Below are 123,432 nucleotides of genomic sequence, written 5' to 3'. Positions count from 1 at the left end.
AGGGAGAGAAGGAAGTCAATTCCCACCATGGGCAGTTAGAGCTTGACCTCGCCCTCTTCCCTACCCCCAAATTCTAGGGAACTGGTGTAAAACATTCAAGGCCTTTAAACAGCTTGGCCAAGCATTCTTGTTGATGTAAGTTCCCCAGCACATCCTGCCTGTCCCAAGGGGAGCCAAGTTTGCGCCTGTTGCCAGGGAAAGACCTCAGGCAGAAAAGGTACTGCCGAGGGAAGCAGGGTGGGTGTGCACTGGACAGTGAGGCAAGGCGCTGCAGCCCAGCATCGACACTGTGGGAGAAAGGAGATCTAGGGGCTTGAGAGGGGGAGCCAGTTTCCCAGGGCACATGTGGAGTTTGGTTTTTAAAATGCTCCAGGATGGATAACCAGCAAGATGGCGATGGAGTCAGGAGTTCCCGGAGTCAGCTCCTGCTTCAGGGCACTTAGTAATCACCCAGAGCGCTCTGGAGCTAGCTGAAGCACCTGTTTGGGGGCTCCAGGAGACCAGAAGAGCATCCTGCCACATCCTTGAAGGAATGGAAGGAGAAGATTGCCCATCTATAGAGAAGATTAGTAAATAGAGGCTCCACGCCCTGGAGGCTGGTGCCCATCCTCCACTGGAGGCACAAGCCTCCTCAGGAGCTGTTCTGTGGCTGGAATTGAAAGCTTCACTTCCTAAAAACAGAGGAGGAAGAGACGGTTGGGCACCAGCTTTGGCTACTGATGAGTAAATTCAGTGGGCTAAAGTATATCCTGAGAACAGTTAAATTTGAGCCTGTCCAAGCCAGAAAGAGGCCGGGAGCCTCCATCTTAACTCCATGCCTGGCACGAGGGGAAGCGGGGCAGACTGAGGATCCCAGTCCTGGCGGCAACCGGCTTCTTCCAATCCAGGTCAGACTGCAGCTCTAGCCTAAGCCCCAGTGCCACCTCCAGCAGGGAGAAAGCTGTGGGGACCCACCCGCCAAGCCCCGGAGGCCGGTGGTCATTTTACTCTGGCAGCACAAGCTGCCCCAGGAGCTGTTCCGTGGTTGGAATTGGAAGCTCCATTTCCCAAAAACAGGGGAGGAGGAGACAGTTGGCTCCTGATTTCAGCTACTGGTTGGTAGACTCGGCTGCCTAAGATATAACCCTGGGAACAGCTGGGGTGTGAATCTGCCCAAGTGGTAAAGAGGCCAGTGGCCGCTATTTGACTCCACCCCCAGCCCGAGGGAAAGCCTGGACTGAAAATCACAGTGACGGGAAGAACCGGTTTCTTTCACCCAGAGCGGCCCACAGTCCTAGACTAGGCTTCAGCCCCACCTCCGGCAGGGAGGCTGTCCTCCCCAGGTAACTGCAGGTAACTGGCTGGCATAGACTGAAAATTGGAAGTCTGTCAGGGCAACTCCGGTCATCTTGGACCCTCACTGCATAGATTGCTGCCCATACCTGCAGTTCCATCCCTGCCGCAGACAGGGGAGAGAGGAGCATGAAGTTTCATTAGTCTCTCCGGGCAACTACAGTCTAGGCCTGCACAACTTGGATTATTCCACACAGCTGTGACTCTGTCCCTACCCCTGGCAAACGAGAAAGTTGGGAGAAGCTTCATTGGTCCCTGGCACAATGAAGGCAGCTTGAGCCTCCACAGCATATAAACCAATTACAACCATGGCTCCTATTGCACAACTAGCATGGGAGAAAGGACAGAAAGCCCTAAACTGAAGAGAAAAACTGCACCCTGAATAAATACTCTAGTAATCCAGATGCCAAGACACCAAAAAAAAGTTACAATCCACGCCCAAGAAACAGGAAGCTATGGCCGAGTTAAAGGAACAAGATAAGCATCCAGATGACATAAAGGAGCTGAGACAACTAATCATAGATGTTCAAACAAATCTCCTCAATTCATTCAATGAGATGGCTAAAGAGGTTAAGAATATTGAGAAGACACTGGAGGAGCACAAAGAAGAATTTGAAAGCATAACTAGAAAAACAGCAGATCTTATGGGTATGCAAGGTGCAATAAATGAAATTTTAAAAACATTGGAATCATATAATAGCAGATTTGAGTAGGCAGAAGGAAGGATTGGTGAGCTTGAAAAAATGGCCTCTGAAAGTGAACATACAAAAGAACAGATGAAGAAAAGAATGGAAAAAATTGAACAAGGTCTCAGGGAACTAAATGACAGCAAAAGGCATGCAAACATATGTGTCATGGGTGTCCCAGAAGGAGAAAAGAAGGAAAAAGGGACAGAAGGAATATTTGAAGAAATAATGGTAGAAAATTTCCCAAGCCCATTGAAGGACATAAATATCCATGTCCAAGAAGCACAACATACTCCCATCCAAAAAAATCCAAATAGACCAACTCCAAGACGTATATTCATAGAATGTCAAATGCCAAAGATGAAGAGAGAATTCTTTTTTTAAAAAAAAGATTTATTTATTTATTTTTCTCCTCTTCCCCCCCCCCAACCCCTGCCCCGGTTGTCTGTTATCTGTGTCTATTTGCTGTGTCTTCTTCTTTTTTAATTTAATTTAATTTAATTTTTTTAAAGATTTACCTATTTATTTAATTTCCCCCCCTCCCCTGGTTGTCTGTTCTCTGTGTCTATTTGCTGCGTCTTGTTTCTTTGTCCACTTCTGCTGTCGTCAGCAGCATGGGGGAAGTGTGGGCGGCGCCATTCCTGGGCAGACTGCACTTTCTTTTCGCGCTGGGCGGCTCTCCTTATGGGGTGCACTCCTTGCGCTTGGGGCTCCCCTACGTGGGAGACACCCCTGTGTGGCAGGGCACTTCTTGCGCGCATCAGCACTGCGCATGGGCCAGCTCCACACGGGTCAAGGAGACCCGGGGTTTGAACTGCAGACCTCCCATGTGGTAGACAGATGCCCTAACCACTGGGCCAAGTCTCCCATGTGGTAGATGGACACCCTAACCACTGGGCCAAGTCCGTTTCCCATGTGTCTTCTTCTTTGTCTGCTTCTGTTGTTGTCAGCGGCATGGGAATCTGTGTTTCTTTTTGTTACATCATCTTGTTGTGTCAGCTCTCCGTGTGGGTGGCACCATTCCTGGGCAGGCTGCACTTTCTTTCGAGCTGGGCGGCTCTCCTTATGGGGCACACTCCTTGCGCGTGGGGCTCCCCTACGTGGGGGACACCCCTGTGTGGCACGGCACTCCTTGCGTGCATCAGCACTGCTTGTGGGCCAGCTCCACATGGGTCAAGGAGGCCCGGGGTTTGAACCGTGGACCTCCCATGTGGTAGAAGGACACCCTATCCACTGAACCAAGCCTGCTTCCCTGGTCAAGTGATTTTTGACTAGCCTGTCAAACCCACACAGCTGTGGAAGAACAGTCCATTCAACAAATGGTGCTGAAAGAATTGGATATCCATAGCCCCTATCTCACACCTTATCTAAAAATTAACTCAAAATGGATCAAGAACCTAAAAATAAAAGCAAGAACCATAAAACTTCTAGAAGAAACTGTAGGAAAATATCTTCAAAACCTGGTGGTAGATGGTAGATTATTAAAGGAGAGAAGAGGAGGACTGAGATGGACTACTGGTATTTAATGTATGTAGAAGTTTTAATTAGCTTTACTGTAAAAGTGTGGAAGTGTATAGAGTGGATGGTAACATATAGTGAATAAGAGCTAGGTTATAAATGGCGATGTGACTGAAAATGGTGGTCTAGGCATGTAAAAGCCTTGACCAAATGTGAGAGAATAATCTAGGAACTGAACAGCACAGTAAACCAAGAAGTGGATGAGAACTGTGGTTGAAGGTACAGATGCAAGAGTATCCTTTGTGAGCTAGAGCAAATGTACATCACTAGTTTAGGGTGTTGGAAATGTGGAGAAGCATGGGGAAAATACAGCTGGAGTGACCTATGGACTATGGTTAGCAGTAATAACATAATATTCTTGCATTTATGTGAAAGATGTACTGTGTTGATAATGGGGCAGTATGGAAAATGTGAGCCAAATGTACGCTATGAACATGATAACAATCAGATGATATTACCTTATCTGTAGCAAATATTCCACCACAGTGTGGTATGTTGATGGAGGGGTGTTTTTGGGAATTCTGAACATGTACATGATTGTTTTATAAGTTTACAACTTCTGTCATAAAAAATATATTTAAAAAATAATAATAGGGTGGGTTTGGGGGAAAACACACCAAATGTAAGATAAGGACTATGATTAGTAGTATTTTGAAAATATTGTTTCATAATTTGTAACAAATGTCTCATGACAATGCAAGTTGCTGGTGGAGGGCTGATGTATGGGACCCCTGTATGATGTTATGCATGTTTGCTTTGTAAGTTCACAACTTTTACTATACTCTTAATTGTTTATGTATGTTCATGCATAAGTGATATAAAGATAATAATAATAGGGTTTGTTGGGGGGAAAATACTTTGGTTAGTAGTACTATTTTGACAATGCTCTTTAATCATTAGTTAAAAAGGTTTAACAACATGGTAGGGTGAGTTATGAGAGTCCTGTATGATGTTATGTATGTTTGTTTTATAAGTTCACAACTATTATTATACACTTTTGTTTATGTATGAGTGATATACTTCAATAAATTAATTTTTTAAAATGCTCCAGGACATGCAGACAGCTCTCTTGGGCTGATCCCTGACCCTGATGGGAGAAAAGCATCACTTGCTAGACTAGAACTGCTTATTGAAGCAAGGCAGTGGGTGGAAAATGCCAGTGAGAGAGGAATAGAAGGCTGAGAACTACACATAAAGACAAATGGCCAAGTTCATGATTTTGTCTAGACCTGGCTCTGCAGGAAGAGAAAGAGGAATTCATTTTTTTCCCTTGCCACAAATTGTTCTCAGAAGGGTCAGAGCGGCTGCAGAAGGGATGGAGAGGGGCTCAGCAATCCTTCAGAAAGTCACAGGTGCAGCACGATTGCCATGCGAGAAGCATTCAGGCCCAACGCTGTCCTAACTTTCCCAACCTCCCAGCAAAGCCGGTCAACCCTCTTCTGAAATCCGTCCCAGTTCCTGAAGGTGTGGGTTAGAGAAGACCCTCCTCAGGTCTCTTTTCCATAACTCATCTTTCCAGGAAGATTCAAGTGACAAGCACCCATGAACTTAATTAGGAGCTTTTTGGCGGACAAGATTGGTGATAGGAAAGTTAAGGAGGTTGCGGGGATGCCTACAGCTACACAGGGGATGTTCTAAAGGGCCAGGGCCACAGGGTAGGGAGGTCTGGTTTTGAAGGATGCCCAAAGGCAGAGCAAACCCCAACACATGGGGAGATGAATTCAATTAATGCAACTCTACTGGCTACATCAGGCCACCCGTTACCCAGCCTTCAGCAGTCACAGCTGATTCCTTCACAGGTCACTTTGGGGTCATCTTTCTTGGAACTTTGCTTGGGGAAAAGGCCCAAGTAACGAGATGTATCATATGCACGGCATCACCACGAAGGCCCCATTTATGGATGCTCTGGGCCTCAGCCTGGAAGAATTCTGAAATACTGGCTGGACTTGGGTGTTCTGGGAGGGGTTTGCCTTCATCACTTAAGCAGAAGGAAAAGGCTGCCAGCAGGTGGTGGCCCCAAATATTGGACAGGGTAATGACTTTGGAAGGCAGACTGCCTTTTCCAGCAGCAAGCTTAACTCCCTGCCCTGGGAAAGGCTGGGAGGTGCAGTGGTGGGGAGCCTGGGGGCTGGGGCCAGGCTACCTGGGCTTAAATCTCAATTATGGGGAAACGGACTTGGCCCAGTGGTTAGGGCATCCGTCTACCACATGGGAGGTCCGCAGTTCAAACCCTGGGCCTCCTTGACCCGTGTGGAGCTGGCCCATGAGCAGTGCTGATGTGCACAAGGAGTGCCCTGCCACGCAGGGGTGTCCCCGCGTAGGGGAGCCCCACGGGCAAGGAGTGTACCCCGTAAGGAGAGCCGCCCAGCGCGAAAGAAAGTGCAGCCTGCCCAGGAATGGCGCTGCCCACACTTCCCGTGCCGCTGATGACAGCAGAAGCGGACAAAGAAACAAGACACAGCAAATAGACACAGAGAACAGACAGCCGGGGGAGGGGGGGGGGGGATTAAATAAATAATAAATAAATCTTTTTTAAAAATCTCGATTATGCTGCTAAGGAACTATGTGATCCTGAGCAAGTAACCTCTATGTGCCTCAGTTTCCCCAACTATAAAATGGGGAGGTGATAAAACTTCTTCATAGAGTTGTTGTAAGGATTATAGAACTTAAAAACAAGTAAATTACTTGGAACTGTGCCTGGTACACCACGAAGTCTTTATAGATGGTAACTATTCTAATTACTCATTGCCCTCCCTGAGCCAGAAATGTTAGGCAAAGACAATTCACAGCTTATTCCATAAGCTCTGATGTTCTCTGGGTTAAAAAGAGAAATTGCACAAAGACCCGCCACTCCCAGCTCCCTCTCACCAAAAAACAAAGTGAGCAAACCAGAAAGGGGGTGCAAGTACAGCTCAAGGCGGGGAAGTGTGGGGAAGGAGCACAGGCTCAAGAGTCACTGTTCAGGTCCCAGTGCTGACATTTAATGGCTGCATGATTTAGGGCAGAGTGCTTATTTTTTCCAAGTCCAGTCTTCTCTTCCAGAAAATGGGGGTAAAAATAGTCCTGACCTCTTGCTGCTAGGATCTGCTAGCACCCTCTCTGCTGAGCGAGGATCACAAAAGGCATTCTGTTGAGGGGATGGAGAGGGAAGAATAGGTGTAACATGGGAGCATTTGGGGGACATTGGAATTGCCCTGCATCACATTACAATGACAGATACAGGCCATGATACATTTTGTCAAAACCTGTAAGATTGTACAGGGCAAAGTGTAGACTATAATGTACACTATAACCCATGGTTACTAGCAATGCTTCAATACGTGTTTGTCAATTGTAACATACGTACCACACTAATGAAAGATGTTATTAATGGGGGAAGTGTGAGAGGGGGAGGAGCTGGGGTTTAGGGATCTCCTATATTTTTGATGTAACATTTATGTAATCTAAAACTTTTTTTAAAAAGATTTATTTTTATTTATTTCTCCCCTCCCTGTTGTCTGCTCTCTTGTGTCCCTTTGCAGAGTGTTCTGTGTCTGCTTGCATTCTCAGCGACACTGGGAATCTGTGTCTCTTTTTTGTTGCATCATCTTGCTGCATCAGCTCTCCGTGTGTGCAGTGCCATTCCTGGGCGGACTGCGCTTTTTTCATGCGGGGCATCTCTCTTTGTGGGGCACACTCCTTGCGTGTGGAACACCCCACACGGGGGCATCCTCCATGGCATGGCACTCCTTCTGTGCATTAGCACTGTACATGGGCCAGCTCACCACACGGGCCAGGAGGCCCTGGGTTTGAAACCTGGACCTCCCATGTGGTAGGCGGGTGCCACATCCGCTTCCCTAAAACTTCTTTAAAATAAAAAAAATGAAAGGGGAGATACTAGTACTGATCCCACAGAGATAAAAATTATTACAATCCGCCCTCCCCCCCAAGGCATTCTGGACAAAGGGAACAGTATGAACTAAGGCACAGGAGCCTTGGAAGTCTGGGCAGGTCCAGCAGCATGGCCTGCGGTGCCTGGACTGTAGGATGCAGGGGAGGGGGGCTTAGAGAGGAGAGGGCCAGGATTTCCTGCTGATTAAGGTGACTCAGTAGGACTCTGGCGGTTGTCCCCTTTTCTGCCTTAGAATGAGAGGCTTCTTTCTCTGGGGCAGAGAGGAAGTAAAGAGGCAAACCCCAGGGGAGCAGCAGCCCTAAAAGCTGGACTTCTTGTCAGACATCTCAAGCCTCATGGATCTGAGAAGTCCATGATGCTTCTGTCCAGGATGACATCATGAAGGCTTGAAGCAGAGGTCTGAAGCAGGATGGAGGGCTGACCTCCACTCAGGAATTCAAATAACCGACGTGTGACACTTACACAGCCCCCAGTCTCTGACGCAGCTTAGACTGCCCGGAAACAACCTCCTCCCTGGAGAGTGCCGCTAATGGTGCAACCCAGGCAGACGGGGACAAGGGAGACAGACATGCTGACACACACCCATAAGTTGCATGAACACATCAGGGCCCAACCCACTCCCCGGGAGCCACTTTGAGAGGGTTTCAAGTGCCTGAGGTGTTCAGAGACGTTTTAGAGCATGGACAGCCTTTCAAGAAAGCCCCTCCCTCCCCACTGGACCAGCACTCCCACCCACACTTAAAACACCTCTTGGGACCATCAAGAAAGCACAGGATTTTGTTTTATTAGGAAGGGATGGATTTTTTTTTTTTTTTAATGCATGGACACAAATCAGTTTCCAAAGAAAAAGCTAGAATGTTGGCTTTATTTCACTTTGTGCTCAAAGGTTAGAAGTCACCATTGTATATAAAACAGCCACATAAAATAATAAATAAAAACATAAATAATGAATAGGAGCCACTTCCAAGGGGATCACAGGATTGTGCGATCCCCTGGGGAATCTAATGCGGCAGCAGGCACTTCTCTTAGTTCTTCCTCAGCACTGCGGTGGGGAGAGAGAGGGGATTAGAGCCTCGGCGTGAAGGAGAGTTAGGGCCTGAGCTTTCCCTCCCCATGTTTGGTCCCTGTCCCCAACCCCCTTCTCCACCCCTGGTCCTCAGCTGATCTTGAGACTTGAGGCCTTAGAACACTTCATCTCTCTGGGCCTGTTTCCTCGTCGTAACCTGGGGGTAATAGTTGCCCTGGTGTTCCTGCCCCCCGCCTGTGCAGCTATAGACAGTTCAGGGCAAACCAGGAGGAAGAGGGTCCCAGAGCCCTTCTGTTCCAGGGACAGGCAGGCAGCCAGCGAATGGACTCCATCCTAGGGCCATTCTGCTCTTTTCACGGGGGCGGTGGGACTGCCGAGAAGGTGGGTAGGGGCTCATGGACATGGCACTGGATGGTGCCTACAGAAAGGCACCTGTCAGTAAGGGGGAGTGATGCCCAGGTGTCCTTTTCTCAAAAAGTGTGGTCCCCAGAGACAACAAACTCAAAGAAGTGACTCGAATGGCGGAAGCCATTGCGATGGGGGTGGGTGTGCGGGGCAGGGACTCCCCATCGCAGCCCAGCGCGTTCAAGTAGCTGATCCGGTCCAGCTTCCGCCGGAAGCAGCTCGAGTCACGCATGGTTTTGGTACTTTGTAACCCCGCGGGGCCTGGAGGGTAGCATCCCGGGGCGGGAGGACGGCCGCAGGAGCTGTTGCCCGGGTTTTCCCGGCTTTTGCCGGGCTGCGGTCCTGCTGGTGGGGCTCCACGGCCACTTGCTTCGCCTGCAGCTCCGAGACCTTGTCCCGCAGACGGTCCAGCAGCTCCTGGGATGGGAGCATGAGGGGCAATCCTCAGGGACCCGACCCCTCGACCCACCCCCCCCCCTCGATGGCGCCCAAATGAACCCATCGCCTTGAATACGGGGTTCTGGCACCCAATATCGCTGCCTTGATTCCCTTATCACTGATTTCCACGGGAAGGTGGGGACTCCTTGGAATGGGAAGTTGGGACACGTTCATTACTGCTGCCCGCTCCTTCCAGGGCGGCCGCGTCTACAGTCCCCAGCGCTCACCTGTGTCCGGGGCAGTTCCGACGCCAGGCCGGGGCAGCCCAGCGGGTGGGAACGACCTGCGGGTAGCGACAGGGCAAGAGCAGAAGGAGCAGAGCGCCCAGGTCAGCGCCGCCTGCGCTCAGGTCCATCATGTCGCTGGGGGAGCGGCTGGGGACCGCTAGCCACGCTGTGTCTGCATTCGCGTCCCACCTCCTCGCTGCCGGCGGGCGCTTTCTGGCTTCTCAGGCAAACGCGACTTTTATGCACCCCTGCTCTCCGGGGTTATCTCTGGTTTATGGGTTGCATTCCGGCCCGGTGAGCTCAGGTTCGGGCAAGGCACCCCTCTACGTCTGTGACGAGTACTCCCTGGGGGTGGAGGTTGGGGAGAACAAGTCTCGTATAGAGAAGGGCCGGGCCCAGGGCGGGACCGCTCGAGCGACAGCAGCAGGTCCCTCGTCTCCCGCTTTCTCCTTTCCTGCAAAAATCCGAGGGCCTTAGCACGGCGCTTTCTCTTTCCCTCCCCACCCCCAACCATTCCTGGGAAGGGTAGGGAGAGCGCGCGGTGTCCGGAAGTCCGAAGCAAGGGCGGGGTGCACAGGGTGACTCAGAGCTGGAACACCCCACCGGCAGCAACGCGTCTGGCCTCCCCGCCCGAGTTCCGCGCCTCCGCCTGAACTCCGCTCTCCGCCTGGCTTTCTTGCACCCAGGTCGCGCTAGCCGCTGTCCTTGGTGCTGATCTTCCCGCGTGGCTTTACGCAGACAGGACACAAGAAAGCCTAGTTGTCCTCAACTGGCCGGAAAGACTTGCGTGGGGGCAGGGGCCAAGAGACCTCAGGGACCTTTCCCCGACCTCTTTCTCCTCTGGCCCCCGTGAGCCTTACAGCACTGGGATGCTGACCCTCCGCCATCACCTGATTAAATGCCTGGACATGACAAGGGACTTCTGGAATGCTGGTCCTGCCATCCCTTAAAGGGTAGAGCTGATTTGGCTGGAATTTTGAGAGGCAAGGCCCCAGAGATGAAGTCATCCAGGAATGTCCCCTATCACATCTCCTCCAGTTGCCAACACCTTCTCTCCCCCACCACACTGGACGTATGATGGGAAAAGAGGATGGCTGGAAATGTGGTTACGTACTTAATGGGACCTCCATTCGTCTGATCACCCACGACATAATTCCTCTTAGCAGATGGTCTCGATCTCCTGTCTGTGGTTAGCAATGGCCCTATGAAGAGACACAGCCTCTTAAATTCCCCTTAAAGTGAGCACGGCCCAGGTCAGCACCCCTTCCAGAGAACTTGTGTTTATCAGCAAGTGGGAAAGTTGGTTGTTCAGGAAAGGAGATGGGACCACTCCCACCCCCATGCTGCAACTCTTGCCTTAAAAATGGCAGTTGCCAGATAGTGAGAAAAATATGGTTATTGATTCTCTTTTCAGGTGAGGAAATTGAGTTCAGAGGAATTAGTCCACTTCCTTAAGGTCACTCAATTGACAAGTGGTAAAGCCTGGACTCCCACCCAGGCTGTCTGATTTCAGAACTGAAGGAAGCCCTTAGTCGCTGACAGGGTGGTTGCAAGGTGTTTCTACTAAAAGAAAAATTTGATTAATTCATTGTCATCTATGAAGGTACAAGGTCATGTAGAGCTGGTGGCTGAGAGTTTAAGGGGGAGGATGAAAAGGGTGCCCAAGATGAGCTTTTGGCCGATAAAGATAGGGGAGGGGTATGGACTGTGTAAAGATGGAGTCCCGTGAAGTTTCCAGGGACTGGGGAAGTATGTGTGAGGGTGTGCACATTGTGGGGTTCCAGTGGGTCCCCAACCCTGCCTCCCCCTCCCTCAGGGAAACTCAGTCCACAGTACTCAGCCCACATGCAACCTGGCCCTGCATGCCCCAGGACACAAGTTAAAATGTAACAAACCTCCTCACAATGAAGCAATGTACAGATGGTATGTAGACTGTAATTTTTTTCCAAGCTATACAATTTCTTCCCACAATAACATTACTAGACTCCATTTATGTGCTTCATGTGATCCCAGCAGAAACTTTGTTATGAAATGTCTTTGTTCTGAGACTCTATATAGTGCCCCTCACTTCCTTGCCTCTTTGCAGAGTGTGATCTTCATTCTCTGGACTGCCACCACCAGAGAGAATCTCTCCTGTTCCTAAGTCCCAATAAATCAGGAGTTCTTAACCTTTTTTGTTCCACGGACCCCTTTGCCAGTCAGGTGAAAAACACAGACCCCTTATTAACTCCACACTAGACTGTATTTTATTTAATAAATATGTCACATCTGCACCAACACGTCCCCACAAGAATAATGGTTTTTTAAACATTTCAATTCAAGCTCATGGATCCCTTGTTAAGAAGCCCTGCAAATAACAAAACTTATGTCTTGCACTGTACCAGTTGCATTCTTTGGTACAATGTGGCTGCCCTGACTGTGTTCTCCAGGAGCTGGGCTGGAACACACATACACACCACAGGAGGAATATACAAAGGTTAAATGGGAGTGGAGGGAGGCAAAAAGAATTCCAGCTAAGTGCAGAGCTGAGCAAAATGGACATAAAGGTGCTTGCCATCCTTGAAAGGACTGTAAGTTGGGATCTGATGTCTGTGAAAGCCCATGGCAGTATAGGAAGAGCCAAATTAATTAGGAAAATGTGTGAGAGTTTATCAGTGCCCCCACAGAGCTTGTGATCTTGCTGGGGAGACAGAGTGACCCTAGAGAAAACAGAGGCTCTACCTGCCCCAGGAGGCTGAGAAAGGCCCACCCTGGTAGAGAGGGTTCTGGGAAAAGATTTTGGGGAAGACATAGGACTGGATACATCCTCCAGGGTCTCTGGCCAGGGAAGGATGATCTACTATCAATCAACCCCTACGCTGGGTCAGCTCCACAAGCATTGATTTAGTTTGTTTGTTTTTAGGAGGTACTGGGGATTGAACCTAAGACCTCATACATGAGAAGCAGGCACTCAACCACTGAGCCACATCAGCTCCCCACACTAACATTGAGAGTCTACTATATGCCGTACACTTTATACTTCTATTAAATGGAGCTAAGCACGCCACCTGTAAAAGGATTAAATTAGATGGTAGGCTAAAGAACAGTCCCCCAAAGACTTATTCCCAGAACCTATGAATATGTTACCTCACAATGTAAAAGGGACTTCGTGGATATAAGCAAGTTACAGATTTTGAGAAGCGGGGATTAAATCAGATTGTCTGTTAGGAACCAATGTAATCACAAGGGTTACTATAAGAAGGAGTCAGGAGGATCAGGCTTGGAGAGAGAAAACGTAAGGACAGAAGCAGAGGTCAGAGAGGAGGAGATGCTGCACTGCTGACCTTGAAGAGGAGGAAGGGGCCATGAGCCAGGGAGTGCAGGAAGCCTCTAAAGCTAGAGACAGTCAGAGAAAAGATTCTCCCCAGAGCCTACAGAGGATTGCAGCCCTGCTGGCACCTTGATTCCAGCCCAGTGAAACTGATTTTGGACTTCCAAGAACGAGAATTGTAAGATAATACATCAAAAAAAAATTTTTTTTTACAGGGAAGTAGATGTGGCTCAAGTGATAAGACCTCTGCCTACCATACAGGGGGGACCCAGGTTCTATCCCTGGAGCCTCCTGGTGAAAAAGAAAAAGAGAAAGTGTGCCCACGTGGTGAACGGAGTGCCCACGTGATGAGCCCAGTGCCCGTGCGGTGAGCCGAGCACCCACATGGTGAGCTGATGCCTGTGTGAGTGCCTGCGTGGTGAGCCAGTGCCCACACGGCAAGCCAGTGCCCACATAGTGAGTCGAGTGCCCATGCCAGTGCCCGTGTGGCAAACCAGGAGTCTGCGCAGCAAGCTGAGTGCACGTGTGGTGAGCCAGTGCTCACACGAGTGAGTCATGCAATAAGATGATGACTCAACAAAAGAGAGACGAAGCAGACAGTCAAGGTGAAGCACAGCAGAGACCAGGAACTGAGGTGGTGCAGTTGACAGGGAACCTCATTCCACATCCCCAGGATGGAATCCCGCTGAATCCTAGAGGAGAAAGATGAGAAGAGAAGACAAAAAAAGAAGTAGATACAGAAGATCACACAGCAAATGGACACAGACAGCAAAAAACATCAGGGCAGGGGAGGGGAAGGGGAAAAGGAAGAGAGGAGAGAGGAGGGAAAAAAATTTTACAGAAAAATCATGCAAAAAATTTAGTTTCCATGTACTCTCTGCCCCTAGTTTTCCCTGTAATTAATATTTTGCATTGCAGTAGTGTAGTATCTTTGTTACAACTGATGTACCAATATTGCTATAATTATATTATTATAGTCCATCATTTACATGAAGTGTTCATCTTTGTGTTTACAGTTCAATGTTTTATTTTAATTTTATTGTGGTAACATATATACAGTATAAAATTTCCCATTTTAACCCTTTAGTGGTGTTACCCAATTTAGTGGTGTTAATTACTGTATTAGTCAGCTAAAGGGGTGCTGATGCAAAATACCAGAAATTGGTTGGTTTTTATAAAGGGTATTTATTCGAGGTAGGAGCTTACAGATACCAGGCCATAAAACATAAGTTACTTCCTCACCAAAGTCTATTTTCATGTGTTGGAGCAAGATGGTTGCTGAAGTCTGTGAGGGTTCAGGCTTTCTGGGTTCCTCTTGGCTCAGCACCTCTATTTTCTCCACAAGATCAGCTGTAGACTATGAGGCTCTCTGGGCTTTGCCTCTCTCCACATGGTCAGCTGTAGACTATCAGGTGAATGGCTCTGTCTCTCTCCCTGGGGCTCCAGCTTCAGCATCAAACTCCAACATCAAAACTCCAACATTAAAAGCCTCAGCTCTGTCTTTTGCCATGCCTATTATCTGTGAGTCCCCAACCCTTGTGGGTGGGGACTCAAGACCCTAATGACATGGCCCAATCAAAGCCCCAGTCATAACTCAACCACACTCAGGTACAGACCAGATTACAAACATAATCCACTATCTATTTTTGCTAAGCATAACCATATCAAACTGCTACAATTACATTCACAATATTTTCCTTGGCTGCTCAAGTAAATGCCAAGCATTGGGTTGGCTTAAAAAATGGTAATTTATTAGCTAACTGGTTTAAGACTAAAAGAAAGTCCAAATCAAGGCATCCTCAATACAATGCTTTCTTCCTGAAGACTGGCATTCTGGAGCTGGCTGTCAGCAGTGCTAGGTCCTTGGCTCCTCTGTCACATGGCAATGCACCTGGTGGTCTCTCCTGTCTCTCCTTTCTCTTCTGGGTTCTGTTGAATTCAGCTTCTGGCTGCTTGCTGTCACTCTCTCATCTGAATTTCATCCCACTTATAGAGGACTCCAGGAATAGCATAAGTCCCATCCTGATTGAGGCGGGCCACACATTAAATGAAGTAATTGCATCAAAATGTACTACTTACAAAGGGTTCACACCCACAGGAATGATTAAATTTAAGAACATGTTTTCCTGGGGTATGTACAGTTCCAAACAACCACATGCTACCATCACCACCATCCATTATCAAAACTTTTCCAGAAGCAGATGTAGCTCCGTGGTTGAGCTCCTACATATGAGGTCCTGGGTTCAATCACCAGTACCTCCTAAAAAAAATAAAATTCCATCACCCCAAACAGAAACTCTGTATCCATTAAGCATTAAATCCCCATTCCCTGCCCTCATGCAATTTAAGCCACTAAGTTTGTGGTAACTTATTATAGCAGCAACAGAAAACTCATACTCTATAAGAAAATGCCGAGCATGGTGCCTGGCACATAGCAACCCTCATAAAGGTGGTAGTGGTGGATCTAACCATGCCATACTCTAAGGGCTGGGTGCTGGGTGCTGACCACAGAGGGAAAAAAGAGCTCCTTAATTCATTCAACAAGTATTCATGGTCTGGGGCCCTGACTCCAGAGGAGACCTGCCTGGATTCAGCACCATCTCAGCCTCCTGCTGCCTGTGTGGGCACGTTGCTTCATCTCTGTCTCCTTGTTTTCTCGTGTCTACCTCATAGGGTGGTGAGGATGAAATGAGACAGTGCACGTAAGAAACCTCAGCTTCGTGCTATGATCTGGGGCTATATAACTGATGCGACAGTCCCTGTCTTTTAGGAGCATACGGTGCAGGAATGGTTTGACTGAAGATATGGTCCCGGAGCCTGGCACTGGCGGCAAGGGGCAGCCAGAAGTCCTCACACTTCTCTGCAGCTCCACCTCTTTCCCCCGTTCTCCAGCCTGGTCCTCGGCAGCCACAGGGGACGGCGTGAAAGCACTGTGTACCTAGGCAAAGGTGAAGAGGAGCAGGGGCACACTGGCCAGAAAGTCAGCTGACTCGCTGTGGGGCTTTGTGTGAGTCATTGCTCTGGGGCTCAGTTTCCCATTGTGGAGAAGGCAGGAATTCAACTAGGATCAGGCCGTGCATAAAAATCCTTATATGGTCAGCTAACCTTATTTCATGGTTGGCCTGCCTGCTAATCCCATCTTCTGTGACCCTTAGATTTTTTCCAGAAGCCATAAACTCTCTGCAAAGGGGCCTCGGATTCCTCACAGCTGCAGCGGGCTATGCAGGTGTGTGCGTGCATGCGTGCATACGTGCACGTGCATACACACAAGCATGTGCTGGGGTGCTCTGGAAACAAGCCTGGGTGGAAAGAGATGTGCGGAGGCCTTCTTTGCCCTTGAAATGAATCTCCATACTGGTACTTAGCAGAGGGAGGCCTGGGCTTGCCCGCCTGGAGGAGAAGGGCCGCTCACCCTTTCTACTCACATGCAGCCTGGCCAGCAATATCTCGAGTGTTTGAGAGAGAGCGGCTGCCTGTATATTGCAGGGTCCCCCGGCCCTTTCTACCTACTGTAACCTTATATGGAAAAAGGAACTCTAAAAGGGTCGCCAGCTCCAGAAAGGCAGTCCTCTTCTGTCCCCATCGCAGATGTCCTGGTGAAATCCTTAAGCTGCTGGACCCAGCCATTCCTGAAGTCAGTCTACTTTAGAATTTCCAGTCATGTGAACCAATAAACCACCCGTTCCTCCACCACCACCAACCCCCTGCAGTTTTTAATTAAGCCAATTTAAGTTAGATTTCTGTCACTTATACCTCAAAGAGTCCTAACTTAGTCCCCAAAAAGAAAATACCTGCCTTTTTCTTAAAACATTTCTTGAGAAAAAGACACCTCAGCCTCAGGGAACAGCCTGAAGTCTCAGAGCTCTTGCAAACAAAGGTCTAACCACTAATTTAATTCAATCCTGCTGGAAAGCCAGTTAACCCCCTGCTGTCAGACAGAAAGCAGAAAAGGTGTTCAGTAACTTTCAGAGAAAGGCTGTAGGCGCTGGAGCCCAGTTTTCTTCCAACCTCAAACAGCAGGTGGGAGAGAAGCAGGAGGGGGAAGGAGTTTAGCTCCGCAGTCCACAAACCACGGGTGCTGGGTCCTGGCCCAGGATGGAGAGACAAAGGTCCAAAGCCTGCCTTCGAGTCTTTCAGTCCACCTGGGTAGACTGACCACCAGCCCGGAAAAGGGGCCCCAAGGAAGCAGGCCAGGTGAGGGCCAGCCGGGGGGCCCCACCCCACCCCTTAGCCAGGCAGTCTGTGCAGCCTGTGGGTGAGGAAGGGGGTTCCTCTGCCCCCTGAAGCAGTTAACTGAGATCTTCCTGGTGCGGGAGTCCCGCCTCCTTCCTGCAGTAGGAGAGCCCAAGGCAGGGCAGCCAGCCCAGAGCCCCTGTTCCTTGACTCTGCCGCTCCGGGGGCTTCAAGCGCTCACCTCCCCAGCCTGGCTGGCTGCCCTGGAAGGCTTGAGCTCCGTTGGAAACAAAACCAGGGAAGGGAGTCCCGGGGAGCGATGATCTGTGGCCCCCACTAGCCAGGGAGGGTCTGACCCTGGGACTGGGACGGCGAGGCCCTTCCTGGTCAGACCCTGGCCCCCTGCTTAGGCTGGCACCAGCCGCCACTCACCTGGCTTTCAGCTCCCGCACCGGAGGAGCGCGCGGGCGCGGGGCACAGATGGGCGAGCTGGGGCTTACTAATTCTAACATGGTACTTCTTGTTTATCTGAAAGTCAAATTCAAGTGGACGACGTCCTGTACTTTTACTTGCAAACCTGGCAACGCTAGGTGGGGAGGGGAGGGAAGGGCTGCCCGCGCGCCTCTCCCTGGCGGAGGCGCCTCGGAGTCGGCAGGAACTTGCAGGTAGGATGGGGAGCCCTGGCCGGGGCGGTGTTTCCCACATTTCACCAGCCCCCCGCCCCCAGCCCGCGCTCAGGCACTCGCCGCCCACCTGGGCTGCGCCCGGCCCCCCGCCGCCGGCTTCCAAGGGCGCTGCGGCCCCGCGCCTGACGCCATCGCGGCCGCCCCCGGGCGACACAGCGCGGCCCTGGGCCCAGAGGGTCGTACCGGGGCGGCGCCGACCCCCAGCTCCCGCGGCTAATTGCAGGGCACAGCCGCAGCTGCAGCCGCGCTCCCGGCGCCTCTCCCCTCGGCGACGTCACCTCCACAGACGCCTCCCCGCGGCCCCCACTTCCCGCCAGCATTCCCCCCGAATCAGGGAAAAGAGCGCGCAACACTCGGTGTAGCCGTGTAGCCGTGCTCAGGGGAAGCCGCATCCTCCCGGGGCCTCAGTCTCCCCACCTGATCCTCGGAGGCGGGATTAAAGCTTGGGCCAGGTTTCCAGTGCCCACCCTCCCTTGGTGCTCCCAGCTGTGCCACCTTGGGCCACTCTCCCAAGCTCGCCCTGCCACTGTTTCCCCTTCTGTAAAATAGGAACTGTATGGTCTCTTGTTAGGATGAAAACTCAAGCGCACAGCTCTTGGTTCAGCCTTGTACTTCTGCTCTCTTCTGATCTCTTGCGCCCTATGTCCTGGACTGGCAGCCCCTGTCCTTGGAGGGTAGAGGGTGGCACTTGGTGCCTCCCTCCTGTACTTTGAGAAAGTCTATGCCCTCCTCCTCCGGAGAGCGACCACGTTGGGACTGGGCTTCTCCACCACCGTTTATCCACCTCCACCGTGGCGGCCGGCGGTCGGCTCTTGTCTCCTGGCTGGCTCTCTTGCCCGCGGCATCCTTTCCTATCACACAGACGATTTGTGTTTCCTTCTCAGGGCATCACACACAGGGGCGCATGTCTGTCCGCTCCTCGTTGGCGATGTTAATTTTCATCACCTGTTTCTTCCCTGGATTATTATACTGTTTTTCTTCTTGGAACTAATAAGCAATTTATGGGAAGGCATTTTAAGACAATGCAAATATCCTGCTTTTCGTCCTATCCCCCCTCTAGATTTAGCATCTATTAATGATTCCTGCATGAGCCAATTTAACAATAATAGTTGAAAAAATGATTTTTTATTTTCACTCCTTCCTTCCTCTTGGGGATTGAATTATGTCTCCCACAAAAGGTATGTCTTGGTCCCAAGTCCTGGCCCTGTGGGTGTACACCCATTTATAAATAGGACCTTTGAAGATATTAAATACAGTGTGCCCAGACTGGATGAGGGCAGGCCTTAATCCAGTATGGCTGAAATCCTTATAAGCAACAGAAATTGGACACAGAAAGAGAAACCATGGAGAGCGCCTAAAGCTGGAAGTCAATGGAACCCAGAAGAGAACAGAGACGACACTGCCATGTACATTGCCATGTGATGGAAAAGCTGAGGAACCACAAGACTGCCAGCCAGCCAGAGGGCAGGGCCCTCCCAGGTGCAAGCAGGGCTAGACTCTGAACTAGCAGCCCTTAGATTCCTGTTGTCAAGGCACCGCTTTGTATGGTATTTGCGTGAGCAGCTGGGAAACTAAAACACTTCCTTTCTTCCTTCTTTCCTTCTCTCCTTTCTTCACTCCTCCCCTCCTTCCCCACTTTCTTTTCCTGTTTCTTTTTTTCATCCCTCCTTCCCTCCTCTTGTTCCCTCTTTCTCTCCTTCCCTCATTCCCTCTTTCTCTCCTTCCCTCATTTGCTCTTTCTCTCCTTCCCTCCTGTTTTAATTTGCTGAAGGTTGCCAGAGCAGTACACCAGAAATGGGTTGGCTTTTATAATGGGAATTTATTAGGATAAAACCACATAGTTCTGAGGCTGTGAAAATGTCCAAATCAAGACATCACCAGAGGGAAGCGGACTTGGCCCAGTGGTTAGGGCGTCCGTCTACCGCATGGGAGGTCCACGGCTCATGAGGGCCCCCTTGACCCGTGTGGAGCTGGCCCATGCGCAGTGCTGATGCACACAAGGAGTGCCCCGCCATGCAGGGGTGTCCCCGCGTAGGGGAGTCCCACACACAAGGAGTGCGCCCCATAAGGAGAGCCGCCCAGCACGAAAGAAAGTGCAGCCTGCCCAGGAATGGTGCCACCCAGACGGAGAGCTGACACAACAAGATGACACAACAAAAGAAACACAGATTCCCATGCCGCTGACAACAGAAGCAGACAAAGAAGAAGATGCAACGAATAGACACAGAGAACAGACAACTGGGGTGGGGGGAGGAGAAGGGATAAATAAATCTTAAAAAAAAAAAAAAAAAGACATTACCAGAGGTGCTGTCTCACCACAGGTCAGCTACTGGTGATCCTGGACTCTTGCCCCGTGGCAAGGCACAATGGTGGCTGGTCTCTGCTGAGTCACTGTCTTCCCCTCCAGGCTCACTTTCTCCCCAACCTCACCTGTGGACAATCAGACACATGGCAGGGTGCAATGGTGGCTCTGCCAGTCGCTGGAGCTCAGCTGTGGGCGATGAGGCACAGGCCAGTCTCTCCCCTCTCCTCCACGACTCATCGCTTTCAGCCTCTCGGGGGCCTCTTTCCATGCCTCTGTGCCCTGCTGACTCCAGCCTCTGGGGCTTTCTCTGTCTCTGCTGCTTTTCTCTGTGTGGCTCTGCCTTCAGTCCTCTGTTTAGAAAGGACTCCTGCAGGAGGGCCAAGCCCCTCCTGGGTCACGCCTAACTGAGCAAAGGTCCCCCAACTGAATCCAGTCCAATCAAAGGGTCCCAAGAAGTGATCCTTGCTGGGATCCACAAAAAGCCCAAGCAGCCATAGCTCCTGTATTAGCCAGGGTTCTCTAGAGAAACAGAATCAACAAGAGAGATCTGTCAATACTATGCGATTCTATGAGTCTCTCACGCAGCAGTGGGGATGCACAAGTCTGGGTTCCGCAGGCAGATTACAACTAGGGACTGCAGTGAGAGATTCTTGACGAGTTCTGGGAGATGCTGGTTGTCCAAAGACGAGCTGGGAAATTCTCTCTCAATGCTGGAATCACTTCCCCTTTTAAGGCATTCAACTGATTGGGTTAAGCATCACTCATTGCTGATGGCAATTTCCCTGATTGATCTAATTATGACCAGCTATCTATGATTTACCACTTCAGTAAAGTTAATGGTGACTAAAGTCCAGAAATGCCCTTATAATACAGTTAGCCCAGTGCTTGCTTGACCAAACAACTGGGAACAATTACCTGGCCAAGCTGATACAATAGCCTAACCATCACATATCCTCCCTTCCTTCCTTCCTCCCTCCCTCCCTCCCTCCCTCCCTTCCTTCCTTCCTTCCCTTCCCTCTTTATCTATTATCAACAAGGATTTTCATATTTTATTCAATAGGTTATAATCAGTTTTGGTTCCTATTTATTTTAATGTTCAAATCCTGGACTTGGCCAGTTAGAGTCATGTTTCTTTTGACATGCATCCAACATTTTGAGGGGGCACTTCCTTACTTTCTGGCACAAGAAATTATTCCTGGCTCGTTCTTGTAATTACTCTGCCCCAGCCCTCAAATCAGCCATTTTCTCTTTTGGTGGGCAGTGGTATTTGAAACTAAGATCTGGGCACTGGATGTGCTTAATTCTACTAGAAATGGGATTGCTGAGTTGGAAGAGTACATCCGCATGTAGTTTTGCTAGGTATTGCCAAACTCCCTGTCATAAGGTTCACGCCATTTGGCATTCTCACCAGCAATGTATGAGAGTGATGTTTCTTAACCTTTTTTGTTCCACGGACCCCTTACTAAGTCCACACTATACTGTGTATTATTTGATAAATGTATCACACCTACACCAACATGTTAACACAAGAATGTTTTTTTGAATTTCTGTTCAAGCTCATGGACCCCTTGTTAAAAACCCCTACTCTACAGCCTCTCTACCAAAGTATATTGTCAAGTTTGGTTTTTTAAATTACTTTTTGCTAATCTGATGGATGTAAAATGATTTTGGTATGGCTTTAATTTGTATTTCTCTTATGAAGTAAATTGAACATCTTTTCACATGTTTAAGAGCCATTTCATGTATTATGCCTTTTGCCCATGTTTCCATAACATTTTTTCTCTTTTGTCCTCATTTTTATAGGTCTTTCTATATTAGGGTTATTAGCCACTTATCTCTAATATAAGTTGCAAATATTTTCTCCCAATTTGCCATTTGCATTTTGCCTTTGCTCATGATGATATTTTTGCCATTAAAAAGCATTTAAGGGATGCAGATATGCCTCAGTCAGTTGGGCACCCACCTACCACATAAGGATTCCTGGGTTCAGTTCCAGGTACCTCCTAAAGAAGACGAGCAAGACAGCGAGCTGATGTGACAGGGCGGCATGGAGAGCTGATGCAACAAGGAAACACAATGAAGAAACACAATGAGCAGTACAACAAGCAGGGAGCAGATGTGACCAAATGATTGGGCATCTCCCTCCCACATGAGAGGTTCCAGGTTCAGTTCCCACTGCCTCCAAAAACAAAAAAACAAAAAACTAGGAGCAGACACAGAAAGCACACAGTCAACAGATATGGAGAGTAGACAGCAAGCCCAAACAACTGGGTGGGGGGGGGGCAGAATAAACTTAAAAAAATAAATCTTCTGCACACTGATGTTCATAGCAGCATTATTCATGATTGCCAAAAGTTGGAAACAACCCAGGTGTCCATCAACAGATGAATGGATAAACAAACTGTGGTTTATTCACATGATGGAATATTATTCGGTGTAAGAAGAAATGAAGTTGTAAAGCATAATACATGGATGAACCTAGAGGACATTATGTTGAGTGAAGCAAGCTAGACACAAAAGGACAAATACTGTATGACTGTGTTATTATGAACCAAATATATTGTGTAACATATTGTATGGTTTTTAAAAAATGTATTTGTATCCAGTACATTTTTTTAAAAGTTATAGAATTTCCATATGACATGGCAATCTCACTTCTGTGCATATATTCAATGAATTGGAAGCAGGGATTCAAGCAGATACTTACACACTGATGTTCATGGCGAAATTATGCACAAATGCCAAAAGCTGGAAGAAACCCAAGTATCCATGAGCCAGTGAATGGAATAAACAAAACGTGGTACACACATACGAAGGAATAACATTTAGTCATAAAAAGGAATGAAATTCTGATACATGATACTATGTGGAGGAACTTGAAGACATTATGTAGAGTAAAATAAGTCAGACGCAAGAGGACAAATAGTGTATGACCTCACTGATAGGAAATAATTAGAATAAGCAAATTCATAGAGTCGGAATCTAGAATACTGGATACCAGGACTGGGGATGAGGGTAGGCAATGGGGAGGTCATCCTTACCTGGCATACAGTTTCTGTTTGGTGTGATGGAAAAGGTTTGGTATGATGGTGGTGACTGTAGCACAACTGTGAATGTAATACCACTGAATTATATACTTGAATTTAAAAGGTGAAATTCTAGGCTGTATATGTTATTAGAATAAAAAAAATTTCAAACCATAATCACAGCACAGTGAACCCTATTGTAAACCATGGACACTAGATAATAGTATAGCTACGGTAATTATGTTTCAAGCATTGTAACAAAGGGACCACACTAATACAAAGTGTTATTTATAGAGAAAACTGTGTGTGTAATGGGGTATATGGGTAGTTTTGTTTTAGGCATGCTCTTCTGTGAACATACAATTTCTCTAATTAAAAAATAATGGTCAAAGGAAAAAAAATCTTAAAAAAAAAAAAAGGATTTAAGATGCGTCTCGGGCCTGGAGCACACCTGCACTCAAATCTCAAGTGTGTACTCCTGCATTCTTTCATTTCTCAGTAAACTCTTTTTTTATAAAAAAGATTTGTTTATTTTACCTTATTTATTCCCCCCTCCCTTGTAGTTTGCGCTCACTGTCTGCTCTCTGCTCTCAGTCCTCTGCGGTGGCGCAGGCCTTCAGCTCTCCATGGTGGTGCAGGCCAGCTCGCCTTCACCAGGAGGCCTTGGGAATCAAACCCAGGGCCTCCCAAATGGTGGACGGGAACCCAATCATTTGAGCCACTCCACTTCCCTCAATAAACTCTTCACAGGGATAATCCAACACAGGACAGTCTCCTAGGGAGTGTGTGAATGCTCATTTTGCCATAGTGGGTTATATCATTGGATAGAGACCCAAATAATGAGAGTGAAGGTATACCCACATCCTGGGGAGGACTGATGCCATCAAATAGAGCAAATCGTATCCCTCGAGAGAAACGGTGGCTCCCAGTGCAATTGAGCATGTCAAGCCCTCAACACTGTTGCAAGTATCTCTGAACATGGCCCTTCAAGCAATGAAGATTGACTGTCACTGTGGGCCCTAAGGGGAGGGGGACAGAGGTATTGAATAGATGGAACTAATGTAACTGGGTGGGCAATAGAAGTGTTCCACAAGATTACGCAAGGATGGATATAAGGCATGTTAAATTACACCAAAAATATATAGGGGCTGATAAGCTAAAATGTAAATCATAATGTAAAACTTAAGATAACTAAAAATTTAGAAAATTGTATAGTCTAAAATATAAACCACAATGTAAACCCAAATGTTACCTGTTTGAAAGTTGTTGTCTCAATATCTGTACATCAGTTTCAGTAAATATAGTATGAATATGTAAAAAGATAATTGCTGTGGAAGGGAAAAGGGTTTTATGTTGGATATGTGGGAGTACTGTATATTGTATATATGAATTACTGTGATCTAAAACTTTTGTGAAGATAAGCTTAATAATTAGGGGAAAAAAAAGAAAAAGATAGGATGTAGACACTGAGGAAAAGACAGAAGTAGTTGCCTTGCCAATTTGCATACAGGGCAACACTTACTGCAGTGATGGAAGGCAAAATATCAAAAACAAGGCTTTTGCATTTTTAAATTTTTTGATACCCCAATTTATTTTTACCTTAATTTTTCTAAATTAGTATGTATTCTATATCTAACCTTTAAACTCATCACTATATTCCATTTTACTATTAATGGAAACTGGCAATATATTGGGCTTCACTTTTCAAGAAGTTTTGGATCACAGAGAGGTTCAACAATGGCAGGGGAGGAATACTGGCATGGGATGTTAGTGACAGGGGACACATGGTTGGCAGGAAGTTCTCCAGGGCATATATCCAGGGTACATAAAAATGTTTGGATATTTTCATAGTGGATACAATTAAAAACAACAACTGAGGGAGTGCTGAGTTCCTGGCCAGGGGAGCTCTATCACAGTCCCTAAAGGAACAGCAACAATCCCCCACATGCAACGGTAAAGACCAAAAAAGAAGGAAGGTCCAACAATGAGCCCTTGATACTAATGACTATGTTTGTGAGCCTGTGCACCTGAAATAAGAACAAGACCTAGAGCTGCAGGGTGCCTAAGAGTTACCTCCTGAGAGCTTCCATGTTGCTCAAATGTGGCCAGTCTCGAAGCCAAACTCAACATGTAAATGTGTTGCCTTCCCCGCAGCATGGGACATGCCTCCCTGGCGCTGAGGGATTACTACCAAGTACCAGCTGATGATGTAACTAGAAAATGACCTTGAATAAAAGGGTCAACTCGGACCAGCAGAATACCTCAATCTACATATAATACCAGGAGTTAAAAATGCTTTTTGACCTGAATGAAAGGGGGAAATGGAAAGGACAAATGAGTTTATATGGCTATGAGTCTCCAAAAAGAGCCGGGAGGTTATCAGAGGGGTTGCCCTTATGCACACCTGAGCAGAGTCCCAGAGACAGATAAAGTAGATACAACCCCAGGTAATGGTTCTTCTGAGGGCTACAGAGACCCACAGGTTCTATGGTCATGGCAGATGGAGTTCAGTGCCATCTCAGATAGCCCTACTTTGGAGTTTGTGTTTCTGTGTGGTGGAGCTGGACTTAGATGTGATCTTTGTCCACAAGTCTCTCCTGTTACTTTTACCAGAACTGTAGTTGTCACTGGGGTTTAATGTATACCCAGGGGACCTGAATCTCTGGACTGACCATGTGATAGCCAGGCCCTGAGCCTCAACAGACTTGCAACTCCTACACTCTGGTTTATTGGACTTACCCCACTCAGCTAACATGGAGGTGAAGCAGGTCAATCACCACACCAGGGAGCCAAGAGTGCCTACAACTGAAAGCAGGAGAATTGCATCCAGCATCCATGTGGAATCTAAGCCCCCTCTTGATAAAGATGTGGAGTGGACACAATCATTCCAAGGTCCACAGGATGGAGGAATAGAGTGTGGATTAGAGTAGACTTACTGATATTCTATTCATGAACTATTGTGATTACTAATCGAAGAAAATGTGGCATTGATGTGGAGAAAGTGGCCATGGTGCTGCTGGGGGTAGGGAGTGGGAGGAAGAGGGACTTCATATTTTTTTAATGTAACATTAAAAAAATAAAGACAAAAAATAAATAAATTAAAAAAAATAAAACTCTTTACTTGCTTGCCTACCCTAAAAAAGAAAAAAAAAATAGGCATTTCTCCAAAAAGACATACAAATGGCGAATAAACACATGAAAGCATGCCCAACATCATTAAGCCATTAGGGAAATGCAAATCAAAGTCACAGTGTGATACTACCTCACGCCCACTAGAATGGCTATTATTTTTAAAAAGCCAACAACATAAAATAACAGGTGTTAGAAAGGATGTGGAGAAATAGAATCCCTCCTACATTGTTGATGGGAATGTAAAATGGTGCAGTCACTGTGAAAAAGTTTGACGATTCTTCAGAAAGTGAAGTATGGAATTATGTATGACCTGCCAATCCCACCTCTAGGTATATACTTGAAAGAATCCAAATAATCAAACAGATATTTGCACACCAGTGTTAGTAAGGGCATTCTTTAAAATTGTCAAAAAAAATGAAAGCAAACAAAGTATACAAAAGACAAATGGATAAACAAAATATGGTATATACATACAGTGGAATATTATTCAGCCAAAAAAAAAAAGGAATGGTTTCCTCTTCCATGCTACAACATGGAGAACCTTGAAGACATCATGTTGAGTTAAATAAGCTAGACACAAAAGACAAATATTGTACAACCTCACTTACATGAAATAATTAGTATATGCAAATTCACAGAGTTAGAAATTAGAATACAGGTTATCAGGGGCGGGAGTGAGGGTGGGAATGGGGAGTTAACACTTAATTGGTATGGAGTTTCTGTTTAGAATGATGGAAAAGTTTTGTAATGGATGGTGGTGATAGTAGCAAAACATTGTAAATGTAATTAACCACATCATTGTATACTTGAAAGTGGTTAAAATGGGAAATTAAATGTTATATATCTTGCCACAATAAAAAATTTTTTTAAATCATAGTATTGTACAACACAAAGAGTGAACCCCTAGTGTAAGCTATGGACCAAATTTCATAATGTAATTATAATAATGTTTCATCAATTGCAACAAAGGTAACATACTAATGCAAAATACTACTATAGGGGAAACTGTGTTCTTTACTTTCTGCATGATTTCTCTGTAAACCTTCAACTGCTCTAATAAGGAAAAGAAAAAAATTTTTTAAGCATTTTAAAGCTTTAAAAGATTTTTATGCTATCTAATTTATTGATCTTTTTTCTATATTTTAAGACTAAACACTTAAGAAATCTGTAAAGTGAACAAATACAGTAGTTAGTGAAAACTACAAAATATTACTACCTCCTGGAATATCTTCAAAGTTGTATTATATTGCTGGTGTCTTATATTGTTTGCTATCACAAAGTATTTCTATATTACACATGCGGAAGGCGAGGCCAGGGAGGTTAACTTACCTGCTCTGGACCTCATTACCAATTAGTTCCAGAACCAAGACCAATTCAAAAGTCTGAGTTTTCAGCTTTTTACTCCACCCATGAAAAAATAACAATACATCACTTGATCTTTTCTCCCTTAATGAAAAAAATTCGCTTGTGTTCTGCCTGCATTATCAGTGATATTTTAATTAGCATAGGAATCACATGATGGTAAAGGGCAATATATCGTCTCTGTTTGATGCTTTAATCCAAGAGCAGACTGGGAAGAAGTTTATGTGTCCCTGAGAAGCCTGTTTTATTTTGGAACTGATTCATCTTCATTTCAGGGAAATTTTGAAGTTCATTAATACATTTAGAAATGAACCTAGAACACACATTTAAAGGTCAGTTGCCCTGAATTCTGTTCAGAGCACATTAGACGGCATGACCAACTCCTAATTCTTCCCCATTGGGATGAGGATTATCAAAGACAACTGAAGAAATAATTACAAACACAAGTCTATGTAGATAATAACCAGCAATGGAACTATAAAACCCTTCATTTACTATCCAATTACCATGTTTAGGGGTATACTTAGTGAGGCTTTATAGTCACTGTCCAGAAGGGAAACTTTGACTGAGAAGACCCTATTTTCTTTTAAAGATTTATTTTTTATTTATTTCTCTCCCCCACCTCCCCATTGTCTGCTCTCTGTGTCCATTCACTGTGTGTTCTTCTTTGTTTACTTCTAGCCTTATCAGCGGCACCAGGAATCTGTGTTTCTTTTTGTTGCGTCATTTTGTTGTGTCAGCTCTCCGTGTGTGCAGCGCCATTCCTGGGCAGGCTGCACTTTCTTTTGCGCTGGGCAGCTCTCCTTATGGGGCACAATCCTTGTGCGTGGGGCTCCCCTACGTGGGGACACCCCTGCGTGGCACGGCACTCCTTGCGCACATCAGCACTGCGCACGGGCCAGCTCTACACGGGTCAAGGAGGCCCCGGGTATGAACCACGGACCTCCCATGTGGTAGGTGGACGCCCTAACCACTGGGCCAAGTCCGCTTCCTCCTATTTTCTAATAACAGCTGTGTATGGATGTTATTCTTAAGAAAAAAGGTTTGTTCTAATTCCCATTTCTCCATTAAGTAGACTGGACCACACCTATGCAGTCAAAACACAGGAGCAAATAACCAAGGCTAGAAACAAAACTTGTGCTATACAAATGAAGACAGAGAGCAAGACAATGTTCTCTCATCACACCATTCTACACAGCACTGGTCCAGTCTACCCCTTGATCCCCATCCTTGCTTCCCCCCAACTGAACATTCCAATAGTTGTGCCCAGGTCATTTCTGAATTTAGCTTTCTGGGTCTTTTCATTTGCTGCATATGTACTCTACACTAAATGTGATTAAATGCACACACAAAAAAATCTCTCCAAGAAACCTCTGTAACAGAAAAGCAGATTCCTATGAACGATAAAAGGGATCAAGTCTAAGAGGCCACAGGGAAGTGGATGTGGCTCAAGCAGTTGGGCGCCTGCCTACCACATGGCAGGTCCCAGATTATGTTCCTGGTGCCTCCTAAAAAGAAGACAAGCAGACAACCAACAGACACAGAGAGCAGATAGTAAGTGCACGGCAATGGGGGAGGGGGGACAGAACAAATAAATGAAATAAATCTTAAAAAAAAAATGTTTAACAGGGCACAATAGAAGAAGTCTGTTGGAATGTTGATAGATGGCACAAGATATCTCTGACTTCAGCCCCTGTGCTGAACAGGAGTCATTGGCAAAACGCTCGGGTGTGGGGGTGGTAAATACGCAGTCGTGGGGGAAATTGAAGAATGGCCCTTTCTTTGCATTTAGCCACCCTCTCAATGTCGGGCAGAACTTTCACCTGTAGCCACTTTCCAGTTTGTACGCTTGTTTGTCCTCTCCTGTGTTTTACTGCTAACTACAGGAGTAGGAACTTTTTTCTCTCTTTTTCCATTTGGTTTTCTTAGTGTCTCTGTCCTCACTTTCCTCAAAATTGCTGGATGCCGAATCATCTGACTGAGAAGTGCCACTTTCTGACTCTAAGAACAAAGCAGATTTTTTGAGAGACTTTCCTAGATTTTTAAATTGGTCATGCTTGTGCGTGATTGGCTGTTACAGCTCTGGCTTCCTTTTTGCTTTTCTTCTGCTTATTGTGTGACTTTTTCTTCTGCATTTTTATGGGATTTCTTTGACTTCTTGTGTTTGTGGGTAGATGATTTTACCTGGAGAGATGTTTTTTCTTCCATTGATAATATCTTGCTGATCACTATTGGCTGTTCCGAATTCTTCAGTGGACAACACTTTGTAACCACTGTCACCCCATCTGTCTGGCATGTTAGATTCATAATCATATATAACTTCTTGTTCCAGGATTTAGCCTTAAGAAAATCGCCTTCCAGTGTCACAGAAATTTCATGCCTTTGGCCTCAATAATCTCTCTGACTTTCTTCATCAAAACCATCGCTATGCATCTGGCTTGAACTGCTGGGTAACAAATTCCTTTTGGTCCCCTGGTAAGTGTGTTCCACCTGTTTCTCCAGTTCTCTTATTTTTCACCTGTCTGAGTCCTCCTGAATCTTAGGGGAGCATCTTGTGCCAGATGACATTCCCCAAAGGAAGCCGGGACATTCTTCAGTCGTGCACTGCAGCGATGCATGGCGGGGTTTGGGCTCAATATTTTTTTTATCTGAGATTTTCAGTCATAGTTGGAAAGTCTTTCTTTGCATCCAGACTCTAGAGAAATAGTCTTTTATTTTCTATTGTCTTTTAGCAGTTATATAATTTCATTTTTTCCATCTCTGATCCACTGGGGTTTATTTTCCTTTAAAAAAAATTTTATTACAAAGTTGTGGGTTTACAGAACAATCATGCATAAAATATGGGGATCTCATACATGACCCCACTACCAACACCTTGCACTTGTATTGCTGTGGAACATTTGCTAAAATTGATGATAGCATTTTTTTTTTAGTTAGGTCAGTAAAAAGAATTTATTGGGAAATGGGGGGAAAGAACAGAACTTGCTAAGAAATGGGGGAGAAAGACGGAAATATACACCAAGATTTGGTGTGGGCTCCTTTGGGCAGAGAGAGTGAGCTCTGCCTTGTGTGGTTATCTTTAAACTGTTAATTATTCCTCCCCCTTGCCAATGGGGAGGGGAGGGGCCCCAGCTGTTATTGGTTACTCCACCAATGGTGGGAGCCAATGGTGGGGGCCAGTTTGGAAAATCCAGGGTCAAGGGGAGACCCTAGAAAGAGAAACTAGGACCTCAAGTTAAACTCAAGGTCTCAGCAAGGTCTTGCAGCCATGTTGTCTGTCGGCCATGCTGTCTGTCGGCCATGCTGTCTGTGGGCCGTGCTCGGGCTCATCTTCTCCTTGTTTCCCAGGCTAACCTGCCTCAACTCCCATCTCAGAGAGTTCGTGCCCTTATTCTTAAGAGGGTGCTGAGGGGTGCTGATCATTCTTCTGTAGTTACTTCCTGCTGGTTAGGGCAGTCGTCCCTGCCTCACAGGGTGTAAACCTCTGGCTAATCTATGGAGGTTGAGGAAAGACAGGTCCACTGTGGTTGGAACTGGCTGAAATCCCCGCATGACTAATATCTTGTTCTGGAAGAAATAAACTTAGCTAGAATTTTGAAGATAGATGGCCCCACTAGAAGGATAAAGAAGATGATGGTAAGTGGGCCCGGAGAAGGGGCCAGCCATGACGCACTGGACCACAAGAGTGAGAAAGGCCAGGTACCTCCAGGGGCTGCATCCTCCCAAAGTTGGTGGGCTTTATTTTGCAGGTTTTGAATGCTGTTTAGGACTATTTCAGAGTGATTTACATAGAGACAGCCGTTCCTCTTTTAACAGACATGTTCCTCCTTGTGCTGTCTTTAGTACGTTAAGTGCCCTGCGATTTTGTGGCACCACAGCACCAAGATAGTCCGTTTGCTGTCTCAGAGCTCCTAAGATACAGCTAGTTTCTTCTATTCTGTTAGGTAGTGCTACGGAGAGATTGTAACAGACAGTGGGGTTTGGTACAAATCGCCAGCCCCAGGTTTCCAACGTGGTGGTTATAGTTAAGACAGCTACAAGGGGGATGAGAAAGGCCTTGCCCTTTTAGTTATTGTACAGGAAGAAACTACAGGAAACGAAAACAGACAAGATTCCTTAAGGGGTGTCTGGCTTGCCTTCCCCCTAGCATAGGTGTCTGGTCTTGAGTTAGAGCAAACAGCTGGCTTTGACACAGACACCACTTAGCTTTGTCTCTCTTTTTTTTTTTAAAGATTTATTTTTATTTATTTCTCTCCCCTTCCCGCCCCTGGTTGTCTGCTCTCTGTGTCCATTCACTGTGTGTTCTTCTGTGACCGCTTCTACCCTTATCAGTGGCACCGGGAATCTGTGTTTCTTTTTGTTGCGTCATCTTGTGTCAGCTCTCCGTGTGTGCGGCGCCATTCCTCGGCAGGCTGCACTTTCTTTCGCGCTGGGCGGCTCTCCTTACGGGGCACACTCCTTGCACATGGGGCTTCCCTATGCGGGGGACACCCCTGTGTGGCAGGGCACTCCTTGCGCGCATCAGCACTGCGCATGGGCCAGCTGCACACGGGCCAAGGAGGCCCGGGGTTTGAACCGCGGACCTCCCATGTGGTAGACGGACGCCCTAACCACTGGGCCAAGTCTGCTTCCCTAGCTTTTTCTCTTGAGGAGGTATTTCAGGCTGGCAATACCTGCCATACAAGTGACTGGCACTTGTATGCCTCATCAGGTGCTTCTTCTGGTGAATTGGTATTTGGCAGCTGGCTTCACTCGGGTAAGTGCACCCAGCCAGAAGTTCCTTTAACTTTAACAGCTGTGAGCCTGGTCAGACCCACAAAGTATGGTTCTTTCCATTTTGGCTCTAATTGAGAGTGAGGCTTGTTCTCCTGCCAGGTTTTGATCACAACAGGTTTCCAGGACCTGGGTGAGGAAAGGTTACCCGTAGGCCATCTTAAAGGGGCTAAGCTGAAGTGGGTCCTAGCTGACAGGACCAGGCCCCATCCCTAGCCCCTGACCTGAATAACAGCCACGACTTGCAGAAGCTGCAGTGTGGAAGTGTGACCAGCCGTTTTCTCAGAAGGAGTCACATCCCGTGACAAAGAACAGCCCTATCCAGAGCCCACGTGTCCAGATACAGCTCATTTCCTCACAAGACTAGACAAAGAAGCCACATGGCCCCACCAACCACACCCGCACCCCTAGAATTCACTACTCCTAGGGGATGGCCCACCACCCCCTAGCCATCCCTCTAGGCCTCGGGTCTTACCCAAGCCCCAACCCACTCCCATGAAGTGTGTTCCCGTCTATCGCTGTGCTGTATAAATTCATGACCGCCTCTGCCAGGGGCCGGCTGAAGTTTCTATCGTCAGACCCCCTCCTTTGGGAGAGCTTCCCAATAAATCCTTGCCTGCAGTCACTGGTCTCCACATCCCAACTGTCTCACTCGACATCTAACACTAGCCGCCTCGTTGGCTGTTTCACGCCCGGTGGGAAAGTGCTTAGCCCGGGCAGGATGGCATGAGGGTCTGCCAGTCCTCCCCAGGGTACGGGCGGGATAGAATCTGGAGGAAGGTCAAGCAGGGAGACCTGGGTTAAGCATGTTCATTAACCACTTAGAAAATGAAGTTTAGCAGCACTTTTTACATGTTCAATATCCCTCTGCATATGAATCAGAATAAAAAAGATACCACCATAATCATTAGGCACATAGGTACAGTACTTAATACTAATCAATGCATAAGTTTCTCTTTGAGTTGCAATTAATAGATCTAAGCTCCCGGTCTGTAATGCCACACGTGTTCTCTCTCCATGGAGCAGGCCATAATGCCAACTGTGTTGAAGTTCCACTTACATTGCCTTGGTAATCACCGCTCCGCTTGGTATGCCCTTCACACAGCCAGCGCGCTGATCATAGAGAGAAGCCGTGTTTCACCGGCCTGGCGCATCGCGCCTTCGGCACTGTAAAACAGAGCCAATCTGGAGGCAGTATCTGTTGTACGTCTGGCCATATCGAGCCATCGTAGGCTGCTGTGGGTGTCCGAAACTGAAACATACTCTGCACCTACTTCGGGAGCATAACCAGAGATGTAGTAGATACTTTTATTATCTCAAGGGTCAGTGACCGACCTAGCCAATAACTCAAACGGAGAGGCAAAATGTAGCGTATTGAAGGCCTGGTTTGAATGTATAAGAGAGTTGGACAATACTGAAGTCTATCTCTTTTTGTTCATATACTTTCTAAACACTTCCAATGCAATGTACAACATATGAAATGAATTTACCTATTTTAGTACTTTTCTTTTTACTTCTATACCTTTACCATGGTGACATTAACTAACAGGTATTTTACTTTAACAGTACAGAAAAAACTACTTTCTCAATCATTTTATGAAAATTGAGGATCAATGGAATCAAGATTATTTTTCCTTAATATATTGAAATATATTACAATTGTTTAGTTTATTTTAATTATACTTTAGAAAAGACTTTTCCATAGCTTTTTTTTAATACTTAAAAAAATTTTTTTAAAGAAAAATGCTTTAGATCACATAAATGTTATATAAAAATTATAGGGGAGGGAAGTGGATGTGGCTCAACCAATTGGGCTCCTACCATATGGGAAGCGAACCCAGGGCCTCCTTGTGAAGGCAAGCTGGCCCATGCCCACAGAGAGTTAGCACAGCAAGATGACACAACAAAGGGAGACAAGCAGACACAGAAGAACTTGCAGTGAATGGACACAGAGCGCAGACAGCAAGCAAGCGGCAAGGAGGGGGAATAAATAAATAAAAATAAATCTTTAAAAAAATATGTACAGGATGTGGACTTGGCTCAATGGACAGAGTGTCCGCCTACCATATAGGAGGTCCAAGGTTCAAACCCAGGGCCTCCTGACCTGTGAGGTGAGTTAGCCCACACGCAGTGCTGAGGCATGCAAGGAGTGCCCTGCCACTTAGGGGTGTCCCCCATGTAGGGGAGCCCCACGCACAAAAGGAAGTCCAGCCTGACCAGGAGTGGTGCCACATACACAGAGAGCTGACACAACAAGTGATGCAATGAAAAGAGACACAGATTCCTGGTACTGCTGATAAGAATACAGGTGTACACAGAAGAGCACACAGAGAATGGACACAGAGAGCAGATAATGGGGGGGGGGGAGAGAGAAATAAATAAAAATTAAAAAAAATAAATATATATATAGGGGATTCCCATATACCTCACTCCCTACATTTCCCACACTTTCCCACATTAACGACATCCTTCATTCATGTGGTACATTTATTACAATTGATGAACATATATTGGAGCATTGCCACTAAGTGTGGATTATAGCTTACATTATAGTTTATACTCTGTCCCACACAATTTTGTAGGTTATGGCATAAATTAATTATAATTTAGAAAAGATTTTTTCATAGCTTTTAAGGACTTTTCCTTACTGAATTTTGGTTTTAAAAAAATTATTAACTACCCTTATTTTAAGACTGTTAAAAGGTTTAAATTGGAGAATTACAGGACAAATTGATTCTTTTTTTTTTTTTTTTTTAAGATTTATTTTTATTTATTTAATTCCCCTCCCCTCCGCCGGTTGTCTGTTTTCTGTGTCTTTTTGCTGTGTCTTATTTCTTGTTTCTTTGTCCGCTTCTGTTGTCATCAGCGGCACGGGAAGTGTGGGTGGCGCCATTCCTCGGCAGGCTGCTCCCTCCTTCGCGCTGGGCGGCTCTCCTTATGGGTGCACTCCTTGCGCGTGGGACTCCCCTACGACGGGGGACACCCTGCGTGGCGCGGCACTCCTTGCGCGCATCAGCACTGCGCATGGGCCAGCTCCACATGGGTCAAGGAGGCCCAGGGTTTGAACCGCGGACCTCCCATATGGTAGACGGACGCCCTAACCACTGGGCCAAAGTCCGTCTCCCCAAATTGATTCTTAATTCCCCAGCCTAGAATATAAAGTTTCAATCTGCCACACCTAGCCCCTTCCTCAGAGCTCTTGCAAAGAAAAGATCCTGGGGGCTGGGTAGGTCAAAGAGCTCTGGAAAACTCTTTTCCCCTTTCCCAATAGTTTCTATATCCAGATTTCTATATGACTTTTCCATTCTGTTTAGCCTAATTTGGGCTCCAGGAATATTCATCCACATATATAACTATATATATAATTTTTAACAGTTTGAATGGAGCTTTTTAAAGAATTTTCATTTGTTAATTTAGTATTACCATCCCTATATATGAAGATACACACTGAGCAAATAGGCAGACACAAATAGAGAGTTAGACACAAACACACAACTCACTGGTGTTACTTATAATTTGCATCTTTTATAAAATAAATTTAAATGCACAATAACATTTAAAAGTTTTCTTTGAAGGCTATTTCTAATCAATCTAATTTGCACTGTGACCATGCAGTTTTGCACAGGAATTTCGTTCTTTAATTATTTGCTTATAACCAAAGTGTCCCCAATGCTTTAAAATACAATTTTCTTTTGCTTCAGAACTTTGCTTATTTCCCATTTTGACTTTGGCAGACCTTGGATGAGCAAGTCAGTGAGTGTCCAGTAGACACTCACTGGGGTCATTGAAGCCTCAGGGAAACTGGTTTCTCTCATGAATTACTGTTTTTACGAAACCTAACATTCGAGGTGGGAGGCCCACCTACCCAGTCCTCGGAGATAACAGGACTCTGGCAGCCACTGGACTAGAAGAGTGGACGTTCAGCTCCGATGGTCAAGAATTCCACCAGGCAGCAATTTAGTCCACACTTGGAGTCATGAGAGAAAGTGCGATTATTGGCACTAGTGGAAGGATAGGAGATAGGAGTGTCTTAAGTTTGCTTTCCCCTGAGCCATAGGGGGCAGAAATTATCATGAAATAACCATAAGCAAAGGCAAGGGGTGAGGCTAGACCTGAAGTAATCATAAAGGCCAACTCAGTTTATAATTACCATCACAATGCTGAAATCTAAGGGCTAGGTGACGCTAGTTACAAAATAACCATAATCAAAGGTAAGTTTAGTTTATAATTACCATTGCTATAGCCAGCCTTTGCTGGACCTGAAGTAGCCATAAACAAAAAATAGTTTAAGATTACTATTACAATAGCTGAAGTCTAAACTACATCTACCCAGTTACAATAATTTGTCATTATCCTTCTGCTCTTTTATAATATAAAGGCATCTATATAATGATCTTAACTCTTTGTTTCTGGTCAGTTTCCACTTAAAAACAATTTGAGCACTTCTGTTCCTTAAACAACTAAAACAATTTTATTAGTAACAACTTTGCTAAATGTTTCTGTTTTTCCTGCAGTCGAATTAATTCCACTTGTGATTTCTTTATGCATCCAATTCAATTGCAAGATGATATTGACATTTAAAGAATCATTTTTTGGGGGGTTACCTCTCACCATTATCCAATTTTTAACAGGCAAACCCCAAATCTGATTTACAAGTTCCTAGGCACAAGCAGGCTAACGAAGTTAAAGCAAACACAGATTAGAACAGAGGAGAGAATTTTGCACACTTAGTTTAGCCTAGGGAAGACTTGACTTTAGAATCACCTGTATGCAAAGCTCCCAGCATCTGTCCATGGCAGAAATTTCATGCAGGACCTCCCCCCCCCCCCCCCCCCCAGCTTAGTTCCTCCGGGAAAATGCCTGTAGTGAGCTAGGCACAGAGCTAAGGGGTCTAAGGGAGCCCTGCCCCACAAGACTTGAATTGGGACTGCTCTGGGGGCTGTATCCCATTAGCTACTTCCATAAGCGGTAAAACCCTGCAAGCCTTTTTCGCTGGAAGGATTTGGGTGTTACAGGGAAATAGGCAGGAAGCTAGGACAGCCAGGAACCTTTTAACCATAATTGATGGCCCATGAGGAGGTTCCTTATTCTACAGGGGAGAGGTTTAGTAATTAGAGGCATTTCCTGACCCCTTTAAGGCAGGGCTTAGTCACCTTTTTTTGCTCCACTGACCCCTTGTAAGAACCCCTGAAGCCGGCTAGTAAGGTAGGGAATCAATAGATGGATCTGGAATCTGGCAAGAAGTCCACATGGACATCAGTAACCCCAAGAGGACTGCTGGAAGACCCCCCCCAAGATTCTGCCACTCAGAAGAAGACGTCCTCCGGAAGCCAGGAGAAGCCCGGATATTCCCCAGGGGCTTTATCATTGAGCCCTCATGGGAGATTGATGGGAGAAATAAACAATCAAAATGGTAAACGAACTCCTCCCCTGCCATTAGCGAAGGGGCGGGATTATCGACAGTTCAAAAAGGTGGGCACGAGGCCTCAGCTCCTCTCTCTCCTGCGCTCTCTTGCCCGTGGACCCCTGAGCTGCCCTCTGCGCACCACTCTCACTGTTTTTCCTCTGCCATGTGGTCACGTGAATAAAACTCGGGCATTTATAACTTATAATGGGGAATAGTAGTCTGTAAATCAGCCGCCTTATCACTTTCAACCCCTTCCTCTCTGCCTAGGACTAATATAGCCTGTGCATAAATTCAAAATTATCTAATTCAGTATCCACGTGTGCCTACTCTCTAGAAATCCAATTAAGTAATAGAGGCCCTATAGGCTTTGCCTGAATGTGTATTCAAGGTTGCATCCAGACAGAATGTGGGTGTTATGTTAATTCAAGCTCACCTAGAATGTGGGCGATATGTTAATTCAAGACCTATCTGGTACTCAGTCAGTTAACTAACAAAGGAAAATTGTGTTCTTTCATGAAAGCACCGTTTGACTCCCACCCTGTATAAAAAGAACTCAAACATCTTATTCCAGGCTCGGGTTTTGAACAGAAAGCTCCTGAGTCCAGCCAGCCGTAAATAAATCCCTTTCCTTCCCCAAATTATTCCTGAGTCCTGGCCTTTCTATACGCAAATAATTGAACCCCTCTCAACTTCTACACCAGGACCCTTGATCTATTATTTTCTCCCATTTCTCTTCCCTCCCTACCTGAATAAATTACTGGCCTAACTCACCCGACGTGCTCCCGAAATTCCTTTCTGCAGCACAGCCAAGAACCTAAACAAAATCCAGTAACGCCCCTGCCTTAAGAAGACACGACCACGTGGTCTCTGGCCCTCAGCGCCATCTGTCCTTTCCTCTCTTAACACAGGTTTAACCGGAATTCAGAGTCCCATACGGAGGCCACTCTTGGCGGTACTGCAGCCACGTGTATGGTAGGAAAAGATTCGCCTAGGCAGGTTGCCCCAATTTAAGAGCCACTCATTGTCCTAGGGGAGGATAAAGCCTGTTTGTCAGTTTGGGGGCATCCTGCCGCTACATCCGACAGAACAAATTGCTCGCCCAGCAGCATCCTAGAATCGGGAGCCCTGCTTTTTGTCCCACGTATCAGGGATTGGGAGCTTTGTCTCTGGGCGTCCCCAGAACCTTAGAGGTCTTGGGGGTGTCTGGGTCTGGTTCCCAGGCTGAATACCCAAGCTGGGCTTTCCCGCTAGGCCAGGGGCTGGCTAGGAACCTTTAAATGCTTTTGCCGGCTTTGCAGTGATCTTAGGAGCTGGCTGTGAGGGACCTCACCCCATAGCCGCTCCCAGGGGCCAGCTCCTCAGTTAAACCTGACACTAAAAGCCCATAAAAGATCTAGAGACTAATTGTCCTGTGACTTGCCCGGCAAACCATCCTCAGGGACCTCTCCAGGGTGGAGAAGGAGCAAGGCCTCAGGGCAGTGCTGAGGGGGGGCCTTATGCCTCGTCAACAAGCATTTTCTGTTTCTAATGCTTCTAAAGCATCTCACCAGTCCCTGGCAGGGGTCCACAAGCACCCCTGCTTATTTGCCTCCTGGCAATGACTCGCCAAATGAAGACGGGGAAGTGATGGATTCCTCTAGGTTCTTGGCTATGTTGCATATAAGAATTTAAGAACATGCTAGTTTAGTGAGGCCACTAAAAAGAATTTATTGGGAAATGGGAGGAAAGAACAGAACTGGCTGAGAAATGGGAGAGAAGGGTGGAAATACACACTGAGATTTGGTATGGGTTTCTCTAGGCAGAGAGAGCCAATAGCACTTTTAAAAATAATAATTTTACTATTTTTTTTAGAACAGCAGTAGCCAGCATTTATTGAGAGAGTCTATGTTATAAGTACTGTGTGAAACAATTTACATGGATTACCTCATTTAAAACATCCAATACACAGGCTTGTGAATATGTCCTATTTTTACATTTCTTTAATCAGAAAAGTTGTGGGTTTATAGAAACATCGTATAAAAAATACAGCTTTCCCATTTACCTCCCTCCCTAATGTTGGCACTTGGCATTAGTGTGACATCTTTATTACAACTGATGAAAGATCATTAAAATAATACTATTAACTATCATCCATAGTTTATATTAGGTGCATTTTTCCCATGTATCACCCTACTATTAATACCTTGTATTAGTGTTGTACATTTGTTATAATTCATGAAAGAACACTCTTAAAATTGTACTATTGTTTATAGTATAGTCCACTGTCTACAATAGGGTCCACTGTGTTATATAGTTCTGTTTTAACTTTTTTTTTTAAATCCCACAAACCCAGTGAACCCCACTCCTTGTAGTGGGCTTATCAGTAGGATTTCTGGTAGCGGGCACGGGCACCAGCGCCTCCGAACTTCTTGGATTCGCAGCAACGGGGGTCAGCCACCAGCAGGGTCAGGTTGTGCTGGGTGAGGGTGACTTTGATCTCCTTGGAAGCCTCATCCGCCTATTTCTGGTAATAGGCCACCAGAGCTCTGGAGATGGAATGGCGGATTGCATAAATCTGGCCACATGACCACCACTCTTCACACGGACACCGATGCCCGCCCCAGTGAACTGCTCTTCGCCCAGAAGCAGAAGGGATTCCAACAGAGTGTGGCTCAATCACTTCAGGTGCTGCCCATTACAGTGCGCCACGGCTGTAGCTTGGTCCCAAGACCTGCATGGTCCTCAGTGGTCCCTTGGATAGCATGGTGCCAGCATAGGCACAAGCTCCTCGCCACGCAGCTAACTTTTAATTAGCTAACTTTTAATTTTTATTCTAGTAACATATTGTATTAGTCAGCCAAAGGGGTGCTGATGCAAAATACCAGAAATTGGTTGGTTTTTATAAAGGGTATTTATTTGGGGTAGGAGCTTACAGATACCAGGTCATAAAGCTTAAGTTACTTCCCTCACCAAAGTCTGGAGCAAGATGGCTGCCGACGTCTGCGAGGGCTCAGGCTTCCTGGGTTCCTGCGTTCCTGGGGCTGGCTTTCCTCTGGGTTCAAGGTTCCTTTCTTCCTGAGGCTGGCTTCTCTTTCCTCTGGGGGCTTACTTCCCGGGGCTCCAGCTTGTCTTGAGCATCATACTCGAACATCAAAACTCCAACAACAGAAACCCCCGACTCTGTTCTTTGCCATGCCTTTTATCTGTGAGTCCCCACACACCAAGGAGTGGGTTCTCAATGCCCTAATCATAACTCAGTCATGCCCAGGTACAGATCAGATTACAAGCATAAGCCAGTGTCTATTTTTGGAATTCATAACCATATCAAACTACTACAGTGACCCAAACATGTGGTCTCTCCAGGACAATGTTCCATGTACACTTAAGAAGAATGCATATACTGCCATTTTGGGGTATAAAGTTCTGTTATATATCTGTTATGTTTAGTTACTTTATCATATTATTCAAGTACTCTGCTTTCTTATTGATCTTCTGTCTAGATATTCTATCTATTGATGAGAACAGTTTACTGAAGTCTCCAACTATTACTGTGGAAGTGTCTATTCCCTTTGGTTTTGTCAGTTTTTGCCTTATGTATTTTGAGGCACTGTGGTTAAGTGCATAAATATTTATATTTCTTCTTTATGGACTGCCCCTTTTATTAATATATAGTGTCTTCCTTTGTCTCTTATACTAGCTTTTGTCTTAAAATCTATTTTTCTAATATTAGTATAGCTACCCCAGTTCTTTTTTGGTTACTTATATGCATGGAATATTTTTTTCCAAACTTTCACTTTCAACCTATTTGTGTCTTTGGGTATAAGGTGAGTTGGATTATGCTTTTTAAAAAATCTGTTCTCCAATCTGTGATTACTTTCTCATTTCTGTTTCGGTATATTTTTAAAAATACTTTCTTTGTGATTACCCTGGGGTTTATATTATAAAACCTATACTTAAAACCTACTAATTTGAAAAGGTACCAACTTAGCTTCAATAGCATAAATATTCTCTGCTCCCAAATCCCTCTGTTTCCTCTCTTTATGTCGCTTTTATCTCACAGTACCAGTTTATATGTTGCATGTCCATTATCAGAAAATGTGCCTTTTTCTTATTCAATTGTATTCTGACTCTCATAGGAATTTAAAAGTAGAGTTGTATATTAAGAATATAGTACTATTGGGCTCTGCATTTACCCTTATCTTCATTTCTTCACACCTCTCCAAACCACTCTCTCCTGTCTTTTCCCTTCAACCTGCAGGACTCCCTGTAGTAATTCTTTTTTGTTTGTTTTGTTTTGTTTAGGTCCTGGGCCAGGGACTGAACCCAGGACCTCATGTGTGGGCAGCCAGCACTCAACCACTGAGCCACATTGGCTCCCCTGAGTTGGTTTTTTCATTCATTTGCTTGTGGTTTGTTTGTTTGTTTTTTAGAAGGCCCTGGGAACTGAACCTGAGACCTCCCATGTGGGAAGCAGGCGCTCAACTGCTTGAGCCACATCCACTCCTTCCTTTAGTAATTCTTTTAGGGCAAGTCTTTTGTTGATGAACATTCTCAGTTTTGGTTTATCCGTAAATATTTAAACCTTTCCTCATTTTTGAAGGACAATTTTGCTGGATAAAGAATTTTTTCTCTTTTAGTACCTTAAATATATCACACCACTACTTTGTTATCTCCATGGTTTCTGATGAGAATTGGCACTTAGTCTTATTGAGGAGTCCTTGTATGTGACAAATCTCTTTCTCTTGATGTTTTCAGAATTCTCTATCTTTGGCATTTGATATTCTGGTTAATATGTGTCTTGAAGTAGGTCTATTTAGATTTGTTGTGTTTGGAGATATATATTTATGTCTTTCAAAAGAGTTGGGAAATTTTTAGCCATTATTTCTTCACATATTCTTTCTGGCCCTTTTCCTTCTCTTCTCCTCTTGGGACACTCATGACCCCAGAGTTTGTATACTTCATACTGTCACTCAAATCTCTGAGACACAGCTCAGTTTTTTTCCTATTATTTTCTCTATTTCTTCTTCTGTCTGTATGATTTTGATTGTCCTGTCTTCTAGTTTGCTGATTATTTCTTCTGTCTGTTCAAATCTACTGTTGTATGCCTCTAGTATATATATATTTTAGGAGGTGCGAGGGATAGAACCCAGGACCTGTTATATGTGAGGCAGGCATTCAACCACTGAGCTATGCCAGCTCCTCTAGTGTATTTTTAATCTCTCTTATTGTGACTTTCATCCCCATAATTTCTGTTATGTTTATTTTTATGCTTCAAATTTGTCTTTATGCTCTCACACCCTTTTCTTTTTTTTTTTTTTTTTTTTTGAGGTACCAGGGACTGAGGATTGAAACTGAAACCTTGCATGTGGGAAGCTGGCACTCAACCACTGAGCCACATCAGCTTCCCTGAGTTGGTTTTATCATTTGGTTTGCTCATTGTTTGTTTTTGTTTTTAGGAGGCACCAGGGATTGAAACCGGGACCTCCCATGTGGAAGGCAGATGCTTAACTGCTTGAGCCACATCTGCTCCTATATTCTTAATATCCTTTATCTCTTTATGCATATTTTCCTTCATCTCCTTGAATTGATTTAGGAGATTTGTTTTAACTTCATGGATTTATTGCTCCAACTTATGTGTCTCCTCTGAAGTTTTAATTTGTTCCCTTGACTAAGTCATATCTTCCTGTTTCTTAGTATGGCTTGGTTTTTTTTGCTAATGTCTAGGCACCTGATTATCTTGATGAATTAACTCTGAGTGTCAGTTTTTCCCTCTTGTCTAGGGTTTTGTTGTTGATTGGCTTTGATTCAAGATTCTTTTTTGACACATTCAAAATTATTCTAGACCCTTAGAACAGCCTGTGTTTAACTGATCAGATTTTTTCAGCTCTTCTTCATCTGATTCTTATCCTGGATATGCAGTATAATTTTTTTAAGATTGTATCTTTGTGTAATTGCTTCATCTCCAGGAGAATTTTCCTTTCCTCTGTTTCTTCTCCAGGAATCAGAATCTTTTTTGTTTTTGTGCAGAATTTTTCTGCCTCACTCAGTGTCTTGTTTTCCTTACACTTTTCAGTTCTGGAAACTTTCTGTCTTATAGCAATTCAGCTCACCTCCCTTTTTCTCTCTTTCTGTGAGGTTTTTCTGCCTCTGGTTTCTTCCTTATTAGGGTATCTACCCTGGGGAACCATATAGGGTCAATCCAGAAAGGTGAGTCACTCCAGAAAAATCTGTTTTGCATTTAGGTGGTACAGCCAACAGAAATTGGGTTGAATGAGTGAACCACTTGCCAGCTGTTCTACCACACTCTTTCTTTCTTTCATTTTTCCTCCTGAGGTCCCTTTTATATGCAGAATTCTTAGGCAGCTTGTGTTCCACCTTGGGTGTCTGTGGACTTGGGTCTCTGTGCCTGGGTATGTGTGACATTCTAGCTCACTGCTTGAGTGGCTTTATCATACATGTCCACAGTGGAAGGACCAGGTCACTGCCCCTGAGCAGCTCCCAAGCTGTGTGGCACTGAGTGAGTGGGAGGGAAATGGACCTCCTGGTCCAGGATGGAAATGTCCTACCTGATATTTTTCTTTTGGTTCTATTTAGCATTTGTGGAGTCCTTCTACAGTTTCTACCATCCTTTAGAGTCTAAGCAAGTGGGATTTGTTCTTTTATTCATTGAATGTCTGGGGAGGTTTTTTAAGGGTTGTCTTATGTCACCATATTGATGGTGTCACTAGAGTATTTCTGTGTGTGTAATGTGAGGATTGGAACTAATTTTGTCTTTTACCAAATAGCAACCAGTTGTCCCATCACCATTTTTCAAAAAGCCCATTTCTATTTGTGGGATTGGGTCTTTCTATGGACTTTCTAGTATATTCCATTGATTTAACATTCTACTCATGCACTGGAATTACACTACTTTAACAATAGAAACTTCATTGTGTTTTAATGCCTGGAAGTGCTAATTCCCCTTCACAGCTCTTTATTTTTGGTATTTTCCTAGATATCCTTGTGTGTTTGTTTTTCTTATTAACTTTTGTATCAACTTGTCTCCCTCTAGAGAAAAAGCTTGTAGGCATCTCACAGTTCATAAATTAACTTAGGAAAAACCAATCTCTTGATGATATTGAGATGTCCTGACTAAGAACAAAAGATGTCTTTCCATTAGTTAAATATACTTTTGTGTTTTTATAGTTTTCATCACATAGATTATGAACATTTCTTGCTAAATTCATCCTTAAATATCCTATCTTTTTTGTTGCTATTGAAAATAAGAGTTTCTTCCATCATATCTTCTAACTTGTTATTTGTGAATATGAGATAGATGGAATAGAATTGAGAGTCCACAAATAAACCTGTACATCTAGGGTGAATTGATTTTCAACAAGGGTTTCATTCAGTGGGGTAAATAATCATATTTTCAACAAGTGGTGCTAGGACAACTGGATATCCACATGAAAAGAGTGAAATGATCTCACATTATATAAAAACATTAACCCAAAATTAATCAAAGGCCTAAATGTAAAAGCTTAAATTATAACACTCTTAGAAATAGACAAAGGTGTAAATCTTTGTCACCTTCGATAAGGCAAGATATGACACCTAAAGGACAAGTAACCAAAGACAAAAATAGATAAATTGGACTTTATCAAAGTTAAAAACTTTGATGTATCAACAGACACTACTAAGAAAGTGAAAAGACAATTCACAGAATGAGAAAAAGTATTTGCAAATTTTATATATCTGATAATGGTCAGAATAAAAAAACAACTCCTACAACTCAATGATAAGAAACATGAATAAGTCAATTTGAAAATGGGCAAAGGGCAGGAAGCGGACTTGGCCCAGTGGTTAGGGCGTCTGCCTACCACATGGGAGGTCTGCGGTTCAAACCCCGGGCCTCCTTGACACACGTGGAGCTGGCTCATGCGCAGTGTAGATGCGCGCAAGGAGTGCCGTGCCACGCAGGGGTGTCCCCTGTGTAGAAGAGCCCCACACGCAAGGAGTGCACCCCGTAAGGAGAGCCGCCCAGTGTGAAAGAAAGTGTAGCCTGCCCAGGAATGGTGCCACCCACAAGGAGAGCTGACACAGCAAGATGATGTAACAAACAGAAACACAGATTCCCGTGCTGCTGACAACAGAAGCAGACAAAGAAGAGCACACAGCGAATAGACACAGAGAACAGACAACTGGGGCAGGGCAGGGGGATGGGGAGAGAAATAAATAAATACATGACTCTTTAAAAAAAAATGGGCAAAGGGGGGAAGCAGACTTGACTTAACTGATAGAGTGTCCGTCTACCATATGGAGGGTCTGGAGTTCGACCCTGACCCGTGTGGTAAGCTGGCCCACACGCAGTGCCGCTGCCGCGTGCAAGTAGTGCCATGCCATTCAGGGGCATCCCTGTATAGGGGTCCCCCATGTGCAAGGAGCATGCCCCACAAGAAGAGCTGCCCCACGTGAAAAAAAAAGTGCAGCCCACCAAGGAGTGGCGCTGCACACACGGAGAGCTGACGCAGCAAGATGACGCAACAAAAATGAGACGCAGTTTCCCAGGGCTGCAGGATAATGCAAGCGGATGCAGAAGAATGCACAGTGAATGGACACAGCAGACAACAGGGAGGAAGGGGAGAGGAATAAATAAAATAAATCTTTTTTAAAAAATGGGCAAAGGATTTGATAAATATTTCTCCAAAGAAGATATAGAAATGGCCAATAAGCATATGAAAATATTCTCAAAATCATTAGGAAAATGCGAATCAAAATCATAATGAGATACCACTTCACACCTTCTAGTCTAGCTATAAAACTACAGCAACAGCAAAAACAGAAGATAACAGGTGTTAGCAAAGGTGTGGAGAATTTGGAGCGCTCATACATTGCTAATAGGAATGAAAAAGGTGCAGCCACATTGGAAAATGTTTTGAGAGTTCCTCAAAAGCTAAATGTAGAGTTGTTTGTCAATTCCATTCCTGGGTATATACCAAAGAGAAGTGAAAACAAATGTGCACACAAAAACTTGTACACAAATGTTCATAGCAGCATTATTCATCATAGCTAGAAAGTGGGGGAAAAAATGAAATATCTGTCCAATGATAAAGGGATAAATAAAATTGATGACACAACAATTGATGGAGGGACTGAAAATATTTTGTACTATTACCTATATTCATCATCCACAGCAGGTTTCACTGTTACACAGTCCCATGTACTTATTTCTCTCCCCTTGCCTACTCCCCCGGTTGTCTGCTCTCTGTGTCCATTCGCTGTGTGTTCTTCTGTGTCCGCTTTCATTTTTTGTCAATGGCACTGGGAATCTGTGTCTCTTTTTGTTGCGTCATCTTGCTGCATCAGCTGTCCGTGTGTGCAGTGCCACTCTGGGCAGGCTGTGCTTTTTTCACGTGGGACAGCTCTCCTCACGGGGCGCACTGCTTGCACGTGGGGCTCCCCTACATGGGGGACACCCTTGCGTGGCACAGCACTCCTTGCACTCATCAGCACTGCGTGTGGGCCAGCTCACTGCACAGGTCAGGAGGCCCTGGGTTTGAACCCTGGACTTCCCATGTGGTAGGCAGACACTCTTATCAGTTGAGCCAAATCTGCTTCCTTAACCACCTACTATTAACTTTATGAAAATTCTATAAAAAGTAAGCATCAGCTCCCCATTCTCTACCCTCATCTATCTCCTGGAAACCTGTATTCTAGATATTAACTCCATGAGTTTGCTTATTAAAATTAGTTTGTATTAGTTAGATTATACAATATTTGTCCTTTTGTGTCTGGCTTATTTCACTCAGCATAATATCCTCAAAGTTCATCCATATTGTCAGATGCATCAGGACTTCATTTCTTCTTACAGCAGAATAATATTCCATCATATGTATATACTGCATTTGTTTATCCATTCATAGTTTGATAGACACTTGGATTGTTTCCATCTTTTGGCAATTGTGAATAATGTCACTATGAACGTGGGTGTGCAAATGCCTGTTAACATCCCTGCTTTCAGTTCTTCTGAGTACATACCTAGAAACAGGATTGCCAGGTCATACGGTAATTCTATATTTAGCTACCTGAGGAACTGCCGAACTGTCTTCCCCAGTGGCTGTATCATTCTTCATTCCCACCAACAGTGAATAAGTGTTTCTATTTCTCCACATCCTCTACAACAATTGTAGTTTTCTGTTTTTAAATAGTGGCCGGTCTAGTGGTGTGAAATGATATCTCATTGTAGTTTTGATTTGCAAGTCCTTAATAGCTAGTGCTGATGAGCATCTTTTCATGTGCTTTTTAACCCTTTGTATTTCTTCTTTGGAAAAATGTCTATTCTTTTGCCCATTTCTTAATTGGGTTGTTTTTCCTTGTATTGTTGAGTTGTAAGATTTCTTTATATATTCCTGATATTAAACCCTTATCAGTTATACTTTTTCAAATGACAGGAAGCAATTTACCTCCCAAAGCTCATAGTTGTAAATTTTCCAGTAGAAAATATGAATAAAGCATTGTATTCTTATATATCTTTTTCTTCCCTCTAGAGCTGGGCTGTCCAATATCATAGCAACTAGACACATGTGACATTTTTTTTAAGATTTATTTATTCCCTCCTCCCCTGACCCCCCCCCCCCCCACCACCACCACTCCTCCTACCCTGCTGCTTTTGCTGTCTGTGTTATCTTCTCTTCTCATTTTCTCTCCTCTAGGATTCACCGCAATTCGATCCTGGAGACCTCTGATAAGAAGAGAGTTTCCTCGTCAATTGCACCACCTCAGTTCCTGGTTTCTGCCATGCTTCACCTTGACTTTCCCCTTGTCTCTCTTTTGTTGCATCGTATCTTACTGAGTATAGCAGTTTAATGTTATTGAGGAATTCCAAAAAGAAATATTGGATTATGCTTGTAATCTGATTTGTACCTGGGCATGATTGAGTTATAATTAGGGCACTGAGAGCCCACCCCTTGGTGGGTGGGGACTCACAGATAAAAGGCATGGTAAGGAACAGAGTTGAGGATTTCTGATGTTGGAGTTTTGATATTGGAGTTTGATGCTGAAGACACAGGAAGTAAGATTACAGAGGAAAGAGAAGCCAGCCCCAGGAAGAAAGGAACTTTGAACTCAGAGGAAAGCAAGCCCCAGGAACGTAGGAACCCAGGAAGCCTGAACCCTCGCAGACATCAGCAGCCATCTTGCTCCAAATAGACTTTGGTGAGGGAAGTAACTTACGCTTTTTGGCCTGGTACCTGTAAGCTCCTACCCCAAATAAATACCTTTATAAAAACCAACCAATTTCTGGTATTTTACGTCAGCACTCCTTTGGCTGACTAATACACTGCATGACTCACTTGTGTGGGGCACTGGCTCACAATGTGGGCACTTGTGCCGACACTCGTGTGGGCACTGGCTCACCATGCAGTCATTCGCGTGGGCACTGGCTTGCCATGCAGGCATGCTATCTCTTCTTCCTTTTCACCAGGAGGCCCCAGGGATCGAACCCAGATCCTCCCATATTCTAGGCAGAAGCTCTATCACTTGAGCCACATCCACTTCCCACATGTGGCTATGAAACACTGGAAATTAGACAAGCCTGAATTGAGATATAATGTCGATGTAAATTACAGACTGGAATTTGATGACTTGGTAGGAAAAAAGAATGTATAATAGTTCATTAGTATGCTTTTTATATTATTACATATTGAAATAACATTTGGCATATTTTGGGCTAAACGCATATATAGTAAAATGAATTTCATCTGTTTTTTCACTTTTTAAAAAATTCGGCTACAAGAAAAATTAAAATTAAATGTGTAGCTTACATCGGTGGTTTATGATATGTTGGACAGCCTTGCTCTAAAGACTAAACTGATGAAGAAGCCAATTGAATCAATGGAGCCAATAGCACAAAGTTTTAATAAAATGAGAATCTTGGGGGGAAAAAACCCTTATCAGATGTGAACTCCAAATATTTACTTTCCTGACAAAGTCTTTTGAAGCACAAAAGTATTCAAATTTGAGAAGGTCTATTTATCTATTTTTTCCTTTCATTGATCGTGTTTTGGATGTAAAGTCTAAGAAACCACCATCTACCACAGGATCTTGAAGATGCTTCCCTGCATTTTCTTCTGTGAGTTTAATGGTCCTAGCTCTTATATTTAGGTTGTTGGTCCATTTTGAGTTAGTTTGTGCATAAGGTGTGAGATAGGGGTCCCCTTTTATGATTTTGGATATGAATGTCCAATTCTCCCAGTACCATTTGTTGAAGAAACTGTTCTGTACCAGTTTAATGGACTTGGCAGCCTTGTCAAAAATCAACTGAGGAAAGCGGATATAGCTCAAGCAATTGGGTTCCCATTTACCATATGAGATGTCCAGGGTTTGATTCCCGGGGCCTCCAGGTAAAGGTGAGCTGAGTGCTGGCCCAAGTGGAGTGTTAGTGCAGCCAGATGATACAACAAAAAGAGATACAGAGGAAGACAATAAGAGATGCAGCAGACCAGGGAGCTGAGGCATCCCCGCCCCCCACCATCTGTTTTCTGTGTCCATTCACTGTATGTTCTTCTTTGTCCTGCTTGCCTTCTCATTAGGTGGCTCTGGGAACCCATCCTAGGACCTTCTGGAGGGGGAGAGAGGCAATTACTCTCTTGTGCCACCTCAACTCCCTGTTCTGCCACGTCTTCTTATTTTCTCTCCTGTGTTTCTTGTTGTGTCATCTTGCTGTGCCAGCTCTCCGCGTCGGCTGGCACTCCTGTGTGGGTGTGGCTTTCCCGCATGGGCCAGCACTCTGTGTGAGCCAGCTTGCCCTCACCAGTAGGCCCTGGGCTGTGAACCCTGGATCTCCTATATGGTAGATGGGAGCCCAATTGGTTAAGCCACATCCATTTCCCAGGTTTGAGTCTTTTGTGACTCCCAGAAAATTATGTTTTTAAGCTAAGCTATCCCTGTGTATGTAAAACTATTATATGTGGGGCCTTTGGATTAGATCACTTTTCATTTAGATTTTCTGGGTCTTTATATATATATATAGAATAATGTCATTTGCAAATAGGGAAAGTTTTACTTCTTCCTTTCCAATTGCGATGAATTTTATTTATTTTTCTTCCCTAACTCTTCTGGCTAGAATTTCCAGTACAATGTTGAATAGCAGTGGTGACAGTAGGTATCCTTGTCTTCTTCCAGATCCTGAAGGGAAAGATTCCTGTCTTTCGCCATTGAGTATGATGTTAGGTATAGGTTTTTTCATATATGCCCTTTATCATGTTGAGCAAATTTCCTTCTATTCCTATCTTTCAAAGTGTTTTTTTTTTTAATCAAAAACGGATCCTGTATTTTGTCAAATGCCTTTTTTGCATCAATCAAGAGGATCATGTGATTTTTCTTCTTCAATTTATTGATGTAATTAATGTGGTTTATTACCTTAATTGATTTTGTTGCATACCTAGGATAAAAACCACTTGACTGTGGTGTGTAATTCTTTTAGTGTGCTTTTGGATTTGGTTTGCAAGTATTTTGTTGAGGATTTTTGCATGTATATTCGTTAGAGAAATTGGTCTGTAATTTTCTTTCTTCATAGTGTCTTCACCTGGTTTTGGTAGGGTGATGTTGGGATCAGAGAATGAGTTTGGTAGCATTCCTTCCTGTTCAATTTTTTTGGAAGAGTTTGAGCAAGATTATCTTTGAATGATTGGTAGAATTCACCTGTGAAGCCATCTGGTCCTGGGCTTTTCATCTTTGGGAGGTTTTTGATGATTGTTTCAATATCTTTACTAATGATTGTTTTGTTGAAGCCTTCTGTTTCTTCTAGGGTCAGTGTAGGTTGTTCATGTGTTCCTAGGAATTTGCCCATTTTGTCTACATTGACTAATTTGTTGGCAAACAGCTGTTCATAGTATCCCTTTATAATCTCTCTTATTTCTGCAGGTCCACTCATAATGTTCCCCCTCTTATTTCCGATTTTATTTGCATCTTCTCTCTCTCTCTCTCTTTTTTGTTAGTCTAGCTAAGGGTTTGCCAATTTTATTGTTCTTTTCAAAGAACCAATTTTTGGTTTTGTTGATTCTCTTTATTTTATTTTTTTTCCAATTTCATTTATTTCTGCTCTAATCTTCATTATTTCTTTCCTTCTGCTTGCTATGGGATTAGTTTGCTGTTCTTTTTCTAGTTCCTCCATATCTCTGATTTTAATTCTTTCTTCCTTTATAATGTAGACATTTAGGGCTATCGAGTTCCCTCTCAGAGTGCCTTGCTGCATCCGATAAGTTTTGATACGTTGTATTCTCATTTTCCTTTGTCTCAAGATATTTACTGATTTCCCCTGCAATTTCTTCTTTGACCCACTGATTGTTTATAAGTGTGTTGCTTAACCTCCATATATTGTGAATTTTTCCATTTTCCGCCTGTTACTGATTTTGAGCTTCATTCCATTATGATCAGAGAAAGTGATTTGTATAATTTCAATGTTTTTATATTTATTGAGACTTGATTTGTGACCCAACATGTGGTCTCTCCTGAAGAATGCTCCCTATGCACTTAAGAAGACTGTATATCCTATTGTTTGGGGTGCAATGTTCTATATATGTCTGTTGGTCTAGTTCATTCATCATATTATTCAAGTTCTCTGTTTCCTTATTGATCCTTTGTCTAGATGTTCTATCTATTGATGAGGGTGATATACTGAAGTCTCCAGCTATTATTGTAGAGACATTTATTTCTCCCTTCAGTTTTGCCACTGTTTGCTTCATGTAAGTTGGGATACCCAGGTTAGGTGCATACATATCTATGATTGTTATTTCTTCTTGGGGAATTGCCCCTTTTATTAATATGTAATGCCCTTCTTTATCTCTTATAGCACTTTTTAATTTAAAATCTATTTTGTCCAGTTTTAGTATAGTTACCCCAACTCTTTTCTGGTTACTTGTATGGAATATCTTCTCCAATCTTTCACTTTCAGCCTATTTGTATCCCTGTGTCTAAGGTGAGTCTTTTGTAAACAACATGTAGGTAGCTCATATTTTTTTAACTATCCTGCCAGTCTGTTTCTTTTGACTGGGGAGTTTGATCCATTAACATTTAATGCTATTACTGTAAAAGTAGGGCTTACTTTAACCATTTTATCCTTTGGCTTTCATATGTCATGTCCTATTTTTTACTGTCTTTCTGCCCTTTTAGTTACCCATAATGATAATCTTCATTTCTATACTCTACTCCAAGCCCCTCTCTCCTGTCTTTTCCTTTTAGGCTACACAACTCCCTTTAATATTTATTGTAAGGCAGGTCTCTTTTAGTGAACTCAGTCAATTTCTTTTTATTTGTGGATCTTTTCAACTCACCCTTATTTTCAAAGGGCAGTTTTGCCAGATAAAGAATTTTGGCCAGCAGTTTTCTCTTTCAGTATCTTAAATATATCATACCACTGCCTTCTCACTAACATGATTTCTGATGAGAAATCTACACTTAGTCTCACTAAGTGTCCCTTGAGACAAATCTCTTTTCTCTTGCTGCTTTCAGAATTCTCTTTTTATTTTTGGCATTTGACAGTCTGATTAGTATGTGTCTCAGAGTAAATCTATTCAGAATCATTCTGTTTGGAGTACATTGTGCTTCTTTGACATGGATCTTTATGTCTCTCATAAGAGCTGGGAAATTTTCAGGCATTATATCCTCACCAACTATCTTTTGCTGTATAACAAACTGCCCCAAAGCCTAATGGCTCAAAATAACATTCATTTTATTGTATCTCATGATCCTAGGGGTTTATGAGGCTCAGCTGCATTTCTCTCACTTGGGGCCCTTCTTGGTTGTAGTCAGATAATGGCTGAAGCTGGAGTCACTGCCTGTTACCTCGGCTGGAATTGCTGGAACAAATGAAGACTGTATGATCCTCTCTCTCTCTCCATGCAACCTCCCCAAATTGCCAATTTGAGGTTCTTCACAGCTGGCTCCAAGGACCTCTTCTGGTTCTTTTCCATTACATGATCTCATTTCAAGAGCACTGGCCAGCTTTCCCCATAGCAAGTAGTCCAAAAAATCCAAGTGTGAGCTGCAAGTCCTCTTATAGGTAGGCCTAGAACTGACCCAGTATATGTATTTTTTTCAATCTTTACCAATTTATTTTATACAGTAGCAATGTAGAATATGGGAATTATCTTCCACTGCCACACATGCAAGTTTTGAATATTCCAAGCCAATGTGTACAGTTTGGAGGAGAAGGCTAAACAATAGCATCAATCATGCTACTGAACATAGGAATTATTCCAAAAGGTTAAAAATTAATAGCAATATGTCACCTTAATATTGTTCTCATCATTGAAGACTGAAAAAAAGCAACTTTAGAGGGGGAGGCAAGATGGCGGCTGAGTGAACTTCCCGGTTACTAGCTCCTGGGGGGAATCGGCTGGGAGGCGTCGGAGACTCTTTGGGACCGGCTGTTTCGGGATTTTTCCTGGTCTGGAGGTGTCTGGACATCGATTTGGAGGGAAGGTAACAGAGAGGATCCATCTGTGAAATATACACGGAGATCCCAGCTACGTGTGGAGGACTCCCTCCTTGGGTAGGCGGAGCCGAGGCAGCTAGCACCGCGGCGGGTGGCGGGCGGGAGAGCCGAGCCGCGCTGTGCCGCGGCGGCGGGCGGTGGGCGGGGAAGCCGAGTCCAGCCGAGCCCGGCTGAGCCGCAGCGGGCAGGGGGGCCGAGCCCAGCCACGCCGCGCCGGGCGGCGGGCGGGAAAGCCGAGCTCAGCCGAGCCCAGCCGAGCCGCGGCGGGCGGCGGGCGGGGGACCGGAGCCCAGCTGAGCCCAGCCGAGCCTGGCGGCAGGGTTTCTGTTCTTTGTTTTTGTTTTTGTTTTTATTTTTTATTTTTTGTTGTTGTTGTTGTTCTTGTTGTTCTTTTTTTTTTTTTTTTTCAATCCTCTCTTTCTTGTCCCCAATATTCTTCTTATACTATTTTACCTTAACAATACAATAGGTCCTACAGGAAATACCTCACATTTGCTGGGTTTCCTCACCCTCCACTGCCTCATTTCTCTGTGAATAGATTTAGCCTATCTACACTATCCCTTTTCCCCTACAACTTGATATCCTCCACCATCTGCTATCTCTCCTATATTCCATCTCCCTTTCTTTGATCCACAAAGTGTCTAACTCTTAATTTCTAATACCTTTGTTTAGTTTTCCATCTGGTATTCGTCCCTGAAACTATTACCTTTCTTTTCTCTTTCCCTCTCTCACGAAAACAATAGCCTCTTAGTACATACCACATTCCTCCCATATTCAGTCGTCTACCTCATTATAGGTACTTTCCTACTACTATAACTCTACACAATTTACATGATCTAACCTCCATCCTCCCAGAACTCATATTGTTGCTTTGTAAACATATATCACCAATACTACTTCACACTTTTTCCTTCCTTACACAATTGACTTTCCCCAGCACTAATACTTTCCTTTAAAGTGAGCTTAACTAGCAATAAGAAATTGGAATAAGAAGAACAAAGTGACAAAGAGAAGATATAACACTTACGCAAAAACAACAGCTAATTAATCTCCAAGACTAGACAAAGAAGCTAAGGAACTGATTAAACCCGTCAAGAAAAAATGTTGACAAGACAGCAACAAAAATCTACAAACCAAACCAGTAATCAGGAAAACATGGCTGAATCCAATCAACAAACTGAAAATCAGGAAGGGGGGCAGGACTTCGCACAAGCAATGAAAGATCTCAGAACATTTATCACCGACAAATTTGATGAAGTAATGAAAGAGGTTAACAGCGTGAAGACAACACTTGGAGGGGAAATTGCAGACATGCACAAAAAAATAACAGATATGATGGAAATGAACACCACAATTCAAGAAATCAAAAATACACTTGCAGCAAATATCAGCAGACTAGAAGAGGCAGAGCAGAGAATTAGTGATGTGGAAGACAGTGCATTGGAAATCAAACAGATAGTAGAAGTGGTCAATAAAAAGGTAGAAAAAATCCAGATAGGACTTAGGGACCTGAATGATAACGCAAAACGCTCAAACATACGTATTATAGGCATTCCAGAAGGAGAAGAGAAGGGAAAGGGGTCAGAAGGAGTGTTGCAGGAAATAATGAATGAAAACTTCCCAAATCTACTGAAAGAGACAGATGTACATATCCAAGAAGCACAACGCACTCCACTGGTCATAAACCCCAACAGACCCACCCCAAGACATATACTTGTCAAATTATCCAATGCTCAAGACAAAGAAAAAATTCTAAAAGCAGCAAGAGAAAAGAAAACCATCACATACAAGGGAAACTCCATAAGATTAAGTGCTGATTTCTCATCTGAAACGATGGAGGCAAGAAGGCAGTGGTATGATATAGTCAAGGTACTAAAGGAAAAAAATCTCCAACCAAGAATACTCTATCCAGCTAAACTAGCATTCAAAAATGATGGAGAGTTCAAAATATTCACAGATAAACAGAAACTGAAAGAGTATATCAACAAGAAACCTCCCCTTCAAGAAATTCTTAAGGGAATTCTGCAGGAAGAAAGGAAAAAACAGGACAGTCAGAGATGGAGGAGAGTGTAAAAGCAACAAGAAAGACAAAAATAGAAGGGGAAAATAAAATAATACAAACAAAATATAACAAACACAAATCCAACCAAAATATGGCTACCATAAATAACTCTCTAAACGTAATAACACTGAATGTCAACGGATTAAACTCACCTATCAAAAGATTCAGACTGGGACACTGGATAAGGAAATACGACCCATCTATATGCTGCCTACAAGAGACACATCTTAGACCCAGAGACTCATGGAGGTTGAAAGTGAATGGCTGGAAAACAATCATACAAGCAAACAACAACCAAAAAAAGGCAGGAGTAGCTATATTAATATCAGACAAAATAGACTTTAAATGCGAAACAATTGTGAGAGACAAAGAAGGATACTATATTTTAGTGAAAGGGACAATTTGTCAAGAAGATCGAACAATCATAAATATTTATGCTCCTAACAAGGGCGCCTCTAAATATGTGAGGCAAACGCTGGTAAAACTAAGTGAAAGAATAGATGCATCTACAATTATAGTGGGGGATTTTAATACACCACTATCAACTCTGGACAGAACATCTCAAAAGAGAATCACTAAAGAAACAAAACATTTGAACAGTATATTAGAAGAGGTGGATCTAATAGACATATATAGATCATTACACCCAAACACAGCAGGATATACATTTTTCTCAAGCGCACATGGAACATTCTCCAAGATTGACCATATGCTAGGCCACAAAGAAAGGCTTAATGAATTCAGAAAGATCGAAATCATACAAAACAATATCTCTGACCACAGTGGAGTCAAGCTGGAAATTTGCAAGGGACAGAGACCCAGACTTCACACGACAATTTGGAAATTAAACAGCACACTCTTAGAAAAACAGTGGGTCAAAGAGGAAATCTCAAAAGAAATCAATGACTACCTTGAAACAAATGATAATGATAACACAACATACCAAAATTTATGGGATGCAGCAAAAGCGGTACTGAGAGGGAAATTTATAGCCATAAATTCATATATCAAAAAAGAAGAAAGAGCAGAAATTGAAGAATTAACTGCACATTTGAAGGAATTAGAAAAACAACAACAAAGTAACCCAACAGGAAGAAGAAGGAAGGAAATAACAAAGATAAGAGCAGAACTAAATGAAATAGAAAATAAGAAAGCACTTGAAAAAATAAACAAGACCAAGAGCTGGTTTTTTGAGAAGATCAACAAAATTGACAAACCTTTAGCGAGACTAACAAAGAAAAAAAGAGAAAAGATGCAAATACACAAAATAAGAAATGAGAAAGGTGATATCACCACTGACCCCACAGAAATAAAGACTATCATAAGAGGATACTTTGAAAAACTATATTCCAACAAAAATGACAATTTAGAGGAAATGGACAAATTCCTAGAAATACATAAGCAGCCCATACTGACGAAAGAAGAAATTGATGATCTTAACAAACCAATCACAAGCAAAGAGATAGAATCAGTCATTAAAAATCTCCCAACTAAGAAGAGCCCAGGGCCAGACGGCTTCACAGGGGAATTCTACAAAACATTCCGGAAAGAACTAACACCAATCCTGTTGAAACTATTCCAAAAAATCGAAACAGAAGGAACACTGCCTAATTCCTTCTATGATGCCAACATTACCCTAGTACCAAAGCCAAACAAAGACACCACAAGAAAGGAAAATTACAGACCAATTTCTCTAATGAACCTAGACGCAAAAATACTTAACAAAATACTTGCTAATCGTATTCAACAACACATTAAACGAATTATACACCATGACCAAGTGGGATTTATCCCAGGTATGCAAGGATGGTTCAACATAAGAAAATCAATCAATGTAATACACCATATAAACAGATTGAGAGAAAAAAACCACATGATTATATCTATAGATGCAGAAAAGGCATTTGACAAAATACAGCACCCCTTCCTGATAAAAACACTCCAAAAGATCGGAATACAAGGAAACTTTTTGAACATGATAAAGAGTATATATGAAAAACCTAAAGCCAACATTGTTTACAATGGCGAAGTCCTGAAATCCTTCCCTCTAAAATCAGGAACAAGACAAGGATGCCCATTGTCTCCGCTCCTATTTAACATTGTCTTGGAAGTACTGGCTCGAGCACTGAGACAAGAACCAGATATAAAAGGCATTCAAATTGGAAGGGAAGAAGTCAAAATTTCATTATTTGCAGATGACATGATCCTATATATAGAAAACCCTGAGAGATCTTCAACAAAGCTCCTAGAACTCATAAATGAGTTTAGCAAAGTCGCAGGTTATAAGATCAATGCGCAAAAATCAGTAGCTTTTCTATACACCAATAATGAGCAAGATCAGGAGGAAATCAAGAAACAAATACCATTCACAATAGTAAATAAAAAAATCAAATACTTAGGAATAAATTTAACTAAAGAGGTAAAAAACTTATACATCGAGAACTATACAAGATTGTTCAAGGAAATCAAAGAAGACCTAAATAAATGGAAGAATATTCCCTGTTCATGGATAGGAAGACTGAATATTATTAAGATGTCTATCCTACCAAAACTGATCTACACATTCAATGCAATCCCAATAAAAATCAACACAGCCTTCTTTAAGGAACTAGAAAAACTAACTATGAAATTTATTTGGAATAAAAAGAGGCCCCGAATAGCCAAAGACATATTGAAAAAGAAAAATGAAATAGGAGGAATCACACTTCCTGACTTCAAAACATACTACAAAGCTACAGTAGTGAAAACAGCATGGTACTGGCATAAGGAGAGACACACAGACCAATGGAATCGAATTGAAAGTTCAGATATAGAACCTCATGTATATAGCCATATAATATTCGATAAAGCCACCAAACCCTCTCAACTGGGAGAGAATGGCCTATTCAACAAATGGTGCCTGGAGAACTGGATAGCCATATGTAGAAGAATGAAAGAGGATTACCATCTCACACCTTATACAAAGATCAACTCAAGATGGATCAAAGACCTAAATATAAGAGCCAAGACCATAAAGACCTTAGAAAGCAGTGTAGGGAAACATCTACAGGACCTTGTAATAGGAAATGGCTTCATGAATATCACACCAAAAGCACGAGCAGCAAAAGAACAAATAGATAAATGGGACTACCTCAAAATTAAAGCCTTCTGCACCTCAAAGGAGCTTGTCAAGAAAGTAAAAAGGGAACCCACACAATGGGAGAAAATATTTGGCAACCATATATCTGATAAGAGACTTATAACTTGCATATATAAAGAACTCATAGATCTCGAAAACAAAAAGATAAACAACCCATTTAAAAAATGGGAAAAAGATTTAAACAGACACTTCTCCAAAGAAGAAATACAAATGGCTAAAAAGCACATGAAAAAATGCTCCAAATCCCTAGCTATCAGGGAAATGCAAATCAAAACTACAATGAGATACCATCTTACTCCCATAAGATTGGCAGCCATGAAAAAAACAGTAGAATACAAATGCTGGAGAGGATGTGAAGAAAGGGGAACACTCATCCATTGCTGGTGGGAATGCAGAAGGATCCAACCATTCTGGAGGACAGTTTGGCAGTTTCTCAAAAAATTATCCATAGATTTGCCATATGACCCAGCAATACCACTGCTGGGTATATACCCATCAGATCTGAAAACAAGGACACAAACCGATATATGTACACCAATGTTCATAGCAGCATTGTTCACCATCGCCAAAAGTTGGAATCAATCCAAAAGTCCATCAACAGATGAGTGGATCAATAAAATGTGGTATATACACACAATGGAATACTACTCAGCTGTAAGAACCAATACACTACAATCGCACGTGATAACATGGATGAACCTTGAGAATGTTATGTTGAGTGAAGCAACCCAGGCATTGAAGGACAAATACTATATGACCTCAATGATATGAAATAAGTTAACTGCCTCAGAGAGCTAGAGTCTGGAAAAGTGGCTTACTGGAAATCGGGGGGTGGAGGAAGGATGTGAGTTAATGTCTGTAGGGGTGAAATCTGTGATGAGCTGGGGGTAAGTATGAGCACAAAGAAGGGACAAAATGGGGGCAAGGGGTTACCTTCGGGTGGGGTTTTCTGGGTTTGAGGGGGGCTGGGGATGGGAAGAAGGGTAATATGGTCCAAGAAATAGGTGGGAGGGAGGGGCAACATACAAACATGGGAGAGTGCCAGAAGTTCGTTGAGAACTAAATGTTGAGTAAAACGTATCAAAGTATAAGTAGGAGGGTTCCCTGGTTAGGACGCTCAGGGGGTATGGTCTGATGCGGGACGGACTCCGGAGGGAATAGCTGAAGGCTCATTTTGCCAAGGTGGGTTCTACCATTGGGTGGGGTGGACCCATATCCTGGGGAAGACTAATGCCGTCGAATAGAGAGAACTGTATCTCTCGTGAGAAAGGACGGCTCCCAGGGCATTAGATTGGCAGGCGTTGTGGGCCCTAAGGGGAGGGGAAAATGGACGTGCAATGGATGGAACAAAGGTAAATAAGGGGGCAAAAGAGGAGTTATGTGAGAGTACACGAGGATGAATATAAAACAGCTAATATTACACCAAAAACATATAGGGGACAACAGACTAATAATGAAAACCATAAGACAAAACATAGGATAACTAAAAAATTTAGAAAACTGTACAACCTAAAGTATGGACCACATAGTAAGCACAAATGTTACCTTGTTTGAAAACTATAGTTTCGGAATCTGTACATCAGTTTCAGGAAATATGATATGAATAAGTTAAAAAATTATTGCTGTGGAAGGGAAAAGGTTTTATGGTGGATCTGGGGAAATACTGTATATTGTATATATGAATTTTGGTGATCTAAGACTCTTCTGAAGCTGACATTATGTTGGGATTCACTTTACGGGAAGTTTTGGATCACAGAGTGGTTCAACAACAGCAGCGGAGGAATACTGATATGGGATGTTATTGACAGGATATATATGGTTGACAGGGAGTTATACAGGGCATATGCCCAGGGTATATGGTAATGTCTATATATACTCATAGTGGAAACAATTAAAAACAACAGCTGGGGGGGTACTGGGCTCCTGGCCGGGGGGTCACTGTTGTGGGCCCTGGGAGAGCAGCGGCAATCCTCCAGGTGCAACGGCAAGAACCAGGAAGGAAGGAGGGCCCAACAGTGGGCTCTTGATACTAATGGCTACACTTTTGAGCCTATGCACCTGCAATAAGAACGAGGCCTAGAGTAGCATTGTGCCTGGGGGTTTCCTCCTGACAGCCTTCATGTTACTCAAATGTGGCCACTCTCACAGCCAAACTCAGCGTGTAGATGTGATGCATTCCCCCCAGCGTGGGACACGACACCCGGGGATGAGCCTCCCTGGCACCAAGGGATCACTACCACATACCAGCTGAAGAAGCAACTAGAAAATGACCTTGAATTAAAGATTCAATGCGGAACAGCAGAATATACCTATCTGCATATAATAACATGACTTCGGGAAGCGGTTTGACCTAATGTAAGGGGGAAATGGAAAGGAGAAATGAGATTATAAGGCTGTGAGTCTCTAAAAAAGAGTCTGGAGGTTGTCAGAAGGAATACCCCTATGTACAACTGAACAGAGTCTAAGAGACAGATAAGGTAGATACAACCCCAGGTATTGGTTCTTTTGAGGGATAAAGAGACCCACGGGTTCTATGGTCATGGCAGAAGGGGTTCACTGCCATGACAGATGGCCCTTCTTTGGAGCTGGTGTTTCTGCGTGATGGAAATGGACTCAGAGGGGATCTCTTTTCACAAGACTTGCATGCTACTTTATTGGAATTGTAGTTGGTGCTGGGTTTAAGATATATGTAGGGGATTTGAATCTCTGGACTGATAATATGACACCCAGGCCCAGAGCCTCAACAGACTTCAGCTCCTACACTTTGACTTACTGGACTTACTCCACTCAGCTAACATGGAGTAGAAGAAGGTCAACCACCACAACATGGAGCCTAGAGTGTCTACAACTAGAATCGGGAAGAGTGCATCCAGTACCCATGTGGAATCTAAGCCCTCACTTGACATAGGTGTGCAATGGACACAACCAATCCAATGTCCACAGAGAAAATGTGGAATGGGTGTGGGAACGGTAGCCATGGAGGCTGCTGGGTGTGGGGAACGGGAGGAAGAGATGAGATGTGGAGGCGTTTTCGGGACGTGGAGTTGTCCTGGATAGTGCTTCACGGACAATTACGGGACACTGTAGATCCCCCCAGGGCCCACTGGATGGAACGTGAGAGAGTCTGGGCTATGATGTGGACCATTGACTATGGGGTGCAGTGATGCTCAGAGATGAACTTACCAGGTGCAATGGATGTATCACGATGATGGGAGAGAGTGTTGCTGTGGGGGGAGTGGGGGGCGGGGGCGGTGGGGTTGAATGGGACCTCATATATTTTTTTTAATGTAATTTAAAAAAATTTAAAAAATTAAAAAAAAAAATTGAACTCTTAAAAAAAAAAAAAAAAAAGCAACTTTATAAGTTTTAAAAAGGGGGCGTTAGGGAAGCAGCTGTGGCTCAATCAGATGAGCTCCCATCTACCATACGGGAGGCCCTCAGTTCACGTTCCAGGGTCTCCTTGTGAAGGCAGGCTCACCTGCACACTGCGGAGAGCCACCTGGCCTGGCCCACAGACACCACAGAGATCTGACTCAGCAAAAGTGACACAACAAAAGAAGGCATACAAGCAAGAACACTGAAGAGCTGGCAGCGAATGAACTCAGAGAGCAGACAGCAAGCAAGCCACAAGCAGCGAGGAGAAAATAAATAAACAAAGACACAGAAGAACGTACAGTGAAATGGACACAGAGAGCAGACAGTACACAAAAAATGTCTCAGGGGGGGATAAAAAAAGGGGGGGGAGCTTTGGGTAGGTGGGAGAAACCAAGAGGCTGCTACAACATTGCCATTCAGTCAAACTATCATATTTCAATATTTGCATATTTGATAGCAGCATTATTTTTAATGAGCCATGTGCAACTACATGTAAAAACACATTAATGAAAAAAATACCATGGCAGTTATCAACCAAGATCCAAAGAAAGAAAACCAGCAAAAAAAAATCCTAGGATGAACACACTGTAAATAGATGAACATGTATGGGTGAATGAATCAGTATCTATATTCATGAACTGTTCCATTCCGTCCCAATAAAAGTATCAATTAAATTGTCAACTGCATTTTTGGCAGATTTGAGGTTTTTTAGTTCTTGTTATACTGCATGCTTGGAACAAAGAGGATTATAATAATCCTTCTATACAATGAATTTTAAGTAGACAGTTGGAAAAATTAATTTACTACTTGTAAACACATGCAAAAAAATACAAGATATTTTTATCTTTAAACAATGAGTACTTCCAGAAGCACAATATCTTTGATATAGACCCTTGGTCTCTATCCTGGTCCCATAATTGCTCTCTCTCTCTTTATCCTATAACTTGTTTATCATATTCATCATATTCTATTGATTAAAACAGTCACATGCCAACCTAGTTATAAGGGGGTGGAGGAATAGATTTCGTGTCTTGATAGGAGAACTGCTTATATCTAAAATGATACCTTGGAGACCATCCTGATGGTCTCGATCTTGGAGATGAAATATCACATCTGTGATGGCTAGGCTAATGTGCTGTCAACTTGGCCAGGTAATTGTGCCCAGTTGTTTGGTCAAGCAAGCACTGGGCTAATTGTAATAGAAGAACGTTTATGGACTTAGTTACCTGTGAGTTCATTGCATAGATGGCTGATTACATCTACAATCAACCAAGGAGATTGCTGTTAGCAAGGAGTAATGTTTTATCCAATCATTTGAATGTCTTAAAAGAGGAAGTGATTTCAGCATTCAGAGAGAATTTTCCAGCTTGACTTCAGAGAGCCAACATCTCCTGGGAACTCATCAAGGACCTTCATCAGAGCCCCTGGTTTGCAGTCGGCCTGCAGAATTTGGACTCATGCATCCCCATGGTCATGTAAGAGAATTTTATAAAATCTCATACTATCTCCAAATATCTCCTGACTAATACAGCTTGGTAACAGTAGTGATTCTTGAGAAACAGAATCTTAAGCATGGGGTTTCTGAAGTGGTTCAGGGAGTTTTGCAATTGGCTGTCTACTCTAATTGGACTCAAGGGTACTAATGACTCCCTTTCCGGTAATCATGAGGCCACTAACAGTCCATGGCATGAGTTGGAAATGGAGATATGCAAAATATCACCACTGGATTCCCCTACTTCCATGCTTATAAGAGGCAAGGACCTGGGTAAGAGTGTTTTAAACACCTTAGAAGCATGTTGTGGAGAAAAAGTTACAATAATGCTGGCTAGATCCTCCTAAATACTCTGGATACAGTTACAAAAGAAAGGGATGAGCTAAAGTCTTCAAATTAGCGACTTAAATGCCATATGAATGATGTAAAAGTTTCTCTGTGCTTTGAAAGAAAATCTAGTTTCATGCAGCCACAGACTTGTGATCTCTGAAAACCAGACTCAGAGACTTATTGTACAAGTAGCAGAATTACAAAGGAAACTAAAATCTCAGCCTCACAGGATATCTGCTGTTAAAGTGAAGGCATTGGTTGGAAAGGAGTAGAACGCTGAGGATTAGGATGGAGGCATATGGGATGATGATGATATCGGTGGGGACACTGGAATCCTGAATTCTCCTGAGACTTTGCCAGATACACCTGTGATGATCTGCCCTGTGGAGACCACACAATGTCAAGCTTGTATCACCCAGCCTGACCCAGGGAGTCTGACCTCCTTCCAGCCCTGAGGCAGGTACCAACAAAACTAAAGACTACACAGCCCAAACTCCACCATGCCCTAAGGAATCTGCCTTCTAACCCCTGCCTAAAGAGATTAATCCTGTCTCACTAGATGAAAATGCAAAGGAAAGCCTTGGGGTCAGTAGCTGGCAAGGCATTCCTAATCCTGCTCCTTACCCACCCCCACCACCCCTCTTCTCTTCAAGAGCTATTACTAGACTAAAATCACAACAAGCCCACAAAGGCCAAGTACAAAGTGTGACCCATGAGGAAGTACGCTATACTCTAAAAGAACTGCATGAGTTTTCCAACTTATATAGACAGATATCAGGGGAGTATGTGTGGGAATGGATACTAAGGGTATGGAATAATGGTGGCAGGAATATAAAGTTGGATCAGGCTGAATTTATTGATATGGGCCCACTAAGCAGAAATTATGGATTCAATGCTTTGGCCCTAAAGGTTAGAAAAGGCTCTAACAGTTTGCTTGGGTAGCTGACTGAAACACGGACCAAAAGATGGCCTAGAGGTCTGAGGTTGAGATGCCTGATTTACCTTGGTATACAGTAGAAGAGGGAATTCAAAGCCTTAGAGAGATTGGAATGCTAGAATGGATTTACCATTTAAGACCTGTCCACCCACCCCCTATGTCCAGAGGACACACCTTTAACCAGAACTGTGAGGAATTAATTTGTAAGACAAACCCCCTCTTCCATGAAGAGCTCCGTGATTGCTCTTCTCTGTAATCCAAATACTACTGTAAGAACTGCTGTAATGGAACTATAATCCTTAAACATTATGGGGATGATCAGACTTTGGGCCTGTAAAAGTCAAAGATCAGCAGTTAATCACCAAATACAGGGAGGTGACTTGGCCGGGTGGATGGGGCGTCCGCCTACCACATGGGAGGTTCGCGGTTCAGGCCCCAGACCTCCTTGACCTGCGTGGGGCTGGCCAATGCGCAGTGCTGATGCATGCAGGGGGTGCCGTGCCACGTGGGGGGCCCCACGCGCAGGGAGTGCACCCGTGGGGAGAGCCGCCCAGCGCGAGGAAGGGTGCAGCCTGCCCAGGAGTGGCACCGCAAGCACGGAGAGTTGGCGTGGCGGGATGACGCAGCAGAGGGAAACACAGATTCCCGAGCCGCTGACAACAACAGAAGTGGACAAAAGGAGGAGCGCGCAGCAGATGGACGCGGAGAGCGAACGGCTGGGGAGGTGAGGGGGGAGAGAAATAAATAAAATAAATCATTTTTTTAAAAATCACCAAATACAAGGGGGGTGTGGCTACCACAATGACAGGCAGGCTCAAAGCAGCAAGCAAGAGTCTGAGTAGCAATAGGGCTACGGCATTGGCTAATAGATCATGGGGTACCTAGAAGTGGAATGGATGGGCAGTCTACTAAATTCCTACTTGACCTGTAGAAGCAGAAGAGCTCTAGGTCGAGTGAACAAAACCGTAACTTGAGACCCAGGCACAGAGAATCACGGCCCCTTAATCAATTCCTAGACTTGAGACAGTTGACAGACCCAGGGCCGCTTGAATGGGCAGAAGGCCAGGTCCCCTTGGGGAAGGGTCCTGTTAAACTGCCAAAAATTTATGCTGTTAATCGTCCTCCCAACTTTCCCCGAGGAGACCTAAGGCCTTTCACCAGAGTAACTACGCACTGGGGAAAAGACATTTGGGTGATTATTAGACACTGGCTCAGAAGTGACATTAATTCTGTTAGATGTCGGAATGAGACAATCGGGATGTGGAGACCAGCGATTGCAGGCAAGGATTTATTGGGAAGCTCTTCCAACGGAGGGGGTCTGAAGAATAAACGTCAGCCCGCCCCTGGCAGAGGCGGTCATGAATTTATGCAGTGCATCTACAGGCGGGAACACGCGTAGGTAGTGGGAGTGGGTTTTGGCTTGGGTGAGACCCGAGGGCCTATAGGGATGGCTCGGGGGCAGTAGGCTAGGGGCAGTGAATTCTAGGGGTGCAGGAGGGTTGCTGGGGCCATGTGACTTGTCTATTCTTGTGAGGAAATGAACTGTATCTGGACACACAGGCTCAGGAAGGAGGGCTGTTCTATGTCTCAGGATGTGGCTCCTTATGGTAAATGGCTGGTTGCACTTCCACAATGGGGCAGGTTAATAAAAAACTTGCAGCTTCTGCAAGCTGTAACTGTTATGGGGGCTAGGGTTGGGGCCTAGTTCTGTCATTAGTAGGTTTTGATTATAATAATAAAAAATAAAGTAGGTCTAAGAGTGGAGAGCCAGACTCACACGTGAAGGGTGGAGGAAAGGGGGTGTCAGCTCATTCTGGCCGCTTCCTGCTGTCGGGGGGAAGGAGGTTTCCTTCTCATGAGGCTTGGCTGGTGGGATTTTGTGTTCTGAGGTGGTTGTTGATTGTTGTTCTCATAACAGGAAGGCCCCATTTACATATTCTTGGGTGGTTGTTTGAACAACTTGGTGGATGAATTGGGTGAGGAGCTGTAGGAGACAAGGGCCACACATGAGAAGGAGAAAAATAATTATTAGTGGGGTTATTAGGGGTATTAGTATAGCTTTTGAAGGTGAAAAAAAATATGAGAGGAAAGAGGAGAACCAGGATTAGCTTCCATAATTTTCATTTCTTGCTCCAAGGAAATTGAGTAAGGTAGCAGAATTAGAAAGAGAAATGGATAAGGAGGGACTGCAGAGTAGAAGATTATCAACATGCTGGAGAAGAGTACAGGAGGGGAGGGTTAGAGGAGAGAGGTCTTCATGTAGTGCTTGCCCAGATATATGGGGGCTACCTCTGCAGTCCTGAAGAACAGTCCAAGTTAGTTGTGTAGGGTTTAGGGGGTCATCTGGGTCTGTCCACGTAAAAACAAAGATACTTTGAGAGTTTTTCTCTATGGCGATTGTGAAAAAGGCATCTTTGAGGTCTATTACTGTGCAACGTGTGACTTGAGGAGGGATATGTGATAAGAGGCTAAAGGGGTTGGGGGCTGAGGGGACAGACTATAGGCTGGGTTGCCTGGTTGATAGCTCTTAGGTCTTGTACTAGATAAAAACTGCCATTAGGTTTTTTAGCAGCTAGGATAGGTATACTGAATGGAGAGTTGGGGGTGCGTAGCAGCCCTGTGGCTTTAAGTTTGTCAACGGTGGGTTTAAGTCCCCACTTGGCACTGAAGGAGAGAGGATATTGGGGAATGTTGATAAAAGAAGGGCTGTCTTTTAGGGTGATTCTTACAGGGGAGAGGTGTGAGGCTATTGAGGAAGAATCAGTGTTCCAGACCTGGGGGTTTACTTCCTGTTGTAAGATAGGAGGGATGTCGGTGGGAGGGCAAGTAGGAGTTAAGGCTGGGGTTGGGGAGGAAAGGAAGAGGAAGCTAGCCGGGGGGAGGGTAGTGAGAAGGAGCTGGAGGAGTGCAGTTTGGATAGACCCGCTCGTCCTAAGAGTGAGGAGGGGCATGATGGTATAACTAGGAATTGGTGTGAGAATGTGAGATTTTCTACAGTGCAACGAAGGGGGTGTGTAAATAAGGGAGAGGACGGAATACCGTCAGCCCCCCCAACAGAGACTGAGGAAGATGTTAAAGATTCCGAATGTTCTGAAAGAACCTAATACGTGGTCCCTGTGTCAGTTAAAAAGGAGAAGGGCTTACCTCCAACCTTGATGATAACCCTCAGTTTAGACTTAGTGATGGAGATGCCGGGCCTCCTCGAACTTGGGGCACTCAGTTGCGATTCCAAGTAGGTTAGGAAGGGAAGATGATTTAGGTTCTAGGTCAGTAAGACCTGTTGGAGGAACTTTCCCAGAAACTGGGTGTTTGGGACAATTCTACCAGACAAAGCCTCGGTGGGGATCTTGGATTAAGGCATTTGCATGCCCAGTGTCCAGAGTGGTGGCCAGAGGGAAAAAGAGGGATGGGGTTTTTGAGAATTGACTCTGAGGGCAGCAGCAAGGAGGGAGGCTTTAGCTTGATCTCATTTGTCTGCAGTACTTTTTCTGATATCTGGGTATGCTGAGTGATAAAGTGGGTGTGTACGTAGAGCCATTCGGATTCAGAATCCAGGTCTAAATTAGTATATTTGAGGAGTGATTCAGTTAATCTATTCATAAAGGCATCAGGGTTTTCATCTGATTTTTAGGAAATTTCTTTGGTTTTGTCATAATTTACTGCTGTGAGAGATGACTTCTTCATGCCTTCTGTTGAGCAGCTTAGAAAGCGTGCCATGCGATCTAAATCTCTAGAGTCTGCCTGATATTCCCGTGGAGGGGAGGTTGCGGGAACCGCGCCAGTGCCAAGGGCATGTCAGCGCGGGTTCTGTGAGTGTAACGAATCGGCAAAGGCAGTGGCTGCAGCTGAAATGTGGCTTTTTTTCTCAGGGGAGGTAGAAGAATTTCTTATGACATAGACATCCTGATAGGTGAGATCACAGGAGTGAGTGAAGTGTTGGAATTCTTTAATGTATGTAGCAGGATTTTCTGAGAAGGAGCCTAATCATTCTTCCATCTGACTAAGATCTAAGAGAGAAAGGACCATGGACTCGAATGATTTCTTCACCTTCTGCCACTTCCCTAAGGTGAAGTAGGGGGGCCGGGGGTGGTTCAGCTTGTGGGATGGAGGGAGGCATTCTGCAGGAATGAGTATGAGGGGGAGAAAAGGAGGTAGAAGCGGAGAGCGGGGATGGAGGTGGAGAGCCTGAGCTGGGTGAGGTCGGAGGCTCAGCAGGGGACAGGGATAGATGACACGGAGGAGGGGAAGCGTGTTCCAACAGATCAAAGTCAGAAGTGTCTTTAGGTGGGGGTGTCTTATGAGAAGGTGTCTGATGGAGCAATAGGATTTGGTAAGAGAAACACGACTGACAGAGGGACTGTTACCCATTTTTGGAAGCTGGGATGAGGTCAGGGGCTCTCCAAGGTGAGCTGAGCAAGTCAGGCATCCCTGGGTTAGTCAGAGAAACTTATCAGCTGCAAGTCCACACCCAGGACCAGACGTCTCTGTTTCCTAGGGGCTTCTGGGGTCGCAGGTCAGGCACCTGCCGTGGTTCCCAAAAACAATCTGATCCTGCAACTCTGGGTCCTTTCATCCCTTTCACCCTCTCCCAGAATGTTCCAGAGTGAACCCTAAAGACTCTTGGGATTGCGTTGAAACTGGCAGATTGGTGAGAGACCTACCCTTGCCCCTGCTGTAGCTCCATCCAACACGGGACTCCGATGACCAGCTGGGTGAGTTAAAGGAATTCTCTTCCGGAGGATCCTGTTCTTTCTCCCATCGTTTTAGACAACTCCGCAAATCCTAGCGAGGTCAGTGATCCTCTCTGTTTTTGGGAACCATGGCAGGTGCCTGACCTGCATCCCCAGAAGCCCTCAGGAAACAGACGTCTGGTCCTGGGTGTGGACTTGCAGCTGATAAGGTTCTCTGACTAACTTGGGGACGCCTGACTTGCTCAGTTCACCTTGGAGAGTCCCTGACCTCATCCCAGCTTCCAAAAATGGGAAACAGTCCTTCAGCTCCTCTGAAATCAATGCCAGTGGACTACCTCCTTCAGGACCTTAACACTTTATATTCTGAAGGAGATATCAGACCCAAGAAACTTATCTATTACTCCACTACAATTTGGCCTCAGTACAAATTAGAACATGAAAGTCAATGGCCGGAACATGGGACCTTTGACATACAGATCCTTAGAGATCTGGAAAACTTCATCCAATACAATGGCAAGTGGCTACAGGTTCCTTATGTTCAGACCTTCCTATATCTCCAGAGAGGATCACTGAAACTGGCAGATTGGTGAGAGACCTACCCTTGCCGCTGGTGTAGCTCCATCCAACACGGGACTCCGATGACCAGCTGGGTGAGTTAAAGGAATTCTCTTCTGGAGGATCCTGTTCTTTCTCCCATCGTTATAGACAACTCTGCAAATTCTAGCAAGGTCAGCGATCCTCTCTGGGAGTGGGTTTTGGCTTGGGTGAGACCCGAGGGCCTATAGGGATGGCTAGGGGCAGTGGGCTAAGGGAAGTGAATTCTAGGGGTGAGGAGGGGTTGCTGGGGCCATGTGGCTTCTTTGTCTATTCTTGTGAGGAAATGAACTGTATCTAGACACGTAGGCTCAGGATGGAGAGCTGTTCTATGTCCCAGGATGTGGCTCCTTCTGAGTAAATGGCTGGTCACACTTCCACAATGGGGCAGGTTAATAATAAACTTGCAGCTTCTGCAAGTTGTGACTGTTATGGGGGCTAGGGATGGGGCCTAGTCCTGTCAAATTCCAGGAGACCCAAAGCATCACTGTGATCCACCAGTCAGAGTAGGGGCTTATGGAGGTCAGGTAATTAATGGAGTTTTAGCTCAGATCCATCTCGCAGTGGGTCCAGTGGGTCCCTGGACCCATTCTGTGGTTATTTGCCCAGTTCCAGAATGCATAATTGGAATAGACATACTCAGTAACTGGCAGAATTCCCACATTGGATCCCTGACTTGTGGAGTAAGAGCTATTATGGTTGGAAAGGCCAAATGGAAGCCTCCAGAACTGCCCTTACCTAGCAAAATAAGAAATCAAAAGCAATACCCGATTCCTGGTGAGAGTGCAGAGTTTACTGCCACCATTAAGGCTTTGAAGGATTCATGGGTGGTGATTCTTACCGTATCCCCATTCAACTCTCCTATTTGGCCTGTGCGGAAAAAGATGGATCTTGGAAGACAACAGTAGATTATCGTAAACTTAACCAGGTGCTGATCCCAATCGCAGCTGCTGTCCAGATGTAGTATCATTGCTTGAGCAAATCAGCATAATCCCCGGTACGTGGTATGTAGCTATTGATCTGGCAAATGCTTTTTTCTCAATTGCCATTAGTAAGAACCCCCAGAAACAGTTTGCTTTCAGCTGGCAAGTCTAGCAATATACCTTTATTGTCCTGCCTCAGGGATATATCATCTCTCCAGGCCTTTATCATAATATTAATCGCAGGGAGCTTGATTGTCTCTCCCTCCCACAAGACACCACACTGGTCCTTTACATTTGATGATATCACGTTGAGAGGAACTAGTAAGCAAGAAGTAGCAATAACTCTAGACTTATTGGTAAGGCATTTACATGAGAAAAGATGGGAGATAAATCCAACAAAAATACAGGGGCCTTCCATTTTGGTGAAATTTCTAGGTGTCCAGTGGTTTGGGGCATGTCGAGATATCCCTTCTAAAGTGAAGGATAAACTGTTGTATCTGGCCCCTCCTATGACCAAAAATGAGGCACAATGCTTAGTTGGTCTCTTCAAATTTTGGAAACAATAAATTACCCATTTGGGTGTGCTACTCTAGCCCATTTACTGAACAACCAGAAAAGCTGCTAGTTTTGATTGGGGACCAGAACAAGAGGAGGCTCTGCAACAGGTTCAGGCTGCTGTGCAAGCTGCACTACCTCTTGGGCCATATGATCCAGCAGATGCAATGGTGCTGGAAGTGTCAGTGGCAAATAGAGATGCCATCTGGAGCCTTTGGCAGGCCCCTATAGGAGAATCATAACACAGAACCTTAGAATTTTGGAGCAGAGCGCTATCATCCTCTGCAGATAATTAGTCTCCTTTTGAGAAACAGCTTTTGGCCTGCTACTGTTTCTCAACAGTAATAGAGACTGAACACTTAACCATGGGCCACCAAGTTACCATGAGACCTGAGATGCCTATCATGGGCTAGGTATTGTTTGACCCACCAAACCATAAAGTTGAACATGCACAGCAGCACTCCATAATAAAGTGGAAGTGGTATATACAAGGTAGAGCTCAAGCAGGCCCTGAAGGCACAAATAAGTTACATGAGGAAGTAGCCCAAATGCCCATGGTCACCACTCCTGCCATGTTACCTTCTCTTTCCCAGCCCATAGCTTTGGCCTCTTGAGGAGTTCCTTACAGTCATTTGACTGAGGAAGAGAAAAGTCAGGCCTTGTTTACAGATGGTTCTGTATAATATACAGGTACCACCCAAAAGTGAACAGTTGCAAAGCCTTTCTGGGACATCCCTGAAGGACAGTGGTGATAGCAAATCCCTCAAGTGGGCAGAACTTCGAGCAGTGCTTGGAAGAAGAAATGGTTGGAGGTGTGCTTGCATACTGATTCATGGGCTGCTGCCGTTGGTTTGGCTGGATGGTCAGGGACTTGGAAGGAATATTAATGGAAAATTTGCGACAAAGAGGTATGTGGATAAATCTTTCTGAGTAGGCAAAAAACTTGAAAATATTTGTTTCCCAGATGAATGCTCACCAGAGAGTGACTTCGGCAGAGGAAGATTTAATAATCAAATGGATAAGATGACCCAATCTGCAGATAATGCTCAGCTTCTTTCCCCAGCCACTCCTGTGATTGCCCAACAGACTCATAGACAAAGTGGCCAGAGGCAGGGATGGAGGTTATGCATGGGCTCAGCAACGTGGACTTCCCTCACCAACGCTAACTTGGCTACAGCTACTGCTGAGTGCTCAATCTGCCAGCAGCAGAGACCCACACTCAGCCCACAGTGTGGCACCATTCCCTGAGGTGATCAGCCTGGTACCTGGTGGCAGGTTGATTACATTGGACCACTTCCATCATGAAAGGGATAGTGATTTGTTTTAACTGGAATAGACACGTATTCTGGATATGGGTTTGTGTTCCCTGCATACAATGCTTCTTCCAAATCTACCATCTGTGGACTTACTGAATGTCTTATCTACCACCATGGCATTCCACACAGTAGTTCTTCTGATCAAGGAACCCATTTCACAGCAAATGATGTGTGAGAATGGGTACATGCCCATGAAATGCACTGGTCTTACCATGTTCCTCATCATCCTGAAGCAGCTGGATTGATAAAATGGTCAAATGGCCTTTTGAAGACTCAATAATAGCGCCAACTAGGTGGCGATGCCTTGCAGGCAATGGGGCAATTTTCTCCAGGAGGTTGCATATGCTCTAAATCAGCATCCACTCTGTGGTGCTATTTATAACATAGCCAGGATTCATGGTCCAGGAATCAAGAGGTGGAAATGCAAGCGGCACCACTCACTATTACCTCTAGTGATCCACTAGGAAAATTTCTGCTTCCTGTCCCTGAACCTAAAGCTCTGCTGGTCTACAGGTCTTAGTTCCAAAAGGAGGAGTGTTTCCACCAGGGAATACAACAGTGAGTGTTTCTTGGTCACTTTGGGTTCTTCATGCCTCTGAATCAGCAAACAAAGAAGGGAATTACTATACTGGATGGGGTGGTTGGTCCTGACTATCGAGAGGAAATAGGACTGCATCTACATAATGGGGGTAAAAAGAGTTTGCTTGGAATACAGGAGGTCCTCTATGGCATGTCTTAGTACTGCCTTGCTCTGTGATTAAAGTCAACGGAAAATTGCAATGACCCAATCCAAGCAGGACTGACAATAGCCCAGAATCTTCAGGAATAAAAGTTTGGGTCATCCCACCAGTCAAGGAACCAAAGCCAGCTGAGGGTAATGGGAACATGGAATGGGTAGTGGAAGAAGGTAATGATAAATATGAACTTCAACCACATGACCAGTTACAGAAACAAGGACTGTAATGATCATGAATATTTCTTCCTTGTTTTGTTATGAGTATGACTGTATACATACATAAAATGAATATCTTTATTTTCTTCCTTAACTTTTCTTATTATCATATGATATAAGTTGTACTAATTTCAAGTCATAACACTTAAGGATGTCAAGTTTTAAGAGTGAATATTACCCAAGGACTTGCACCCTATTCTGTAGGGAATTAATGAATTTCCGGTCCACAGGACAGTTGAATATTGTTAGGTGAAAAAATATATATGTGTGTCTGTTATTGTTTTTATTTAGAGACTAAGTATGGTTTAAGGTGATGTGTATGGCTACCAAATTGACAAGGGGTGGACTGTGATGGTTAGGCTAATTGTCAATTCTGCCAGTAATTGTAATGCAATGACATTTCATGGACTTTCAGCATCAGTGAGTTGATTGCATCTCTGGCTGATTATACCTACAACCAAGTGAGGAAATAGCCTTGAGCAAGGAGTGACATCTCATTCAGTTAGCTGAAGGCCTTAAAAGGAGAAGTGATTTCAGCATTCAGAAAGAGAATTCTGAGGGCTATCTACTTCAGACAGCCAGCATCTCCTGGGGAACTCACTGAGGACTCCGGACCTGAAACTGGGACAGGAAGAGTCCAGGACAGTCAGATGACCCTACTTGGGGCTTATTTTAAGGCAGTCCTTTGGCCTGTCCCCCACTCTCAATGCTATCTCCCACAAGGTTCTCAGGACATGGGACAGGGAGGATAACGGGTGACTCACACATAACTTTCTATTGTGCATTCCTGGCCTGGCTGGCTCTAGCCAGCGGCCCTAGGCCTGGCTCATCAGGAAATCAGACCCACTTCCTCTTGCTGGGGTACAGGCGTGGGCTCGAGGGTTCTAGAAAGCCATGGATCTGGGAATAACTGGACAGCTTGTTCTCTCTAGGACAGAATCCCAGGAGGCTGTTTCCTGACAGCAACAGGGAGGGCAGGCAAGGCCTTTCAGAGGTGAGCAACCAACAGGCTCTTTTTCTAGCAGCTGCCTTTAAATTAGAAAAGGCTCAAGTGAATCCATTCATTCAACAAATAATTTATTGAAGGCCTTCTCTATTCTGTATTCTTCTCTGTGAACAGAAGAGACAAAACCCCTGTGTTCATGAAGCTTACATTCTAGTCTAGAGGAGACAGGATAATCAATCAAAAAAATAACCAGAATACTTAGTGTGTTAGAAGGTGATGTTACTATGGAGAAACATAAAGCAAAGAGAAGGAGGGGCATGCTAGGCGGTTGTTGAGTTCTTAGCAGGAAGGTCAAGGAAGAACTCACTAGGGAGGTGATATCAGAGCAAAGGTGAGGAGGGCATCTTAAGACATTTAGGGCAAGAGCGTGCCAGGCAGAGGGAAGAGCCAGTGCAAAGGCCATGGGGCATATCTAAAATGTCTGAGGACAGCACTGGAGAGCAGAGTGAGGGAGAGAGTGATAGGACATGAGGAGTGAGGGCTCGACAGAGCAGAGTCTTCTAGAACACAGTTAAGAAAGACGTTCACTAACCTTTCTCCGAGTAAGATGGGGATCCTTCGAGCATTTTAAGCGGAGGAGGGATGATCTGACTTACCTTAAGGAAGGTCCTGCCCATTCTGGAGAGCTGGCCCCAAGGGCCTCTTCTGGCTCTTTTCCATCACATCACTGTCAAGAGCACTGGCAAAGAAATAGAAAAAGAGAGCATGTGGGGAGCACTGAGGGCGGGAGCTGCAGATGTGAGGATAAGGGCAGCCCTGGGGTCCTGATTCCAGGAGAGGGCAGACTCTGGAGACACAGATCAGCTCCATTGCTCTCCAGATGTGCTCCCTTGGACAACCTATGTACCCTCTCTGAACCTCAGTTTCTTCTTCCATAAAGTGACATAATTATATCACTTATATTTTACTTAAGAGATAATTTATTAAGTATCTACTATGTGGAAGAAGCTGCTGTCGGTCTTGGGGATTCAGTTGCATCAAGTTTTCAGTTTCCCTGCACTTGTGAATGAACTCATTTGAAAACAGGATCTTCAAAGATCCCATTAGTTAAAATGAGGCCAAGCTGAATCAGGTGGGCCTTAGTCAACACGCTGGAATCCTTGTAAGCAGAGGGGGTTTGGAGGCAGTAGGAAGAGAGATGGCGAGAGGGATGGGCACGGGACAGAAGCAGAGGCTGAGTTACGGATCCCCAGTCAGCCACCACCGGATCGCTGCAGACTGCAGAGAAAGCGTGGCATGCCGTCACCTCGATTATGGGTTTCTAGCCTCCAAAGCTGTGGGACAATAAATTCCTGTTGTTTAAGCCTCATCTGTGGTGCTTTGTTACAGCAGCCCTGGCAAATTAAGTCAACCGCCTACCCATTTCCTACCAGCCCTAAGCCACAGCTAATTTCCTCTCCATCTCTATAGATTTCTCTATTCAAGACTTTCATATGATTGGCATCGTACCATATATGGTCTTTAGGTCTGGCTTCCTCTACTCAGCATAATGTTTGCAAGGCTTATCCATGTTGTAGTGTGTATCAGTACTTCATTCCTTTTTTTTTTTTTTTTTAAGATTTATTTATTTATTTCTCTCCCCTTCCCCCGCCCCCGCCCCAGTTGTCTGTTCTCTGTGTCTATTTGCTGTGTCTTCTTCTTCTGTTGTTGTCAGCAGCACGGGAATCTGTGTTTCTTTTTGTTGCGTCATCTTGTGTGTCAGCTCTCCGTGTGTGTGGCGCCATTCCTGGGCAGGCTGCGCTTTGTTTTGCGCTGGGCGGCTCTCCTCACGGGGTGCACTCCTTGCGCATGGGGCTCCCCTATTCAGGGGACACCCCTGTGTGGCACGGCACTCCTTGCACGCATCAGCACTGCGCGTGGGCCAGCTCCACACGGGTCAAGGAGGCCCGGGGTTTGAACCACGGACCTCCCATGTGGTAGACGGACGCCCTCACCACTGGGCCAAGTCTGCTTCCCACTTCATTCCTTTTAATGGCTGAATAATATTCTATCATGTGGGTATATCACATTTTGTCTAAACATTTGTCCTTTGAGGGACATTTGACTTGTGTCCACCTTTTGGCTATAATGAATAGCACTGCCAGAAACGTTCATGTACAAGTTCTCATGTGCATGTGAGAACATATGTCCACACACCTCTAGGAATTGTTGGGTCATATGGTAACAAGGTTCAGTCATTTGAGTATATGTACTTTACAGTTTGTCTCCATGTTGCTAAAAAGCTGTCGTATTTATCCGCTTAGTTTAATATTCTTAATATGACGAACTCCTTAACTTAGGCTATTTAGATAGGGTCTGGATTTTTGATAATTTAAATAATGCTGCTGTAAATATATATTTTTTTTATTTTAAAAGTTTAATTGCCTTTTTTTAAAGATTTATTTTGTTTATTTCTCTCCCCTTCCCTCCCCCCCCGCCCCCACTGTTGTCTGCTCTCTGTGTCCATTTGTTGTGTGTTCTTCTGTATCTACTTGCATTGTCAGGCGAATTGCCTTTTTTTAAAAAAGATACATAGATCACAAAAAAATATTACATTAAAAAAATATGAGGTTCCGATACACCCCACACCCCACCCCACTCCTTCCACATCAACATTTCATCATTGTGGCACATTCATTGCACTTGGTGAATACATTTTGGAGCACTGCTGCACCGCATGGATAATAGTTTACGTTGTAGTTTACACTCTCCCCCTGTAAATATCTTTAAATATGTAGGTTTTTGGTCCTTTTAGATGAGGGTCTCTCAGCCTCGGTGCTATTGGCATTTGGAGCCTGATCATTCTTTGTGGCGAGGGCTGTCCCGTGCAGTGTGGGATGTTTAGCAGTACCCCAGCCTCTACCCACTAGATTCCAATAGCAGCTCCAGCCCCAGCGGTGACCCAAAAATATCTCCAGCGTTGCCCAGTGTCCCCTGGAGGATAGACTCGCACCTGGCTGAGAACGACGGCTTCTGATGCTTTACTCAGGATAAACGCCCAGGAATGAGATTTACTGAAAAAAGGCTATGAACATGTTTGTGGGTCTCTACCAGAGAAGTAGCAGGTCACTATGTCTTTGTCATGAGCATGAGAGAATGCATCAGGGAACCTCCTGGAAGTGAGTGGCAGGGGCGCCTGGGAAAGCGGGTACCTTAAACATAGGACATCGACCGGCGTCCCACCGCTGCTCGCACACCCGCAGGGGGCGCCAGGCACCCCACAGCCCCAGGAAAGGGCTGCGCAGTGCATTCATTTAGACCACAATGTCACAACTGCCCTGGCGGTCATACCCCCGTGCGGCTCTAATTCATGGGGGCCACTGAAAACCAAGTGTGCAGGGGCTTGGATCCTGCAGACAGGGAGGGAGGGAAGGAACAGAAAACAGAGAAGGGCAGAGGAGAGAAGGCGGGAGCCGGCCCAGCCTGGAGGGTCACACTCCTGAATGGCTCGGAGTGGGGGGGACACGTGAGGATGGAGACCATGAATGGCCGGCTGAGAATGTCCACTTGAGGGATATTAATAGAGCTGTCGAAGGAGAGGACGCGCTGTGCCTGGCGGGAGGGCCACAGGCAGGGTGGGGTGTGCGGGAAGCCAGCCCTTGTGACTCGCGCCACGGGCAAGGGCAAGGCCCTGGCAGGGCGCCAAGGGCCCTCTGCCTGGCTCCTCCCTGCTGAGGTCTCTCCCCAGGGCTTAGACTTCTGGGCTGGCTGGGTCCCCACTGGACCCAGTGCGTGACCTGGAGTCATTCTCCCCCACGTGAAGTGTCACAAGGGGCCGTGGGAGGGGTTGGCAGGTAAGAGACGGAGAACCTAGGTCGCTTGGGTAGAGCAGGAGGGTATGGGGAAGGGGCCGTCGTGCATTTTCAAAGGCCTTTCATCTGGGTCTCAATGTGTCTCGAGGTTTATATCTTAGGTCTCTGGGGACTTAAACTTCCTTGGGGGGCAGTGCTGCAGTGAGGAAGAGTTTGGGGTCACAGAGTTGGCCTGCCTGGGTTCAAATTTCCATCTTGCGTCTACCAGCAGTGGCAGGTCGTCTCTCCAAAGCTGGCCACGGTGGTAGCCCTCATCCCACGTGCTCCTTTTACGGTGTGATGAAGATCTTCCTCCTGTTGAAAAGAAGGATCTGTCTTCCGTCCTCTCGAAGCTGGACAGGCTTGTGACTACGGCAGCAGGGACACGGTGTGACATCCCATAAAAGGTGCCATGCTTCCACATGGCTTTGGAGCCCTGAGCCCACAGTAAACGATATGACTGCCCGGAAGTCGCCATGCTGTGAGGAAGCCCAACTTGCCAGCACGGAGATGCCCCGAGACCAGGTAAGGAGAGAGCAACGCCTGGGCGGTTCCAGCCACGTCTAACTGCAGGGACCTCGAAGACCCTGAGCCAGAACCACACAAGCCCTTCCCAAATTCCTGACCCACAGAAACCTGGAAAGAATAAACAAATGGTTGTTATTTTAAGCCACTAAACTGAGGGATGATTTGTCATGTGGCCCCTGATAAACTGCCTACCCGGGGCAAGCTACTGTAGCCTCTTTTTGCCTCAGTTTCCTCATCTATAATAACAGTACCTACCTCATGAGGTTGTTGAAAGAGTAAATGAAATAATATAACATACGTAAGGTGCTTATCATAGGGCTTGGCACAAAGTGAGTGCCCAATATTAATTAGCAATCATGCCTATTATTGTTATATATAACTATATAATATATAGCTATTATATCTAACTTCCATCAAGAAACCAGCTGTACCCATTTTTTTTAGGAGGGAAAACAGATCAGCAGAATGGAACAAACTGATCCCAGACCTCACTGGAATGAAGTTTTCAACTCAAGCCAGCCGTAAGGGAACTCCTGGGCCTCGTAATCGATTGATTCCCCTTCCCCACTGCCTTAGTTTGTCAGACCCCTGTGACAGACACTATGCAGAGGGTAGGAATTTATTGGCTCATGGTTTTGAGGCTAGAAGTCCAACATCAAGCTATGGGAAAGACTGACTCTCTCCCAGAGTCTGTATGCTCCACCGCTGGCTGCCAGCAATTGTGGGTTTCCTTGTCCTGGTGTGTCTGCCCAATTCGCATGGCCTGGCCCACTGACTTCCAACTTCTCCCTGCATCTTCCCTTTCTAAGGCTTCTGGTCTCCGGATTAAGCCCACTCTGGTGTGTTCACCACAACCTAAGTAAAAACAGCATCTTCAGGGAAGCGGATGCAGCTCAAGCAATTGGGCTCCTGTCTACCATATGGGAGGTCCAGGGTTCAATACCCAGGGCCTCCTGGTGAAGGCAAGTTGGCCCACGCAGTGAGCTGGCCCACGCTGAGTGCTGGCCCACACGGGAGTGCTGCCACGTGTAGGAGTGCAGCCCCATGCAGGAGTGCCGGCCAACGTGGAGAGCTGATGCACCAAGATGATGCAACAAAAAGAGACACAGACCTGGCCTCCAAGCTCAGCGCCTTCCCTGGCAAGGCCTCTGCTCATGATAGCCTGGCCCCTGGGGCATCTCCTTGGGAGAATTACTCAGGCTAGACTCAGGACCTTGACCGGCTTCCATTTCTCCATGTGAAATCCAAGCCCTCCACCACCGCCACTTCCCGCCGTGGCTTCTGTAACCGCCCTGGTGCCACCAATACCTGCACCCAGTGTTTTTTTTGCACCCAGGGTTCAAAAGCTTCCTGCAACAACTGTCTCAGTGCCTACCATTATGGCCCCTGTTGTAAAAAAGTGAGCTGCACAAGTTCATGCCCAAAAGAGCTGAACTACAAGTCCACCCGGTTCTCCTATTTTGTGTCTAGATAGACTCGACCTTGCACCTTCCTGCTACAAGGGTTACACCACTGACCTTTCTGGTTTCATGGTGAAGAAGTATTCATGGGAAACGGACTTTGGCCCAGTGGTTAGGGCGTCCGTCTACCACATGGGAGGTCCGTGGTTCAAGCCCCGGGCCTCCTTGACCCGTGTGGAGCTGGCCCATGCACAGTGCTGATACGCGCAAGGAGTGCCGTGCCACACAGGGGTGTCCCCCGCGTAGGGGAGCCCCACGCGCAAGGAGTGCACCCGTAAGGAGAGCCGCCCAGCGCGAAGGAGGGAGCAGCCTGCCGAGGAATGGCGCCGCCCACACTTCCCGTGCTGCTGACGACAACAGAAGCGGACAAAGAAACAAGACGCAGCAAAAAGACACAGAAAACAGACAACCAGGGGAGGTGAGGGGAATTAAATAAATCTTTAAAAAATAAAAATAAAAAAAAAATAAAGAAGTATTCATGCCTCGATCTTGGAAGCAGAGGCTGCACTTGACCATCCAGGTGCCCAGGGGATTGTGGGCTGGCTGCCCACCTCGTGGGAGTTCCCTTGGCTATCCTTAACTCCGACATCTCAGTTGATGGCTGCTTTGTTGTTTGGCAAGGGAGAGGGTAGCGCTTCCGTTCAGATTAATTTTTGCTCATCTCTCCACTCCCTAGTTTTTTTGTTTGTTTTCTTTTTTTAATGGCTTTCTATCTCTGGGATTCTTGTCACTCCTTCTTTTTTCCTTCCTACCATGAAGCCAACTTGGACTTCAGGTCTCTTCCAAAGGCCCACCTGGAGTGGCGAGCCAGAGGCCTGTCGGCTGGTGAAATGAGCCCTCCTGCCACACGCGGGCCTCTCCCAGTGGCTCATCCCTTCTCCACTCCTGCCCCCAACACAAGTGTCCCCACTGGGCTCCCCTGCTCCCTGACTTCTGCACCTCTCTGGGTTTCAAAGTCTGAACTGAGGCCAGTGTTAGCTGAATGTCATCCTGTCGCCAACACAGCTCATTGCAGCCCGTGGTATTTGTGGACTTTTCTCCATACTGAAGTGTGGATCTTCCACAGCAGGACTGACTTTTTTTTTTTTCCTTTCTCTTGTTTGCACATGCCTCTCCTATTATATTGTAAATAGATATTTTTGAGATTTATTTTTAAATAAATAGTCAACTTGCCATGTTTTTTAAAAAAAGAGAGACACAGAGGAGAGACAATGAGAGACTTAGAAAACCAGGGAGCTGAGGTGGCTTAAGAGAATGACCGCCTCTCTCCCACTTTGAAAGGTCCCAGGATTGATTCCCAGAGCCGCCTAATGAGAATATAAGCAGACACAGAAGAACACACAGCAAATGGATACAGAGAGAACAGACAATGTATGGGGGGGGGATGGGAATAAATAAATCTTTAAAAACAAAAACAGCATCTTCAAAAGGCCCTATTTACCTCCTCAGGGACTGGGTGAAGATGGAGAACCTGTGTTTCTTGGGGTGCAGGATTCAACCCACCACACCCAGCATGCCAGCGAGCCAGGCCAAGCCCCCAGGGTGGGACACTTCCTGGAGTCAAGAGCTGGTAGCAGCTTTTAAGTCCCTCCTGGGCAGCTACAGCACTTAGCTTCCCAGGATGTGACCTCGCCCTGGGGAAAAACCCAAACCTTTTAGAGGTGATTTAAAATACTGTTTCTTCCTCCTCGGTGACTCAGGAACTCCACCAGACTCTTTCGCTCCCTCCGTCTCTTCATATTCAAATCCTTCCCTTCAGGACAACCTGGACTGTAGGTTGTGCTTCCACAGCAGGTGGCAAGGAAGGCGCGTTCGCTCAGGCTCTGTCTGGGGGAGTTGCAGTTTCCACATCCACTGGGCTGGCCCTTGGTCTGGAGACAAAGTCCAGCTGGACAAACAAACCAACAACAGATGCTTTAAATACCATCCAGTTTCCAAGCCCCTCATTAAAGGGGAAAGGACCCCACGGCCCGGGAGTGACAGGTGGCAATCCTTCCAGGCTTCTCAGTGCCTCCCTGCCTCCTTTCTTCCCTTCTTTCCTGTCTTCACAGATCCACCAAGAGCCTTTTAAGAATCACGGGAAAAAGAGAATGTTTTCTGAGCACACCAGGTTCTATACACTGGAAGGTATTATCTCAATTACTGTGAGGATGGACCAGAAGAGCTGGCAGAGGACTCTGAGTGGCGACTCCTATTTTTATTTCCTCTGTCTATCTATTATTGTGGTAACATACACGCAGCACAAAATTTCCCACTTAGCCACTTCCAAGTATACGATTCAGTGGCATTAAGTATATTTTACAAGGTTGTGTTGTGCTACCATCACCACCATCCATTAGCAGAACTCTTCTATCATCCCAAACAGAAAATTTTCAGTTTGAAATAATTCTAAACTTTCAAAACAGTTGCAAAAATAACACAAAACCCATTTGGAGAACTCCAACGTACTCCCAACATATCCACCAATGTTTAGAATTTTGCCACATTTGCCACATGATTCTATCTATCTATCTATCTATCTATCTATCTATCTATCTATCTATATCTCTACTTATCTATTTTCTATTTCATCTATTTTCTAAACTTTTGAGAGGTTGTGTAAACATCATGCTCCCTAGCCACTTACTATGTCCATGTATATGTCATAAGGACAAGGATATTCACTTAAGTAATCATTTATTAAGTCATTAATCAAGTTCAAGCAATTTAACATTGATTTCAAAGTTACAGTCTATATTCCTTTTTTTTTTTCATACGTCCCAATAATGTCTTTTTGGACCTTTTCTCCTCCATTATTAAATCCAGTCCGGGATCATGTATTGCATTTAATTGCCATTGTTTCAGTCACCCTTTTTTTTAAATTGTGGAAACTGATATACAACTTAAACATTTCCATCTCATCTCCCCCAAACATACTATTCAGTGGACTAATCACCCTTGCACTATTGTGCACACTTAACCCACCCATTACCAGAACTTTCCCATCACCTCAATCAGATCTCACACCCACAATGCATTAACTTCCCTTTCCACACCACCCTCTTGTCCATGGTAGCTTGTACTCTACTTTCTGGCTCTCTGAATCTGCATATTCCAGCTATTTGATATCGGTAGAGTGATGCAATATCTGTCCCTTTCTGTCTGATTTCACTGATGTCTTCATGGTTTGTCATGTTGTAACATGCATCAGAACTTTAATCCTTTATTACAAGGCTGAGTAATTTTCCGTTATATGGATATCCCATACTTTGTAGATCCATTCATTTGATGATGGATGTTTGGGTTGTTTCTACCTTTTGGCTATTGTGAAAAGTGCCACTATGAACTTAGGTGTACAAATATCTGTCTGCTTTCAATTCTTTTGGGTATATACAGTGTACAATTTTATATTCCTACCACCAATGTTCCTTTTTCTCCCTGACCAGCACTTGTTATTTTCCAATTTTTAAATAATAGCTATTCTAGTGGGTGTGATGTGGTATTTCATTGTGGTCTTGATTTGCATTTCCCTAATGGCTAATTATATTGAGCAGTTGGCTATTTGCATACCTTCTCTGGAGAAATGTCCATTCTTTTGTTCATTTTTAGATTGGGTTGTTTGTCTTTTTGTGGTTGAGTTGTGAGAGTTTGTTATATATTCTGGATATGAAAACCTTATCAGATATATGATTTGCAAATACTTTCTTCCACTGTGTGGACTGTCTTCTCACTTTTTTGGATGACATTTTTGTTTGTTTTTTAGGAGGTACCAGAGATTGAACCCAGGAACTTATACATGGGAAGCAGCTGCTCAACCACTGAGCTCTATCCAACTCCCAGATGAGAGTTGATTTTTTTCATTTGTTTGTTTGTTTGTTTTTAGGAGGTGCCAGGGATCAAACCCAGGACCTCATACATGGGAAGCAGGTGCCCAACCACTTGAGATACATCTACTCCCTGATAACGTTTTCTGATACATGAAAGTTCTTAATTTTGGTGAGGTCCAATTTATCTATCTCTTCTTTACTTGCTTGTGCTTTGGGTATTGTGGCAGTTTGAAGTTCTTTTATGAAGCCCCAAAAGAAAAAGATTGTGTCCTTGAACTAATCCATTTCTGTGGTTGTGAGACCCTTTTGACTGGGCTACATCAGTGAGGCATGACTCAGGTTGAGTCTCCACCCTCTTGCTGATATGAAGGAAGATACAGAGAGAAAGAAAGCTGCCATATTATGCTGATCCATTATGTGAGAGATTGGACTGCAGGGAAACAGAGAAGCCCCAAGAGGCTGAGAGAAGTCCTGGAGTCGGGAAACAGCAGAGCACAGAGGCACAGGAGGCCGCCGGAGGGTTGGGCCCGTGGAGCAGGCCATGGTTGAAGAGACAAGCCCTGCCGTATGCCTGATTGCCACATGGCTGGACACCAGGATCACCAGTAGTTGACTCTGATGAGAAAGCTTCTCTGATGGTTCATTTGGACATTCCATGGCTTCAGAATTATAAGCTTTTTTTAATCTCACATTTTTATTTTTCAAAAGATGCTTCGATTACATAAATGTTACTGAGTGTATTAGTTAGCCAAAGGGGTGCTGATGCAAAATACCAGAAATTGGTTGGTTTTTATAAAGGATATTTATTCGGGGTAGGAGCTTACAGATACCAGGCCATAAAGCATAAGTTATTTCCCTCACCAAAGTCTATTTTCACATGTTGGAACAAGATGACTGCCAGCAGCTGGGAGGGTTCAGGCTTCCTGGGTTCCCCTCTTCCCAGTCTTACGTCTCTCCAGGCTCAGGGTTCCTTTCTTCCCAGGGCTTGCTTCTTCCTGGTCTCAGGGCTCCTCTCTTCCTGGGGTTTGCTTCTCTTTCCTCTGTGAGCTTACTTCCCAGGGCTCCAGCTCAAGGCTTTAGCACCAAACTCCAACATCAAAAACCCTCAACTCTGTCCTTTGCCATGCCTTTTATCTGTGAGTCCCCACCCACCAAGGGGCAGGGACTCAATGCCCTAATGATATGGCTCAATCAAAGCCCTAATCATAACTTAATCATGCCCAGGTACAGACCAGATTACAGACACAATCCAATATCTATATTTGGAATCCATAACCATATCAAACTGCTACACCAAGAAAAAGAAAAAAAAAATGTTACTGAGAATATATAGGGGATTCCCATATGCCCTGCTCCCCACACCTGCCACATTTTCCTGCATTAGCAACATCTTTCATCAGTGTGGTACATTCATTGCAATTGATAAACACACTTTGGAGCATAGCCACTAAGCATGGATTATAGTTTACACTCTCATTCGACTCTGTACATTATGACTGGATATATAATGGCCTGCATCTGTCATTGTAATGTGATTCAGGATAATTCCCAAGTCCCGAAAATGTCAGTGGTGGCTTAAGCTAATTAGGCACCTCCCTCCCACATTGGAGGTCCCGGGTTCAATTCCTGGTGCCTCCTAAAGAAATAAAGAAGACAAACAGATATAGCAAATGCAAACAATGAGGGGTAGGGAGAGATAAATAAAATAAATCTTAAAAAAAAAGCCAATCCGTTTCTGGTACTTTGCATTGGCAGCCCTTTGGCAAACTAAATCTGGTGTCATATCTAAGAATCCATTACCAGAATAAGGTATTGAAGATTTACCACTCTGTTTTCTTCTAAGAGTTTTAAAGTTTTAGCTCTTATATTTATATCTTGATCCATTCTGAGTTCATTTTGTTTATGGTGTGAGGTTGGGGTCTGTATTAGTCAGTCAAAGGAGGGCTGATGCGAAATACCAGAAATTGGTAGGTTTTTATAAAGGGTACTTATTTGGGGTAGGAGCTTACAGATACCAGGCCATAAAGCATAAGTTATTTCCCTCACCAAAGTCTATTTTCACATGTTGGAGCAAGATGGCTGCTGACGTCTGTGAGGGTTCAGGCTTCCTGGGTTCCTCCCTTCCTCAGGCTTCTTTTTCCTGGGCTCAGGGTTCCTCTCTTCCTGGGGCTTGCTTCTCTTTCCTCTGTGAGCTTACTTCCCAAGGCTCCAGCTTAGGGCTTTAGCATCAAACTCCAACATCAAAAACCCCTCAACTCTGTCCCTTGCCATGTCTTTTATCTGTGAGTCCCCACCCACCAAGGAGTGGAGACTCAATGCCCTACTGGCAAAAAGAGGTTTACCTGATTACTTAATCAAGTAAACCTATGAATCCAATATAATCTAATATGCCCAGAGGAGAAGATCAGTTTACAAACATAATCCAATATTTCTTTTTGGAATTCATCAATAATGTCAAATTGCTACAGGGTCTGACTTCATTCTTTTGTGTGTGGATTTCCATTTGTCCTGGTACTGGACATGGTTGATGAGACCATTCTTTTCCTATTGAATGGACTTGGCACCTTCATAAAAAATCAACTGGCCATAGATGTAAAGGTTTGTTTTTGAATTCTTAACTCTGTTCCACTGGTCTATTTGTCTGTCCTTGTTCCAGCATCACATTGTTTTGATTACTGTAGCTTTGTAATAAGTTTTGAAATTAGAAAGTGTGAGGCCCCCAACTTAATTCATTTTCAAAATGGTTTTGGCTATTTGGGGCACTACTGCAGTTTGATATGGTTATGAATTCCAAAAATAGATAATGGATTATGTTTGTAATGTGGTCTGTACCTGGGTGTGATTAAGTTATGATTAGGGCTTTGATTGAGCTACGTCATTAGTCCACTAAGGGGTGGGGACTCACAGATAAAAGGCATGGCAAAGGACAGAGTTGAGGGTTTTTGATGTTGGAGTTTTGCTATTGGAGTTTGATGCTGAAGCCTTAAGCTGGAGCCCTGGGAAGTAAACTCACAGAGGAAAGAGAAGCAAGCCCCAGGAAGAAGCAAGCCCTGGAAAGAGAGGAACCCTGAACCCAGAGAGAAGCAAGTCCCTGGAAGGGAGGAACCTAGGAAACCTAAACCTTCACAGACGTCAGCAGCCACCTTGCTCAAACATATGAAAATAGACTTTGGTGAGGGGAGTAACTTAAGCTTTATGGCCTGGTATCTGTAAGCTCCTACCCCAAATAAATAACCTTTATAAAAACCAACCAATTTCTGGTATTTTGCATCAACACCCTTTTGGCTGACTAATGCAGGCACCTTTTCAATTTCTACAAAGATGGCTGTTAGAATTGTCATTGTGATTACAGTGAATCTGTAAATTGCATTGGGTGGTTTTTACAGCTTAACAATATTTAGTCTTCTAATCCATGAATACAGAATGTCTTTCTATTTATTTTTCTTCTTTAATTTCTTTCAGCAATGTTTTATAGATTTCTGTATGTAAGTCTTGGTTAAATTTAACCCCAGGTGTTTGATTCTTTTAGTTGCTATTATAAATGGAATTTTTTTTCTTGATTTCCTTTTCAGATGGTTCATTACTGGTGTATAGAAATACCCCTGATTTTTGCATATTGATCATATACCCTGTCATTTGCTGAATTTGTTTATTAGCTCCAGTAGCTTTCTTATAGATTCTTCAGGATCTAAATATAAGATCATGTCACCTGTGAATAGGGATAGTTTTACATCTTCCTTTCCAATCTGGATGCCTTTTCTTTCTTTTTCTTGCTAACTGCTCTGGCTAGAACTTCCAGCACAATGCTGAATAGCAGTGGTGAAAGCAGACAAACTTGTCATGCTCCTGATTTTAGGGAGGAATTTTTCAGTCTTTCATCATTGTGTAAACTGGGTTTTTCATAGATGCTTTTTATTGTGTTAAGAGGTTCCCTTCTATTCCTATTTTTTCTGAATGCTTTTATCAAGAAAGAGCACTAAATTCTGTCAAATGCTTTTCCTGCATCAATCGATATGACCGTGGTTTTTCTTTTTCCTTCGTTCTATTCCTGGGGAAAATCCCACTTGGTTGTAATATATAATCCCTTTACTATACCACTGGCTTTGGTTTGCCAGCATTTTGTTCTTTGTCCTTAGAGAGGGAGGCAGTGTGACCTCAGAGGCATCGCAGCCACAAGCCAAGGAGTGCCAGCGGCCACTGGAAGCTGGAAGAGGCCAGAACGGATTCTCCCTGCTAGTTCTCTGGAAGGAGGGCGGCGCTGCCAACACCTCACGTCAGACCAGTGATCCTGATATCAGACTTCTGACCTCAAGAACTGGGAGAGAATATAATTGTGGTTTATGGCATGCACTTTTTGGCAGTTTATTACAGTAGCCACAGGGGACTCGTCCAGGGGGCTGGGAGGAGAGAGGCGGAGAAAGTCAGGGGGCGGCAGGGGCAGGCGTGGGAAGGAGGCTGGATTTCCTCTCTCCTGCCTTCTCTCCTGCTCACCAGCTCCTTTCTCCCACCTTCCCCTCTCATGCTCCTGGCATTCCCTGCCCCTTTAAAAATCCTTTGACTTCTTGCAGTGAGCAGGTGTCAGCTTTGAAACCGTAAATATGTTTTGAAAGAAACAAGGAGGAGGGGAGGGGAGAAAGCCCCTCAACGCATCTCTTTCTCCTGCTCCCTCTCCTGCAGTGTGTGCGTCCCGCAAACCCGTGGCTGGGAACCGGCACCAGGGGGCCGGGAGAGAAGGGGTGCTCGGCTCCTGGCTGTCAGCACCCGTGGCCAGCAGGGTGGCCACGAACGCTGTCACCCTAACGGCTGATAAAGTCCTGCAGCCTGCGCGTCTGGAGCCCCGGCCGCTCGCCCTGCCAGGCTGGGCCTGTCAGCGCCGTGTCCACACCTGCTCCAAAGCAGTGGGCAAGCGAGCCCCAGCCTCCCCCAGCCCCGGCACCCCCACCCCTGCTCAGGGCTGCCTGCAGCCTGTTTACAGCCAAACCCCAGCCCCCAGGCCTAGGCAGGGACCAGTCACCTTGGGGTGCCCTAAGCTGGAAAGGGAAGGAGGAAGAGGAGGCACAGAGCACCCCAGCTTTGCTAAGTGCACAGCTGGCCCAGAGTTCTCAACTGGGGCTTCCTCCCGCAAAGGAGACTTTTGGTAACATCTGGAGACATTGTTGGTTGTCACAACAGTCGGGGGGGGCTCCTACTGGCTTCAAGTGGGTAGAGGTCAGGGAAGCTGCTAAACCCCCTGCAACGCACAGGGCAGACCCCACAGCAAAGAACCACCGCTCAGAATGCACCGCGGTTGAGAAACGCCAAGCTGGACAACAGCAGCAGCCAGCGGGCCTTGCCCAGAGACCCAGCCCAAGTCCAAGAGCCGCCTGGGAGCCTGGAGGTGGAGCAGGGCGGGCACCGGGCCCAGCCCCTCACGTGTCAGATGGCCCAGGGCAGGGCGGGCCGTGCCGGCGTCTCCCCAAGGTTGTCGAGGGACCCGTGAGCCCAGCCAGGCCCTTCCCTCCCCTCGGGTACCAGAGGTGGGTCTGGTCTGAACCTGCAGCCTCTTGGCTAAGGTCATTCTGGGAACGACGCGGGAAATAGTAGCTGCCATGTCCTAAGCGCCAGCTCTGAGCTGGGCCTGTGCCAGCCTTTTCTTTTCCTTGGGGAGTTTCTATGCAGCAACTGGGGGAGTGTGGGAGGTGTTGTTACAGATAAGGAAACTGAGGCTTGGAGCTGTTAACTGAGTTAAGGAAACTCACACAGCTATTGTGGGGTGGGTTTGGGGTGGGAGCCAGATCTTTCCAACCTCAGAGCCCAGGGTCCAGCCAGCTTTCTGCTCTTCCTTCTGGGGCAGGAACCAAGGGTTGAAAAGGTCTCTTAAGATCAGGTCTTGGGAAGTGGACTTGGCTCAGTGGTTAGGGCATCTGCCTACCACATGGGAGGTCCGCGGTTCAAACCCCGGGCCTCCTTGACCCGTGTGGAGCTGGCCCACGCGCAGTGCTGATGTGCGCAAGGAGTGCCGTGCCATGCAGGGGTGTCCCCCGCATAGGGGAGCCCCACGTGCAAGGAGTGTGTCCCATAAGGAGAGCCACCCAGCGCGAAAGAGAGCGCAGCCTGCCCAGGAATGGCGCCGCACAGAGAGCTGACACAGCAAGATGATGCAACAACAACAAAAAAAAGAAATACAGATTCCCAGTGCCACTGATAAGGATAGAAGCGGTCACAGATAAACACACAGCGAATGGACACAGAGAGCAGATAACTGGGGGGGAGGGAAGGGGAGAGAAATAAATAAAAAATAAATATGAAAAAAAGAAAAAGGTCAGGCTTTCTCTTCCCAGAGCTTCCCGTGCTTGCTGCTCATTGGGGGGACATTCCTTCCACACTGAAGACAGCGCAATGCTGCTGAACAACACGCCTTATCAGGGTCAGCAGTGCCGCCCCAGGCTGGGTGGCCGGGTGGTTTTTACTGTGATGAGTAACGCATGTGGGCCACATGGTTGGCAGGAAGGAGTCATCAGAACCAGAGCTCAGGTTCTTGGGCTGCATGGAAGTCCTGGGTTCAAATCCTGACCCTCAAATGCCCACCAATTGTGTGATCTTGGGCAAATCCCTTAGACACCTCCAGCCTCCATTTTCACAGTCCATAAATCAGGAATCATGATAGTGTCTACCCCGTGGGGTTTCCATGAGGATTACCTGAGATGATAACTGCTCAACACAATTCCTGATCCCCTTGATAACTAACTGTTACTAGGATTATCCCTATCTTAAGAGTACATCAGGGAAGCGGACTTGGCCCAGCAGATAGGGCGTCCGCCTACCACATGGGAGGTCCGAGGTTCAAACCCCAGGCCTCCCTGACCTGTGTGGAGCTGGCCCATGGGCAGTGCTGATGGCTACAAGGAGTGCCGTGCCACGCAGGGGTGTCCCTGCGTAGGGGAGCCCCACATGCAAGGAGTGCGCCCCATAAGGAGAGCCACGCAGCGTGAAAGAAAGTGCAGCCTGCCCAGGAATGGCGCCGCCCACATGGAGAGCTGACACAGCAAGATGATGCAACGAAAAGAAACACAGATTCCGTGCCGCTAACAACAGCAGAAGTGGACAAAGAAGAACACACAGCAAATGGACACAGAGAACAGACAACTGGGGCGGGGGGTGGCGGGGGAGAGAAATAAATAAAATAAATCTTAAAAAAAAAAAAAAAGAGTACATCGTAAGGCCCCAGGAAGACCAAGGAGGGGATGGCTATTCGTCCACTGGATTTCATCCCTGGGACCCCAACCCGTGTTTCAGCACCAGAGCTGGGGCCAAGAAGACCTTGGCGCTTCAGGACGGGGACTCGGGGCCCAGCCTGCCCTCTTGCTCACGCGGTTCCCTGAGCAGTCACATGGGAGTCCCCCACGCGGAGCCTGAAGTGCTGTCAGCAGGCCCTCCACATTCCGGGGATTTTCAGCCCACCCACCCCGCCCCATGTGGGACCAAAGGGAGTTTGCAAGGGTGCAAGGGAGAAGAGAGCCTGAGCTGCTGCCAAACAGGAAGCAAGCAGCAGCAGAGTCTTTGCCCGGGGCCAGGGGGGCTGATACCCTTCTGGGTGCCATGGTTCTCCCACCCGTGCCCTCCTGCCCGTGCCCCTGACAGGCATCACTAATCAAGTCTGGAGCTGCTTCCCGCTGAGGGGAAAGACTCCTCCCTTCCCCCTTCCCCCCCAACCCCATGGTCTTAGTGACACCAAGCAGGCGCTCAATGCTCTGTTGGGAAAGAAGGGGACCCCAAGATGTCCCTGCCCTTGAGGAATTTGTGGTCTAGGAGAGAAAGACCTCGAAGTAAATGTCTTAGCAGGAGTCGTGAGGGAGCCCCAGCTAAAGCTGTGTTGAATAGAGTTCCCTCGAATCCACAGTTTGAGTGTTGAATGGAAGCCCAGCCTGCCGTAGGAGGTGGGGGGTGTGGGGGGGTGAGATCTTGCCCAGCTCTGAGCCCCCCAGGCCCTGAGCCCTCTTCTTCATGGCTGAGAGACTCTGAGGACACAGCCAGGGGTTCTGAGGAACCCAGCGTGCCGGCTTTTCCTCCAGGCTCCCCCACCTCTGCCCCATCTGCTCGTCCACGTGAGCCTTCCAGAGGTCTCGAAGACCCCAGGCTAGGGCAGGGGCCGGGGCAGAGCCCACTTGGGCTGCATAGAGGGAGGAGTCAGCACCGTGGGTGAGTGGACGGCGCCTTCCCCCTGCCCCCCCTTCCCACTGCCGGATGCCCTAGTCTAGCTGCCCCTCCCCCATCCCCTTCCCACCTTCCTTCATTAACCGAGTCTCCATTGCCTGCGGGCACACGGCCACTTCCCTGCGTCTTTCAGGCCCCTGTTGCTCAAGAGTGACCTGGTGGGGCCTTCTAGACTAGGTAAGTTCAGGCATGAGCCCAAGGTGACAGGCTCCAGTTGGCATCCTCCCTACCCTGGAAAACACCTTGGGGCAAGAGAGAGGCAGGGACAAAGTGCCCAGGCCAGGCCCTGGGAGGGGCGGGGAGGGCAGAGGGGCTGAGAGCGCCGAAGGACTTGGCAGCTTCCTCCGCCGCCATCTTTCTGAGGGTTGGGGTGCTGCGAGGCCTCGAGCCCAAGAGAGGAGACAAGGAAAGAAAGTCGGAGCTGCTGGGCACCCCAACCCTGGGGAAGGGTGGAAGCCGAGGCTCCACAGGCCTGGGGTACCAGGCCTGTCCCCGCCACGCCAAGAGGGCTTGTCTCCAAGGTGGCTGCTTCTTCTGAGCCCCCACCCTGCCACCCACACCCCCGCGTTGGAGCAGACAGCCCAGGAGACACAAAGGACAGTCAAAAAAGGAGAAACGCAGCCGGGAGGGCCAGGCGGCGCCCGAGAATGGGTGGCTCTGCCCCCTCGCCTTGGCACTCGCTCGGCACAGACAGGAAGTGGCTGGAACCAGCTCCAGAATGTCGCAGGCGGGGCCGGCGGGGAGAGGTGCCTGTGACCACGGGCCGCCACCGGGCGGGCCCATTGGCCCTGCAGCCTGACCTCATTGCCCAGGCCCGCGGGAGCGCTTCCTGGGGCCACATTCCGCGCTGAAGAGCCCCTCTCCACGGCCTCGGTTGGCGCCAATGTCTTTTTAGGAACCGAGGGACTAATTTTAGTGTCCTGGCCCTTGACACCTTCTCAAAATAGCGCCCTGTTTTCCCCCTCGTCCCTGCCCCTTCCTTGGAGAAGGTGAACCTCGCATCCCCGTGACGCGAGCTGCTGAGCGCAGGCCCTGGGCCTTGTATGGGTTTCGGTGGCAGAACCTGTGTCCCCGCCGTGTGGCCCGTGTGGCCGGTCCCAAAGGACTCACCTTGGAAGAGGGCGGCTCCCAGCACCCCGTCGGGGTCCCGCGGCAGCTGCCCCTGCCGGGCCTCAGCCAAGACTCACTGCACCCCACCCCCTTTGGGCTGCCGTGCTCAGGCGTGGCCCAAACTCACGTGACCAAATTCAGATACCCCCCCCCCAAGATCAAGTCCTCCTAACGCCGGCCTCCACCTGGAGGAATCAGGGGTCGACTTACACCTTGACCCAGGGCCCCCTCTATCTTCCATCTCGCAGGTTCTGTGTGATTCTTGTATCCACAACAACAATTCCTAGGGGTTTTCAGAGCACTTACTAGGGGTGACAGGGTGTCAAGTGCTTCTCATGCATGATCTCGTTCAACCACCCTACGGAGTGGGTGCCACTATTGTCCCCAAGGTCATGGAGCTACCAAGGGGTGGAAACACAGGAAACCTGACCCCTAGCCTCTGCTTTAGTGTTTCCATGGGGCTTGCACATAAACTCCGGGCCGCAGTCCTCACAACAGCCTCTCTCCACCACCCTGGCACAGTCCCTTTCACAGATAGTGTCCTCTACCCGCATTCTTCCAGGCCTCCTCAGCGAGCAGGCCAAAGGGGTCATCCCGTTTGCTTACGGTCACAGCAAATTAGTCGTGGCTGAGGACACCGGGCTCCAGAATCCTCAGATCCCGGAAGGAGGCTGCAGCTCAGCCAAGAGGTGACGGGTCTGAGACACGCCACGCGCCAACCCACACCTGTACCAAGAGGGCTGTGCCGGGAAGCAGGCAGGCCCGTGTGCCTGGCATAGACAGGCTCGGCCGGCACCCCGCCCCTAACAGGCCCTGGCACTCAGCAGCAGTGCAAGCTTCCCAAGGGGCCCCCAGCAGGCTGAGGGACTGGTGGCCAGCAGGCAGGCTCCCGGGGACACCGCCCACTAGAGACCGTGTTCTTGCTGGGCAAAGCCAGAGTGAGCCTTTCCAGGCCTGCTCCTGCTGCAATCAGAGTTCAAATCCCACCTCGGGGCCTCCCCGGAGGGCAGCTGCTCCCACTCCCGGGGCCCCAAAAGCGGGCAGGAGTGGACTCTGCACTGAGTCAGATTGGGCTGGCCTCCTGGCCCCCAGCCAGAGAGGAGCACGGCAGGGCTTCAGGAGGCTCCTTCGGACCCCTGGAGCCGCTAGATTCACTCAAGTCACCTTTCATTATCAAGGCAGGAAAATGCAATTTATTGTCCGAGCTGGACAAACAGCCACTCTTCTAGAAAGGAGCCAGAGATCAGAAACTTCCCTCAAGGCTGCCATCTCCAGAGTTAGTGCTCAGAGACAGGAGGGCGGGGCCACACAGGCAAGGGGACCCGGGAAGAAAAGGGAGTCCTTGCCCAGCCCGAAGGGGGTACCGTGCCTCGACATGACCGGAGGGGGCGATGCTAGCCCTGTCCTTCCGTTTAAAGAAGGCAGGGGGTGCAAACTCGAACACCTACTGGGGCCAGAGGTCAAGAGTGAGGTGGGGGACAAATAGCAGCTGACCCTTGACCTGGAAGCTGGGGGACTAGCAGGACACACGGGGGCTGCGGGGACCAGGAGAGCTTTGTCTGAAGGGAGCAGCTGGGTGTTTACTGCTGAGAGGTTCAAACAAGGCTTGTCTGCAAGCTGTATCCAGCTTTGGAGAGGGCGGGGTGGGCGGGGAGGCCGCATTTGCTGTAAAGATTGTGCCTTTTTCAATAACGCAGCACATTGTGTTGTGTGATTGTCACGCCGACCTGGGAAGCAGACGGGGCAGGTGTTGCTGCGCCCACCTGCCAGATCAGGAAAGCCGAGGCCCAGATCAGGCCAGCGCTTTGCAAGTTATCACACAGCAGTGACAGAGCAGGGATTTAAACTCGGGTGTGTCTGATTCCAAAGTGGCGCTCCCTCCACTCTGCTGTGTCAAGCTCCATGGTGGGCTAGGGGAGGGACCCACTGTCTGCTCTTTTCCACCGGAGCACTGGGCCAGAGCCTGGCAGGGCACAGGGGTCCCAGTCCCACCTCAGGCCAGGCAGGGTCCAGCCCCTCTCACCAAACCCCCACAGCCTGCTTTCAGCACCCCAGGAAAGCTCAGGAGGCAGATAAATTTGAAGAGATGCTGATGGGGTGTGCGACCCGGAGATTTTTGCAGCCCTGAGAACCGCCCCCACCCTCCCCAGGGCCGGCGCCAGCAGGTGGAATGCAGAAAAGAAGAGTCAGCCGGGCGAGGGCGAGGGACGGATTCCAGGGTCAATCAGGCGCTGCACCCGGGACCTGCGCCACCTCCGAGGCTGCCCTCCTGCGCCCCGTGTCTCTCTCACCCACTGCTGCTCCTCGCCCCTGAAAGGTCCTGCGTCACCGGGGCTCGCCTGCCGGTGGGGTTCAGAAATTCTGAGCTCAGCGATCCCCTACTGGGGGCAGGGCCGCCCAGATGCTTCCCCTTGGCCACCCTCCCATAGGACGGGAGCAAACTGGCTTGTGCCCTTGGGGGGACCCACGGCTTTACAGTTCCCTTGGCGGAAGCCCAGGAGAAGCCACCTGGGACAAAAGCATCCCCTCCCATCAGCTTCCGGTTTCAGCTTCTGAACCTCTGGGGCACAAACATACCTTGGAAGCACCTGTTTAGTGTCTTCCCGCTCTGGACTCCGGGCTTTGCTTGCACCCCTCCCCAGGCCTTGGTCCCCTCACGCTTCCTGGCTGGAGGCTGTGACCTACCTGCGGCCTCCCCCACCCCCCACCTCTGACCCTTTCCCGCTAGCTACCGTTCCCCAGGCACCAGGGGGCCAGAATCTGCCTTGGCAAGGACATCAAACCCAAAGCCCCACCTCTAGGACTGGGTTCTGGTGGGGTTTTTTAAAATCCTTCATCTTTTAGGTGTCTTAATATCATAGATTAACTTTATGATGTTTGCCCTGCCAGCCTTTTTTTTAGAAAAGTCATTATTTTTGAAGTAAAGTAGAATTTTCCCTCCAGCCCTGTTTCCTGTTGTGAAAGAAACAGGAATTATTAGGAAATCAGGGTGATGAGCCCAAATCCCCCAAAGTATTGAAGGGGGGAGCCACTATGAATGTAGTTGTTCGTGGGCCTGGGGAGGTGGTCTCTGGAACTTTCTTGCCACCCCTTCAACACTGTCTTACTAGGAGCCCAGTTCTGTCCTTGTTCAGGAAGGGTGTAGAGCGAGTAAGAAATAGCCCATGCTGGACTCTGGCGGCTGGCGGGGCCCGTGGTGGGGACCGGCCAGCACCTGCTGAGCTCCTATTCGCATCTGGCCCTCTTGCTGGCCGCGTCACACCAACACCAGGCCTGAGCAAGGGGCACCGTTACCCCATTTTGCTGATGCTCAGGGAGATGAAGCAACTTGTTCGGGGTCACAGAGCCCTCAAGAGGCCGAGGTGGGATTTGAACTGAGGTCTGTGCGACTCCAAGGTCAATGGCCTTCCTGATAAACGGGGCACTGACAAGGCGAGGCTAGCCTGCCTACTGCGCCGCTGATGCCCAGCCAGGAGAGGAGAGGCCCTCCTGCACCGCTCAGGAACACCCATCCAAGAACCAGGCTCCTCGGACAGCTCCCCTGCCTCGCCCAGTGACCTGGGGGGGGAGGTGTGGGAGGGGGGTGTATTAGTCAGCCAAAGGGGTGCTGATGCAAAATGCCAGCAATCTGCTGAGCATTATAAAGGGTGTTTATTCGGAGTAGGAGCTTCCAGACACCAGGCCATAAAGCATAAGTCACTTCCCTCACCAAAGTCTATTCGGAGCAAGATGGCTGCTGACGTCTGCGAGGGTTCAGGCTTCCTGGGTTCCTGCGTTCCTGGGGCTGGCTTTCCTCTGGGTTCAAGGTTCCTCTCTTCCTGGGGCTGGCTTCTCTTTCCTCTGTGAGCTTACTTCCCGGGGCTCCAGCTTAAGTCTTCAGCACAAAACTCCAATATCAAAAACCCCCAACTCTGTCCTTTGCCATGCCTTTTATCTGTGAGTCCTCACCCACCAGGGGTGGGCTTTCAATGCCCTAATCATAACTCAATCATGCCCAGGTACAGATCAGATTACAAACATAATCCAATATCTATTTTTGGAATTCATAACCATATCAAACTGCTACAGGTGGGTGAGAGCCCAGCCTGGCCGCACCCACTGCCCTGTCTTCCCCCACCCGCTTGGGCCTTCCCAAGGTGAGGGGCGAGCCTTTAGCGCCACCTGCTGGGAGCTCAGGAGCAGCATCCTCCAGGGACTCCCATTCCCAGAGGGTCATCTGTGGGGAGCCCCTGGGGAGGCTGGGGATGGGATATGATGGAGGGCAGGGAGGAGGGCTGGGCAGCCTCTCAGACTAACACTGGTAATTGGCCCTATAAGTGGGCGTGGGTACCAAGACTTCCTCCTGCTAGAACCTCAAAAGTTCAGAGGGAAGGCTCAAAGCCAGGCTCTGACCCTGCCAGTACAAATGGATGGACAGAAGGATGGAGGGAGAGAAGGAGGGCGAGAGGGGATGGATGGATGGATGGATGGATGGATGGATGGATGGATGGATGGATGGATGGGTGGGTGGGTGGATGGATGGATGGATGGGTGGAGGCATATCTGTTGCCAAGGGCCAGGCTAGGAAGACGGCTGGCTAATTGCCGTAACATAGAAACAAAGCAATTTTCTGCAATTTTCTGCACAATGTCATTTCTCCCAGAGAGGGAGAAAATCAGGGGACCCAGATGGGGCCTCATGCCATCCCTATTTCTAATCAGCAGGCACTTTTCTTGACAATCATGATCATTAGTGAATCTTGGGCCACTTTAAGCCTCCCCTATCTTCCATCTCCCAGCCTAGCTCCACTGAGGAGCATACTGGGGTTTCGCTGGACCCAGAAACCTGGGAGAAGCAGGCAGCTTGTTCCTAAGAGGAAAAGGATGAGATCCAGGGCTGTTCACCAAACCAATCATGTATCAAACATGTCCTTTGTGCCAAATCCTGTGTTCAGCACACCGCACACATGCCCTCATTGATCTCTGGCTGGAACCTAGGATGGGAGAGGCTTATACCCACAACCAGGCATCGGAGCCCCCCACCCTCTTTCTACATGAAGGTGCCCAGGACCCAGTCCTGCTGACCACCTTTGGTTGACCACCTTTTGCTCCAAGGGGAAAAGCATGGACAAAATAAAATGTACTTGTAACCTCATGAGCACCTTAGAATAGGCATAAAGTGTCTACAGAAGAGCACATAGTTCTGTCGAGTTCAAAATTAACCAAACTTTTTACTTCTCTTTCTTTGTAAAGAAAATGTATGATGTATCCTTGTAATGCTTCACTTGTTCTCTCCTCTTAAAATCCTGAAACTTAGAGGCACCAGGCACAATATGTATCTTAAATGTTAACCAGAAAACTAGAAAAACTCCCCAAGTCCCTCCCAGGAATGTCAAAACTATGATGAATTTTCTTTGTTCCAAACCTGTATTAAAGCTATAAGAAAACCCCTTAATGGGGAAGCAGATTTGAAATTGATTCTAACTCCTGTCCCCCACTGGCCAATAAAACTATTTTTCCTACCCAGCCTAGTTCAGTGTCTCTCTCTATTCTGCCATGCTGAGCGATGAGCCCATGGACCATTCCAGTCTCCTTCAATTTGGCAACCATGAAGGGACAGGCGTCCTCGAAAGAACAACAGAGCTCAGTGGATTCCTGGACCCTGGAGGTAAGACATTGGCGGGCTCGGGCTCTGTTGCCACTGGAGTGTTTTGCTCCCAGGGTTGGAACCGGCATCTCCTGCCTTGGGCATCGAGGACCCCTAAGGCGGTGGGCTGCCAAGGAAAGCAGGTTCTGTTCTGTGTGCTTATGTGAGAATTGAATTGTCCTTCCCCTCAGCAGCACAGTAACTCCTGCTGCAGCTGTAAGCAGCAAACTGTCACACTAGGTTTGGGGCTTGGATTAGGAAGGGGAGCGGCCTCTGGCATAAGGAGGTTGCTGAGATCGGTTACCTAGGCCCTGCTTTCTTGGTACCTGTTTGACTAAATTTTAACTGAAGGGGGAATAAGCAGAGATCAGAGGTCAAGGGAAAGCGCAGTCCCCTAGGTTGTGTTATTAAGCATTGGGATCAATTTGGATACAAACCAATGACTAAAAAGGGAATGAGCCATCTTTGTAAAGAAGTCTGGCCTCAACATACATTAAAGAATGAACAAAAAAGGCCAGTCCAGGGGTACTTAGAAGGTAAAACTATTCTACAATTAGATTTGAATTGGGGGAAGTGGATTTGGCTCAACAGATAGAGCATCTGCCTACCACATGGGAGGTCCAGGGTTCAAACCCAGGCCCTCCTGACCTATGTGATGAGCTGGCCCCCGCGCAGTGCTGATGTGCATAAGGAGTGCCATGCCACACAGGGGTGTCCCCCACATAGGGGAGCCCCACGCACAAGGAGTGCACCCCAAAAGGAGAAGCCACCCCGCACAAAAAAAGTGCAGGAGTGGCGCTGCACACACAAAGAACTGACGCAGTAAGATGATGCAACAACAAAAAAAAGAGATGCAGTTTACCAATGTCACTGGCAAGAATACAAGTGGACACAGAAGAACCCAACAAATGGACAGAGGGAGCAGAGTGGGTTATAGAGAGAGACCCATTGGCAGGGGTGGGGGGAAAGGGAAAGAAATAAAAAACAAATCTTAAAAAAAAAATTTGAATTTAGGAGATTAAATAAATGGGATGAAATTCCTTGTATACAGTGTTCAATGGCACCAGCCCAAAATGAAAAACTTCAAAGGGGATGTTTTGGGCACAATGTATTGCTGGTTAGTCAGGCCCTGAGCTTGCAAAATTCAAAAGACAGATAGGATGAGGGCTCACTGTCTCAACCAGCTAAGGAACCGGTTAATCAGCCTTCTGGTTCAAAGCAAGAGTTAAATAACTGTAAAGATGAGGGAAACAAAAATCAGGGGAAAAAATTCTTCTGGATTCTAACCACACTGGCGAGGTTTTAGATACTTTTGTTTCAAATACTTTGAGGCTTGGAATTGCCACAGCTCCAGTACCTGCTCCACCTCCATACCAGGGCAATGGAAGAGAAACTGAATTACCATTAGATTCTCCAGAAATGTCCTCTCCACCCCACACCCGAAGTGGTGCAACATTTGGACAGGGTTACCTCTGCTGCAGGAGTACAGAACTTATACTCCTCCTAGAAATACCTGCTGGAATACCTGAGCAAGGGCAGTCACGGGGCTGTCTATACGTGCACACTGTTCCAACATCAGATCTCTACAACTGGGAAGACTGGGTCCCTAGCTGCAGAGAGGACCCCAGAGGATGGAAAATCTTTTCCCGGAAAGCCAAGCAGTACCAATAGCTGACCCCATTTGGAACCCAAATAAACAAGGGGACCAAACTAAACTAGATTATTATAAAGCTTGCATAATTGTAGGACTCAGGAATGTAGCTCCTAAGCAGAAAAACTTAAGCAAAATCCAAGAAATTGTTGAAAACCTGGATGAAAATATGTCTGTATTATTCAAGAGACTCCTCAAGGCTCATCGTCGGCTCACTCACCTAGACCCAGAAGGTCTTGTTAATTGGTGCAAGGTTACAATCTTTTACCTGTCGACGTGCTCCTGTTGTCTGTCGCCATTACAAAAAATAGAGGGAGGCCTAGGACAGCCAGTTTCAGCCAACTTAAATGCCAAGCTTTTAGGAGCAGCGCTGAGTAACAACCCTCCAGCAGCAGAGGAAACCAACGAAAGGTAAGACCTTTGGGACCCCTAGAACACCCTTGGGTCCCCAGCAATGTGCTTATCGCAAAGAAGAAGGGCACTGGAAGCGAGAATGTCCTAGTTTCACAAAGAAGGGAGCGCTAAAGACTCCTGACCTCTCGTCTAGTGCCTCCAGCTTACAGGGGATGAAGATAGAGATAGGGAATGTTGGGGCACAGGGGCACTTCCTGCTGGTCAGGAAACAATCCTAATCACCCACAAGGAACCTCCGGTCTCTCTCCAAGTAGGTAAGATGTTAATAAAATTTCTGGTGGATACAGGAGCAAATTTTTCAGTTCTAAATCAAAAACTCACTCATAAGGCAGGTGAGTCCATTCCAATTATTGGAGTTTCCATGTAATAGTGCCTAATCCATATATTCTCCTGTGGCTGTTTGAGATTCTTTTATGAATCCCAAAAAGAGAAAGATAATGTTTGTAAACTAATCTAATCCTCTGGGTATGATACCCTTTGATTGCATTAAATTTGACAGAGAAGCCTTTGATTAATTAGTTGATAAGACTGATTTAGGGCCTTTGAATATTATAAAAGCCAACCCAAATTCTGGTACTTTGCATCAGCAACCTAAAACATCTCCTTCTCAACATTTCAGGTGCTTATGCTAGGTTCACTGTTTAGATTTAAAAGATGCTTTTTAAATTAAATTTCTCCCAAATAAGAGAACTCAAATACTAAGGAATAACATTTTTTGTTGGGTAGGGTTGAACTTTGGAAGGCCATTGTAATCACAAACCCTTGTAATACCTAAGGTTTTCTTGCTTCCCCCCAAGAACCAGTTTTTTGTCTTTATTAGAGAAGTGGGTTTACTGAACCATCATGCATAAAATACAGGATTTCCATGTACCACACCACCACCAACACCTTACATTGGTGTGGAGCATTTGTTACAACTGATGATAGCACATTTTTATAATTGAACTATTAATTAAAGTCCATGTTTAACTTAGGATTCATTGTTTGTGTAGTGTAATTTCCTGGATTTTTAAATATTTATTTATTTATTTAATACTGACTTGATCCCCGCTTCCCACCAAGATGGCTCTGTTGTTTGTCTGTTTGCCGTGTCTGCTGCTGTGTTAATGCTTGTCTTCTTTAGGAGGCTCCAGGAACCAAACCCGAGACCTTCCTCTGTGGGAGGTGGGTGCCCAACTGCTTGAACCACATCTGCTCCCCCAGATTTTTAAAAAATTAGTTACCATATATACAATCTAACACTTCCCCTTTAAATTTTTTGTAAAAGTTGTATTTATTTCTCTCCCCTTCCCCCCCAACCTGGTTGTCTGTTCTCTGTGTCATTTGCTGCGTCTTCTTCTTTGTCCGCTTCTGTTGTTGTCAGCGGCATGGGAATCTGTTTCTTTTTGCTGTGTCATCTTGTGTCAGCTCTCCGTATGTGCGGCACCATTCCTGGGCAGGCTGCACTTTCTTTCGTGCTGGGCGGCTCTCCTTACGGGGCACTCCTTGCGTGTGGGGCTCCCCTACGCGGGGGACACCCCTGCATGGCAGGGCACTCCTTGCGCGCATCAGCACTGCGCATGGGCCAGCTCCACACGGGTCACGGAGGCCCGAGGTTTGAATCGCAGACCTCGCATGTGGTAGACGGACCCCCTAACCACTGGGCCAAGTCCGCCGCCACATTTTCCCTTTTAATCATGTTCAGATGTATATTTAAGAGCTGATAATTGAGTTCACAATGTTGTGCTACCATCATCACCATCCATTACCAAAACATTTCCATCATTCCAAATAGAATACATTTTAAGTCTTAACTTCCCATTTCCCTGGTAACCCAGTCCCCTGGTAACCTATATTCTAGATTCTGACTCTATTAGTTTGCTTATTCTAATTGTTTCAAATCAGTGAGATTATATATCTGTCCTTTTGTGTCTGGCTTATTTCACTCAATATAATATCTTCAAGGTTTATCCATATTGTTACATGTATCAGGATTTCATTCCTTTATACAGTTGAATTAATTTCCATTGTAAGTCTATATAACATTTTAATTATCTGTCAATAGGTTGGTGGACACTTGAAATGCTTTCCTCTTTTGGCAATTGTGACTAATGTTGCTGTAAATATTGGTGTACAAATATCTGCCCTAGCCCCTGCTTTCAATTATTTTGGGCATATACGTAGTAGTGGGATTGCTGGGTCATATGGTAATTCTGAGGTGTCTTCCACAGGGCTGCACCATTCTACATTGCCACCTGCAATGAATGAATGTTCCTATTTCTCCATATCTTACAACCCGTATTATTTTTCATTTTTCAATAGCAGTCATTCTAATGGGTGTGAAATAGTATCTCATTGTGGTTTTGATTTGCATTTCCCTAATAGTTAGTGATGTTGAGCATCCTTTCATGTGCTTTTTAGCTATTTGTATATCCTCTTTGGAGAAAATGTCTATTCAAGTCTTTTGCCCATTTTTAAAAATAGGGTTGTCTTTTTATTGTTGAGTTGTAGTATTTCTTTATACATTCTAATTATTAATCCTTTACCCATATATGGTTTCCAAATGTTTTCTCCCATCGTGTAGGCTGTCTTTTTACTTTCATGATAAAGTCCTTTGAGGAACAAAAGCTTTTTATTTTGATGCATTCCCATTTATCTTTTTGTTCTTTTGTTGCTGTACACTGTGTGTTAACTCTAGGAAATAATTGCCTAACACAAGGTCCTTAAGATGCTTCCCTATGTTTTCTTCTGGGAGACAGCTTATAGTTGGGTCATGCTTTTTTATCCATTCTGACAATCTCTGCATTTTGACTGAAGAGTTTAATCTATTTACATTTAAAGTCACTACTAATAATACAGGTCTTTCTTCTGCCATTTTGCTATTTAGTTTTTGTAAGTCTTATATCTTATTTTTGTCCCTAACTTCCAATTAAAGCTTCCTTTTATATTTATTTGCTTTCTTGTATCGTACCATGTTGAGTGCCTTCTCATTTCTATCTGGATGTATTTTTCATCTTCTTTCCTTGTGGTTACCATAGGATTAAAATTTAACATCCTAAATATATCACAATTATATTTGGTTTGATAGTAACTTAACTTCAATAGCAAGAACAAATACTTTTCCTATATCCTTCTGTCCCTCCCATCTTTTTGTGCTTGTTATCACATACCATTGTACATTGTATGTCCAAAAATATAGATTTATCATTACTTTTTATATGTTTGTATTTCAGCACCTGTAGGAAGTTAGAAGTAGAATTATATACTAAACAATGCAATACAGTAATACTAGCATTTATAAAACCCAAATGATTAACTTTACTAATGGTCTTTATTTCTTTATACTGCTTTGAACCACTCTCTAGTGTCCTTTCATTTCAGTATGAAGACCTCCCTTCAAGCATTGCCTATAGGGCAGGTCTAGTGGTGATGAACTCCCTCAGCTTTTGTTTATCTGAGAATGTTTTAATGTCTCCCTCATTTTTGAAAGAGTCTCATCAGACATATAATTCTTCACTGGTAGTTGTTTTCCTTCAGCACTTTAAGTATTTCAATCCACTCACTTCTTTCCCCCATGGTTTCTGATGAGAAATTGGCACCCAATCTTATTGGGACTCCCTTGTATGTAACATGTTGCTTTTCACTTGCAGCTTTCAGAACTCTCTCTTTGTCCTTTGCATTTGACAGTATAATCAATATTTGATGGGGTATATTTTTCTTCATGTTTATCCTGTTTGGTGTTCTCTGAGCTTCTTGGATATGAATATTCATGTGTTTGCTAAGCTCAGGAGGTTCTCTTTTATTATTTATTTGACTATTCTTTATGCCTTTCTCTTTCTTCTTCTGGGGTTCCCATAATGTGCTTATTGGTATACTTGATGGCCATTGTGGCAGTTTGAGATTATTTATGAACTCCAAAAAGAGAAAGATTATGTTAGTAAACTAATCTACTCTTCTGGTTGTGATACCCTTTAATTGTATTAAATTCAAAGGATTTAAGTTTACTTGATAAAATCAATTCAGGGCTTTTGATTTAACCGTGTCAGTAGGGCATGACTCAGGTTGAGTCCCCACCGCCTTGGTAGGTTGATACAAATGGACACTCACTCAAGAAGCCACATGGGAAGAGAGAGAAAGTTCTGTCATGTTTGATCCTGGGGCCCCAGGAAGAGACAAGCCATTTGCCTGATAGTTTGCAGCTGAAGAGAACAAAGCAGCTGAGCAGCTGAGAAGACCTGGAAAGAAATGAACCCTATGCCAGAGACTGATATAGGAAACCCTGAGAGACAATCCCTGTGCCAGCCTACAGCTGAGATCAGAAGAGGCTGGGTCCACAGAGCCCCAGGAAGAAGAGGAAGCCCAGGAAGGAAAGACCAGGCAGAGATCAGTAACCAACTTGCTTCAACACATGGCAACTGACTTTGGTTAGAAAGCAAACTTGAGTTGGACTCTTTAGGGCTTTGTAACTTACCCCAAATAAAAACCCTTTATAAAAGCCAAAAGATTTCTGGGACTTTGCATCAGCACCCCTTTGGCAGACTAATACAGGTATCTTGGGCTATTTTCACTTTCAATATTTCTTTTTGCTTTCTGCTCCTCAGCCTCATTCATTTCAAGTGTCTTGTCTTCAAGATCACTGATTCTTTCTTCTGCCAGCTCCAACCTACTTTTGAAACCCTCCTGTACATTTTTCATATCAGTTATTGTGGTCTTCAACTCCAGTAGTTCTGTCTGATTCCTTTTAAAATTTTCTATCTCTTTACTTAGACTCTCATATTGTTCATTCATTGTTTTCCAGATATCCTTTGGTTCTTTTTCTGTACTTTCCTTCATCTCCTTAAGCCTTTTTAAAATCATTTTTTAAAGAATTATTTGGTATATCTACATTTTGTCTTCTTCATTGGTGTTTTCTGAACTGTTATCTTTTGGACAGGCCAGCATTTCCTTTTTCTTTGTCTTATACTCTTTCGTTGCACACTGATATTTTAATATTTTAAAATGTTAACTCTGGGATTTACTCCCTGGGATGTTTGTTTCTTAGTTTTGTAACCAGCTGATTATAAGATAGAGATTTTCTTGAGCTTCAGTCCTCCTATCAGGAAGGTCTGCCCAAGGTGAATCACACTGTTCAAGGTTTTCCATGTCTTACTGGGCTTCTTCTTGCCCTGGGCATTTGCTTATTAACTGTTTTGGAGTTCCCCTGTTTACAGGAGTTTGGTTGTTCCTCTATTTCCCAGGGGACAAATCTCCCTCTCTCAGGTATTTGAAGCTGGTAAGCCTTTGTTCCAGACTGCATGCATCTATAGTTCTTTATACCATTTTCACTGTCTCATGCTGCTTTTGCATGGAGAGCAAATTTGGGGAGGTGGGTCACCCCAAGGAGGACTTTCCTAGTTTGGTCTTACCCAGCCAAAACAGGGCCAGGCACCCATGAAGGGGGCACAGACCAGCTCCAAGATGCCCTGTGGAGGGGTTCAGGAGGGGTGCCGAAAACTTCCCCAATGGCTCTCCGAAGATGAGCTTTCCTGACCTGCCCAGCCATTGTGTTCCTTCAGCTAACCTTGCCCTGCAGCCCTGAAGAAGCCATGTGTCTTTAAATCCCCACTGCCTCTGTCCCTGTCTGGGGAAAATTGAAACAATGACTGTGCCGCCTATTGCCGATTTCAGCTTCCTGACTTTTTACTCTCTATATCTACATTTCATTCTATTATAAAGGACTCCATTAACAGGATTAAGACCCATCCTGAATGAGGTGAGTCACACTTTAACTGAAGTAGCTTCATCAAAAGTCCTACTTTCAATGGGTTCATACCCAGAGGAATAGATTAACTTTAAGAACATGTTTTTCTGTAGTACATACAGCTCCAAAACACCACAGTACACGACTCACGCTAGGCTACAGAGATGGAACTTTTGCTGGGAAAGAAGCATTCTCTTTCCACTGGAGTTCCTGGGCTGAGATGAGAGTCTACGTTTCTCAGACAGCCATTCTCCTGCCTCTTGCAGAAAGCCACCTGTTCTGGAGGCTCTCACGATGAAAAGAAAAGGGACACAGACTCCCAACGACAGCAGCAGTTGCATTTGAGTCCCTGGATCCATCCATGCTTGAATTTGCCTGACACATTTCAGGAACATGTGCCAATAAAGCCCCTCTTTTGCTTAAGCCAGATTGAACTGGGTTTCTATTACTTACAACCCAAGTCCATCTCAGTAGAACCAAGATACCTATAAATAGGTTTTGAGGCTGTCCCCACCCCCTCTCCAGGGTCCACAATTGGAGTGTATCTTGTACTGACATCAGCATCTGCTCTACTCTAATATCAAGAAGAGCTTCCCTCCGCCACTCTTGAGTGTCCCTTTCCTGGTGGCAGTTGCTCCCAGCTTTCCTTCTTTCTAAGCCAGTCCTGCCTCCCCACTCAAATGCTGGCCAGGGACCCAGTGGCCCCAAGAATCTTGAATCTGGGCCTTGGCTAGCCTTCAGTGACACATAAGCTGTTGTTCCGGACACAGTAGTGCCTGTTCCCAAGGAACCAGGATATTTTCATCTTCCTTTTCCCCTGAGAGAGGAGAGAATGCTCACACTGACTAATTCACTTGCTGCCCATCCTATAAACTTCTGGGAGGAGGAATCTTTGACTCCGTGTTTTCTGCAGGCACAGACATCTCTCCCATTTCTGAACTACTCTACAATGACTTGGGGGGTCAAGACAGAGCAGATGCTCAGGAAACAATTATGGAATCCATGAATGCTCTATAGTGGGCTCTCAGTGATCCCCACCAAGCATGGATAGCCCATGCTTGGGAGTCATGGATGGTCCAGGGCCACAGATCATGCAAGAATATTTTAGTTTTTGTTGGGAAATGTGTTACTGTGTTTGTATCTAATTATTCATCCCAACTGTCCTTGTCTTATGTTATTAGCCTAACATAGTTCTCTGGGATACCATGGCTGGGTTTTATTGGTTCAGAGGTTGAGCCAACAAAGTAGGTTGATCACAAGCAAAAGTCTTGTAGCTGAGAAAGAGAAATACAGCCTCTGACATCCAGGAGCTGGCCAGGCACTCAAGTTGGGCCTCAGTGTTCTCCTGTTGAACGTAAACAATTTCATAAAACATCAACAGCAGAAATAGCCACTCTGGGACCAGGATGGAGAACACAAAAATAATCATGTATGAATACAGACAAAACATAAGTATTGTCCAAGCCACAAAATACCAAACATCCTCCTTTCCTGCCTCATGAATGACTACTATTTCTTTATCAACTAACTTTAGCTTTGCTCTAGTCTCTCTCCCGGTAGATAAAATTTATTGGAATACCCAATCATTGGCTTATTCCTTCTGAGAGCACCCAATCCAGAGCAAAGCCTTAATCCCTTGAACTCACCCAAAGTCAAAATCCTATAAATCCTTTCTCGCATCCTCCTACTAAAACACCTCATGGTTCTCCACAATGTGCTTTCTCCCTGCTCCCCCCTACTATTCTGACCTCTGTCAGTATAGATGAATTGGGGAGCGTTTGTGTTTTTTAAAAGCTTCCAGGGTGCTTCTAATGTCCAGCCAGAGTTGAGAGCCAATAATGACAAAAGCTGACATTTATCAAGCACTTACTGAATGCCTGACATTGCGCAAGATGCCTTTCACATATTAAGTCATTTAAACCTCACTCAACCCTATGAGGTGGGTTCAATTCCTAGTCCTTTTCTTCGATTGAGGAAAATAGGGCAGAGGATTTGGATTTCTTCTGGGTGGGGAGATGTTCGTGGACTGTGCCCACTTGTAGGGTGGGCTTCTGTGGGAATGGGGGATCAGAAGTGAGGGTTATTGCAAAACCAAGCCTGGGGTGTCATTTGCTCAGGGTCTCCCTGTGTTGCAGCAGCCTCACCCACTCATAGTTCTTGGCCTCCACAGGCTTGTGCTTCCACAGTTGCAGGGCCACAGACCGGGGTAACATCTGGTGCAGCAGGTCTTCCACCAACCGCCCCTCCTGTTGCAGGACCACAGTCCTCTCCCATAGGCCATGTGGGTCATCTGCCTGAACAAGGCTGGCCACCAGAAGCAGACCAAACTGCAGGCTGGCATTGGGGACACCAATGGAGCCTTCCTGCCCAGTCCCATGGAGCCACTTCACACATGCAGCCCTGCAGACCTGTGAGACTCTGGGTCAGAATTCCCAACAGTGTCAGCAAAGAGAAGACCACAGAGGGAGGAGGCGGAGGAAGACAAGGCTGCTCTTAGACAGGACTCCAGAAAGACAGGTTGGCATCTGTCCTCCAGCAAGAATGAAGGTTCTCAGAAACAACCAAAGCATAACCACAGTGGGTGGCAGTGGGCTCTCCCCACATGGGGCAGCAGCTAGGCCTGGAGGCTAAGCTCTTGGACCCTTAGGAGGAAACTCAGGCCACCATATCAGTTAGGGCTGGTCTTCAGAGCTGTTAGGGATTCCTTGGTTCTTCCAGGAGCCAACGCAGCTCAGAGATGGCATGTGAGAGCAGTAAGCTGGGCTCAGAGCCTGGTTCAAGGGAACACCGAGGTTCCTTGCTGCCTTCTCCTTGTAGAGCTCACAGACTAAGCCCAGCTACTCCTCACCCCAGGCAAGCCAGGCATGCACGCTGCCCAGCTCTGCCTGACAGAGGACCTCCAGAGAGCCAGAACCAGTGCCAGTGTCACCCGGTGGGTCCCAGCAGCAGAGGGCTCTCTTCTCTTGGAGGAAGCTAACCATAAGGCCCGGAGGACAGGCCTGCAGGACAGAGCTTGAAGGGCCCACCCTGGAGCTGCCATTGACCCATGATGACGACCTCCACCAGGGTCACCAGAGTACTCACAAGGGAAGCCTGGCCGGCTCCAGGGACGGTCACCAGGGGCACCCAGAAGCAAGGAAAGCCACTGAGATGCCCAGGGATGGACAGCTGGACACCTTTATGGGGCCGATAAAAACTTTACAATAGTTTCCAGGTAAGGCAAGGATTCATGGGAGAATCAGGGTCCCACCTGGGAGTCGGCAGGGGTTATGGGTCTGGGGCTGTCTTCATGATGGCCAAGCCATGCCCATCTCCAAGCCAGAGTTCTTCATCTGCCAACCCTAAACGATAATGGCATTTATTGTGATAAGATGTGAGAATTCAAAGAAATAATGTGTGTAAAGTCCTTGGCTCATGGGAGGGGCTCAGTAAATGGAAATCTTTACATTAAGTAAGAGGGAAAATAGTGGCATGGGCTTTGGAGAGAGATTTCCAGGGTTCCAAATACAGGCTCTGCCACTGGCTAGCTGTGTGTCTTCCCTGTCCTGCAAATCATTTCCCAATTTGTAAAATGAGGATATTAATAGTACCCACCTTACAGAGTTGTTTTGAAAATTAAAAGACTTTAGGCAGCTGGAGATTGTTAACACTAGTGTTGTAACACCAGCATTAGCTCTTTCATTCCCTCTTGATGGGGGTCAGGGGTGGGGATGGATTATTAGTGCATTTCTGACCTTGAGGCATAATGAGGAATGCAGACTAATTAGATTTTCAATCGCTTAAAAATATATATATAAACAGGAATGTAAATCTGCAGTCATACCACGCGTTCCCAAGGCAAGGAGAATGATTTAAATTCGCCTGATGCTTTTGTTTTATCCATGTGGATGACAGAGAATTAGCAGGGTTAGTGGGGGTGAGGGGCGGGCAGGGGGGACGCAGAGGAGGGGGAAGCCACCTTCTCCGGAACGCCCAGTCCCCCAAGCCCGGCTGGGAGAAGCGCTCGTGGGAGTGCAGGGAGCAGCACCCGAAGGAGCAGCGGGAGCAGCGGGAGCAGCGGGAGGAGCGCGCCGACGCGTCAGACCCAGGCGCAGAGTTCAGGCCAGACGTTAATTCAGCGAGCGATCGCGGGGGCCTGCTGGGTGGGGGCTGGAAGTGCAGCCGGAAGGCTGTGACTACGAGAAGGGTGACACGGATGGGGTGGGGGCCGGTCCCCGTTCTGGTCAGGGTTTCCGGCAGCAGCGCTCGAAGTGCTGTGGGCGACGCCGCTGGGGGAGCCTGGAAGCCCGCCGGGGCTGCGCTTGGGGAGGGGGATCCCGTCCGGGAAGGACCCTGTGCTTGGGAAATCCCACGAACTTGGAGGACGAGAAAATAAAAGCGCCGAGGGAGCCCCTCACCTGCTCTGCCCTGGGAACCCCGTGGACCCCCCCTGCCGACCCGCTCTCGCCTCCGCCCTTTTCACTCTTGCCACCCACCCCCACCCCCAAGGGGGCAGCTGAGCCCCCAGCCTCCTTCTAAACTGGGTCAAGGTCGGCGGGGGAACACCTGCCCGCCCCTGCCTCTCTCCCAGACACCCCCTTGGCCCCCGGCGCGCAGCGCCTCCCGCCTGCCCCCGGGGCTGCCGCACCTGCCACGCGGGAGGGAGCCAGGACCCTCCCTCCGCGGGGACCGCGCTCGGGGCGCTCGGCTGTCCGCGCCGGGTCGCGGCGGTGGCTAGCTCGCTGCCATGGGCCCTGCGTGGACGAGGAACCACGCACCCCGGAGACCCTCGGATCCCAGGTCGGAGACGAGAGGTGGCAGGGAGAGGCAAGGGACGTTCCAGCCGCGGGAGCCGGCGGCGCCGCGGAGCAGAGTCAGGAGAGGCCAGGAGGAAGGGGCCACGGGCTTCTGCAGGGGGACCGCCGGGGTTTGGTCCCGAACCGCATGGAGGGGGCGGGAGGCCGTGGTGCAGCCGGGAACTGAGCCAAAGCCCTCAGGCCGTCCGTGGAGAGCCCCTGTCCGCGGTGCTGAAGAGCCACGTCTCCGCTCCGGCCTCAGGAAGCCGCCAGGAAGGATTTCCTTTAAGTATCAGCACAGAGCTTATACCTCTTCCCTCAGCCTCCGTCCCTACGTGGTCGGAGGCTGCTTTCGGTTCCCGAAAACTATCCCGATTGTTTTCTGGCCATCGTTCTTAGCAGACTTTACGCTCTGGCCCATTTCGTCTTTATCTGTACCTTAGTCTTATGCCCCTCCACATCTGGGTCCTTATCCTCCTCACTAAGCTCCTCCCAAATCTGGGATCCCTATCTGTGAACCATCTTCCCCTCTCTCCTCCTCTCTCCCCTTCTCTCTCTTCCTCTCTTCCTCACTCCCTTTTCAATAATTGCTTTTCCCCCCTGATTATAATAAAAACTTGTTTACTGCTAAGAATGAATTGTTATCATTACTATTTTGCTGTTTGCTCTCAAGCTTTTTATATGCATATGGAACTTTTATCCTATCTAATTGGAATATCTATAAATTGGTATCATTCTTTTTTACCTAATGAATTGTGAATATGTTCATATGTCATTATATATTCCTTGGGGAGGGAAATATTTTAATAACTTTAAAATAGTCCATTGAATTGAGCTACCACTATTTAATTAATTACCTATTGCTGGATGTTCACTTGCTTTAAAAATTTTTGCTTTTATTTTTAAAAATGCGTTTCTTGCACCCAAATATTTTTACACATTTCTACTTCCTTAGGATAGATTCCCAGACATGAAATTGTTGGCTTAACATCTATGAACTTTTAAAAGACTTTTTAAAAGACTTTTTATTACTACCTGCAGTTTGAGTTCCTGTTTCACTGAACCCTGGACATCCTTGAGTATTATAATTTTAAAAGTATTTGCTAATTAGATGGATGAGATGTGGAATTTCAAAAGTTTCTTGTATATGGATTTCTCTGCTTACTAGTTGTAGCAGTTTGATATTATTTATGAATTCCAAAAGTAGATATTTGTGGGAAGCTACCTCTGGCACTGGTATTGTATCGGCCATCTTGTTACGAACGCCATCTTAGGTACTAACCCAGTTAAGTTTCTCTTTCATCCTCCCGCCACTCCCCCGGGCTCCAATTGGGCACTCCCTAAAGCGCGTGAAAGTCTTTCCGCAGACGTTGCCAAACAACCATCTGCGCATGCGCATGGCGGGAAAGTCGGCAATCTAGTTACCCAATCATTTACCGACACATGTGCTAACGCCAGTACGTACCACTTCCTTCATTCCTGCCTATAAATACCCCTGATTGACCCTCAATAAACAAGACTTGATCAGAATCCTGTCTTGTCTCCCTTCTTCGCGTCTCTTGTCTCCCCCATTCTCACTCCCTTCTTCAGGTTCCAGTTCAGTTGACCCACGGGCCGGGTCAAGTGGCGCCCGAACAGGGACCTGAATATGAAGGATGAAGTGAAGAACGCTGATCGAGAAGCCGGCAGAGGAGTTGAAAATACAGAGGACTCTTCGAGGGAACCTGCCTCACAGCTGAACCTCGGTAAGTGATCGGTGATCATGGGACAAGAAATGAGTCAGCACAAGGCCTTTGTAGAGGGTCTTAGAGATGCTTTAAAGATGCAAGCAGGGAAACGGACTTTGGCCCAGTGGTTAGGGCGTCCGTCTACCATATGGGAGGTCCGCGGTTCAAACCCCGGGCCTCCTTGACCGGTGTGGAGCTGGCCATGCGCAGTGCTGATGCGTGCAAGGAGTGCCGTGCCACGCAAGGGTGTCCCCCGCGTGGGGGAGCTCCACGCGCAAGGAGTGCGCCCGTGAGGAAAAGCCGCCCAGCGTGAAAAGAAAGAGCAGCCTGCCCAGGAATGGCGCCGCCCACACTTCCCGTGCCGCTGACGACAACAGAAGCGGACAAAGAAACAAGACGCAGCAAATAGACACCAAGAACAGACAACCAGGGGAAGGGGGGAAATTAAATAAATAAATAAATCTTTAAAAAAAAAAAAAAAAAAAAAGATGCAAGGAGTAGAGGTAAAAATAAAGCAGGTGCTAAAATTTTTTGAATTCTTAAAAGAGGTTTGCCCTTGGTTTCCACAGGAGGGAACTATAGATGAAAAAAGATGGAGGAGAGTAGGAGATGCCTTACAGGACTTTTATTGTAGTTTTGGGCCTGAAAAGATCCCCGTTACTGCCTTTTCCTATTGGAACCTTATAAATGGAATCCTAAGTGTTCGCCATAAAGACAGTGTAGTAGCAGCTGTTGTTGAAAAAGGCGAGGCAATCTTACAAAATGGGCAGGGTAAGGGCCAAGAGGCTATAGACCATGACAAATGTACAAATAGCGCCAAAGGCGATTCTTCATTTACACACAAGAGCCCCAATCAGGAGGAGGATTTAATCTCACTAGATAGCGAAGCAGAGACAGAACCTAAAGCTGAGAACAAGAAATCGGAGCTAACATCCTGCAAAGGCCAGGGGAAAAGAGAGAAAAGTAAAAGGAAGTTAGAAACTCAACACCGAAAGGGAATATACCCTGACCTTAAAGGTTTTAAAGTAAGTGCTGACGATGAGTTGTCTGATGAGGATTCAGATAATCCTGACAAAGAAGTGGCGAGTTGTAATAGTCCATAATACCTGCCTCTTCTAAAGCGACCCCCACCGTACAGCTCTTACACTTCAGCTCCACCTGTAGTAATGCCAGTAGTGGACCCAAAACAGGATTTGTTAGAAAAGAAAGAAAGATTGAGAGAACAAATCCGGTTAGAGGAAGAGCACCAAGAACTTATATCCCAATTAGAAAAGCTGAAAACAGGAAAAGCAAAAAGTGAAACTAAAAATATAGAGCCCCGCGCCAAGGCACCCGCGAGGAGCAGCGTTAAGGAACCCCCAGGCTTCTAATCCTTTAACTACCTTAAGTGGACCCAAGGTTTTTCCTGTAACTGAAACCACAGATGACCAGGATCAGACCTGGAGACACCATAGCGGCTTTGACTTTAAACTCATTAAAGAAATGAAAACTGTGGTCGCCCAGTACGGAGCTACCGCTCCCTATACCCTAGCTATTCTAGAATCAATCGCCGAAAACTGGCTCACCCCCATCGACTGGCATACCATCGCCCGCGCTACTCTGTCTGGGGGGGATTATCTGTTATGGAAATCTGAATACGTTGAGCTTTGTAAGGATACCGCCAGACATAATGCGCAGGCCGGCAACGGGTAGATCCTAGATATGCTGATAGGAGAAGGAAACTATGCCTCCAATGAAACCCAAATGCAATTCGATGCAGGCTTATTTGCTCATATTCAAACTGCAGGCACTAGGGCCTGGAGAAAACTACCCACCAAAGGAGACCTTAGTTCTTCCCTTACTAGTATCAAACAAGGGCCAGATGAGCCGTTCGCGGATTTCGCGCATCAGCTCATAACAGCTGCGGGAAGAATATTTGGAAACGCCGAAGTGGCACTGAATTTGTAAAACAATTAGCTTATGAAAATGCAAATACCGCTTGCCAGGCTGCAATCCGCCCGTACAGAAAAAAGACAGATTTGTCTGGCTATATTAGATTGTGCTCAGACATAGGAGCTGCATATCAACAGGGTCTAGCAATGGCGGCAGCCCTACAAGAGTTTACAGTTAAACAGTATCTGGCCCATCAAAATAAGGGGAAATGCTTCACCTGTGGTGAAGAGGGCCACTTTGCTAAAAACTGCAAGGTCAAAAGCTTGCATCCCGGGGATGAGCCTCCCTGGCACCGAGGGATCACTACCACATACCAGCTGAAGAAGCAACTAGAAAATGACCTTGAATTAAAGATTCAATGCGGAACAGCAGAATATACCTGTCTACATATAATAACATGACTTCGGGAAGCTGTTTGACCTAATGTAAGGGGGAAATGGAAAGGAGAAATGAGATTATAAGGCTGTGAGTCTCTAAAAAAGAGTCTGGAGGTTGTCAGAAGGAATATCCCTATGTACAACTGAACAGAGTCTAAGAGACAGATAAGGTAGATACAACCCCAGATATTGGTTCTTTTGAGGGATAAAGAGACCCACGGGTTCTATGGTCATGGCAGAAGGGGTTCACTGCCATGACAGATAGCCCTTCTTTGGAGCTGGTGTTTCTGCATGATGGAATTGGACTCAGAGGGGATCTCTTTTCACAAGACTTGTATGCTACTTTATTGGAATTGTAGTTGGTGCTGGGTTTAAGATATATGTAGGGGATTTGAATCTCTGGACTGATAATATGACACCCAGGCCCAGAGCCTCAACAGACTTCAGCTTCTACACTTTGATTTATTGGACTTACTCCACTCAGCTAACATGGAGTTGAAGAAGGTCAACCACCACAACATGGAGCCTAGAGTGTCTACAACTGGAAGCGGGAGGAGTGCATCCAGTACCCATGTGGAATCTAAGCCCTCACTTGACATAGATGTGCAATGGACACAACCAATCCAATGTCCACAGAGAAAATGTGGAATGGGTGTGGGAACGGTAGCCATGGTGGCTGCTGGGTGTGGGGAACGGGAGGAAGAGATGAGATGTGGAGGCGTTTTCGGGACGTGGAGTTGTCCTGGATAGTGCTTCACGGACAATTACGGGACATTATAGATCCCCCCAGGGCCCACTGGATGGAACGTGAGAGAGTCTGGGCTATGATGTGGACCATTGACTATGGGGTGCAGTGATGCTCAGAGATGAACTTACCAGGTGCAATGGATGTGTCATGATGATGGGAGAGAGTGTTGCTGTGGGGGGAGTGGGGGGCGGGGGTGGTGGGGTTGAATGGGACCTCATATTTTTCATAATGTAATTTTTTAAAAAAATAATAAATAATTAAAAAAATAAAAATAAATAAAAAAAAATAAAAAAGCTTGCAGGAGGGAAAAGCGTTACTCCTAGGTTATGTCCTCGATGTCGACGAGGAAGGCACTGGGCTAATGAGTGTAAATCAAAAACTGATGCCCAGGGTCAGCCTTTACCTCCCCCCCAGGGAAACGGGAATCGGGGCCAGCCCCAGGCCCCCAAACCCAAACAAGTTTATGGGGCTATCAGCTTTGTTCCAGCCAGCAACAATCCATTTCAAGGCTCTATCGAGCCACCCCAGGGTGCGCAGGATTGGACCTCTGTGCCACCACCCACACAGTACTAACACCACAAATGGGAGTGCAAGCTTTAGCAACAGGCATATTTGGTCCTTTGCCAAAAAACACCTTCGGGTTGATAATTGGACGCAGTAGCTCCATAATTGATGGACTCCTAATTTCTCCAGGTATCATTGATAACGACTATACAGGGGAAATAAAAATCATGGCATCCTCTCCACAGAATATTACCACTATTCCTTCAGGGAAAAGGATCGCCCAGCTATTGCTGCTTCCGTTGCTGGATACAAATAATCAAATTTAATGCAATAAGCGTGGAACAGGAGGATTTGGTTCCTCTGATGCATACTGGGCACAAGCTATCACAACCGCCAAGCCTATGATGACCTTATGGCTGGATGGAAAAGAGTTCAATGGGCTAGTAGATACTGGCGCAGATGTTACCATCCTAAAGAGGGAAGATTGGCCACCCTGGTGGCCCTTTCTCCCACATTAACGAATTTAGGAGGCATAGGCCAGAGTAAAAATCCAGAGAAAAGTTCTAAGATATTAACTTGGAGGGACAAAGAAGGAAATCAAGGTACTATACAACCCTATGTTATGCCAGGGCTCCCCATTAACCTTTGGGGAAGGGACTTGCTCTCTCAATTAGGACTTCTCATGTACAGTCCCAATGATATAGTTACAGCGCAAATGCTTACACAGGGATTTAAACCAGGTAAAGGATTAGGAAAGACTGAATTGGGTATCTCTCAACCCTTACTCATTAAGGGACAGGGTGACAAAAAGGGATTAGGAAATTTACCCTAGAGGTCATTGATTCCCCTGTACCCCACGCAGGCAAAATCGCTTGGCTATCAAACGAACCTGTGTGGGTCGATCAATGGCCTCTATCTTCTGAGAAATTATAGGCCGTGCAACACTTAGTACAGGGACTATTGGAAGCAGGCCATATCTCTGAAAGTAACTCACCCTGGAATACCCCTATTTTTGTCATTAAAAAGAAATCAGGAAAATGGCGACTGTTACAAGATTTGAGGACGGTAAATAGAACTATGATACCCATGGGAACCCTACAACCTGGTCTACCATCCCCTGTAATAATCCCCAGGGGATTATTACAAAATCATCATAGATTTAAAAGATTGCTTTTTCACCATTCCTTTACACCCTTCAGATCAAAAACGCTTCGCATTTAGCCTCCCGTCCATTAATTTCAGGGAGCCCATGAAAAGGTATCAGCGGGGAGTCCTGCCCCAAGGTATGGCTAATAGCCCTACCTTATGCCAAAAGTTCGTAGGCTCAGCTATACAAAGCGTTAGGACTAGATGGAAAAACCTTTACATCATACACTACATGGATGATATCTTGATGGCTGGAGAATATGGACAGAACGTTTTAAAATGTTATCATGATATGGAAAAGGCTTTAGTATCCCGAGGACTTCAAATCGCCCCTGAAAAGGTACAATTGAAGGACCCTTATACCTACTTGTGGTTCCAGATAACAGGAAATAAAATAACAAATCAGAAGGTTGAGCTTAAGATGGACAAACTAAAAACCCTAAACGACTTTCAAAGGCTCCTAGGGGACATAAATTGGCTCCAACCTTACTTAAAGTTAACTACCGGAGATTTAAAACCATTATTTGACATTTTACAAGGGGATCCCAATCCCAGTTCTCCAAAGAATCTTACCCAAGAGGGACGTCAAGCCCTTAAAATAGTAGAACAAGCTATACAATCACAATTTGTTACCGCTATAGACTACACTCAACCGCTACTGTTAGTCATATGCAAAACTTCTTTTACACCTACTGCTGTGCTCTGGCAAACTACTACTATAATGTGGGTTCACCTACACGCATCACCCGCAAAGGTAATCTATCCATACTATCAAGCCGTTGCTGACGTAATTCATCTAGGTAGGGAGCAGAGTAAGCGCTACTTCAGCAAAGAACCCAATACTATCGTCCAGCCATATACCAAACTTCAAGTCGATTGGCTTTTGCAAACTACCGACTTGGCCCATCGCTTGTGCGTCCTTTACAGGACAAATCAACAATCATTACACTACCAACAAATTTCTTCACTTTTTGAGTACCCATGATTTTGTTTTTCCTGTGAGAATGGCCACAAAATCCATTGCTGATGCCCTCTTAGTATTTACTGATGGGTCCGTCTCTGGACTCACTGCCTATGTTGGTAATGGAGAAGTTGTCCAATTTCAAGCCCATTCAAAGTCTGCCCAACTTACAGAATTGCAAGCTGTCATAGCAGTATTTTCCACATTTCCGGATAAATCCTTCAATCTCTTTACTGATAGCACCTATATCGCTCACTCAGTCCCACTTCTGGAAACAGCTGCTCAGATAAAAAATGTCTCGGATGCAGCGGCCTTATTCACACAGCTACAATCTCTCATCCGATGCAGAACGTACCCGTTCTTCATCGGTCATCTCAGGGCCCATTCCAATCTTCCTGGCCCCCTAGCCCAAGGTAATCAGTTAGCTGATCAGGCTACACGCCTTATATGCTATGCTGACCTCACTGTAAATAATACCAATCCTAACGATCACAATCATGTCACAGAAGCTATCAAAGCTCACCAATTATATCACCTAAATGCACATACTTTAAGACTCACGTTCAGAGAACAGGCTCGTCAAATTGTTAAAAAATGCCCTTCTTGCTTACCCCTCCTGCCCACACCTCATCTAGGAGTTAACCCCCGAGGTTTAGTACCTAATGCTCTTTGGCAGATGGACGTGACACACATTCCCAAATATGTCCATGTTAGCGTCGATACCTTCAGCAGATTCATTTTTGCCACTCCGCAAACAGGGGAAGCAGGGAAAAATGTCATTGCCAATGTGTTAACAACCATGTCAGTCCTGGGAACCCCACAACAAATAAAAACAGATAATGGCCCCGGCTATGTTAGCCATATGTTCACTAGGTTCTGCCAGCAATTAAAAATCAAACATATCACAGGTATACCGTACAATCCACAGGGACAAGGCATAGTAGAAAGAGCACACCTGTCCCTGAAAAATACTATTGAAAAAATAAAAAGGGGGGAATGGTACCCTATGAAGGGATCCCCCAGGAACTTATTATCACATTCTCTTTTAATTTTAAATTTTTAACATTGGACAAAGACGGGCGTTCCGCAGCCAAACGCTTCTGGCATACCGATTCTAATAAAAACTTTGCTACGGTCCTATGGAAGGACCCTATGGATGGTACCTGGCATGGACCAGATCCTGTCCTAATATGGGGCAGAGGGTCAGCTTGTGTCTACTCTAAGGAGTTGGATGCAGCCAGATGGCTGCCAGAAAGATTAGTTAAACAAATAGACAATAATGATCTCTCCAGGGTGGAGGATTCTCCCTGAGAGAATACTGTCCTTTCCTCTGCAGATAATGACGCAATCTGAAACGCTGTGCCTGAAGATATGGACGCTGTATTGCTTCCTAGCCATCACTCGTGGAGGCATGGGACCCCATGTCTCCAAAGAACAACTGTTTGAGAAGCTCTATGGTAAACACTGTAGTTGCCAGGGAGGCACAGTGGCCGTTATTCCTTCAGCCCAGCAGCAACCATCTATGCAGCAGGTTAACTGTGGGTCTAAGACCGCCTACCTGATCTTCCCCCAAAGCGATATCGGGGGATATGAAAAGGGAACATGGTATTGTATAAACCATCCTAAAACCAATCCTGGCAATGACCGCCCTGGGCTTTGCGAGTGTGAGTCTATCCTAGAAGCTGTCCACAGCACCTGCTACAGCTCAGTAAAAACTTGCGTGGACGAGAAAACCAATCAAACTGTCTATACTGCCACACTAACTAAAACCTCTCCTGGCACATTTGGAGAAGACTGGAGTGTCGTACCCCAGGTGTTAGGCAGTTCCTATAAATATGCCCAAGCCCTCTGCAAACCAGATACAAAAGGAAGTAAGTTTTGCTGGTCTAAAACACCTCCCGTGTGTATGTCGGACAGAGGCGGCCCACAGGACCAGGCCAGACAACATATAGTCCAGAAAAAACTGGAAGAATTAGCACGCAACTTAGTGCCCCATATTGACTATCATCCTTTAGCCTTACCTAAAACTGAGAGCTTGGATATAGACACTCAAACCTTTAATATTCTTGAAACTACTTTTAAATTGCTTAATGACTCCAACCCGAGCCTTACCCAGGACTGTTGGCTGTGCTTACACATGGGGGTCCTGAGACCTCTAGCTATTCAAACACCCAATATTGCGAATATTACCTACCACAATAACTCCTGCCCCATTTCGTTACCTATTAGAGTGCAACCACTTTTTCAAAATAACTCCCTCTGCGTATTCGCCCCATCGCAGAATAATAGTTATGAAGTTGACTTGGGTGCTGTCAGCCTTCTCGCTTGTGAGAATACCATTAACATATCTCATTCTCTTTGTGTAGTAAATAGTTCCGTTTTCATCTGTGGTGATAACCTTGCCTATACATTTCTACCCTCTAATTGGACGGGACTATGTGCTCCGGCTATCCTCTTCCCCGACTTCGATGTTATACCAGGGGATGAACCTGTACCCATACCTAGATTGGACTTCATAGCCAGCCGTCACAAGAGGGCCATGCAACTTATTCCCTTGTTAACCATGTTAGGTATTACTGGAGCTTTAGCCACTGGCTCTGCCAGCTGGGTATATCTATCACTCAATATATAAAATTGTCCAGACAATTAATTGAAGATGTCCAACTTTTGTCGGGCACTATACTAGATATCCAGGACCAGGTTAACTCCTTAGCTGAAGTAGTATTACAAAACAGAAGAGGATTAGATTTGTTAACCACTGAGCACGGAGGCACAGGAGCTATGCTGCTTCTATGCCAATAAGTCTGGCATTGTTCGGGACAAGATCAAGAAGCTGCAAGAAGACCTACAACAAAGAAGAAAGAAACTAGCTGACAACCCCTTGTGGAGTGGGCTGAATGGACTACTACCTTATTTACTCCCCTTCTTACGACCAGTGCTTGGCTTATTAATACTCTTATCGCTAGGACCTATTCTTTTTAACAAGATTATGGCCTTTCTAAAGCAAAAACTGGATGCCATAAAAATGCAGCCCATCCAGGTCCATTATCATAGACTGGACATGGCCGACTGTGACGAAGGGTCTGACCACTACTTGCAAATGGATTCAGCCAAAAGGCCTGATCCCAGACCATAGTATCTCGTCAGTATCTTCTGAGGCACTGGACTGGTTAGTCAACGACGGGCAACTGGGCAAGGCATTCTTACGGTGGCAACCACCTAAGACAGAGACATGGCCTTTCGCTGCCACGATTCTCAATGACGGGTAAGGTCCAATGCTGCCATCTGATTGCTGGCCCTGATCTAAGACAGGCACAGTCCCCCCAGAACAGGCCGTCTTGTCAATCCTCCCTTTCTGCTAAAAATAAAAAAGGAAAGGGGGACCTGTGGGAAGCTACCTATGGCACTGGCATTGTATCAGCCATCTTGTTACCGAAAGCCATCTTAGATACTAACTCAGTT

The 123,432-nt window shown here is 45.9% G+C and overlaps 1 protein-coding gene, 2 long non-coding RNA genes and 1 pseudogene across 3 annotated transcripts; 1 reads left to right on the top strand and 3 right to left on the bottom strand.

The window, feature by feature from the left end:
* Window positions 1-8,275: 8,275 nt before the first annotated feature.
* Window positions 8,276-18,086, bottom strand: NPPB (natriuretic peptide B). The gene is given in 6 exon segments (XM_071217174.1): window positions 8,276-9,110; window positions 9,113-9,277; window positions 9,526-9,627; window positions 15,690-15,773; window positions 17,762-17,857; window positions 17,973-18,086. Coding segments are annotated over 6 exon segments (798 nt in total). The 3' UTR covers window positions 8,276-8,873.
* Window positions 18,087-19,609: 1,523 nt separating this feature from the next.
* On the bottom strand, window positions 19,610-70,338 carry LOC139439705 (uncharacterized). The gene is made up of 3 exons (XR_011649755.1): window positions 70,149-70,338; window positions 67,265-67,471; window positions 19,610-20,124 (listed from the first exon to the last, which is right to left on the bottom strand). It is a non-coding gene; the product is annotated as an uncharacterized lncRNA (long non-coding RNA).
* On the bottom strand, window positions 29,320-30,109 carry LOC105745103 (uncharacterized protein NKAPD1 pseudogene; annotated as a pseudogene).
* LOC111761667 (uncharacterized) lies at window positions 69,222-88,189 on the top strand. Its single transcript, XR_009187319.2, has 4 exons — window positions 69,222-69,553; window positions 70,080-70,828; window positions 79,524-79,819; window positions 80,267-88,189. It is a non-coding gene; the product is annotated as an uncharacterized lncRNA (long non-coding RNA).
* The last annotated feature ends 35,243 nt before the right edge of the window (window positions 88,190-123,432 follow it).

The sequence above is a fragment of the Dasypus novemcinctus genome, chromosome 9, assembly GCF_030445035.2.
Source record: "Dasypus novemcinctus isolate mDasNov1 chromosome 9, mDasNov1.1.hap2, whole genome shotgun sequence".
Lineage (NCBI taxonomy): Eukaryota > Metazoa > Chordata > Mammalia > Cingulata > Dasypodidae > Dasypus > Dasypus novemcinctus.
Note: the sequence above shows the minus strand (reverse complement) of the source record. Positions and strands in the feature narration are given on the sequence as shown.